The sequence below is a fragment of the Oncorhynchus masou genome, chromosome 31 (assembly GCF_036934945.1).
Source record: "Oncorhynchus masou masou isolate Uvic2021 chromosome 31, UVic_Omas_1.1, whole genome shotgun sequence".
Lineage (NCBI taxonomy): Eukaryota > Metazoa > Chordata > Actinopteri > Salmoniformes > Salmonidae > Oncorhynchus > Oncorhynchus masou.
In genome coordinates this window covers 83,511,085-83,632,949 of record NC_088242.1, presented here as the reverse complement: position 1 = coordinate 83,632,949, position 121,865 = coordinate 83,511,085, and the positions used below count along the sequence as shown (strand labels likewise).

At 42.4% G+C, this 121,865-nt stretch overlaps 2 protein-coding genes across 4 annotated transcripts; one reads left to right on the top strand and one right to left on the bottom strand.

The window, feature by feature from the left end:
- The first annotated feature begins 12,218 nt into the window (after nt 1–12,218).
- Nucleotides 12,219–101,098, top strand: si:ch1073-396h14.1 (disintegrin and metalloproteinase domain-containing protein 10). The gene is made up of 15 exons (XM_064952262.1): nt 12,219–12,400; nt 14,137–14,284; nt 14,410–14,528; nt 14,658–14,813; nt 32,995–33,080; nt 35,196–35,318; nt 51,476–51,568; nt 51,833–52,001; nt 60,919–61,082; nt 89,136–89,307; nt 90,828–90,972; nt 92,098–92,281; nt 92,906–93,005; nt 94,907–95,136; nt 97,051–101,098. Exons 1-15 carry the CDS (start codon nt 12,340–12,342, stop codon nt 97,162–97,164), a joined length of 2,064 nt encoding a protein of 687 aa, XP_064808334.1. The 5' UTR covers nt 12,219–12,339; the 3' UTR covers nt 97,165–101,098.
- LOC135524590 (lipoprotein lipase-like) lies at nt 101,071–119,528 on the bottom strand. 3 transcript variants are annotated; one of them, XM_064952263.1, is made up of 10 exons: nt 119,193–119,528; nt 118,315–118,425; nt 117,312–117,508; nt 117,011–117,190; nt 105,188–105,299; nt 104,809–105,042; nt 103,506–103,869; nt 103,057–103,275; nt 102,626–102,725; nt 101,071–102,522 (listed from the first exon to the last, which is right to left on the bottom strand). In XM_064952263.1, exons 1-9 carry the CDS (start codon nt 119,287–119,289, stop codon nt 102,632–102,634), a joined length of 1,608 nt encoding a protein of 535 aa, XP_064808335.1. In that variant the 5' UTR covers nt 119,290–119,528; the 3' UTR covers nt 101,071–102,522; nt 102,626–102,631. The 3 variants fall into 3 exon arrangements, with proteins under 3 accessions (XP_064808335.1, XP_064808338.1, XP_064808337.1); XM_064952266.1 differs by lacking the exon at nt 118,315–118,425; XM_064952265.1 differs by lacking the exon at nt 101,071–102,522 and having other exon boundaries at nt 102,615–102,725.
- Nucleotides 119,529–121,865: the final 2,337 nt, after the last annotated feature.

Genomic DNA, 121,865 nt, shown 5'->3' with positions numbered 1-121,865 from the left:
CATCACACCTCTTCCTCCATGCTTCACAGTGGGAAGATGGGACAAGGCACACTAAGCGCAAACCAGATGAGATGGTGTATCGCTGCAGAATGCTGTGGTAGCCATGCTGGTTAAGTGTGCCTTGAATTCTAAATAAATCACAGATGGTGTCACCAGCAGAGCACCCCCACACCATCACAACTCTTCCTCCATGCTTCACAGCTGGAACCATACATGCAGAGATCATCTGGTCACCTACTCTGCGTCTCACAAAGACACGGCGGTTGGAACCAAAAATCGCAAATTTGGACTCATCAAACCAAAAGACAAATTTCCACTGGTTTAAATGTCCATTGCTCGTGTTTCTTGGCCCAAGTAAGTCTCTTCTTCTTGGTGTCCTTTAGTAGTGGTTTCTTTGCAACAATTAGACTATGAAGGCCTGATTCACGCAGTCTCCTCTGAACATTTGATGTTGATATGTGTCTGTTACTTGAACTCTGTGAGGTGCAATCTGAAGTGCAATTAATTGACGATTTCTGAGGCTGGTAACTCTAATGAACTTATCCTCTGCAGCAAAGGTAACTATGGATGTTCCTTTCCTGTGGCGATCCTCATGAGAGCCAATTTCATCATGGCACTTGATGGTTTTTGCGACAGCACTTTAAGAAACATTCAAAGTTCTTGACATTTTCCGGATTGACTGACCTTCATGTCTTAAAGTAATGATGGACTGTAATTTCTCTTTGCTTATTTGAACTGTTCTTGCCATAATATGGACTTGGTCTTTTACTAAATAGGGCTATCTTCTGTATACCACCCCTACCTTGTCACAACACAACTGATTGGCTAAAACGCATTAAGAAGGAAAGAAATTCCACAAATTCACTTAGAACAAGGCACACCTGTTAATTGAACTGCATTCCACCTCATGAAGCTGGTTGAGAGAATGCCAAGATTGTGCAAAGCTGTCATCAAGGCAAACAGTGGCTACATTGAAGAATCTAAAATATGTTTAGATTTGTTTAACACTTTTGGTTACTACATGATTCCATTTGTGTTATTTCATAGTTTTGATGTCTTCACTATTACTCTACAATGTATAAAATAGTAAAAAATAAAGAAAAACCCTTGAATGAGTCGGTGTTTCCAAACTTTTGACAGGTACTGCATTTCATAGATGACATTCTCATACATAACATTTGTGTACAGAGACATAGATCTACCAGCAGGACTGGAAAGTAATTAAATGTCTAAAGATGTTATAAATCTACTGTCTATTGACACTGGTCTCTTAATTGGGATGTTGTTTTGAACAAGGTGCATGTCTGTGTTGAATCACACCTAAGTCTCAAATTTAGTCAAACTCAAACTACTAAATGTGGAAGCAATCTGAATTCTATCTGCTCCCTCTCCTAAACCAGCACAGGCTTCCAAACTACAGTACTACCCGTTTACCTCAAATTATAAGTTACATTCTGATATTGTTGAATGAATCTCACACAATTTAATTCCATGATTAGATCTTTGATGGTCCATGATTGTGCTCTTTATTACAGCCTACTGCATTCAAGTGCAATATTCGGCGAAAAATGAGAACATTTTGCAAAAGATGACAAGTTAAATGAATGTCATTTCCACAGCTCTGGTCAGAGTTAAGAACATTGCAGACAAAGGGTGACTGCCTGTCTATAATGAAATGTGCCCAACTAGAATCGTCATGGGTGAAATGTTGCACAGAATGTGCCAGTCGATTTTGATGAAATAAGGTGAAAGCAGATAGCGGGATGGATGACCTTCGACCCGTACACTGTACTGTACAGATTGTGTTGCCTTGACCCTACATTTATCCTTTACCAAATTGCAATAACTGTTCATATTTCTCCTTGGTGAACAATACACAGATGCCAAGACCTAAACAGATACCTACCTGAGAATACATTTTTTGCTTACTTATGATTTTTTTTTAAGTAGTGTTTTCATATCAATAACAAAACATCAGTACGTTTCAAAAACGTGGAAGGAATTCTTCTAATTTCTCAATTAGAGCCCAATGCTTATTGTTCCTCTTCTGGAGTTCTCTGATAAGTTCCTCTCTATCCATTGCTCCCCCTCCTTGTGGGGTTTCTTCAGGACAATGGCTATTTCATTCAGAAAGAAGAATGGTAACAGCACCCTCAATGTCTACATGAGACAACTAGATGATGTATATGGCCACTGTTAAGAAACATGGCATGGCCTATACAAGTTGGAAAGTGTCCTTTAAAATGTAATTTTCCTGTCAGGTTACTATCCAACCCTGTTAATGAAAGTTAACTCTGGTTTGTGTGGTGGCACATGTTGTCCAAATTGGCCAGGGCATGGCAGCCACCTGTATTGAGGAAGAGAGCAATTTGATTAATACTGCAGACTCATAATTCGAAACAGAAAAATGGAAGGAAATTATATAACTCCACCCTGACTACTTTAGGTCAAGTGTAAGGTAAATAAGGACTAGGTTTGCAAAGGAGGGTATGTTACTGGAAACCTTTGAAGTGTACCAGTAAACTACCATGTGTATTTTTCAAGGATTTTATGTAATCTATCACAATCTAGTGGCCCTTTTGGTACTTCAGATTATCACAGATGTCTAACAATCTCTGGCCTTCTGTGTGGATTTATCACATGTAATATACAGGATATGAAATCATTGAATAATATGATTTTAAAATATAAGAAATAGAATGACAAAGCTGTCTTATCCTACATTTTAACTGTTAATTTAGTGAATACCATTGGTGTTATGAAGGTTTCAACATTAAATATAATCTATATATTTGTTTCACAAACTTGCATTTAGTTTTTATATGTTGATATGTATTTGTTATGTTTCGGCATCAAACTGGTGGCCGTTGTGAAAAAAGTTAATAGTTGGAAGAGTTGCAGAGTTAATTAAAAATATATGCTTTTTTCATTCATTAGGATATTTTCTCTTGAACCATATGGTCTATCTACTAGAAACTCATGGACAATATAAACACAGATATAATAAATGAATACTATATATGAATTCATTTTTTAAAAGTTATTCAAGTATAAATGACCAAAGTTATTGTAGAATGCCATGGATTTTCTGTTAATGACCAAAATTACTGAAGATTACAGTAGATTACAGATGAATTTGCAACCCTATTCAGGACATAGGCCTACTGTATTAGATTTTTCTCAGGCATGTTTTTCTTAAAACATTCATGAGTTTTCTCAGACATTAATCTTATCTTGTTTTATGGTATTATGACATATGTGATAGAAATTGTGAGTGATATTGATAATAATATTATTTTGTAATTATTATTAGTCATAGCTTCACCCAGCTGCAGATACCCTGGAACCCATACATGTCGGGTAACACAAGGACGTGTTTAGGCTTTTCTCCTCTAAGAAAAACACCTGCCATTCAAGGATTTATTATTTAAAGAAAACACAGAAAATTGAAATAGGCTAGGAATGTCATTTGTTCTTTATTTTATATCCCCAGAGGTCTATCACATGCTGTTTCTAATATTAAGTAGCTGATCACGGACAGTTCCTAATCAGTAGGGATATCCACTGAATGTTTACTTCAAACATCCCACCTAGAAGTCCTTGCCTATCCTCTTGTTTTGGGATGCCTCTAGCATGAATGTCCTTGTGTCTGTTGAAGTGTTGGTCTCTTCGCTGCAGTGCTGCAACTGATGGCCCTTTCCCAAATACCATGCTTGCCTCAAAGAGGGTCTTCTGCACTCAAGATACTTTAATTCCCCAAAGCTTGCAGCAGGGGGGGATGCAATACCACATTTGGATTCTAATTCTTTTCCATTGCCATTACCCCCCAAGGTTACATCTAGAATTGATTACACCTGAAGGTCTCATGGAGGATATATGACTTTTCAAACAGATAATCTTCTCTTAGTGGTGGGAATGTGGGTCTATTGACACACATTATGTCATTCAGGCTTTCTCCGATATGGGTCGTTCCACCAATTGGGTGGGTGCCTTTTGAGTAGTGTAACTTGGTAGGAAGAAAAACTTGTTTTCACCTCATTTTAACATTCTGTCACAAAGATCACATTCAACTGAATAAAAAACATATTTTCCTACCTCAAGAGGTGTTAAATCAAATAAAACATGGCTATAGTAAGTGCCTATTAAGTGCCAAGTAAAGTAACAGGGTTGACGATTCCATCTTAAATCAGCCATAAATCCCCTAGGGGGAATAGAAGCTTGTTATGTGCAACAGGGAGGGGCAATTGAATGCAAGCTTTTCTAGCCTATCTATGGGTAACAGGGTTAACGTGTTATGCTCGACCCACTCAGTTACCCACCACAAAACACCAGAAAATTGCCTAAAATAGTTTAACCTGCTTTCACACTAGGGTTTGACTATAAGATTTTAAATGTTTCTTCTGGATGTTAAAATTAAAGTTCAGTTCATATAACAGGGTTGACCTTTAAATGAGGGACAGGTTTTTTTTTATTTTTCTTAAAATGTATCACCAATTGCATTGAAGAAATAATAATCGGCAGAAATGACTGTCAAAGCAGCAGAATAACTTTACACCTTTGAGAAATGTCTGGGTGATTTAAAATGAGTGAGTTAAAAGTCAGTTAAAATCTTCATAGTAGTTACAGAGTGTGTACATTTCTGGCACTTTAGCAGTTCTTTAAAATAAATCTTTAAATAAAAGTCTACAGGGAATAATGGGAGAAAATTCCCAAATCCGGGTGTGCAAAGCTGATGCAGACATACTCAAATGTGTTACTACAAAGGATTTTCTGAGGGGTGTTAATACTTACAGTATCAGTCAAATGTTTGGACACACCTACTCATTCAAGGGTTTTTCGTTCTTTTGACCATTTTCTACATTGTAAAATAATACTGAAGACATCAAAACTATGAAAAAACACATCTGGAATCATGTAGTAACCAAAAAAGTGTTAAACAAATCCAAATATATTTTATATTTGTGATTCTTCAAAGTAGCCACCCTTTGCCTTGGCATTCTCTCAACCAGCTTCATGAGCTAGTCACCTGGAATGCAGTTCAATTAACAGGTGTGCCTTGTTATACGTGAATTTGTGGAATTTCTGTCCTTCTTAATGCGTTTGTGCCAATCATTTGTGTTGTGACAAGGTAGGGGTTGTATACATAAGATTGGTGTATTTGGTAAAATACCAAGTCCATATTATGGAAAGAACAGCTCAAATAAGCAAAGAGAAATGACAGTCCATCATTACTTTAAGACATGAAGGTCAGTCAATCTGGAAAATTTCAAGAACTTTGAAAGTTTCTTCAAGTGCAGTTGCAAAAACCATCAAGCGCTATGATGAAACTGGCTCTCATGAGGACCGCCACAGGAAAATATTCATTAGAGTTACCAGCCAAATAAATGCTTCACAGAGTTCAACATAAACTGTTCAGAGGAGAATGCGTGAATCAGGCCTTCATGGTCGTAGTGCTGTAAAGAAACCACTACTAAAGGACACCAATAAGAAGAGATTTGCTTGGGCCAAGAAACACAAGCAATGGACATAGACCGGTGTAAATCTGTCCTTTGGTCTGATGAGTCCAAATTTGAGATTTTTGGTTCCGTGTCTTTCTGAGACGCAGAGTAGGTGAACGGATGATCTCGGCATGCGTAGTTCCCACTGAGAAGCATGGAGGAGGATGTATGATGGTGTGGGGGTGCTTTGTTGGTGACACCGTCTGTGATTTATTTAGAATTCAGGCACACTTAACCAGCATGGCTACCATAGCATTCTGCAGCGATACACCACCCCATCTGGTTTGTGCTTAGTGGGACTATCATTTGATTTTCAACAGGACAATGACCCAACACACCTCCAGGCTGTAAGGGCTATTTGACCAAGAAGGAGAGAATGCTGCATCAGATGACCTGGCCTCCACAATCATCTGACCTCAACCCAATGAGATGGTGTGGGATGAGTTGGACCGCAGAGTGAAGGAAAAACAGCCAACAAGTGCTCAGCATATGTGGGAACTTCAAGGCTGTTGGAAAGGTATTCCAGGTTAAGTTGGTTGAGAGAATGCCAAGCGTGTACAAAGCTGTCATTAAGGCAAAGGGTGGCTACTTTCAAGAATCTAAAATATATTTTGATTTGTTTAACACTTTTTTGGTTACTACATGATTCCATATGTGTTATTTCATAGTTTTGAAGTCTTCATTGGTATTCTACAATGTAGAAAATAGTAAAAATAAAGAAAAACCCTTGAATGAGTAGGTGTGTCAACAATTTTGTCTGTAACTTGTATGTAAATGAAATATTTAATTTACATTTCCAATACATTTGCTAAAATTTCTAAACGTGTTTTTACTTTGTCATTATAGGGTATTATGTGTAAAACACAGCAAAATGAATACTTTCTGAATGCACTGTACATTAATAAGAATGGTTGTCTGTTGAGCTATGTCAGTGTCATGGGAACAACAGGCAATTTGTTGAACACATCACAGTGTGGACATTATTTGGTTTAAAGGCATGAAATCGATGGGCTTCTCTGTATTGAATCATTTTATGAAGTGGGTTATGAACGAAAGGGGTTAATAGTTTGATTGGGTAAGTCTAAAGATGAAGGTGGTTTGATAATTCCCATAACCTACGAACCCAGGGAGATCCAAGAAATCTAGGGCATAGTCTTCACTAATCACTCCCGATCCTTTGTCTGGGTCTGAATTACCGCTCATTTGCAGGGTCAAATGTCACATCTAATGTTGGCTTGAATTAGTTTCACTATCAACCAAAAAGGCTCATAAAGTTAGTTTGAACCATTGATACCCGTGGTAAAAACATATTATTCCTATGGGATTAGAACTAAAGGCTCAGTGTGCAGGGACAGAGGAGAAAAGAGAGCTCTATGCCTAGGGCTGACTATTAAAGACTCTATATCGGACTAGACAGCCGTACATTTACAACTTTAGAGACCTCATGAAATGTTGAGGTCACGTGTCACGTGGTCACGTGCATACCTGTGGATGGGATGGGTGTGTGATGTCATATTTCACACCAGGCCGTTCAACCCTGGCCAATCAGTTTAAGGCAGGATGAATTGGGGGAGTCGGTCAGGGAGTGGAACAGCAGCAGGAAAGATAACGGGTATCCTACGAATCAGGTTTGAGAAGTTGGTGAAAAAGGAGCACGTTAAAAAGCCTATTTCAAATCAAATCAAATGTATTTATAAAGCCCTTCTTACTTCAGCTGATATCTCAAAGTGCTGTACAGAAACCCAGCCTAAAACTCCAAACAGCAAGTAATGCAGGTGTAGAAGCACGGTGGCTAGGAAAAACTCCCTAGAAAGGCCAAAACCTAGGAAGAAACCTCGAGAGGACCAGGCTATGAGGGGTGGCCAGTCCTCTTCTGGCTGTGCCGGGTGGAGATTATAACAGAACATGGCCAAGATGTTCAAATGTTCATAAATGACCAGCATGATCCAATAATAATAATCACAGTAGTTATCGAGGGTGCAGCAAGTCAGCACCTCAGGAGTAAATGTCAGTTGGCATTCATAGCCGATCATTCAGAGTATCTCTACCGCTCTTGCTGTCTCTAGAGAGTTGAAAACAGCAGGTCTGGAACAGGTAGCACGTCCGGTGAACAGGTCAGGGTTCCATACCCGCAGGCAGAACAGTTGAAACTGGAGCAGCAATACGGCCAGGTGGACTGGAGACAGCAAAGAGTCATCATGCCAGGTAGTCCTGAGGCATGGTCCTAGGGCTCAGGTCCTCTGAGAGAGAGAGAGAGAGAAAGAGAGAAAGAGAGAATTAGAGAGAGCTTATTTAAATTCACACAGGACACCGGGTAAGACAGGAGAAGTACTCCAGATATAACAGACTGACCCTAGCCCCCGACACATAAACTACTGCAGCATAAATACTGGAGGCTGAGACAGGAGGGGTCAGGAGACACTCTGGCCCCATCCGATGATACCCCCGGACAGGGCCAAAGAGGCAGGATATAACCCCACCCACTTTGCCAAAGCACAGCCCCCACACCACCGGAGGGATATCTTCAACCACCAACTTACCATCCTGAGACAAGGCTGAGTATAGCCCACAAAGATCTCCTCCACGACACAACCCAGACAGGAAGATCACATTAGTGACTCAACCCACTCAAGTGACGAACCCCTCCTAGGGACGGCATGGAAGAGCACCTGTAAGCCAGTGACTCTGCCTTAGAGGCAGAGAATCCCGGTGGAGAGAGGGGAACCGGCCAGGCAGAGACAGCAAGGGCTGTCTCACAACATAGACCGTTGAATTTGCAAGATAACTTTTCCTTCATTTTGATTTCGGCACAATTTTAAATGTGACACTGACTTGCCCATGGATTTATGTTTCAGTATTGTCTCAATTAAGAGTTTGGTGTTTGACTAGCCATGTGTGACTTACACACGCATGCGGTCAAGCAATATCCTCAGTCGTAGTGCGGAAGAAACCTAAGCTGGAATGTGAAATTAACTGAAGCTGGTTAGCTTTAGAAAACCCTGAGTAGATCTAGCTTTCTTTGTATGATGCCCCTATAATATAGCCGTAAAGAGCAAAATATTTACCTGGAGGAGCCCACTTCTAGTCGTGACAGCTGTGTTTCTCTGGAGGTAAACCAGATCAGACAAGAAGTGGAATTAGGGTTTAGGTCTTCATTTCAGTGTCAGACAGGACATTGTCTGGCTACTATTCTTACTGCCATGATTAGCTCCTCTGTGTCCCTGGCATGAAAAGAGTTAATGTCATGTTCAGCAGTTGCTCTTTATCTATTACCATTTACAATAACTTTTAATTGTGATTTGTAGATCAGTTCGATTCTGTCTCCTCTAGGTACGTATATGCAGTGCTTATCTTAGCACTCTTTCACCTCTCCTTTCATATTGAGGTTATATGTGCATACCTCAGACCAGATGAAGTGCTGGTGTCTTGCTTGTGTCATCACAGTGTGGCAGGAGGAGATGCATTTCTCAGCTGTAGCCAGGCCTACTGAACAACGTCCAAATGAAAACACATTACAGTAAAATATGATTTAAAGCAAATGTTCTCCTGCGTGTAATCTCTTATATAGGAACCTGGCTTTGACCCTTTATGACTGATAGTGCACCATAGTTCTGTCCCGTCATTGGGTTGCCTTTTTCCGTTTGGGATGGGAATGTCTCCATTGAAGTTTCCTGAACTGAAAACTTTCACGTTTGTTAATTGAATGAATGGATTTGCAAGTAAAAGGAGGTCTATGAAAACCCCAGATTGTCTTTTTTTGTTTTAGTTTCGTGAAGAATCCCTCAAATGGTTGCATTTATTAGTACTGGTAACATCCATGTGTGCATCCCAAATGGCACCCTATTCCTTATAAACTGGGTGTACAAAATATTAGGAACATCTGCTCTTTCAATGACAGACTGACCAGGTGAATCCAGGTCAAAGTTATGATCCCTTATTGATTGCCACTTGTTCAATGCACTTCAATCAGTTTAGATGAAGGGGAGGAGACAGGTTAAAGAAGGATTTGTAAGCCTTGAGACAACTAAGACGTGGATTGTGTATGTGTGCCATTCAGAGGTTGAATGGGCAAGACAAAATATGTAAGCGCCTTTGAACGGGGTATGGTAGTAGGTGCCAGGCGCACCGGTTTGAGTGTGTCAAGAACGGCAATGATCCTGGGTTTTTCACAATCAACAGTTTCCCGTGTGTATCAAGAATGGTCCAACACCCAAAGGACATCCAGCCAACTTGACACAACTGTGGGAAGCACTGAAGTCAACATGGGCCAGAATCCCTGTGGAACTCTTTCGACACAATGGAGAGTCCATGCCCTGACGAATTGAGTCTATTCTGAGGAAAAAGGGGGTGGTGTAACTTAAAATTACGAAGGTGTTCCTAATGTTTGGTATGCTCAGTGTATCGCACTTATAACGATGTACACTGAGGGTCGGGAAGCAAGTTCAGGGAGTGAATACATTTAATAAATAAACGAACAAAACAAGAAACATGACCAGCGCACCAACATGATACAGAAACTGAAACAATGATGACTTGGGAAGAAACCAAATGGAGTGACATACAGTTGAAGTCGGAAATTTACATACACTTTAGCCAAATACATTTAAACTCAGTTTTTCACAATTCTTGACATGTCTTAGGTCAGTTAGGATCACCAATTTATTTTAAGAATGTGAAATGTGAGAATAATAGTCGAGAGAATTATTTATTTCAGCTTTAATTTCTTTCATCACATTCCCAGTGGGTCAGAAGTTTACATACACTCAATTTGAATTTGGTAGCATTGCCTTTAAATTGTTTAACTTGGGTCAAGCGTTTCAGGTAGCTTTCCGCAAGCTTCCCATAATAAGTTGGGTGAATTTTGTCCCATTCCTCCTGACAGAGCTGGTGTAACTAAGTCAGGTTTGTAGGCCTCCTTGCTCGCACACACTTTTTCAGTTCTGCCCACACATTTTCTAAAGGGTTGAGGTCAGGGCTTTGTGATGGCCACTCCAATACCTTGACTTTGTTGTCCTTAAGCCCTTTTGTCACAACTTTGGAACTATGCTTGGGGTCATTGTCCATTTGGAAGACCCCTTCATTTTATTATTATACCTTTATTTAACTAGGCAAGTCAGTTAAGAACAAATTCTTATTTTCAATGACAGTCTAGGAACAGTGTGTTAACTGCCCTATTCACAGGCAGAACAACAGGTTTTTACCTTGTCAGCTTGGGGATTCGATCTTGCAACATTCCGGTTACTAGTCCAACACTCTAACCACTAGGCTACCGGCCAACCAAGCTTTAACTTCCTGACTGATGTCTTGAGATGTTGCTTCAATATATCCACATAATTTTCCTGCCTCATGATGCCATCTATTTTGTGAAGTGCACCAGTCCCACCTGCAGCAAAGTACCCCACAACATGATGCTGCCACCCCTGTGCTTCACGGTTGGGATGGTGTTCGTAGGCTTGCAAGCCCCCCCCCCCTTTTCCTCCAAACATAACAATGGTCTTTACGGCTAAACAGTTCTATTTTTTTTTTCATCAGACCAGAGGACATTTCTCCAAAAAGTGCGATCTTTGTCCCCATGTGCAGTTGCAAACCGTCTTTTTTTAAGGCGGTTTTGGAACAGTGGCTTCTTCCTTGCTGAGCGGCCTTTCAGGTTATGTTGATATAGGACTCGTTTCATGGATATAGATACTTCTGTACCTGTTTCCTTCAGCATCTTCACAAGGTCATTTGCTGTTGTTCTGGGATTGATTTGTACTTTCGCATCAAAGTACGTTCTTCTCTAGGAGACAGAATGCGTCTCCTTCCTGAGCGGTATGACGGCTGTGGTGTTTATTCTTGCATACTACTGTTTGTACAGATGAACGTGGTAGCTTCAGGCGTTTGGAAATTGCTCCCAAGGATGAACCAGACTTGTGAAGGTCTACAATTTTTTTCCTGATGTCTTAGCTGATTTCTTTTGATTTTCCCATGATGTCAATCAAAGAGGCACTGAGTTTGAAGGTAGAACTTGAAATACATCCACAGGTACACCTCCAATTGACTCAAATGATGTCAATTAGCCTATCATTTTCTGGAATTTTCATAGCTGTTTAAAGGCACAGTTAACTTAGTGTATTTAAACTTCTGACCCACTGGAATTGTGACACAGTGAATTGTAAGTGAAATAATCTGTCTGTTTTTACTTCCCTTTATATAAGTCTGATGACAGTCTTTCAATCAGAATATCTTGACTTTTGTTCCATATTGCTCCACAAAATATAACACATTGTCTATTATAAAACATTCTCCAAATAGATCTAATTTGTGGGGGAAGTATACTTATAGGCAAATCAGTCTGTCACTGTCTCCAAGGGGAGTTTCCAGCTAACATTCTCTCATACAACTAGCCTAAATAAAGATAATGGTAACTTCTCACCCCAATTCATGTTATGGTGACTGTACCAACCACAATTGACTTTATGACCTTTATCATTACCTCTATGAAACAGTAACACCATTATTGTGAAACCACTTCCCTAATACACATTCGTCTTCACTAATTATATTTAAATAATACATTCTCGGTGGGTGTTTATATTTGTCCTATTTCACACATGTACAAGTGTGTGTTAATACGCATGTGTGAATGGTAAATGTATTTTTTTTGCATATATTTTTTGCATATATTTTAAAGGACTCCCTAACAGTATAACAACAAGTCTGAATTTGCCTTGGACTGTGTGTTCCTATCTTCCAATGGTAAGTCCTGGCATGAGCAGCTATCTAGTCACATTCCACAGTGAGGAGACCACAGGTAAGCAGCGAGAGAGAGAGAGAGAGAAAGAAAGAAAGCACAGAAGACATCATGAATACACCCCAATACTGCCTTCTGATGTTGCTTATCTACTCGGGCGGACCCAATGCAGGTAGAATGGCTTTTATTTCCTGTGTGACACTTGACACCGTTGTTAGGTTATTTTTTGAGGTGTGACAAGTCACGCGATGCAGGGGGGTTCGGTGGCCTACCCTTAGCTTGGAACTATCAGACAAGACAGGGGATCTGCCTGAGCTTGTCCTCTGTGTAATGCAATGGCCAACAAACACATAGGACTACATTGCTACAAAGGCCTCCTGTCTTGTTGATGCTGTGTTTTATTTGATTAGATATATGAGATATTCTCTATGGAAGCTTTGTGTGAGTGTTATATGGACAGTGTGGGTAAGCCCCTGACTATCTGTTTGGCATGTTCTTTGACAAAGGAGAAAAGAATGTAGCACGATAATGGGGAAGTTGTTGTTATGATGAAATTATGTCACTTTTATCTGCTGTCCTACTAGAAAGAGGGAAATGCCTGATATTTATAACACAATCTAAATCAATCTGAATGGCAAAGTTGAAATGGATGAGAACATAAAAAAATGCCTGCCTCTACACAAAGTAAGCCTCAGTTCCATGCATCACTTCCCTACAGTAGGTAATTTATCTATAGATATTGTTTGTTTTGTCCCTCTCTAACATTGTTATATTATCAAATCAATCACATTTTTATTTGTCACATGCGCCAAATAAAACAGGTGTGAAATTCTTACTTACGAGATCTTAACCAACGATGCAGAGCTTTTAAAAAGTACGGAAAATGTGCTAAAAAACTCAAAGGAAAAACAGTAACACAATAAAATAACAATAACGAGGCTATATACAAGGGGTAGCGGTACTAAGTCAATGTGGATGGGTACGGGTTAGTCAATGTGGAGGGGTACGGGTTAGTCAATGTGGAGGGGTACGGGTTAGTCAAGGTAATTGAGGCAACATGTACATGTAGATAGAGGTAAAGTGACTATGCATAGATAATAAACAGAGAGTAGCAGCAGCGTACGTGAAGAGTGTGAAGGAATGTGAATGTATGTGTGTGTGTGTAGCGACAATGTGCATGTGTGTGTTTTGAGTGTGAGGTTAGTCCAGTGATTGTACATCGAGCCTGTGCAAGCGAGTCAGTGCTAAACATAGTAATAGATAAGAATAAAATAAGGGGTTCAACGTAAATAGTCTGGGTAGCCATTTGATGAGCTGTTCAGCTGTCCCGTTAGTCATAACGAGGAGACCAAGACGCAGCGTGATTGGAATACATTCTTCTTTTATTTAACGAAGAACACTGAAACAACTAACGTGCCGCTATAAACAACACATGCTGACATGCAACTACACATAGACAATGACCCACAAAACCCAAATGGCAACCTAAATAGGATCCCCAATCAGAGACAACGATAAACAGCTGTCTCTGATTGGGAACCAATTCAGGCCACCATAGACCTACATGTACCTAGACATACTTAAACCCCATAGATATACAAAAAACCCTAGACAGTCCAAAAACACCAAGACAATACAAAAACTAAACTAACCATCCTTGTCACACACTGACCTAACCAAAATAATAAAGAAAACAAAGATAACTAAGGTCAGAGCATGACATCAGCAGTCATATAGCTTGGGGGTAGATGCTGTTAAGAAGTCTTTTAAGCATTGTTTGAGCAGTTATCTGGAAAATGTTTTGATTACAAAGCAGATTAACAAAGCAGGTTAACACAGTTCTCACACCAGACAAGATAAAGCCACTGTATATTAACTTTCCTGTGTCATTTCTGTCAACTTTTCTAGGAGCTCTGAATGGTATTAGCCCCTTCATAAGGCATTACGAAGGCTTGTCTTATGATCGTGAGGCCTTACACAGGAGACACCGGCGCGCCAAACGAGAGACCCAGCCTCAGGACCAGACACTGCAGCTGGACTTCAGAGCTTTTCTCAGGTACTGGACACAAGCCCAGGAGCTTCTGTTTCATTGCCTTTCCGATTGAGTATATAAATGTCAAAACATCTTTTCCAAGTTTGCTTCACTCTTTGTGCTTTGTGTCACACGATTGTTTACTTTAGGACCTTCCGGTTGCGTTTGAGGCGAGACATGACGGGATTCACAGAGCCTTTTGAAGTCTTCTCTGAAAATATATCAAGTACAGCAGACCTCTCCCATCTATATTCTGGAGAACTTGAAGGTATATGACACTTCAGGGATTCGTGGCTTTATAATCCAACATATAGTAGCCTGCCTCCCCTCAATCTGCCTATCAGTCTCTCACCCCCCTCCATCTCTCGCTAACTCCCACCTGTCTGTCTCTCACCAGATGAGAAGGGATCTTCCTGTCACGGCTCGGTCATCCAGGGCCAGTTTGAGGGTTCTGTCCTCACAGCCAATGGGACGTATTACATAGAGCCTGTCCACAGATACACCAGCAAGCCCACACAACACCACTCCATCATCTACCATGAGGACGACATGGGTAAGAGAGGACTGTTGAACATCTAATGAATGTTCTTCTCAAGTGTATGTTAAAACAGTCCAATGCAGCCGTTTTTTTATCTCAATATCAAATCATCTCTGTGTAAAAATTAAGTACCTTACTGTGATTGTTTTCAACTAAAGCTGTCAAAAATAGTCTAATGGGAGAGATATGTAACGCGAAAACTAGCTGTTATTGGCAGTGAAGTTTGAAACTCTCTTTGTTATTGGTCTATTAACTTATACCTCCTGGTGATGTCGCCAGGCAGGCCAAAACTCCACCCATGCAAAACAAGCTGAAATTTCAGGTGATCTCTCCAAACAGCTCTTACACTAAAATGGCATTGTCACCATTTTCACAACTTTCACAGTATTATTCCAACCTCATATGGACATACTGTATATAAAACACAGGAAAATCAGTTTGACTGCACTGGGCCTTTAATGGCTATATTGCTTCCCCAAAATGATAATGGTCTATTTCAAACGAATCTCAAAATATCTCTCCTATTCCGTCACATGTGTGTATCCACCCTTCCTCATTTTTGCAATAAAGAAATCAATATTAACCTATAATCAGACCATGAAATCTTTTACCAAAGGTTAGGATGACATACAGGGCATTTGGAAAGTTTTCAGACCACTTCACTTTTTCCACATTTTGTTACGTTACAGCCTTATTCTAATATTGCTGAATTTTTTTTCCCCTCATCAATCTACACACAATACCCAATAATGACAGAGCAAAAACAGTTTTTTAGAAATTGGAACCCATCCCTGAGGACCTGTGTGCTCTGGAGCAGGTTTTCATCAAGGATCTCTCTGTTTTTTTTTACCTTTATTTAACTAGGCAAGTCAGTTAAGAACAAATTCTTATTTTCAATGACGGCCTAGGAACAGTGGGTTAACTGCCTGTTCAGGGGCAGAACGACAGATTTGTACCTTGTCAGCTCTGGGATTTGAACTTGCAACCTTTTGGTTACTCGTCCAACACTCCAACCACTAGGCTACCCTGCCGCCCCATGTACTTTGCTCTGTTCATCTTTCCCTCGATCCTGACTAGTCTCCCAGTCCCTGCCGCTGATGCTGCCACCACCTCGCTTCACCATAAGGATGGTGCCAGGTTTCCTCCAGACATGACACTTGGCATTCAGGCCAAAGAGTTCAATCTTGGTTTCATCAGACAAGATAATCTTGTTTCTCATGTTTTAGGTGCCCTTTTGGCAAACTCCAAGCGGGCTGTCATGTGCCTTTTACTGAGGAGTGGCTTCCGTCTGTCCACTCTACCATAAAGGCTTGATTGGTCGAGTGCTGCAGAGATGGTTGTACTTCTGGAAGGTTCTCCCAACAGAGGAACTCTGGAGCTCGGTCAGCGACGTCCGGTTGTTGGTCACCTCCCTGACCAAGGCCCTTCTCCCCAGATTTCTCAGTTTGGCTGGATGGCCAGCTCTGGGAAGAGTCTTGGTGGTTCCAAACTTCTTCCATTTAAGAATGATGGAGGCCACTGTGTTCTTTGGGACCTTCAATTCTGCAGACATTGGTACCCTTCCCCAGATCTGTGCCTCGACACAATCCTGTCTCAGAGCTTTACGGACAATTCCTTCGACCTCATGGCTTGTTTTTTTTCTCTGACATGCACTATCAACTGTGGGACCTTATATAGACAGGTGTGTGCTTTCCAAATCATGTCCAATCAATTGAATTTACCACCGGTGGACTCCAAGTTGTAGAAACATCTCAAGGATGACCAATGGAAACAGGATGCACCTGAGCTCAATTTAGAGTCTCATAGCAAAGTGTCTGAATAGTTTATTTGCAATACATTTTCAAACATGACTAAAAACCTGTTTTCCATTTCTCATTGTAGGATATTGTGTGTAGATTGATGAGGGAAAAATGATTGAATTCATTATAGAATAAGTCTGTAACGTAACAAAATGTGGAAAAAGTGAGGGGATCTGAATACTTTTCGAATGCACTGTATTTTATGACATCATGTTCAGATGAAATGGACTAATGGTCAATGCCATGGCCTGATGCCTCTCTACTCCTTATCACACAAAACCAGGCCAGATCAGTAGAGAGGATCCTGCTCCAGGGCCAGACTCATGACTGTCAATGGTTCCCTATCTATCCTTTTAGCCTAACCCAGTCTAAAGCCTTAAACCAGTAGGCTGTGAGCCGGGGTTACATGAGTCAGTGATACAGTTGATCCCTGTGCTATTTAGAGCAGAAAGGGTTAACGGGTTAACCGCAGAGTCCTCTTATGGAGCTCTGGGGGGTGGGAGGAGGTGGAGACTCACTCAGAGCTCCAGCCAAAGAGAAAAAAAAACCTGAGCTGGTGTGAGGAAGGAGGAGGAGGAGTATCAGGTGACCTGGCATCCTCCCAGGGCTGTGAACCCTTGGAGCTGGTTTCCATAGAGATATTATATTAGGACCCCATCTGAGAGGTTTGGCCAGGTGGCACTCATTGGAAAGTTGTCATCCTGTGTGTGTGTGTGTGCGTGCGTGCGTGCGTGCGTGCGTGCGTGCGTGCGTGTCAGTTAGATTAATTCCAGGAAAGAGGTGGAACAATATTACGCACACAAAGCCAAGACCCCCTGCTTGTGATGGAGTCTTCTCAAGGTTTTTGTCTCCCCCTCCCCCAAAATTGCCCAAAGACAAACTGTAGATTTTAGAGGTTTGCTGATGCTGGTTGGTTGTAGACAATGTTCTGTACTTTTATACACTTGCCAATATACAGTATAAGTAGGAAGTTATATGGTATGTGATATTTCATTGAAACACAGTGTAACTGATTGAGACAGATGGAGTGTTATATCAGTAGGGGAGAGTGGGGTAAGTTGAGCCAAAGGGTAACTTGAGCCATCTTTGTTTCTAGTAAACCATAGACACAATTAATCATTTGGCCAAATATTTAGGAAGAGGTCTTCATTTCATTGAGTCTGAGAAGGAAGAAACCACATGGAGAAAGTGTTAGCAAGTTAGGTAAAATAATCTGATTTTAGGTAAAATAATCTGATTTTCATCAAGCCAAATGATTTTGTTGTGTAGAGGTTTCATGATGCTTGTATGTAAAACCAATGTAGATCATTTTAGTTCTATACATAAGTTGGGGTCTCTAAGCTTCGATATGAGGTCCAATATGAGGTCCTAAACTAGCATGAAAGTGCACCCATGTACCTTTGTGGACTAATATAGTCCAAATGTTTGCCTTGGGGTAAGTTGAGCCAATGGTTGAGCCAATGGCAAGTTGAGCAAATTGAAGTGTTTTCTTCGCAGGCCTAATGCAAGGCATTATCGCTGGGATATGTAACAATAGGGCCTGGCCTAAGTTAAAATTGTTCTAAAAAAGTACAAAGTGTATGTTAGGTGTTTGTGATAAAATATGCTTAAAATTACTAAAAGACAAAAATGTATTGTGATTGTGTTGCATTGTGTTTGGGAACTAAAGGTAGACATGGTTTAAAAAGGTAGTGGTAGTTTTTCATTAAGTACAGAAATTTGTAGGCAGCTTAACTCACCCTGTCCCGCGGCTCAACTTACCCCACACTTGGGTTAGGTTTAGGCTTTACCCTTTTTTTGAAAAGCGCTGTTTTCAAAACTGTAATGTTTACATGATATTTGATTATTTCCAGGGATACACAACATCCTGAAATATACTGTATGTTGATATCTTTGTTAGAAAGAATACTATATTTCGCTTCACGGAGTGATGCTGAATGTAAAAAAATGACTCAACTTACCCCACAACTAGTGAGAGTGGGCCAGAGGTAATGTGGCCATTTTGTACAACAGTAACTGCCTGTGGTTGACATCTGAACTTTAGGTTGGATAAGAATGAAGGTCTCCTGGTCCCCAGACCTGGGACGGCCCAGGTTTGTTTGTAAATAGGCCTTTAGAAACACATCCCTCCTGACAGACAAACAGACAAACTGAAGGCCAAGCTCATCACAAGCTAATGAAGAAGACACTATGGAGGAAGTTTTACCACCCATCCATGGAGTCATAAAGCATTGAGATTATCTCCAGTGGCTTGGATTAGAGTAGCCTTTTGCAGTGTGTGTGTGTGTGTGTGTGTGTGTGTGTGTGTGTGTGTGTGTGTGTGTGTGTGTGTGTGTGTGTGTGTGTGTGTGTGTGTGTGTGTGTGTGTGTGTGTGTGTGTGTGTGTGTGTGTGTGTGTGTGTGTGTGTGTGTGTGTGTGTGTGTGTGTGTGTGTGTGTGTGTGTGTGTGCGCGTGTGCGTGTGTGCGCGTGTGCCTGCGTGTGCCTGTGTGTATGAGTGCAGTGAGGAGATAGAGAGGTGGGGGCAGGCTAGTACTGACAAGTCCCCATGCTGTATGGAGTGCTGAAAGAGGAGAAGCAGACAACCCAAAGTAAAAAAATACCAGAGAAAGGAGTGTCCGAGTGTGCCTGTTTGTGAGTGCTCTGTGGCTACCCTTAGTCATGTGAGCGCTCTTTTGAAGTCACACCACCGTGGTGTGAGAGAGGGGTAACTATCGAGCATTTCCCATGCTCTCTGGGGCTCTGTCATTCACCCTGCTGGCGCTCCTTCTGCTCTGGGTGTGATTAGTTAAGAGGTTCACTCAGCCCACACCCTGCAAGCAAGCAGATGACAAAGTTTCTAGTTCTGATTGTAAGTGAATGATCACAGAAAAACAACAGTGAAGAAGAATATGTACTCCAGATGTGTGAAAGCTTTTTTGTTTTAAGATCTATTCGAAACATGGGCAGTCCTCACACAGTGCTTTGAACGTTGTTCACCTTGTGTGTTGTAAAGGGACAGTCCTCTAGTTGAATTGCATCCGGACTCAGACTGAATTCAGTCCCTTCAAGGAATTTCGCATGAAGAATCCGTGTTGGGAAATACCCAGAGACCACATTTCAGGTCTTGAACCCCCCCCCCCCCCCCTCAGTGTTATCTCCTGGCCATAATTGTTTCAAAACATCTCCTGCCATGTTACCGATGCGTTGTGAAACAGTGTTGTTTGATGAAGTAATTGTCTGTATAGTTTTTTGGGCCTTTTCCTCCAGCATTATCCCAGCCATATCCATGGTAGCAGGAAGAATGAAGTCCTTCTAGCCCCTTCTTATTAAAGGTACAGTGGGGCAAAAAAGTATTTAGTCAGCCACCAATTGTGCAAGTTCTCCCACTTAAAAAGATGAGAGATGCCTGTAATTTTCATCATAGGTACACTTCATCTATGACAGACAAAATGAGAAAAAAAATCCAGAAAATCACATTGTATTATTTTTAATGAATTTATTTGTAAATTATGGTGGAAAATAAGTATTTGGTCAATAACAAAAGTTTATCTCAATACTTTGTTATATACCCTTTGTTGGCAATGACAGAGGTCAAACGTTTTCTGTAAGTCTTCACAAGGTTTTCACACACTGTTGCTGGTATTTTGGCCCATTCCTCCATGCAGATCTCCTCTAGAGCAGTGATGTTTTGGGGCTGTTGCTGGGCAACACAGACTTTCAACTCCCTCCAAAGATTTTCTATGGGGTTGAGATCTGGAGACTGGCTAGGCCACTCCAGGACCTTGATATGCTTCTTATGAAGCCACTCCTTCGTTGCCCGGGCGGTGTGTTTGGGATCATTGTCATGCTGAAAGACCCAGCCACGTTTCATCTTCAATGCTCTTGCTGATGGAAGGAGGTTTTCACTCAAAATCTCACGATACATGGCCCCATTTATTCTTTCCATTACACAGATCAGTCGTCCTGGTCCCTTTGCAGAAAAACAGCCCCAAAGCATGATGTTTCCACCCAGTTGCTTCACAGTAGGTATGGTGTTCTTTGGATGCAACTCAGCATTCTTTGTCCTCCAAACACGACGAGTTGAGTTTTTAACAAAAAGTAATATTTTGGTTTCATCTGACCATATGACATTCTCCCAATCTTCTTGTGGATCATCCAAATGCTCTCTAACAAACTTCAGACGGGCCTGGACATGTACTGGCTTAAGTAGTCTGGCACTGCAGCATTTGAGTCCCTGGCGGCGTAGTGCGTTACTGATGGTAGGCTTTGTTACTTTGGTCCCAGCTCTCTGCAGGTCATTCACTATGTCCCCCCGTGTGGTTCTGGGATTTTTGCTCACCGTTCTTGTGATCATTTTGACCCCACGGGGTGAGATCTTGCGTGGAGCCCCAGATCGAGGGAGATTATCAGATGTCTTGTATGTCTTCCATTTCCTAATAATTGCTCCCACAGTTGATTTCTTCAAACCAAACTGCTTACCTATTGCAGATTCAGTCTTCCCAGCCTGGTGGAGGTCTACAATTTTGTTTCTGGTGTCCTTTGACAGCTCTTTGGTCTTGGCCATAGTGGAGTTTGGAGTGTGACTGTTTAAGGTTGTGGACAGGTGTCTTTTATACTGATAACAAGTTCAAACAGGTGCCATTAATACAGGTAACGAGTGGAGGACAGAGGAGCCTCTTAAAGAAGAAGTTACAGGTCTGTGAGAGCCAGAAATCTTGCTTGTTTGTAGGTGACCAAATACTTATTTCCCACTATAATTTGCAAATAAATTCATTAAAAATCATACAATGTGATTTTCTGGATTTTTTTTCTCATTTTGTGAGAAGTGTACCTAAGATGAAAATTACAGGCCTCTCTCATCTTTTTAAGTGGGAGAACTTGCACAATTGGTGGCTGACTAAATACTTTTTTGCCCCACTGTATCTGTTGCTTTTATACATGTCTTCCGACTCGAAAGTCGTCTTTATTCTCGCTCAAAAACCTCCCATGGTTATTTTTTCAATTGTCATGTTTCATTTCTAAATGGCTGAGCAAGTGAAGGTTTCCCACGAGAGAGTAACGGTTAATGTGATTGGATGTTAATTATTTGACCAGGCTACCTGTATTTGACAAATAATCATTTTAAATCACATTTTTATTTGGCGTACCCCGACGGTATTGCGCATACCTCAGTTTGGGATCAAAAAAAATATTTTCTGGTGACTGAGGGTTCTTGTCTACTCTGTAGTTGTAACGATTGTCCTCCTCCTTTTCTGACGAAGAGGAGTAGTAGGAAGGATCGGAGGACCAATGCGCAGCACGGTACGTGTTCATATTGCTTACTTTTAATAAAACACTGAAAAGTACAAAATAACAACGTGAATAAATGAAACAAACGAAACAGTCCCGTGTGAAACAAACACTGACACAGAAAATAATCACCCACAACTCAAAAGTGAAACCAGGCTACCTAAGTATGGTTCTCAATCAGGGACAACGAATGACAGCGGCCTCTGATTGAGAACCATACCAGGCCAAACACAGAAATCCCAAATCATAGAAAAAGTAACATAGACAACCCACCCAACTCACGCCCTGACCATACTAAAACAAAGACATAACAAAAGAACTAAGGTCAGAATGTGACAGTACCCCCCCAAAGGTGCGGACTCCGGCCGCAAAACCTGAACCTATAGGGGAGGGTCTGGGTGGGTGTCTGTCCGCAGCGGCGGCTCTGGAGCGGGACGTGGACCCCACTCCACCATAGTCTTTCTCCGCCTCTTTAACCGCCTCCGTGGCCTCTTTAGAGCGGCGACCCTCGCCGCCGACCTCGGACTGGGGACCTAGCCACCGAATGGACTGGAGATTCTGGCAGCACCGGACAGGTGGGACACCCCGGCAGCTCCGGAATGAAGGGCGATTCTGGCAGCGCCGGCGTGACGGGCGATTCCGGCGGCTCCTGGCTGACGGACGGCTCCGGCAGCTCCTGATTGACGAGCGGCTCTGGCAGCTCCTGGCTGACGGACGGCTCTGGCAGCTCCTGACTGACGGGCGGCTCTGGCAGCTCCTGACTGACGGGCGGCTCTGGCAGCTCCTGACTGATGGGCGGCTCTGGCAGCTCCTGACTGACGGGTGGCTCTAGCAGCTCCTGACAGACGGGCGGCTCTGGCAGCTCAGGACAGACGAGCGGCTCTGGCAGCTCAGGACAGACGGGCGGCTCTGGCAGACGGGAGCACCTGTAGGGAGGAGACGGAGAGACAGCCTGGTGCGGGGGGCTGTCACCGGAGGGCTGGTGCGTGGAGGAGGCACCGGATAGACCGGACCGTGGAGGCGCACTGGAGGTCTCGAGCACCAAGCCTGCCCAACCCTACCTGGCTGGTTGCTCCCCGTAGCCAGGCCAGTGCGGCAAGGTGGAATAGCCCGCACTGGGCTGTGCTGGCGAACCGGGGACACCATGCGTAGGGCTGGTGCCATGTACCCCGGCCCGAGGTGACGCACTGGAGACCAGATGCGCTGAGCCGGCTTCATGGCACCTGGCTTGATGCCCACTCTAGCCCGGCCGATACGAGGCGCTGCTATGTACCGCACCGGGCTATGCCTGCACACCGGGGACACCGTGCGCTTCACGGCATTACACGGTGCCTGCCCAGTCCCCCTCTCTCCACGGTAAGCACGGGGAGTTGGCTCAAGTCTCCTACCTGACTTAGCCACACTCCCCATGTGCCCCCTCCCCAATACATTTTTGGGGCTGCCTCTCGGGCTTCCAACCGCGCTGCTTAGTCCTTTGGTGTTGGGTGATTCTGTAAAGGAACATAGACAACACACCCAACTCACGCCCTGACCATACAAAAACAAAGACATAATAAAAGAACTAAGGTCAGAACCTGACCGTAGCTTTGCATAGCACAGTGTTTCAGTTTTATGAAATCATTCTTTAGCCCTGAATTGGTTTGATCTTCAGGTAAACCCACTCAGAGTTATTTTCTAGATTTTTAGCCATTATACGTTTAAACTGTGCAAATTTTACATAAAAAGTGTAGTAGTCAGTTTAAAATCCAGTGCCTTCGGAAAGCATTAACAGCATTAACATTAACAGTCCACTTGGGAGTTTGCCAAAAGGCACCCAAAGACTCTCCGTCCATGAGAAACAAGATTCTCTGGTCTGATGAAACCAATAACTTGAACTCTTTCTGTGAGTGCCAAGTGTCACGTCTGGAGGAAACCTGGCTCCATCCCTACAGTGAAGCATGGTAATGGCAGCATCATGCTGTGTGAGATGTTTTCAGCTGCAGGGACTGGGAGACTAAACAGGATCGAGTACAGAGAGATCCTTAAATAAAACCTGTTCCAGAGCGCTCAGATCCTCAGACTGGGATGAAGGTTCACCTTCCAACAGGACAACGACCCTAAGCACGCAGCCAAGACAGCACAGGAGTGGCTTCAGGACAAGTCTCTGAATGTCTTTGAGCGGCCCAGCCAGAGCCCGGACTTGAACCTGATTGAACATCTCTGGAGATACCTGAAAATAGCTGTGCAGCAACGCTCCCCATCCAACTTGACAGATCTTGAGAGGATCTGCAGAGAAGAATGGAAGAAACTCGCCAAATACAGGTGTGCCAAGCTTATAGCGTCATACCCAAGAAGACTTAAGGCTGTAAATGCTACCAAAGGTGCTTTAACAAAGTACTGAGTAAATGGCCTGATACTTATGTAAATGTCATATTTCAGTTTTTTATTTTTAATAAATTAGCACAAATGTCTAATTACCTGTTTTTGCTTTGTCATTATGGGGTATTGTGTGTAAATTGATGAGGGGGAAAAACGATTTAATCAATTTTAAAATAAGGCTGTACCATAACAACATTTGGAAAAGTCAAGGGGTCTGAATACTTTCCAAAGGTACTGTATGTATGGGGTATTTAAATGAACTCTACTGCAGTCAGACAGATCCGGTTTAGTTATTTAAGTTGGCAAATAACTTATCCCTTGTTTAAGAGTTTGGCTACACGGTCTAGAAACTCTGCAGCAATTGCTTATTTTTGTCTTCCCAGGCATGCATACTTATTAAGAGAGAGCCCAACTATCCCAAATTTAACACCCCCGCTGCTACCATCTATAGAGCCAAATGGCTGTTTCTCATTGGCCGTAAGTGCCTCAGCAGAATGGTGTGACCCAATCACGTGATGTCTCTCTGAGAGTTTGATCAAGACACGAGCCAGAACAGCCCATAGGGCAGGAACCTATCTCCTTATTCTGTAGTGTGGGGCAGCTTGATATACAAGTACAACCCCTGGACAGGACGCTAGTCTATCGCAGGTTCTTAACCCCTATCCATCTCTATAATGCTGGGTGCCAAGAAGAGAAGCATCAGGTAAAAAATGTTTTGTCTTTTATATGACTCAACCCATTCCAATATCAGGGTGGACACTCTAGCTAGAGGCTCTTAATAAGGATCTGCCCAATTTTTGCTTAAAATTACATACCCAAATCTAACTGCCTGTAGCTCAGGCCCTGAAGCAAGGATATGCATATTCTTGGTATCATTTGAAAGGAAACACTTTGAAGTTTGTGGAAATGTGAAAGGAATGTTGTAGAATATAACCCAATAGATCTGGTAAAAGATAATACAAAGAAAAAAACAACCATTTGTTTGTATTTTTTTTGTACCATCATCTTTGAAATGCAAGAGAAAGGCCATAATGTAATATTCCAGCCCATGTGTAATTTAGAGTTTGGCCACTAGATGGCAGAAATGTACGTGCAAAGTTATAGACTGATCCAATGAACCATTGAATTTCTGTTCAAAATTTTCTATCAATACTGCCCAAATGTGCCTAATTTGTTTATTAATAACTTGTCATGTTCAAAATTGTGCACTCTCAAACAATAGCATGGTATTCTTTCACTGTAATGGCTACTGTAAATTGGACAGTGCAGTTAGATTAACAAGAATTTAAGATTTCTGCCAATATCAGATATGTCTATGTTCTGGGAAATTTTCTTGTTACTTACAACCTCATGCTAATCTCATTAGCCTACATTAGCTCAACCGTCCTGTGGAAGGGACACCGATCCTGAAGTAGCTCCTAGCCACAAGGCCACTGAGATGGTTTTATAATATTGATAATAATATGTGTAAGCATTGATTTAATTGGAACAGTCAGTTCTCTCAAGCTAAAGTGGTTTTGTTCTATCTGATGGGTTTAGGTGAGGTCATGGGGGTTTGCTATTGAGTAATCCCCAAACTCTGGTTTGCCTGGGGGATGTACTGAGATTTATAGTTGGAGACAGAAGTCATAAAGCATGCATTCTTTTCCAATGTTAGGCTATGTTATGAAATTACTTCATTGGCATTATTTTCTTTAAAAATACACACATGGTTTGATATTAGGTCATGATGGTCTGCACTGCCATTGAGGAATACCTTGTTGATAAGGTCAAGGAATAGCAATGGCATTTTTGGGAATATCCACCAACATCTCCACAGCGTTTATGGTGTCTGGTGAGTGGATATAAAGGTCTGTGGGAAGCTACAAGCCACCGTGTGCCACAGTGGATCCTATTGTGTGTAAATATCTTAGGAAGATACAGTAGCATCACTTGAATATTTGCTAATGTGAACCAATGTCTATATTATTTTGGTTAATACATACAGTGCATTCGGAAGGTATTCAGATCCCTTGATATTTCCATATTTTGTTAAGTTATAGCTTTATTCTAAAATTGATTAAATTATTTGTTTTCCTCAACAATCTTCACACGATACTTCACACAAATGTATTAAAAATAAAAAACAGATCCCTTATTTACATAAGTATTCAGACCTTTTGCTATGAGACTCGAAATAGAGCTCAGGTGCATCTTGTTTCCATTGATCATCCTTTAGATGTTACTACAAGTTGATTGGAGTCCACATGTGGTAATTTCAATTGATTGGACATGATTTGGAAAGGCACACACTATATGAAGTCCCACAGTTGACAGTGCATGTCAGAGCAAAAACCAAGCCATGAGGTCGAAGGAATTGTCCGTAGAGCACTGAGACAGGATTGTGTCAAGGAACAGATCTGGGGAAGGGTACCAAAACATTTCTGCAGCATTGAAGGTCCCCAAGTACACAGTGGCCTACATCATTCTTAAATGGAAGAAGTTTGGAACCACCAAGACTCTTCCTACAACTGGCCGCCTGGCCAAACTGAACAATTGGGGGAGAAGGGCCTTGGTCATGTAGGTGACCAACAACCCCCGATGGTCACTCTGACTGAGCTCCAGAGATCCTTTGTGGAGATGGGAGAACCTTCCAGAAGGACAACCATCTCCGCAGCACTCCACCAATTCAGGCCTTTATGGTAGAGTGACCAGACGGAAGACACTCCTCAGTAAAAGGCACCTAAAGGAATATTCTCTGGTCTGATGAATCCAAGATTGAACTCTTTGGCCTGAATGCCAAGTATTACTTCTGGAGGAAACCTGGCACCATCCCTACAGTGAATCATGGTGGTGGCAGCATCATGCTGTGGGGATGTTTTTCAGCGGCAGGGACTGGGGGACTAGTCAGGATCGAGGGAAAGATGAATGGAGCAAGGTACAGAGAGATTCTTAAAGAAAACCTGCTCCAGAGTGCTCAGGACCTCAGACTGGTGTGAAGGTTCACCTTCCAACCGGACAACGACCCTAAGCACTGTCATGACGTTGCCCTCTTTGGGTACAGAAAGCCCCATCCCCCTCTCCCTGCCTCCTACAAGTAGGCTACTGTGGTCAGAGAGGTCATAAATTCCTGGAGGAGATGATCTCCTCATGGCCACAGTATAGAGACAGAGTGAATTTTCATAGAGAACAAAGGAATTTCTTCCACCTCACAGAACTTGAGGTCCGAACAACATTTACGTTCCAGAGAAGGTATAAAAGATCTGTGAAGAATCCAGCTACGAACTGGTCCATTTGTTACAACTTGGTGAAACTCATGGGAGACAATAGGACCACATTACCATAACGCTGTTTATATAATAGCCTCAGATATGAGGTTTACATCTAATTGTTGTATAAGATGAATGAGTGAGGATGATACTGTTTGTAAAATTGTGCAATGTGATTTTGGACTGTTTAATGAAGGAAACTCCAATTCCCTTTTGAGTTTACCTAAATCAGAGGACCGCCCATGAGCCCAGTTAGGGTCGGGCATCCTGGGACAGGCCCTTTTCTGCAACTCCCGAATAAAACCCCAACCTTGAGAATTTCTCAACAGACCATGTTTCTCTCCATCACAAGAGGACAAAGATTGCAGACCAGCTTACCTCGATAACGAGAGGGCCAAGGTTTGAGACCAGATTGCTGAATCTTTTAACCATCCCACGTGGTTAAACATTTAGACTATCGATACCGACAGAATAAGAACAAGTCTTTGATATTAATTACTAGTCTGCAGCTAGGAATTCGGTATCATTGAACTCGAAGAACGACAACTGCCGAAACATCTATAATGAAATGAATGAATGTCACTCTGAACTATCCATTCTAACAGAGAGAGAGAGAGAGAGAGAGAGAGAGAGAGAGAGAGAGAGAGAGAGAGAGAGAGAGAACGGAAACTCTCCAACAGAAACAAACTTTTCAGCAGAGATCCCGACAACACACTGAGCGTGAATATATATATTGATTGCAATTGTTCCCGAATGAGTGAGCGTTCATGTGCGAAGGATTTCAATTGTTATAATTATCAACTGTGTGTTGACTTATCTCAGTCGACCCCCACTTCCCCTTTGTACAACAAGCCGCCATGCCGGTTTAGTTTAGCCCACAAGGGAAACTCTGTTATCATTTCCTTGTAACTATCAATTGTTTGTTTATGCATTTCTGTGAATTACTTAGTTAGTAAATAAATGATTTAAGACAATTGATGTATGGATGACTCATAGTGAAGACTGGGTTCGTGCAGATAACCAACAATTTACAATGTTTGGAATGAGACTAACGTGAGGTAAAGTAAATAATTCATTAATTCGAAACCTAATTAAATATCTGAAAAGTTATATTAGGAAAATTATAACATTATAATCTGAATATTTTCCTTGGTGCCCCGACTTCCTAGTTAATTACAGTTACATTATTAAACAGTTTAATCGCGTAATACTAATTACAGAGAATTTTTGATAAAAGTCTTCATTTAATGATAGTAAAGACACGACAGCACACAGCCAAGACAACACAGGAGTAGTTTTGGGACAGGTCTCTGAATGTCCTTGAGTGGCCCAGCCAGAGCCCGGACTTGAACTGGATCGAACATCTCCGGAGAGTTCTGAAAATAGCTGTGCAGTAATGCTCCCCATCCAACCTGACAGAGCTTGAGAGGATCTGCAGAGAAGAATGGCAGAAACTCCCTAAATACAGGTGTGCCAAGCTTGTAATGTCATACCCAAGAAGACTCGAGGCTGTAATCACTGCCAAAGCTACTTAAACAAAATACTGAGTAAATGGTCTGATACTTATGTAAATGTGATATTAACTTTTTTTATTTGTATAAATTTGCAATTTTTGCTTTGACATTATGGGGTATTGTGTGTAGATTAGTGAGGGGGGGAACTATTTAATCAATTTTAGAATAAGGCTGTAACGAAACAAAATGTAGAAAATGTTGAGGGATCTGAATACTTTCCGAATGCACTGTGCTGTGCCTTCAGAAAGTATTCATACCCCTTGACTTATCCCAAATGTAGCTGTGTTACAGCCTGACTCAAAATGGATTACGTAGATTTATTTTCTTAGCCATCTACACACAGTACCCCAGAATGACAAAGTAAAAGCATGTTTTTAGACATGTTAGCTAAAAATTGAAAATGTAATACAGAAATATCAAAGTGACAGTAGTATTAACACCCCTGAGTCAATACTTTGTAGAAATACCTTTGGCAGCATTACAGATGTGAGTCTTCCTGGGAAAGTCTCTAAGAGTTTTCCACACCTGGATTGTGCAACATTTGCCCATTATTCTTTTCAAAATTCCTATAGCTCTGTCAAATTGGTTGTTGGTCATTGCTAGACAACCATGTTCACATCTTGGGATAGATTTTCAAGTAGATTTAAGTTCAACCTGTAACTCGGCCACTAAGGAACATTCACTGTCTTCTTGGTAAGCAACTGCAGTGTAGATTTGGCTTTGTGCTTTAGGTTATTGTCCTGCTGAAAGATGAATTAATCTCCCAGTGTCTCATGGAAAGCAGACTGAACCAGGCTTTCCTCTAGGATTTGGCCTGTGCTTTGCTCCATTCCATTTTTTTTATCCTGAAAAACTCCAGTCCTTAATGATTACAAGCATACCCATAACATGATGTAGCCACCACTGTGCTTAAAAATTTGGAGAGTGGTACTCAGTAATGTGCTACATTGGATTTTCCCCAAACATAACACTTTGTATTCAGGCCCAAAATGAATGGTTTTGCCACATTTTCTGCAGCATTACTTTAGTGTCTTGTTGCATGTTTTGGAATATTTTTATTCTGTACAGGCTTCCTTCTTTTCACTCTGTCAATTAGGTTAGTATTGTGGAGTAACTACAATGTTCTTGATCCATCCTCAGTTTTCTCCTATCACAGCCATTAAACTCTGTAACTGTTTTAAAGTCACGATTGGCCTCATGGCGAAATCCCTGAGTGGTTTCCTTCCTCTTCGGCAACTGCGTGAGGAATGATGTATATGTATATCTTTGTAGTGACTGGGTGTATTGATACACCATTCAAAGTGCAATTAATAACTTCACCGTGCTCAAAGGGATATGCAATGTCTGTTTGTTTTTTTACCCATCTACCGACAGGGGCCCTCTTAGCAAAGCATTGGAAATTCTCCCGTGTCTTTGTGGTTGAATCTGTGTTTGAAATTCACTGCTCGACTGAGGGACCTTACAGATAATTGTATGTTTAGAGGTACAGAGATAAGGTAGTCATTCAAAAATCATGTTAAACACTATTATTGCAATATATGACTTATTAGGCACATTTTTCCTGCTGAACGTATTTAGGCTTGCCATAACAAAGGGGTGGATTACTTATTGACCCAATACATTTCAGCTTTTCATTTTTAATTAATTTGTAAAAAATAATCCCCTTTGACATTATGGAGTATTGTGTGTAGACCAGTGATAAGAAAAGCTGAATTTAATCCGTTTTAAATTCAGGCTGTAACAACAAAATTTGAAAAACGTCAAGGGTTGTGAATCATTTCTGAAGCTAGTGTATTGCTGGAAAATCAATGATTTTCTTAAAATGTTATGTATTTTGTGTGTTTTGTTCAGGATTTCGTCCTCAGTCCTCCAAGTTCAAATACCTCATATGATCATCAGTTTTCAAAGTTTTCCTTACCAAAACATCCAATTTTATAGAGTATGAGATTATTACACCACTGAGGTGCAAAAATACTAAAGCAGATTTACCTAACTCAGTGGAGATTGAAGGGATCTACAGAGGTAGCCATCACTGAGACTGGGTAAGGTGGCTCGTACGTCTGTAGGTTCACAGTGAAGTAAGGTCCGGTGGAAGTTTGTGTAAGAGGGCTTTAGAAACAAAAAATGGGTAATGCATCAATCAACGAGACCTCATGGAGGGCCAGCCTACTTTCTGATACAGAATGCAGTGATGTGAACTGAACCTGACGCCTCTATTAAAGCATAGTGTGCTATGATAAACTGCGTCCAATGGCTTTAATACATTGTCAGCTGCATTCATATACACTACCGTCCAAAAGTTTGGGGTTACTTAGAAATGTCCTTGTTTTGATAGAAAATTAAAAAAAAATTGTTCATTAAAATAACATCAAATTGATCAGAAAACAGTATAGACATTGTTGATGTTGTAAATGACTATTGTTGCTGGAAATGGCTGATTTTTAATGGAATATAGGCTTACAGAGGCCTATTATCAGCAACCATCACTCCTGTGTTCCAATGTCACGTTGTGTTAGCTGATCCAAGTTTATCATTTTAAAAGGCTAATTGATCATTAAAAATAATTTTGTAATTATGTTAGCACAGCTGAAAACTGTTGTGATGATTAATTAAAGAAGCAATAAAACTGGCCTTTGGACTAGTTGAGTATCTGGAGCATCAGCACTTGTGGGTTCAATGACAGAATCAAAATGTCCAGAAACAAATAACTTTATTTTGAAACTCGTCAGTCTATTCTTGTTTCGAGAAATGAAGGAATTTCCTTGCAAGAAATTTTCACAGAAACTGAAGATCTCATACAACGCTGTGTACTACTCCCTTCACAGAACATCGCAAACTGGCTCTAACCAGAATAGAAAGAGGAGTGGGAGGCCCCGGTGCACAACTGAGCAAGAGGACAAGTACAACACAAAAAAAATAAAAAAATAGCATGGTTGGTTAAGAGCCGATGAGACGGCAGCCCTCCCCCGGCACCATCTTGTTACTGTGTATTTGTGCATGTGTTTGTGTGTTTAGACAGTAGTTAGTATATGTTAACGTACAGTGCCTTTAGAAAGTTTTCATACCCCTTGACTTTTTTCACATTTTGTTGTGTTACAGCCTGAATTCAAAATGGATTACATATATTTTTTTTCTCACCCATCTAAACACAATATCCCATAATGACAGTGTAAACCTATTTTTAGAAATGTACATTTTTTGAAAAGGAAATACAGAAATATATAGAATCACCTTTTTGCAGACCTGGATTGTACAATATTTGCCAATGATTATTTTCAAAATTCTTCAAGCTCTGTCAAATTGGTTGTTGATCAATGCTAGACAACCATTTTCAAGTCTTGCCATAGATTTTCATGCAGATTTAATTCAAAACTGTAACTTGTCCACTCAGGAACATTTACTGTCTTCTTGGTATGCAACTAAAGTGTAGATTTGGCCTTGTGATTTTGGTTATTGTCATGCTGAAAGGTGCATTCATCTCCCAGTGTCTGGTGGAGAGCAGACTGAACCAGGTTTTCCTCTAGGATTTCGCATGTGCCGAGCACCATTCTATTTATTTTTTTATCCTGAAAAACTTCCCAGTCCTTAATGATTTCAAGCATACCCATAACATGATGCAGCCACCACTATGCTTGAAAATACAGTCCCTTCAGAAAGTATTGACACCTCTTGACTTTTTCCACATTTAGTGTTACATCCTGAAATTAAAATAGATTCAAGTGTGTATTTTGACCACTTGCCTATACACAATACCCCATAATGTCAAAGTGGAATTATGTTTTTATTTTTGGATATATATAAAAAAAGACTGATAATACACCCCTTTGACATTATGGGATATTGTGTGTAGGCCAGTGACACAAAAATCTAAATTGACTCCCTTTTACATTTCGGGCTGTAACAACAAAATTGGAAAAATTCAAGGTGTTTGAATACTTGCTGAGGACACTATGTGTGTGCTTTTCCAGTGTGTGTTTACATATATGTGTGTGTTTATCCACATACAGATGCTACTCCCATGAGAAGCAGACATGACGGGTTCTGTGGTGCAGAACGTCTGCAGCGCCTTGCCCAAAGCCTCAGACCCAATCAGGTAGCTCAGGCCAGACATCTCATACATACACACACACACTGAGTACACCTGAAAAGAGACACCTCCCTGTCCTAATTTCTGTTTTTGTCCTCAATCTTGCTTACCATTTTCTCATCTGTGAAACCATAATTGTAATTGGCTTCCGAACCCTTTGATAACCAGATCTAACCAACAAAATGTTTGACAGAACTCATGAGAAAAAGGTGTGTAATATAAAAGATGAGAGAACATATTTGATTTGTAGTATTGATGTGTTTGTTTTTCCTCTGTAGACGATCTACAGATACAATATTTATTGAAGATCATACAGTGAACAAAAATATAAAATGCAACATGTGAAGTCTTGGTTCCATGTATCATGAGCTGAAATAAAAGATCCCAGAAATGTTCCATTCACACAAAAAGCTTATTTCCCTCAAATGTTGTGCACAAATGTGTTTATATCCATGTTAGTGAGCATTTCTCCTTTGCCAAGATAATCAATCCACCTGACAGGTGCTGATTAAACATCATGATCATTACACAGGTGCAGCATAAATGGCCACTCTATGTGACGCACTTAGGCGTAGTGGGTGCGGAGTCAGGCGCAGAAGGTACAGAACAATGCTTTAATCTTCGGCACAGAGAAAATAGTACAAGCCAATACATAAACGACCGGCCCAAAACCAGGACCAAAACAGTCTGGAGAAAAAACAAAACTGAGATGCACTACCACACGCAAACACAGAGGGAAAAATAAGCCCGCACAAAGAGCAGGCGGGCCTTACCGGCTTCAAAAGCCCAGATAAAAACCTAAACAAGAAACAGGTGAAACCAATAAGACAAACCAACAGAAAAGGGAAAAGGGATCGGTGGCAGCTCGTAGACCGGTGACGACGACCGCTGAGCGCCGCCTGAACAGGAAGAGGAGCCACCTTCGGTGGGTGTCGTGACACTAAAATGTTCAGTTATGTCATACAACACAATGCCACAAATGTCTCAAGTTGAGGAAGTGTGCAATTGGGATGCTGACTGCAGGAATGTCCATCAGAGCTGTTGTCATAGATTCTAATGTTAATTTCTCTACCATAAGCAACCGAAAACGTTGTTTTAGAGAATTTGACAGTACGTCCTACCAGGCTCACTATCGCAGACACAGCGTCCATGTACAGCATCCTGTGGGCATGCGGTTTGCTGATCTCAACATTGTGAACAGAGAGCCACAGGGTGACAGTGGGGTCATGGTATGGGCAGGCATAAACTATGACCTGCATTTTATTGATGGCAATTTGAATGCACAGAACTACCGTGTCGAGATCCTGAGGTCCGTTGTGAGGCCCATTTCTTTTAAGGTACTGTATGTGTGACCAACATATGCAAATCTTTATTCCCAGTCTGTTGAAATCCATAGATTAGGATTAATTTATTTCAATTGACTGATTTCCTCATATGAACTGTAACTCAGTAACATCTTAGAAATTGTTGCATGTTGCGTTTATATTTCTGTTGAGTATATATATTGTTCTTTAGCACCATAATAGGCTACCCTGTAAACTGATTCAATAAACAGCCTGCATGGCTTTGCGTGCCAGCTCCACATATTTCCTCAATCTATTGTAGGCAGGCAGGCCATTGTCTCTGAGACGTGAGGCTAATTGGTTTGTGGTCCCTACATTTTGATCAACAATGGATACAGGGACAATTGAACATGTACAGAACGTCATGTATAGTTATTTATTTATAGCCACTTGTTTGGAAACATACAGAATTTCCTTTATTTTGAGATTAGCTATAAAATGTATTGAGCAGATGTTTTTGCCTGAGGAACTTTCCATCCTGCCGACCCTGTTCACCCTCCCTCAGACACTTTCCCACAGGTGACTGGCCCTGAGGTCATACTCTGTCTATGTGGTCATGCTAGAAAGGATGAAAATTGGATTTGAACCACAAACCTTAGCTTTACCCAACAGGGTGTGCGTTATTGGTGAATAACCACACATTTGTGGTGGTGTGAAAATTAAAAGGCGGTAAAATGAAATAACTCATGTTCTTCCTAAATGGTTTTGACGAGCTTCCTATTTTGTCATTTTGATCATGTCTATCTCTAATGACTACTGTCTCATGTGACATTCACAGGACGTTCCAGTGTTCAGGTCGAAGAGAACATTGGACCAGTCTAAAACCAGCTGTCTACTCCACCTCCATGCTGACCACTTCTACTACAGGAAGTTCAAGAGTGTTGAGGCTGTTGTGGCTCAGGTGACTGGTCGTAAGAAAAAAGCCAAATAGATGGTCTGTATGATATTGGATGCCTTTTAAAATAAATTATCCATGTCTATGGGTATGTAAGGCGCCTTATTTTGCCTGTCCTTTCATCCCAGTGGCCAAATACTACTTTCTGAAGTTTGTACCCCAAATTTCCATTTATAGAATGGAGAGTTTTATTGTATTTTTGGATTGATACAGTAACCAACCTCCGCCCTTTTCCGTATGCCATTTGTGAGTTCTTTCGATGGGAAGGGTCGTGGCCCGGGGTGTCTGCCAAAAATGACCTGTTCAATGTTTCAGGACCCAGAGAACGTGCAGTACTTTTGAAACCCTAGCATGCTATGTCAGAGATATGGTATGTCAGAGATAATGCATCAGGATATCCCTCAGTTACCTCAGTAATCCTGTCCGCTCAATTTACTAACTTTGTTCTCGGAAATCCCATTCAGAACTGGAGGTACTACTCAATATTGGACACATCTGGACAAAAGTTCACTGACTTGTTTTGGGTAATTTTCTCTTGCCGTTTAGTAATTTGGTTGAACCATTGTCCAGCATATTTAAATTGTCTATCAGAACTTCTTATCAGCATGTTACGGTTTGTTGTTGTCGCACTTATTGCTCACAATTGTTCTAACTTGATAACTCTAGATCTTTTGAAACTGAACTGTCTGTCAAACATGTTTTTTAAAGCCATGCACCACAACCTAATAGGGGATGTCGACCCCCCCCCCCACCACCCACTGAAAGTTGCCTAGCAACAACCACTGGAACCTAAAAGACACCAACCATGAGCAGTATCAGTGCTTGGGGAAAATCACTTGGGAAGCCAAGCCCCCCCCCCAAGCCATATTACAACCTGTGTTGTGATAATTGTGTTGTTTGCTCTATAACCTGTTAATTCATATGCCTTGAGACCGTGATATATAGGCCTAAAGGCTGAGACACTAAGAAGTCGCAGTGGCAGAATAAATTCAACCACACCTTTGTTTTATCACAAAAATGGGTAGCAACCTCTGTCGGGTGAAGTCCACAAAGCATATTGCATATAACTGACAGTTACATGAACAGCAGCATGGTCAAGCAAGTTAATGTTTCCAACATTTTCGGACCACTAAAAACTACTGATTTAGAACCACAGAGAGTGACCACAAAGAAACAGGGTCTGCCTCCACTAATTCAGCACCAATTCAACTTTAACAGAATCAAATCACCTCTGCTCAGTCTAATACACTGACAACTAAAAGACTCCATAAACAATTTACTCCAATCAATGTAAGCTAAATATGATGTGGCTGACCATGGTTCTGATTTGTGTGTGCATGCACGCACAAGTTGAAAGCATGTTGACTCGCAGTACTTGTAGAGAAATGCCAATGCCATCCTCCTCTCTTTCATGTTGACGAAACTGTCTATCACTCTGTCATACAGTAAACGCTTTTATTTTTTGTTCTAGCCTACCTGGCTAAAATGCTTGCTCGCTAGCCTAACTTCCTTTCATGGGCAACGTTAGCTAGTTAACATTATGCTTTTACATCTAGCTACATATTGAACTTCCATTCTCTCAGGCCAGGGGTGCAACAATGTATGAATTAATGGTTGGAGCAGAATTCGCCGTTATACTGTAATCATTGGCCAGAACGAAGAATTAAGTAAAACCACAAGTCCAAATCCATATCTCCATCCATGGCTAATTTAGGAAAGGGACAATTTTATCTAGCTAGCTAGCCAGACACCAGAGGACAACAAAACGAGATGCAATAATTCAAGTTGTTCCTGTCAATGACATATCAAAATCAAATCAAACTTTATTTGTCACGTGTGCCGAATACAAAGTGTAGACCTTACCATGAAATGCTTACTTACAAGCCCTTAACCAACAGTGCAGTTCAAGAAAAGTTAAGAAAATATTTACCAAATAAACTAAAGTAAAAAAAAAAGATATATATATATATATAAAAAGTAACAATAGCATAACAATAATGAGGTTATTTACAGGGGTTACCGGTACCGAGTCAGTGTGTGGGGGTACAGGTTAGTTGAGGTAGTTTGTACATGAAGGTAAGGGGGATGTGAAGGTAAGGGGGATGCATAGATAATATACAGCGAGTAGCAGCAGTGTACAAAACAAATGGGGGGGTTGGGGGGGGTCAATGTAATAGTCAAGTGGCCATTTTCTTAATTGTTCAGCAGTCTTATGGCTTGCGGGTAGAAGCTGTTAAAGAGCCTTTTGGTCCTAGACTCGGCGCTCTGGTACCGCTTGCCGTGCGGTAGCTGAGAAAACAGTCTATGACTTGGGTGACTGGAGTCTGACAATTTTATGGGCTTTCCTTGGACACCGCCTATTATATAGATACTGGATGGCAGGAAGCTTGACCCCAGTGATGTACTGGGCTGTACACACTACCCTCTGTAGCACCTTACAGTCAGATGCCGAGCAGTTGCCGTACCAGGTGGTGATGCAACAGGTCAGGATGCTCTTGATGGTGGAGCTTCCTTAGCTCAGTTATGAGCCCTGAGCTGTAGTCAATGAACAGCATTCTCACATAGGTGTTCCTTTTGTCCATGTGGGAAAGGGCAGTGTGGAGTGTGATTGAGATTGCGTCATCTGTGGATCTGTTGGGGCGGTATGCGAATTGGAGTAGGTCTAGGGTATCCGGGAGGATGCTGTTGATGTGAGCCATGACCAGCCTTTCAAAGCACTTCATGGCTACCGATCTGCGTAATATGAGGCGGTAATCATTTAGACAGGTTACCTTCGTTTCCTTGGGCACAAGGACTATGGTGGTATGCTTGAAACGTAAGTATTACAGACTCAGTCAGGGAAAGGTTGAAAATGTCAGTGAAGACACTTGCCAGTTGGTCAGCGCATGCATTGAGTACACGTCCTGGTAATCGATCTGGCCCTGTGGCTTTGTGAATGTTGACCTGTTTAAAGGTCTTGCTACCGAGAGCGTTATCACACTGTCATCCAGAACAGCTGGTGCTCTCGTATGCTCTCAATGCAATTTGATAGGAGAGATGCCAAATCCAAGCTGGCTTCCCTTGACACTTTTTTTGGTGTCCAGGACCATTCACAGTTGAGAAACACTTTTTATGCCAGCTGATTCATGATTTCGACTAGCTGAGAAATGCTGCCTGCCTGCCTGTCTGTCTACTCCCCACTCCCAATCCCTGTACATTCATTGCTACAGGACAGCTAGAGATTGCTTTTGAATATTGAAACAATGTTGCAAATGTCAGAGAGACAGACAGCAAGGTTTATATAAATCACTGTTGTTGAAAACTAAATGTTAGTCTGAAATGTGAGAGAATGTCTAGAAGCTTTTATAGTGGAGATCAAGCCTGGCTCAGCTGATGAGACAGTGGATTGCGCAGTCAGATGGAGCAGAGTAAATAGGCATTTTAACTTCATAGATTTAGCCGGTAGTAATTTGCGGAATAGACACTGGCTGGAACGCACTTTTAACCAATCAGCATTCAGGATTAGGCCCACCTATTGTATAATGAAGCGTTAGGATCTAGGTGCGAGAGGAATAGCCTCGGATTGGAGAGGAGGCAGAGCGTGTTAAGCTTTCCTTAATAAATAGGCCTGCCAGGAGCACGTGGCCAGATATGGGAGAATGATCTGCAACAGACGGTGCATCTCTGTAAAAATATAAATAAAATAGAAGTAAAAATACTAGCATACTAGCATACTACTGTGCCTTTCTAGACCTTATAAACTGTAGAGTAGACCCACAACTGATCCAAATGGAATAAAACATTCAAATTGCCGTTATTGAAATTATATTTTCACTGCAGCCTAGAGTAGAATTTTCTATTCACTTGAAAGCAATAATGCAATTATTCATTGCATTGTGGTGTTGTAGGCTAGTCTAGGTAGGATAATTGTATTGTCCCTAAACAAGATCATTAGGGTAGCTTTTTGAGCTGCATGTCTCATGTTTTCACTGTTCTTTCATGTTCATTATGAACCTGGCCTCTCTGCTGCCTATCAGCTATTCCCCCAATCCTATTTGTTCTTGTGGATTCATTTTGAAAATTGATGCAGCTTTGAATGCTTTTATGTGTGGTACAGTATGATTGCTACATTTCCTATTGCAGATCTGGACAAACGATCCACCTACTGTACCACTATTGTCACTATGAATGGTGGATAGAGGGCAGGATAGACAGTTAGACTGATAGACTATATCGACCTGTGGTATAGTATTTGTTTACTGGTTTATTCAGGTCTCCGTTAGCTTTTGCCGAGGCAGCAGCTTTTCTGTGTGAGGTCCACAAGAGACATAAAACATGACAAGTATCAAATCACTGATACACAAGGATAGTCACACAAATTTGAAATGATACATGAAACAACAAAAACAACAATAATAATAATAGTACAAACAATACAACAAAACAGTTGTTTGTCTTGTCTGTGAGTGTGTGTGTGTGTGTGTGTGTGTGTGTGTGTGTGTGTGTGTGTGTGTGTGTGTGTGTGTGTGTGTGTGTGTGTGTGTGTGTGTGTGTGTGTGTGTGTGCGTGCGCGTGCGTGCGTGTGTGTGTGTGCGTGCGTGTGTGTGTGTGTGTTTGTGGGGGTGCGTGCGTGCGTGCGTGCGTGCGTGCGTGTGTGTGTGTGTGTGTGTGTGTGTGTGTGTGTTTGTGGGTGTGTCCCCTCACAGTCCCCGCTGTTCCATTATATGATGTTTCATCTTTTTTCAAAAGGTAATTTTTCTGTTTACTTGAATATTTGGAGATAAAAGGGAGTTCAATGCGATCATGGCTCTGTATAATATTGTGCGTTGCCATGAACTCGTTTTGGACTTTGAGACTGTGAAGAGACCCCTGCTGGCATGTCTAGTGGGGTATGTATGGGCGTCTGAGCTGAATTTATTTGATTATGCATACAATCTGGAATTTTTATGATAGTAATACATTTCACTAGAAGAGAAGCAGTTAATCTCCTGTCAACCCTCAACCAGGAAAGACTGGCATGTAATTTGTTGATGTTAGTTCTGTATGTGCAGTTAATGGCAAGGTGTGCTGCTCTGTTTTGAGCCAGCTGCAGCTTTGCTAGGTATTTCTTTGCTGCACCTGACCATATTGCTGAACAGTAATCAAGATGGGACAAGACCAGAGCCTGAACAACTAGTACAGTTGATTTGTGTCAAAAAGGCAGAGCATCTTTATATAACAGACATACCCCTCCCCATCTTCACAACAACTTTGTCAATATGACTTGACCATGATAATTAACCATGGTCAAGTTATAACTAGGTGTTTAGCTTCCTCAACTTCCTCAATGGTCCACACCCTGTATAAACTATTTCAGATGAGGTTTAGGTCTTATGTTTTGAACCAAATACAATGCTTTTAGTTGTAGATGTATTTAAGACCAGTTTATTATTGATCACCCATTTTGATACTGACTGTAACTCCTTATTTCAGTGAGCTCACTGGCTGTGGGTGCTGACATGCAATGTGGGATCATACGCATACATAGTAATTCTAGCTTTGTGTAAGACCAGTGGCAAATCATTTGTAAAAATAGAGAAGAGTAACGGCTCAAGGCATCTTTTCTAAGGAACACCTGACTGTACATATCGGATGTTAGTATCACTTTTCAGGAGAAGACAGATGCAGACAGTGTCAAAGTAACAAAAGTTTATTACTAGAACAGGGGGCAGGAAAAACTACAGGTCAAGGGAAGGCAGAGGTCAATAATCCAGATCAGAGTCCATAAGGTACAGAACGGCAGGCAGTCTCGGGGTCAGGGCAGGCAGAGGTCAGTAATCCAGATCAGAGTCCATAAGGTACAGAACGGCAGGCAGTCTCGGGGTCAGGGCAGGCAGAGGTCAGTAATCCAGATCAGAGTCCATAAGGTACAGAACGGCAGGCAGTCTCGGGGTCAGGGCAGGCAGAAGTCAGTAATCCAGGGTGGTGTAACAATGGTGGAAACCTTGGGCGGGTGAGTGAAATTGAACCTCCACTCCTTCTTTCACTCCCGCAGTCACCCATCGATCTGAAAGGTCAAAACGATGAGCTAGTCGAGATCCGTTGGTAGTTCCCGGGCTGCAAGCTCGCCCTTTACTTCCTCTGATACTCCGTGCAGGTACATGTCGAACAGCGCATCCATGTTCCAGGTACTCTCAGCTGCCAACGTGCATAAATCCACTGCATAGTCTGCCACACTGCAGGAGTCTTGCCGAAGCTGGAGTAACTTCCGTGCTCTCCTGGACAATGGAGCATCAAAAACCTTCTTCACCTCCACCACAAACTCTCCCAGACTGAAGCATACGGCCGACTGTTGTTCCCATACTGCTGTAGCCTAGGTGAGAGCCCTCCCGGACATCAGCGTGATGAGGTACGCTATCTATCTGTCTGAGGGGAAGGAGGAGGGCTGCAGCTTGATGATGAGAGAACACTGAGCGAGAAACGCTGACAGGTGCCCGACTCACCCAACAAGTGTCCGACTCTCTTGACGAACAAAACAAACTGGCATCAGACAAACAGAGAACACAGGTATAAAAACACTGGGGATCATGGGGAAGATGGGCAACACCTGGAGAGGGGTGGAGACAAGCACAAAGACAGGTGAAACAGATCAGCGTGTGACTGTTAGAGAAGCTTCCATTTAAGAACACTCTTTGCGTTCTATTGGATAATAACTAACCAACCATGTGATGCCATATGATGTAAAGCCATAGCAAGTGAGTTTCTTCAATAACAATTTATGATCAATAACATCAAAAACTTAGAATATATATATACATAAAATATTTTATTTTATTTATTTAATCTTAAAAAGGAAAAAAATATTTATATATTTATTTAATTTTAATTTTATTGGGGGGTACGTTTAATTTAGCAAAATCCTTGTTCCGATCTCCTGACCCACAATATGTAGAGGTACTTGTCACGCCTTGGTCTTAGTATTTTTGTGTTTTAGTTTATTAGTTGGTCAGGCCAGGGTGTGACATGGGTTTATGTTGTATTTCGTATTGGGGTTTTATTGGTATTGGGATTTGCGGCTGAGTAGGGGTGTTGCATAGGTTTGGCTGCCTGAGGCGGTTCTCAATCAGAGTCAGGTGATTCTCGTTGTCTCTGATTGGGAACCGTATTTAGGTAGCCTGGGTTTCACTTTGTATTTCGTGGGTGATTGTTCCTGTCTCTGTGTAGTTCCACCAGATAGGCTGTAATTAGATTTCACGTTCCGTTTGTTGTTTTGTATTTTGTAATAGTTATTTTATGTATCGCGATCCTTCATTAAAGATCATGAGTAACCACCACGCTGCATTTCGGTCCGACTCTCTTTTGACAAACGAAGAACGCCGTTACAGTGCTGCTGTCTATGTCGGTTGCGGATGGTTTATATTTAGACCGGCATTGCTTAGCATTATAATCTCGTGAGGCTATATCTTGCTTATCTCTGGGATTGACCCAGGATGATGCTAAGTGCACAATATGTTTAAGTTGCAACTTATTATGTTTAGGTTTATTAGATGCTAATTGAACACTTTATTCGCGGGAGCCTCCTCAGTTCATATGTTAGTAGACGTTCTAGGATAGTGAGAGGTGAACGTATAGTTGGGATTTTATTTTTGTTTTACCTCTTGTTCGAGGTCGCGCCGTGCTTTTTTGGCATCGGCCAGACAATGTGTTTATTCTTATTATTTTTTGTATTTTTTTTCTCTTCTGTTTGTGCATGCCTGTTAAATGTGGGCTGATGGGGGGGGGGATAAGTGTTGGGGAAATTAGGGGAACAGGGTGGGAAGTAAAGGTGCTTGCAGGGGGAGGGGTGGGTTGGATAGTGCTCGGGTGTAGGTGCTACATATGCTGATCGTGACGGTTTGGTGTGCTTTCTTAACTTTTTATCGAGTTATATGTTATGCAGGCCACCATAGGAACTACAAATGAGAGGAGGGCGGGGCTTATATTCACTTCCTGGAATGTCAAGGGTTTAAACGAACCAATTAAGAGAGGCAAGGTCCTAACCCACTTGAAAGCACTCTCGTCTGATTTTATATTTTTGCAAGAAACCCATCTGAAAAATAACTCTCATAGCAGACTTAATTGTAGGTGGGTGGGGCAAGTGTATTACTCTAGCTTCTCTGCCAAAACATGAGGCACAGCGATTCTGGTACGGTCAGGAATTCCCTTTCTACATAAAACCACTATTGCGGCTAAAGAGGGTCGTTATGTGATCGTAATAGGAGACATCCACTCTACTTCAGTAACTCTACTAAATATCTATGGGCCAAACATTGATAACCCCTCTTTTTTCAAAGAGTCCTTGCCCTGATTCCAGATATCTCCCATACTAACCTGGTCATTCAAGGGGACCTTAATTGTGTGCTAGACCAATATTTGGATAGATCCTCTACCCGGCAAACCCCTACCTTCTATTCAAGCGAATTCTTGAATATCTACATAAAAAAAATTGAACTTATTTGATATATGGAGGATCGCTAACCCTACGGGTAGGGAATACTCCTTTTACTCTCATGTTCACAATGTTTAAACTCGAATTGACTACTTTTTGGTGGATGCTAGTCTACTCCCATATACCTGTAATGTGAGGTATCATGATATTATAATCTCGGACCACAGTCCACTCACCTTCTCTCTGAGATTGGGTGACATTGTACCAAACAAGAGGGTCTGGAGGTTGAATCCTCAGCTCCTCACAGAACCAACATTCTGTGAACATCTTAAAGACCAAATTACATTTTTCTTTGATACCAACAACAACACAGAGACTTCTCCAGCATTATTGTGGGAAACACTGAAGTCTTATCTGAGAGGCTGTACCATCTCCTTTCAGGCTGCCAGGAGTAGGCGAAACAGAGGAAAACTGGAAGAACTGGAGGGACAAATTCACTTACTGGATAGGGAGAATACTAGCCATCTATCTATTGTGCAACCTTAAAAAAATACCTCTTTAAAATTAGAATATAATCAGATTCTCTCAGCTAAAATTGCTAAATCTTTTCTCTATACCAAGCAAAAATATTTTGAGTTTGGTGACAAACCACACAAATTACTCGCCAGACAACTTTGAAAAAATGTGAGTGACCGAATGATTCACAAAGTTAAATCTGCATCTGGGGAATTACTCTCTTCCCCCAAAGACATCAATGACAGATTCCGGCAGTTTTATGAGACTCTATATAAATCTAAAGCGGATCCTAACCCCTTAATTATGCAAAGATTTTTGGAGGACTGTAATCTTCCTGCCCTGAACCAGGAAGATTCTAACTTCCTGAATAAGGAAATATCTCTTGATGAAATTCGAGTAACAATTAAATCTCTAAAGACTGGCAAGACCCCGGGCCCAGATGGATACCCTGGTGAATTCTATAAAACATTCAGCAACATGCTCTCTCCCTACCTGCACAAAATGTTGGTTCAGGCCAATGAGGATGGAGCTCGCCCATCTACTTTGGATGAAGCGTTGTTAACGTAATTTAATTATTTCCAATATGTTTTCATTAATTGAATTCACTTAGTCTATTTTATGAGAATTTGTAAGATTCTTATTTGCATAAAATAGACGGAGACCAGTCTTATCAAAAATGGATAATAGTATTTATTCTCGGAGCACGCTGCCATGTAACCACGAACAACAGTTTATATACAAAATATGACGTCATTGGTGAATGAATCTCCTCTTCTCGACTGAGACAAAGCAATTTTAAAAGTTCATTCAAAGTTCATTCTGACCCACTAGCACACACACAGGACACACAACATAACTGAATTAACTTTTGATCCCTCACCATTATCGATCACCACTTAGCTGACAGTTCTCGTTAACAGAAAACCTAGGAATGCACTCACTGCCTTATCTAAAACACCCCAGAGCTAAGTTTTGTCGGTTCAACCATAGGTTAACAACCCTCTCTGCTTACTTTACCCACAACCCATTCCTCCCCAGACTAGTAGGAATGGTATTCATTATGTTTAATTACTCCTTGTCCATGCCACATAATCCCTTCTTATGAACTCATATTGTTAATCGGATATAATAAAACAGAGTATAAGTTTACTTAGTTACAGTTCTATTTAAGATGAGGATATTGTTTAGTCATTTATTCATAAAATTCCTAACAAGCGTTCATTACAGTTATACATAAGAAGGGTAAAGATCTGGAAGAGGTAGGGACATACAGACCAATATCTCTCCTTAATACAGACCAAAAGATTTTAGCAAAAACTCTGGCTAACAGGCTTAGCACTTTAATTGGCAAATTGGCCCATCCGGACCAGACCGGCTTTATCCCTAACAGAAACTCATTCTTCCATCTCAGGCGCCTCTTCAACATTATGTATTCTCAGAGGTTACCCAACGTGGACCTTGCCGCTATATCTCTTGACGCCGAAAAAGGCTTTGACCAAGTTGAGTGGCCCTATCTATTCAAGGTCCTACAGAAATGTAATATTGGGGATGGGTTCATAAATTGGATCCAGCTTTTATATAAGAACCTCTGTGAAGGAATATGTAACGGTTTTCTTGTGGTGAAGGAGAGGCGGACCAAAACGCAGCATGGTGATTATTCATGTTTAATTTATAAAGACTCTACACATGAACAAACTAACAAAACAATAAACGTGAGAAAACCTAAACAGCCTATCTGGTGAAAACAAACACAGAGACAGGAACAATCACCCACCAACACACAGTGAAACCCAGGCTACCTAAGTATGATTCTCAATCAGAGACAACTAATGACACCTGCCTCTGATTGAGAACCATACTAGGCCGAAACATAGAAATACCCAAATCATAGAAAAACAAACATAGACTGCCCACCCCAACTCACGCCCTGACCATACTAAATAATGACAAAACAGAGGAAATAAAGTTCAGAACGTGACAGAATACTCACTAACCAATCAGTGTCGCCCCGATTTAACCTTTACTGAGGGACACGGCAGGGTTGTGCGCTGCCGCCTATGCTCTTCACCCTAATTATCGAACCTCTTGCTCAGGCGATTAGATCTCATGCAGCAATACACGGCTATAATACTAAAGATACTAAGATTTCCCTATACGCAGATGACATCCCCCTCTATGTAACAGAACCCCAGGCTAGTATTCCAGCTATTCTTGATGTGATCAATTCTTTTGGTACCTTCTCGAGATACAGAATATATATATTTTTTTTTAACCTTTATTTAAACAATTGTAATTGTTTTTTTTTACCTTTATTTAACCAGGCAAGTCAGTTAAGAACAAATTCTTATTTTCAATGACGGCCTAGGAACAGTGGGTTAACTGCCTGTTCAGGGGCAGAACGACAGATTTTGTACCTTGTCAGCTCGGGGATTTGAACTTGCAACCTTTTGGTTACTAGTCCAATGCTCTAACCACTAGGCTACACTGCCGCCCCGGAACAAGAGTGAATTAATGCCCATACGGTTACAAAACACCTCCTGGCTAGAACATCTCCCAGTTAAGGTATTTTCAGAAAAATGTACCTACCTAGGAATTGTAGTTACCAAACAATACTCCTTACTCTTTAAAGAGAATTTCCCCTCTCTGATACAAAAACTCAAGGCAAACATACCATTTTGGAGAACTCTCCCAATTTCTCTGCTCGGAGGAATTAATGCCATTAAAATGGTCTTCCTCCCACAACTGCTCTACCTATATCAGGGGGTCCCGGTATTCATACCTAAATCCTTTCATAAACAACTGGACTCAATTATCAATCCTTTCATCTGGGATTATAAAACACACAGGATAGGTAAAAAACACCTCTGTAAATCCAAGATGGAGGGAGGATTGTCTCTCCCAAATGTTATACTTTATTACTGGGCCGCTAACCTCCGTGCTGTTATGTTTCTGCTGGATGACGCACTTCTGTCATCCAGCTGGCTTAGTATGGAGCGTGAGGAGTGTCACCCCTTCTCTATTGGGGCTGTGATTTTGTCACCTGTCAATCTGGAGTTGTCACTTTATTGTAACAATCCTATTATACATAGCACAGTCCGAATATGGAAGCAAATTAAAGTCCATTTTGAGCTTAGACCAATGTCATTCATGCTCCCTGTCGCCAGGAATCCCTCCTTTGGCCCCTCTAACCTTGATAACACTTTTGAGCGATGGGGAGAGATGGGAATAAGTACCATAGGGGATTTATTCATAGCAGGGACCTTTGCTTCCTTTGAGTTGCTGAGGGAAACTTATAATCTTCCCAGAAGTCATCTTTTTCAGATACCTACAAATTAGAGACTACGTTAGAAAACACCTCCCAACATTTGGGAATGCTAAACCTTCCAAGTTTGACAGATGCATAAAAATATGCCCCACCTCAGACAAACTGATATCACGTCTATATGATGCTTTTCAATCTGTTAGCACACCTTCTACAGATGCCATTAAGGCAAAATGGGAGGAAGAACTAGGGATTGACATTTTGGTGGTAGACTGGGAAGAGAGCTTGGAGTATATCCACACATGCTCCATTAATTCCAGACATCATCTCATACAATTCAAGGTATTACACAGATTACACTACTCCAAAACTAAACTGCATACGATATTTCCTGATACATCCCCTGTGTGATAAATGTCAGGCTGCGCAGGGTACACTACTCCACTGCTTTGCCCTATGCTCTAGCTTGCATGGTTATTGGTGTGGGATTTTTGGGATCCTCTCTGAAGTTTTGGAGACTTCAATAGACCCGGACCCGCTTCTGATAATCCTGGGAGTATCTGAGTCCCTAAATGGATTAACCAACCCCCAAAAACAACTAATCTCTTACAGTCTCATTTCGGGCAAAAAAAGAATAATCTTGTTGTTTTGGAAAAGGAGGGAAGCGCCCTCTACCAAATTATGGCTCAGTGAATTGGCAAACACTGTACACTTAGAAAGAATTAGATATATTCTGAACAATCAATTATCAACATTTGATCAAATCTGGCAGCCTTTCCTCTCCTACTTGGACGAGTCGGCACTATGAATTTGTACTTATTAACGCACTCTCAATTGCAATATCTAAATCTACCTTTGGGCAGCATGTGCTGGCCCTGTCACCTGAGCAGTTGGGGTGGGGGGATAAGTGGGGGATGACATTTACCCTCTTTCTTTCTACATGTTCTTGTTCTGTATGTTGTGTTTTGTATTATTTGTTTTTTACCTGTTTTTTTTGTTGTTCCTGTCTGCTCTTTTATGTTTAGATAAGAATTGTATAGCTATCTTGTATACCTATACACCATTCTTGTGTGTGTTCAATAAAAAATAATTGAAACAGAAAACGTTAGAATAGTCAAAGTTAGCGCATGGAAAAGCAAAGTGCATAAGGGCTGTACCAAAACACCTTGATATAGGGGTGGCGCATGCAAGCATATGAGGAAATTTGGCAAGGATGGAAGAAATTTTACAGTAAAACCTGCAAAAGGGCTAATGTAAACCAGAGCAAAAAACACACTATCCTCTCCTGTGTCCAATAAAAAAACACACAGCCCTCTCCAAAGCAAAATTAAAACTTAGACAACCCTCCCCTATTTTGAACCACCCCACCATGATTGGAAAGTTAGTCTAGCCAATTATCTTTTAGTAATCATGTCCGAATACCGACCGAGCACTCAGGGCAGGTGCCCTCACTCTCACTCAGATATCATTAACATAGCATAAGTCATGGCAAAATGTGTAGAATTGTTGGAAATGATCTTTAAAACTGCAAACATTTCTCTCCACCCTATGGCAAAATGTGTAGAATTGCAGGAAATTTACTTTCAAACATATAAATTGTTCTCTCAAAATGAGTGGAATTGCATGAAGTGTTATAAAATTGCAAAAATATAGTGTGTCTCTGTCATGCTCGCTATCCTGAGAACCATACCCAGCCAAAAAACAAAGAAATGCAAAAACATAGAACATAGGACATAGAATGCCCACCCTAGTCACACCCTGGCCTAACCAAAATAGAGAATAAAAAGCCTCTCTATGGCCAGGGCGTGACAATCTCCACCCCATGGCAAAATGTGTAGAACTGAAAAAACTTGCTTTAAAACTGTGAATAAGTATCTCTTCTCCATGGCAAAATGAGTAGAACTGCATGAAATGTGTTATAAATTTGCAAAATTCTCTCCCCGCCCCCATGGGAAAATGTGTAGAACTACAGAGAATGGGCTTTAAAACGGCAACATTTCTTAAATGTAGGTGTTCCAAAAGGTTCACATTGGTGGTTTGTAGGCTATGCCTGGAAGCCTGGAGATGATAAATGTGTTAATGTTCATTAACAGTCAATTACCGTGAGACCAGCAGTTATTTGCATGACAGTTACTGGCTGACAAAATGTCATGACCATCAGGATGAATTAGATTTAATAAAATATAAATGTCAACAATAGTTCAATGCTGCTATTCAGTCAGATGACTGGATTAAACAGATTATTATGAGACAATTTGGAATTCCATTTGGTATGTACAATATGAGTTAATTAATTTGCTCTTTATGTTAAACTTTCGTAAAAGGCCAGAGTCATCGTATTTGGTGGTTGTTATGCAGTCAGTGCCTGCAGAAAACCACCTGCTCTATGCCAACTTTCAAGCCCTCTCCTCTCTTGACCACACAGCTGCTGTGGCATTACACTGGGAAGGATTAGGAGAGAGCTGTCAGGGTGACATAGGTGCCAAGAAGGTGTGCCAAGCTCTAACTACCCCACATGGCTAAATTAACCCAATGTTGATGGCATATCAACACAGGTTTATGTGCCATTTGGATGCCTTCTATCTCTTCTGTGCCAGCTACACCCATCGGTATGTAGTAACACCATGGCCATGCCCAGCACTGTTACTATGGCAGCAGGAGCTGCCAAGATGGCTGCAGCCAAGTCTTTGACACCAGTAGTGAGTAGTGTGACTTTGGGCCTCCATGCCCATGACACAGGCCCAGTCCCATAGACCTGTAGTGAACTCTGGCATAACTGTTGGACCGATTGGGTCAAAGGCTCATCGTGACCTCCTGCCAACCAGCCTGCCTGTCCACCCGCTGCTTGCCTAACTTGCTGGGATGCTGTACACTATACTGTATGAAAAACTACTAGGCCTATGCGCAGTTTATCTTTGGAGTAAACTAGGTTTGCGAAAGTCTGACCACCTCTGCTATGAAGTCACACAGGACCATTCCAGTCTAGAGAAAATAGGACGTCCACTCAGCAGACCTGGGTTCAAATACTATTTCAGGCACTTCAATCACTATTCAATACATTTAAGAACAAGTATTCAGATAACCTTTATATGAAAACAAGTAGTTGAATATTGGAATGTATTTGGGAATGCACTTGGAAAGTATTGGAAAATGCAAAAATACACTGACTCAAATACACTCCCATGCATTTAACCCAGGTATTTGAAAATTATATTTGAAATAAGTATTGGAAAATACTTGCAAATACAATTTAGTTGACCAAATAACCATTTAAATACTCAAATAAAAGTACTTGTTTTGGCATTTTTTTTTGAATAATCAATTACACAGAACGTTGTATTTAAATAACAAATACTCAAATACTTTGAACCCACTCAGTAAGTGAATGTGATCTCCCTGCCAGCTTTAATAGCACATGGCAGCCACACCATCTGCTCCTGTCTTCTCACCTCTCCTGACCTAGCCAGATTCTTTCCACTCGTGACGATTTATGTTTTCCATGGCGCTTGTTGTGGGCACTGGATGTTTATATTTTTAAAACAAGCATTGTAAATGATGCACTGATGTCATCTGCGTGTAAATATGGCTCTTGTTGTCACTTGTGACCCCATTCTCACAGGACAGAGATAAGGCTGCTGTTTCCTCACTCCGAAGCATAAATATTTATGGAACGTTCACCCTGTGCGTTGTTGTTGTTTGCAGAAGAAAAGGGATTCTATACTATGTTCTGTAGGAACTGGTTAGCATGTGACTGGTTTTCATGTGTAAGGTATGCAGGGTACAATGTCACCAGTCTCCCACCCATGCTGAAAATACAGTGGATTAAATAGCTTTGTGGAGTAGATTATGAATGGTATTAATGCCATATTCACTGTTCTGCAATGACTCTCCATAAGCAGCGAAGTAGAATGTCCTCTATAGAGAAACAGTGTATATAACACCGTGAGCTGTTTTATGAGAATCTTCTCCATCTTTTGTCTCTGTGTCCTCCTGTCCTAGGTTGCCTCCTACGTGAGAGTGGTGAATGATATTTATGACAAGGCCGACTTTGACGGTCTCAAGCTAATCAACTTCAAAGTGAAATCACTCAGTGTAAGAACTCCACTCATTCACAATGGCTGCAATGTTCTGTGTTTCAAGGCTTATCCACTTTAGATGTGCTGATACTACAGTATGATTACTCCTAAATTAACGAAGCTCAGCTAGCAACTTGATATGTGCAATTGACAAACTAGTTATGTTTTCCCTTTCTTTCTCTCCTTCTTGTACTCAAAGGCTCCTTTATGGGTGATTTTGGGAAGAGCTATTATAGAAATAATGCAGCATCCTCAGGTGCTGCCAATGTGTCTCCTATAGGTCATGAGAGAGGAGGATGAGACCAACCCCCTGAATCGGCCCTTCCTCGGCCCAGAGAAGCTGCTCAGTCTGTTCTCTGAGAGTAACTGGGGAAACTACTGTCTGTCCTACCTGCTGACCAACAGGGACTACAGTGGAGTGCTGGGGCTGGCATGGGAGGGCAAGACAGGTGAGAGGCAGGGTCTGGAAAGCAATAGAGACACACACACGGACACAAGCATAAAAACAGCCCCGCTGCCCTCCTAAACACTACCGCATTACACACACATACAAACCCACACATTCCTGAATTTTGACTGCTCCTCAATCATAGTCGCATCTCCAATTAAAGTTGCATGTCCAATGTCTTCTCTAGAAGCCAAAATCTTATCTGACCTTTCCACATCTGATATGCGTCTTATTTGACCTAACTTAACCTGTTTATTGTTGTATGTGAGGAAGGGGGGACCTGTTCCCATAGGGGGTGGAGCACCTTGGGTGTTTCCATCACATCGTTAGCTGGGCCGCCTTTGATTGGCTGATCAGAGGGGCGTGAGAGAGAGACTTTCATGCATCCTATGCGACCTCCTCTCTCCCCCTCCCCCTTTATGGTGCTATAAACCCTGTGGAACCCGCTGAACCCTGAAGTGAGTGAGGGCAGTATGAGCAAAGCAAAACACACACACACACACACACTGCCTTGCACCAGACTGAAATCAGACTCATACCACTGTAGAAGGACTGTGTCCACAAGACACAGAACTCTGTGGCCTTTTGCAAACAGTAATTGTAGTTGCCTTCTCAAAACATAAATACATTAATCAAAACTATATTATACGGTAAAAAATGTGCTTGTAAAAAGATTAACACAACCATACTTATCTCCAAGCAGACAAAACAGAAAGTGGGTCTGTCTTTTAAAAATCCCAGTAGATACATTTTGATCATCATGATTTAGTGACTGCAAGTAATTTTCTTTGCAGTCACTAAGTCATCACATCAAATCAAATTGTATTAGTCACATGTGTCGAATACAATAAGAATAAGAAATAAAAGTAACACGTAATTAAAGAGCAGCAGTAAAATAACAATAGCGAGACTATATACAGGGGGGTACCGGTACAGAGTCAATGTGCGGGGGCACCGGTTAGTCGTGGTAATATGTACATGTAGGTAGAGTTATTAAAGTGACTATGCATAGATGATAACAACAGGTAGCAGCGGGGTGCAAATAGTCTGAGTAGCCGTTTGATTAGATGTTCAGGAGTCTTATGGCTTGGAGGTAGAAGCTGTTTAGAAGCCTCCGGTACCGCTAGCCATGTGGTAGCAGAGAGAACAGTCTATAATTAGGGTGGCTGGAGTCTTGGACAATTTTTAGGGCCTTCCTCTGACACCGCCTGGTACAGAGGTCCTGGGTGGCAGGAAGCTTTGCCCCAGTGATGTACTGGGCTGTACGCATTACCCACTGTAGCGCCTTGCTGTTGGAGAACGAGCAGTTGCCATACCAGACAGTGATGCAACCAGTCAAGATGCTCTCGATGGTGCAGCTGTATAACTTTTTGAGGATCTGGGGACCCATGCCAAATCTTTTCAGTCTCCTGAGGGGGAAAAGGTTTTGTCATGCCCTCTTCACGACTGTCTTGGTGTGATTGGACCATGCTAGTTTGTTGGTGATGTGAATACCAAGAAACTTGAAGCTCTCAACCTGCTCCACTCCAGCCCCGTCAATGAGAATGGGGGCATGCCTGGTCCTCTTTTTCCTGTAGTCCACAATCATCTCCTTTGTCTTGATCATGTTGAGCAAGAGGTTGTTGTTCTGGAACCACCCGGCCAGGTCTCTGACCTCCTTCCTATAGGCTGTTTCTTCGTTGTCGGTGATCAGGCCTACCACTGTTGTGTCATCGGTAAACTTAATGATGGTGTTGGAGTTGTGCCCTGGCCGTGCAGTCATGAGTGAACAGGGAGTACAGGAGGGGACAGAGCACACACCCCTGAGGAGCCCCTCTGTTGAGGATCAGTGTGGCAGGTGTGTTGTTACCTACCCTTACTACCTGGGGGTGTCCCGTCAGGAAGTCCAGGATCCAGTTGCAGAGGGAAGTGTTTAGTCAAAAATCAAATCAAATTCATTTATATAGCCCTTCCTACATCAGCTGATATCTCAAAGTGCTGTACAGAAACCCAGCCTCAAACCCCAAACAGCAAGCAATGCAGGTGTAGAAGCACGGTGGCTAGGAAAAACTCCCTAGAAAGGCCAAAACCTAGGAAGAAACCTAGAGAGGAACCAGGCTATGTGGGGTGGCCAGTCCTCTTCTGGCTGTGCCGGGTGGAGATTATAACAGAACATGGCCAAGATGTTCAAATGTTCATAAATGACCAGCATGGTCAAATAATAATAATCATAGGCAGAACAGTTGAAACTGGAGCAGCAGCACGGCCAGGTGGACTGGGGACAGCAAGGAGTCATTATGTCAGGTAGTCCTGAGGCATGGCTCTAGGGCTCAGGTCCTCCGAGAGAGAGAAAGAAAGAGGGAAAGAGAGAATTAGAGAGAGCATACTTAAATTCACACAGGACACCGGATAGGACAGGAGAAGTACTCCAGATGTAACAAACTGATCCTAGCCCCCCGACACAAACTACTGCAGCATAAATACTGGAGGCTGAGACAGGAGGGGTCAGGAGACACTGTGGCCCTATCCGATGACACCCCTGGACAGGGCCAAACAGCAAGGATATAAACCCACCCACTTTGCCAAAGCACAGCCCCCACACCACTAGAGGGATATCTTCAACCACCAACTTACCATCCTGAGACAAGGCAGAGTATTGCCCACAAAGATCTCCTCCACGGCACAACCCAAAGGGGGGCGCCAACCCAGACAGGAAGATCACATCAGTGACTCAACCCACTCAAGTGACGCACCCCTCCTAGGGACGGTATGAAAGAGCCCTAGTAAGCCAGTGACTCAGCCCCTGTAATAGGGTTAGAGGCTGAGAATCCCAGTGGCGGTTCGTTGCTCCAGAGCCTTTCCGTTCACCGTCACACTCCTGGGCCAGACTACACTCAATCATATGACCCACTGAAGAGATGAGTCGTCAGTAAAGACTTAAAGATTAAGACGGAGTCTGCGTCTCTCACATGGGTAGGCAGACCATTCCATAAAAATGGAGCTCTATAGGAGAAAGCCCTGCCTCGAGCTGTTTGCTTAGAAATTTTAGGGACAATTAGGAGATCTGCGTCTTGTGACCGTGGCGTACGTGGAGGTATGTACGGCAGGACCAAATTGGAGAGATAGGTAGGAGCAAGCCCATGTAATGCTTTGTAGGTTAGCAGTAAAACCTTGAAATCAGCCCTTGCCTTGACAGGAAGCCAGTGTAGGGAGGCTAGCACTGGAGTAATATGATCCAATTTTTGGGTTCTAGTCAGGATTCTAGCAGCCGTATTTAGCACTAACTGAAGTTTATTTAGTGCTTTATCCGGGTAGCCGGAAAGTAGAGCATTACAGTATTATAACCTAGAAATGCCAAAAGCATGGATTCATTTTTCTGCATCATTTTTGAACAGAAAGTTTCTGATTTTTGCAATGTTACGTAGATGGAAAAAAGCTGTCCTTGAAATGGTCTTGATATGTTCTTCAAAAGAGAGATCAGGGTCCAGAGTAACGCCGAGGTCCTTCACAGTTTTATCTGAGACGACTGCACAACCATTAAGATTAATTGTCAGATTCAACAGAAGATCTCTTTGTTTCTTGGGACCTAGAACAAGCATCTCTGTTTTGTCCGAGTTTAAAAGTAGAAAGTTTGCAGCCATCCACTTCCTTATGTCTGAAACACATGCTTCTTGCGAGGGCAATTTTGGGGCTTCACCATGTTTCATTGAAATGTACAGCTGTGTGTCATCCGCATAGCAGTGAAAGTTAACATTATGTTTTCGATTGACATCCCCAAGAGGTAAAATATATAGTGAAAACAATAGTGGTCCTAAAACGGAACCTTGAGGAACACCGAAATTTACAGTTGATTTGTCAAAGGACAAACCATTCACAGAGACAAACTGATATCTTTCCGACAGATAAGATCTAAACCAGGCCAGAACTTGTCCGTGTAGACCATTTTGGGTTTCCAACCTCTCCAAAAGAATGTGGTGATCGATTGTATCAAAGCAGCACTAAGGTCTAGGAGCACGAGGACAGATGCAGAGCCTCGGTCTGATGCCATTAAAAGGTCATTGACCACCTTCACAAGTGCAGTCTCAGTGCTATGATGGGGTCTAAAACCAGACTGAAGCATTTTGTATACATTGTTTGCCTTCAGGGAGGCAGTGAGTTGCTGTGCAACAGCCTTTTCTAAAATATTTGAGAGGAATGGAAGATTCGATATAGGCCGATAGTTTTTTATATTTTCTGGGTCAAGGTTTGGCTTTTTCAAGAGAGGCTTTATTACTGCCACTTTTAGTGAGTTTGGTACACATACTGTGGATAGAGAGGCGTTTATGATGTTCAACATAGGAGGGCCAAGCACAGGAAGCAGCTCTTTCAGTAGTTTAGTTGGAATAGGGTCCAGTATGCAGCTTGAAGGTTTAGAGGCCATGATTATTTTTATCATTGTGTCAAGAGATATAGTACTAAAACACTTGAGTGTCTCTCTTGATCCTAGGTCCTGGCAGAGTTGTGCAGACTCAGGACAACTGAGCTTTGAAGGAATACACAGATTTAAAGAAGAGTCCGTAATTTGCTTTCTAATAATCATGGTCTTTTCCTCAAAGAAGTTCATGAATTTATTCCTGCTGAAGTGAAAGCCATCCTCTCTTTGGGAATGCTGCTTTTTAGTTAGCTTTGCGACAGTATCAAAAAGGAATTTCGGATTGTTCTTATTTTCCTCAATTAAGTTGGAAAAATAGGATGATCGAGCAGCAGTAAGGGCTCTTCGATACTGCACGGTACTGTCTTTCCAAGCTAGTCGGAAGACTTCCAGTTTGGTGTGGCGCCATTTCCGTTCCAATTTTCTGGAAGCTTGCTTCAGAGCTCAGGTATTTTCTGTGTACCAGGGAGCTAGTTTGTTATGAGAAATATTTTTAGTTTTTAGGGGTGCAACTGAATCTAGGGTATTGCGCAAGGTTAAATTGAGTTCCTCAATTAGGTGGTTAACTGATTTTTGTCCTCTGGCGTCCTTGGGTAGACAGAGGGAGTCTGGAAGGACATCAAGGAATTTTTGTGTTGTCTGTGAATTTATAGCACGACTTTTGATGTTCCTTGGTTGGGGTCTGAGCAGATTATTTGTTGCAATTGCAAACATAATAAAATGGTGGTCTGATAGTCCAGGATTATGAGGAAAAACATTAAGATCCACAACATTTATTCCATGGGACAAAACTAGGTCCAGAGTATGACTGTGACAGTGAGTCGGTCCAGAGACATGTTGGACAGTCCCAGGGTCCTTAGCTTATTGATGAGCTTTGAGGGCACTATGGTGTTGAACGCAGAGCTGTAGTCAATGAATAGCATTCTTACATAGGTGTTCCTTTTGTCCAGGTGGGAAAGGGAAGTGTGGAGTACAATAGAGATTGCATTATCTGTGGAACTGTTAAGGCGGTATGCAAATTGGAGTGGGTCTAGGGTTTCTGGGATAATGGTGTTGATGTGAGCCATGACCAGCCTTTCAACACACTTCATGGCTACAGGCGTGAGTGCTATGGGTCAATAATCATTTAGGCAGGTTGCTTTAGTGTTCTTGGGCACAGGGACTATGGTGGTCTGCTTGAAACATGTTGGTATTACGGACTCGGACAGGGAGAGATTGAAAATGTCAGCGAAGACACTTGCCAGTTGGTCAGCGCATGCTCTCAGTACACGTCCTGGTAATCTATCTGGCCCTGCAGCCTTGTGAATGTTGACCTGTTTAAAGGTTTTACTCACATCGGCTGCAGAGAGCGTGATCACACAGTCTTCCGGAACAGCTGGTGCTCTCATGCATGTTTCAGTGTTACTTGCCTCGAAGCGAGCATATAAGTAGTTTAGCTTGTCTGGTAGCCTTGTGTCACTGGGCAGCTCTCGGCTTTACTTCCCTTTGTAGTCTGCAATGGTTTGCAAGCCCTGCAACACCCAACAAGCATCAGAGCCGGTGAAGTACAATTCGATCTTAGTCCTGTATTGACGCTTTGCCTGTTTGGTGGTTCATCGGAGGGCATAGTGGTATTTCTTATAAGCTTCTGGGTTAGAGTCTCGCTCCTTGAAAGCGGCAGCTCTAGCCTTCACCTCAGTGTGGATGTTGCTTGTAATCCATGGCTTCTGGTTGGGGTATGTTCATACGGTTACTGTGAAGACGGCATCATCAATGCACATATTGATGAAGCCAATAACTGATGTGGTGTACTCCTCAATGACATTGGAGGAATCCCAGAACATATTCTAGTATGTGCTAGCAAAACAGTCCTGTTGCTTAGCATCTGCTTCATCTGCACTTTTTTATTGATCGAGTCACTGCTTCCTTCTTTAATGTTTGCTTGTAAGCAGGAATCAGGAGGATAGAATTATGGTCAGATTTTCCAAATGGAGGGCGAGGGAGAGCTTTGCATGCGTCTCTGTGTGTGGAGTAAAGGGTTTTTTCCCCTCTGGGCTTGCAAGTTTCCCTGCATTAAAGTCCTCGGCCATTAGGAGCGTTGCCTTTATGTGAATGTTTTCCTGTTTGCTTATGGCGGAATACATCGAGTGTTGTCTGAGTGCCAGCATCAGTCTGTGGTGGTATGTAGACAGCTACAAAAAATACAGATGAAAACTCTCTTGGTAGATAGATGGGTTTACAGCTTATCATGAGATACTCTACCTCAGGCAAGCAAAACCTTGAGACTTCCTTCGATATCGTGCACCAGCTGTTATTTACAAATATACATTGTCGACCGCCACTTGTCTTACGAGACGCCGCTGTTCTATTCTGCCAATACAGCGTATAACCAGCCAGCTGTATGGTGATAATGTCGTTGATCAGCCACGACTCGGTGAAGCATAAGATATTATAGTCTTGTATGTACCGTTGGTAGTTAAATCTTGCGCGTAGGTCATCGATTTTATTTTCAAAAAATTGCACGTTTGCTAGCAGAATGGAAGGCAGTAGGAGTTTATTTGATCTCCTACGAATTCTCAGAAGGCCCTTCGGACCCTTTTTCTCCGCCTTTCTCCGCCTTCTCTTTACGCAAATTATATGATGATCAAAATTGGAAGTACAACTATCCAAAGGTGCAGGATTATGGGCAATTACTATCCTTTTGTGCACCAAACAATTTCATACAATTTCAGAGTGATGGCTGGAACTGGGACCTTTCTGTTGCATTTCAAAGATGGTGGTAGAAAAAAAACTGGTTGTTTTTTTTCTTTGTATTTTCTTCTACCAGATCTATTGTGTTATATTCTCCTACATTCAATTCACATTTACACACACTTCAAAGTGTTTCCTTTCAAATGGTACCAAGAATATGCATGTCCTTGCTTCAGGGCTTGCTTGAGCTACAGGCAGTTCTAGGTATGTCATTTTAGGTGAAAATTGAAAAAAGGGGGATATCCCTAAGAATTAAAAACCCTTCTTTAACCTGTCTCCTCCCCTTCACCCACACTTATTGAAGTGGATTTAACAGGTGACATCAATAAGGGATCATAGTTTTCACCTGGATTCACCTGGTCAGTACATGTCATGGAAAGAGCAGGTTTTCCTAATGTTTTATACACCCAGTGTATATTACTATAATGGTAATGTAGTAGTAGTAGTGGTAGTGGGAGTTGTATTACTAGAAGTGGTTATATTGCCTGGGGAACAATAGAATTGGACATAAGTGTTGTCCTTCGCTCAATATAACCACCTCTAGCAAATATCCTTTGCCTGTGGCAATAGTGGCTGTGCCCCATTGCAAATATATCTAGTGCCTACTGTGAAGCCAAGCCTAGTTAAATAAAGGTCACATAAAAAATATTTATATATATATTTAAGCCAAGGTAAACTCCCAACTCCTATAGCCCATGTCAGTTCCATGACCAAAGCTTTTCTACGATCCACATACTGTAACAAAACGGGCCTCTCTGAAATGAGTGGTGGGCTAGCTGAAAGATGATGTCACAGTACTGCATTCTGTGAGGAAAAGGCCAGCTGTTTGTAATTGGTGGCCGGTGGGATCGCATGCAGTGCAGGAGCATTATATAAGCCAACAAGTTAAGGAAAGTCACCGATACACAGACCCATCTGGCCGTGAGGCTTTTATCTGCCCCAGTGAGAACTTAGCCTGCCTTCTGGCCTGTCAAATCAAATCAAATGAATGTTTATTTGTCACGTGCGCTGAATACAACAGGTGTAGGCAGACCGTACAGTGAAATACTTACTTACAGGCTCTAACCAATAGTGCAAAAAGGTATTAAGTGAACAATAGGTCAGTAAAGAAATAAAAACAACAATAAAAAGACAGTGAGAAACAGTAGCGAGGCTATAAAAGTAGCGAGCCTACATACAGACACCGGTTAGTCAGGCTAATTGAGGTAGTACGTACATGTAGATATGGTTAAAGTGACTATGCATATATGATGAACAGAGAGTAGCAGTAGCGTAAAGAGGGGTTGGTGGGTGGCAGGACACAATGCAGATAGCCCGGTTAGCCAATGTGCAAGAGCACTGGTTGGTCGGTCCAATTGAGGTAGTATGTACATATGTACATGAACGTATAGTTAAAGTGACTGTGCATATATGATAAACATCCATACTGTCCATACTTTCATTGATATTTATGGGGCTGGGGACAACCTCAATAAAACATAAATACGGGCTTGTGGTGTTAAAGAGAAAGGTTAAGGTCACGTATGCAACCTATACTGTAAGCAATATAGTGAAGGGTGGACAGCCATAACACAGCTATTACAGTAGAAATGGCACATTAGTAACAACTAACACGTTCATGACTTTAAGCAACCCAGTGCAGCTGAGGTTTCTCACGCTTTATTTCTACTGCGCTGAACATGTTGTCTACTGTACACATTCTGCCAAGGAAATTGCCCTTTCACCTAAATGATAGTATCAAGTCTAGACCCTATTCATACCTTATCTTTACTCTCCTTACTTTTCCCTTATATTTCAGGGAACTGGGGAGGGATTTGTTCACGACACACTCTCATGCGGGATGGTAGCAACGCCAGTCTGAACACGGGCCTGATCACGCTGCAGAACTACGGCCAGTACCTCCCCCCCCAACACGTTCAGCTCACCCTGGCCCATGAACTGGGCCACAGCCTGGGCGCCCCTGTGAGTTCTGGACAGTATCACCCTTGGCTATCCTTAATGTTTTACCCCCATTGGAGTCCTAGCACTTTCCTTTACTTGTTATTTTACTGATATTTGGTGTTATTTTACTGATACATGTCATTTCATCACATTACCTTTTTTGTTGTACCGGTCATGTTGCAGCTCTCTGCATTAATTCATTGCAGGATTTGAACCCCTGTGCCAAAGGCATTCTTATGCTTTGGAGTTCAGACAGTATGTGAAATAGCTGTTTTCACATGTTGAGCTTAAGTTTTCACATGTGAGGAGAATAATATGGTTTCATGTTTTTGCAGTTTTACATGTTAAGACTTTCAGACCTGAGAATCAGATATATGCCGTTTCACATGGTAAAAACAATTCTCTTTCACATTTGGAATTGTAGGTTCACATGTGAAAATCAATCACATGTGAAAATATAATTTGCAGGTTCACATGTAAGAAACCTCCACATGTGAAAATCTCACCTTCACATGTGGAATTGCTTTGTTAGTTTTCATGTATGAAACTGCAGATTAGATTTTTACATGTGAAATTAAAATCTGCAGTTTCCCATAAAAGAAAACTCCACATTTACGCCAATGTTTGTAAACAAAGTAAATGTATACAAACATTGTATAGCCTTAAACCATGGTTAAAACTATAATTTTTATATCATGAATGGCATCGTCTCCTTGCATCCATAGTGTAGTCTATTGATTTGAGAATGGTTGCATTTCTCCAGCCTCATCCCTCATCTCAGTGCTAGAGGCGTCACTACAGACGCCTTGGTTCGAATCCAGGTTGTATCATAACTAGCTGTGATTTTACAATGCAAGCGCAAATTAATTGTAAATGGATACCCCAAAATAAATTTCAGTGCTTTTTAAAAATGTTTATGATAGCATAATGAAATAAAACGCCTCCTTCTTTCCTGCAGTTTTCCCTATCTTTGGTTATGTTACCCTGGCCTTTCTTTGGTTATGTTACCCTGGCCTTTCTTTGGTTATGTTACCCTGGCCTTTCTTTGGTTATGTTACCCTGGCCTATCTTTGGTTATGTTACCCTGGCCTATCTTTGGTTATGTTACCCTGGCCTATCTTTGGTTATGTTACCCTGGCCTATCTTTGGTTATGTTACCCTGGCCTTTCTATGGTTATGTTACCCTGGCCTTTCTTTGGTTATGTTACCCTGGCCTTTCTTTGGTTATGTTACCCTGGCCTATCTTTGGTTATGTTACCCTGGCCTTTCTTTGGTTATAATACCCTGGCCTTTCTTTGGTTATGTTACCCTGGCCTTTCTTTGGTTATGTTACCCTGGTCTTTCTTTGGTTATGTTACCCTGGCCTTTCTTTGGTTATGTTACCCTGGCCTTTCTTTGGTTATGTTACCCTGGCCTATCTTTGGTTATGTTACCCTGGCCTATCTTTGGTTATGTTACCCTGGCCTATCTTTGGTTATGTTACCCTGGCCTATCTTTGGTTATGTTACCCTGGCCTATCTTTGGTTATGTTACCCTGGCCTATCTTTGGTTATGTTACCCTGGCCTTTCTTTGGTTATGTTACCCTGGCCTATCTTTGGTTATGTTACCCTGGCCTTTCTTTGGTTATGTTACCCTGACCTATCTTTGGTTATGTTACCCTGGCCTATCTTTGGTTATGTTACCCTGGCCTTTCTTTGGTTATGTTACCCTGGCCTTTCTTTGGTTATGTTACCATGGCCTTTCTTTGGTTATGTTACTCTGGCCTTTCTTTGGTTATGTTACCCTGGCCTTTCTTTGGTTATGTTTCCCTGGCCTTTCTTTGGTTATGTTACCCTGGCCTTTCTTTGGTTATGTTACCCTGGCCTATCTTTGGTTATGTTACCCTGGCCTATCTTTGGTTATGTTACCCTGGTCTTTCTTTGGTTATGTTACCCTGGCCTATCTTTGGTTATGTTACCCTGGCCTATCGTTGGTTATGTTACCCTGGCCTTTCTTTGGTTATGTTACCCTGGCCTTTCTTTGGTTATGTTACCCTGGCCTTTCTTTGGTTATCTTACCCTGGCCTTTCTTTGGTTATGTTACCCTGGCCTTTCTTTGGTTATGTTACCCTGGCCTTTCTTTGGTTATGTTACCCTGGCCTTTCTTTGGTTATGTTACCCTGGCCTTTCTTTGGTTATGTTACCCTGGCCTTTCTTTGGTTATGTTACCCTGGCCTTTCTTTGGTTATGTTACCCTGGCCTTTCTTTGGTTATGTTACCCTGGCCTATCTTTGGTTATGTTACCCTGGCCTATCTTTGGTTATGTTACCCTGGCCTATCTTTGATTATGTTACCCTGGCCTTTCTTTGGTTATGTTACCCTGGCCTATCTTTGATTATGTTACCCTGGCCTTTCTTTGGTTATGGTACCCTGGCCTATCTTTGGTTATGTTACCCTGGCCTATCTTTGGTTATGTTACCCTGGCCTTTCTTTGGTTATAATACCCTGGCCTTTCTTTGGTTATGTTACCCTGGCCTTTCTTTGGTTATGTTACCCTGGTCTTTCTTTGGTTATGTTACCCTGGCCTTTCTTTGGTTATGTTACCCTGGCCTTTCTTTGGTTATGTTACCCTGGCCTATCTTTGGTTATGTTACCCTGGCCTATCTTTGGTTATGTTACCCTGGCCTATCTTTGGTTATGTTACCCTGGCCTATCTTTGGTTATGTTACCCTGGCCTATCTTTGGTTATGTTACCCTGGCCTATCTTTGGTTATGTTACCCTGGCCTATCTTTGGTTATGTTACCCTGGCCTTTCTTTGGTTATGTTACCATGGCCTTTCTTTGGTTATGTTACTCTGGCCTTTCTTTGGTTATGTTACCCTGGCCTTTCTTTGGTTATGTTTCCCTGGCCTTTCTTTGGTTATGTTACCCTGGCCTTTCTTTGGTTATGTTACCCTGGCCTTTCTTTGGTTATGTTACCCTGGCCTATCTTTGGTTATGTTACCCTGGCCTTTCTTTGGTTATGTTACCCTGGCCTATCTTTGGTTATGTTACCCTGGCCTGTCTTTGGTTATGTTACCCTGGCCTTTCTTTGGTTATGTTACCCTGGCCTTTCTTTGGTTATGTTACCCTAGCCTTTCTTTGGTTATGTTACCCTGGCCTATCTTTGGTTATGTTACCCTGGCCTTTCTTTGGTTATGTTACCCTGGCCTATCTTTGGTTATGTTACCCTGGCCTATCTTTGGTTATGTTACCCTGGCCTATCTTTGGTTATGTTACCCTGGCCTATCTTTGGTTATGTTACCCTGGCCTATCTTTGGTTATGTTACCCTGGCCTATCTTTGGTTATGTTACCCTGGCCTATCTTTGGTTATGTTACCCTGGCCTTTCTTTGGTTATGTTACCATGGCCTTTCTTTGGTTATGTTACTCTGGCCTTTCTTTGGTTATGTTACCCTGGCCTTTCTTTGGTTATGTTTCCCTGGCCTTTCTTTGGTTATGTTACCCTGGCCTTTCTTTGGTTATGTTACCCTGGTCTTTCTTTGGTTATGTTACCCTGGCCTTTCTTTGGTTATGTTACCCTGGCCTATCTTTGGTTATGTTACCCTGGCCTTTCTTTGGTTATGTTACCCTGGCCTTTCTTTGGTTATGTTACCCTGGCCTTTCTTTGGTTATGTTACCCTGGCCTTTCTTTGGTTATGTTACCCTGGCCTTTCTTTGGTTATGTTACCCTGGTCTTTCTTTGGTTATGTTACCCTGGCCTTTCTTTGGTTATGTTACCCTGGCCTTTCTTTGGTTATGTTACCCTGGCCTATCTTTGGTTATGTTACCCTGGCCTATCTTTGGTTATGTTACCCTGGCCTATCTTTGGTTATGTTACCCTGGCCTATCTTTGGTTATGTTACCCTGGCCTATCTTTGGTTATGTTACCCTGGCCTATCTTTGGTTATGTTACCCTGGCCTTTCTTTGGTTATGTTACCCTGGCCTATCTTTGGTTATGTTACCCTGGCCTTTCTTTGGTTATGTTACCCTGACCTATCTTTGGTTATGTTACCCTGGCCTATCTTTGGTTATGTTACCCTGGCCTTTCTTTGGTTATGTTACCCTGGCCTTTCTTTGGTTATGTTACCATGGCCTTTCTTTGGTTATGTTACTCTGGCCTTTCTTTGGTTATGTTACCCTGGCCTTTCTTTGGTTATGTTTCCCTGGCCTTTCTTTGGTTATGTTACCCTGGCCTTTCTTTGGTTATGTTACCCTGGCCTATCTTTGGTTATGTTACCCTGGCCTATCTTTGGTTATGTTACCCTGGTCTTTCTTTGGTTATGTTACCCTGGCCTATCTTTGGTTATGTTACCCTGGCCTATCGTTGGTTATGTTACCCTGGCCTTTCTTTGGTTATGTTACCCTGGCCTTTCTTTGGTTATGTTACCCTGGCCTTTCTTTGGTTATCTTACCCTGGCCTTTCTTTGGTTATGTTACCCTGGCCTTTCTTTGGTTATGTTACCCTGGCCTTTCTTTGGTTATGTTACCCTGGCCTTTCTTTGGTTATGTTACCCTGGCCTTTCTTTGGTTATGTTACCCTGGCCTTTCTTTGGTTATGTTACCCTGGCCTTTCTTTGGTTATGTTACCCTGGCCTTTCTTTGGTTATGTTACCCTGGCCTATCTTTGGTTATGTTACCCTGGCCTATCTTTGGTTATGTTACCCTGGCCTATCTTTGATTATGTTACCCTGGCCTTTCTTTGGTTATGTTACCCTGGCCTATCTTTGATTATGTTACCCTGGCCTTTCTTTGGTTATGGTACCCTGGCCTATCTTTGGTTATGTTACCCTGGCCTATCTTTGGTTATGTTACCCTGGCCTTTCTTTGGTTATAATACCCTGGCCTTTCTTTGGTTATGTTACCCTGGCCTTTCTTTGGTTATGTTACCCTGGTCTTTCTTTGGTTATGTTACCCTGGCCTTTCTTTGGTTATGTTACCCTGGCCTTTCTTTGGTTATGTTACCCTGGCCTATCTTTGGTTATGTTACCCTGGCCTATCTTTGGTTATGTTACCCTGGCCTATCTTTGGTTATGTTACCCTGGCCTATCTTTGGTTATGTTACCCTGGCCTATCTTTGGTTATGTTACCCTGGCCTATCTTTGGTTATGTTACCCTGGCCTATCTTTGGTTATGTTACCCTGGCCTTTCTTTGGTTATGTTACCATGGCCTTTCTTTGGTTATGTTACTCTGGCCTTTCTTTGGTTATGTTACCCTGGCCTTTCTTTGGTTATGTTTCCCTGGCCTTTCTTTGGTTATGTTACCCTGGCCTTTCTTTGGTTATGTTACCCTGGCCTTTCTTTGGTTATGTTACCCTGGCCTATCTTTGGTTATGTTACCCTGGCCTTTCTTTGGTTATGTTACCCTGGCCTATCTTTGGTTATGTTACCCTGGCCTGTCTTTGGTTATGTTACCCTGGCCTTTCTTTGGTTATGTTACCCTGGCCTTTCTTTGGTTATGTTACCCTAGCCTTTCTTTGGTTATGTTACCCTGGCCTATCTTTGGTTATGTTACCCTGGCCTTTCTTTGGTTATGTTACCCTGGCCTATCTTTGGTTATGTTACCCTGGCCTATCTTTGGTTATGTTACCCTGGCCTATCTTTGGTTATGTTACCCTGGCCTATCTTTGGTTATGTTACCCTGGCCTATCTTTGGTTATGTTACCCTGGCCTATCTTTGGTTATGTTACCCTGGCCTATCTTTGGTTATGTTACCCTGGCCTTTCTTTGGTTATGTTACCATGGCCTTTCTTTGGTTATGTTACTCTGGCCTTTCTTTGGTTATGTTACCCTGGCCTTTCTTTGGTTATGTTTCCCTGGCCTTTCTTTGGTTATGTTACCCTGGCCTTTCTTTGGTTATGTTACCCTGGTCTTTCTTTGGTTATGTTACCCTGGCCTTTCTTTGGTTATGTTACCCTGGCCTATCTTTGGTTATGTTACCCTGGCCTTTCTTTGGTTATGTTACCCTGGCCTTTCTTTGGTTATGTTACCCTGGCCTTTCTTTGGTTATGTTACCCTGGCCTTTCTTTGGTTATGTTACCCTGGCCTTTCTTTGGTTATGTTACCCTGGCCTTTCTTTGGTTATGTTACCCTGGCCTTTTTTTGGTTATGTTACCCTGGCCTATCTTTGGTTATGTTACCGTGGCCTATCTTTGATTATGTTACCCTGGCCTTTCTTTGGTTATGTTACCCTGGCCTATCTTTGGTTATGTTACCCTGGCCTATCTTTGGTTATGTTACCCTGGCCTTTCTTTGGTTATAATACCCTGGCCTTTCTTTGGTTATGTTACCCTGGCCTTTCTTTGGTTATGTTTCCCTGGCCTTTCTTTGGTTATGTTACCCTGGCCTTTCTTTGGTTATGTTACCCTGGCCTTTCTTTGGTTATGTTACCCTGGCCTTTCTTTGGTTATGTTACCCTGGCCTTTCTTTGGTTATGTTACCCTGGCCTTTCTTTGGTTATGTTACCCTGGCCTTTCTTTGGTTATGTTACCCTGGCCTATCTTTGGTTATGTTACCCTGGCCTATCTTTGGTTATGTTACCCTGGCCTATCTTTGATTATGTTACCCTGGCCTTTCTTTGGTTATGTTACCCTGGCCTATCTTTGATTATGTTACCCTGGCCTTTCTTTGGTTATGGTACCCTGGCCTATCTTTGGTTATGTTACCCTGGCCTATCTTTGGTTATGTTACCCTGGCCTTTCTTTGGTTATAATACCCTGGCCTTTCTTTGGTTATGTTACCCTGGCCTTTCTTTGGTTATGTTACCCTGGTCTTTCTTTGGTTATGTTACCCTGGCCTTTCTTTGGTTATGTTACCCTGGCCTTTCTTTGGTTATGTTACCCTGGCCTATCTTTGGTTATGTTACCCTGGCCTATCTTTGGTTATGTTACCCTGGCCTATCTTTGGTTATGTTACCCTGGCCTATCTTTGGTTATGTTACCCTGGCCTATCTTTGGTTATGTTACCCTGGCCTATCTTTGGTTATGTTACCCTGGCCTATCTTTGGTTATGTTACCCTGGCCTTTCTTTGGTTATGTTACCATGGCCTTTCTTTGGTTATGTTACTCTGGCCTTTCTTTGGTTATGTTACCCTGGCCTTTCTTTGGTTATGTTTCCCTGGCCTTTCTTTGGTTATGTTACCCTGGCCTTTCTTTGGTTATGTTACCCTGGCCTTTCTTTGGTTATGTTACCCTGGCCTATCTTTGGTTATGTTACCCTGGCCTTTCTTTGGTTATGTTACCCTGGCCTATCTTTGGTTATGTTACCCTGGCCTGTCTTTGGTTATGTTACCCTGGCCTTTCTTTGGTTATGTTACCCTGGCCTTTCTTTGGTTATGTTACCCTAGCCTTTCTTTGGTTATGTTACCCTGGCCTATCTTTGGTTATGTTACCCTGGCCTTTCTTTGGTTATGTTACCCTGGCCTATCTTTGGTTATGTTACCCTGGCCTATCTTTGGTTATGTTACCCTGGCCTATCTTTGGTTATGTTACCCTGGCCTATCTTTGGTTATGTTACCCTGGCCTATCTTTGGTTATGTTACCCTGGCCTATCTTTGGTTATGTTACCCTGGCCTATCTTTGGTTATGTTACCCTGGCCTTTCTTTGGTTATGTTACCATGGCCTTTCTTTGGTTATGTTACTCTGGCCTTTCTTTGGTTATGTTACCCTGGCCTTTCTTTGGTTATGTTTCCCTGGCCTTTCTTTGGTTATGTTACCCTGGCCTTTCTTTGGTTATGTTACCCTGGTCTTTCTTTGGTTATGTTACCCTGGCCTTTCTTTGGTTATGTTACCCTGGCCTATCTTTGGTTATGTTACCCTGGCCTTTCTTTGGTTATGTTACCCTGGCCTTTCTTTGGTTATGTTACCCTGGCCTTTCTTTGGTTATGTTACCCTGGCCTTTCTTTGGTTATGTTACCCTGGCCTTTCTTTGGTTATGTTACCCTGGCCTTTCTTTGGTTATGTTACCCTGGCCTTTTTTGGTTATGTTACCCTGGCCTATCTTTGGTTATGTTACCCTGGCCTATCTTTGATTATGTTACCCTGGCCTTTCTTTGGTTATGTTACCCTGGCCTATCTTTGGTTATGTTACCCTGGCCTATCTTTGGTTATGTTACCCTGGCCTTTCTTTGGTTATAATACCCTGGCCTTTCTTTGGTTATGTTACCCTGGCCTTTCTTTGGTTATGTTTCCCTGGCCTTTCTTTGGTTATGTTACCCTGGCCTTTCTTTGGTTATGTTACCCTGGCCTTTCTTTGGTTATGTTACCCTGGCCTATCTTTGGTTATGTTACCCTGGTCTTTCTTTGGTTATGTTACCCTGGCCTATCTTTGGTTATGTTACCCTGGCCTATCTTTGGTTATGTTACCCTAGCCTTTCTTTGGTTATGTTACCCTGGCCTATCTTTGGTTATGTTACCCTGGCCTTTCTTTGGTTATGTTACCCTGGCCTATCTTTGGTTATGTTACCCTGGCCTATCTTTGGTTATGTTACCCTGGCCTATCTTTGGTTATGTTACCCTGGCCTATCTTTGGTTATGTTACCCTGGCCTATCTTTGGTTATGTTACCCTGGCCTATCTTTGGTTATGTTACCCTGGCCTATCTTTGGTTATGTTACCCTGGCCTTTCTTTGGTTATGTTACCATGGCCTTTCTTTGGTTATGTTACTCTGGCCTTTCTTTGGTTATGTTACCCTGGCCTTTCTTTGGTTATGTTTCCCTGGCCTTTCTTTGGTTATGTTACCCTGGCCTTTCTTTGGTTATGTTACCCTGGTCTTTCTTTGGTTATGTTACCCTGGCCTTTCTTTGGTTATGTTACCCTGGCCTATCTTTGGTTATGTTACCCTGGCCTTTCTTTGGTTATGTTACCCTGGCCTTTCTTTGGTTATGTTACCCTGGCCTTTCTTTGGTTATGTTACCCTGGCCTTTCTTTGGTTATGTTACCCTGGCCTTTCTTTGGTTATGTTACCCTGGCCTTTCTTTGGTTATGTTACCCTGGCCTTTTTTTGGTTATGTTACCCTGGCCTATCTTTGGTTATGTTACCCTGGCCTATCTTTGATTATGTTACCCTGGCCTTTCTTTGGTTATGTTACCCTGGCCTATCTTTGGTTATGTTACCCTGGCCTATCTTTGGTTATGTTACCCTGGCCTTTCTTTGGTTATAATACCCTGGCCTTTCTTTGGTTATGTTACCCTGGCCTTTCTTTGGTTATGTTTCCCTGGCCTTTCTTTGGTTATGTTACCCTGGCCTTTCTTTGGTTATGTTACCCTGGCCTTTCTTTGGTTATGTTACCCTGGCCTATCTTTGGTTATGTTACCCTGGTCTTTCTTTGGTTATGTTACCCTGGCCTATCTTTGGTTATGTTACCCTGGCCTATCTTTGGTTATGTTACCCTGGCCTTTCTTTGGTTATGTTACCCTGGCCTATCTTTGGTTATGTTACCCTGGCCTATCTTTGGTTATGTTACCCTGGCCTTTCTTTGGTTATGTTACCCTGGCCTATCTTTGGTTATGTTACCCTGGCCTTTCTTTGGTTATGTTACCCTGGCCTATCTTTGGTTATGTTACCCTGGCCTATCTTTGGTTATGTTACCCTGGCCTTTCTTTGGTTATGTTACCCTGGCCTATCTTTGGTTATGTTACCCTGGCCTTTCTTTGGTTATGTTACCCTGGCCTTTCTTTGGTTATGTTACCCTGGCCTATCTTTGGTTATGTTACCCTGGCCTATCTTTGGTTATGTTACCCTGGCCTATCTTTGGTTATGTTACCCTGGCCTATCTTTGATTATGTTACCCTGGCCTTTCTTTGGTTATGGTACCCTGGCCTATCTTTGGTTATGTTACCCTGGCCTATCTTTGGTTATGTTACCCTGGCCTTTCTTTGGTTATAATACCCTGGCCTTTCTTTGGTTATGTTACCCTGGCCTTTCTTTGGTTATGTTACCCTGGTCTTTCTTTGGTTATGTTACCCTGGCCTTTCTTTGGTTATGTTACCCTGGCCTTTCTTTGGTTATGTTACCCTGGCCTATCTTTGGTTATGTTACCCTGGCCTATCTTTGGTTATGTTACCCTGGCCTATCTTTGGTTATGTTACCCTGGCCTATCTTTGGTTATGTTACCCTGGCCTATCTTTGGTTATGTTACCCTGGCCTATCTTTGGTTATGTTACCCTGGCCTATCTTTGGTTATGTTACCCTGGCCTTTCTTTGGTTATGTTACCATGGCCTTTCTTTGGTTATGTTACTCTGGCCTTTCTTTGGTTATGTTACCCTGGCCTTTCTTTGGTTATGTTTCCCTGGCCTTTCTTTGGTTATGTTACCCTGGCCTTTCTTTGGTTATGTTACCCTGGCCTTTCTTTGGTTATGTTACCCTGGCCTATCTTTGGTTATGTTACCCTGGCCTTTCTTTGGTTATGTTACCCTGGCCTATCTTTGGTTATGTTACCCTGGCCTATCTTTGGTTATGTTACCCTGGCCTTTCTTTGGTTATGTCACCCTGGCCTTTCTTTGGTTATGTTACCCTAGCCTTTCTTTGGTTATGTTACCCTGGCCTATCTTTGGTTATGTTACCCTGGCCTTTCTTTGGTTATGTTACCCTGGCCTATCTTTGGTTATGTTACCCTGGCCTATCTTTGGTTATGTTACCCTGGCCTATCTTTGGTTATGTTACCCTGGCCTATCTTTGGTTATGTTACCCTGGCCTATCTTTGGTTATGTTACCCTGGCCTATCTTTGGTTATGTTACCCTGGCCTATCTTTGGTTATGTTACCCTGGCCTTTCTTTGGTTATGTTACCATGGCCTTTCTTTGGTTATGTTACTCTGGCCTTTCTTTGGTTATGTTACCCTGGCCTTTCTTTGTTTATGTTTCCCTGGCCTTTCTTTGGTTATGTTACCCTGGCCTTTCTTTGGTTATGTTACCCTGGCCTTTCTTTGTTTATGTTTCCCTGGCCTTTCTTTGGTTATGTTACCCTGGCCTTTCTTTGGTTATGTTACCCTGGCCTTTCTTTGGTTATGTTACCCTGGCCTTTCTTTGGTTATGTTACCCTGGCCTTTTTTTGGTTATGTTACCCTGGCCTATCTTTGGTTATGTTACCCTGGCCTATCTTTGATTATGTTACCCTGGCCTTTCTTTGGTTATGTTACCCTGGCCTATCTTTGGTTATGTTACCCTGGCCTATCTTTGGTTATGTTACCCTGGCCTTTCTTTGGTTATAATACCCTGGCCTTTCTTTGGTTATGTTACCCTGGCCTTTCTTTGGTTATGTTACCCTGGCCATTCTTTGGTTATGTTACCCTGGCCTTTCTTTGGTTATGTTACCCTGGCCTTTCTTTGGTTATGTTACCCTGGCCTATCTTTGGTTATGTTACCCTGGCCTTTCTTTGGTTATGTTACCCTGGCCTATCTTTGGTTATGTTACCCTGGCCTATCTTTGGTTATGTTACCCTGGCCTATCTTTGGTTATGTTACCCTGGCCTATCTTTGGTTATGTTACCCTGGCCTATCTTTGGTTATGTTACCCTGGCCTTTCTTTGGTTATGTTACCCTGGCCTATCTTTGGTTATGTTACCCTGGCCTTTCTTTGGTTATGTTACCCTGGCCTATCTTTGGTTATGTTACCCTGGCCTATCTTTGGTTATGTTACCCTGGCCTTTCTTTGGTTATGTTACCCTGGCCTTTCTTTGGTTATGTTAACATGGCCTATCTTTGGTTATGTTACCCTGGCCTATCTTTGGTTATGTTACCCTGGCCTATCTTTGGTTATGTTACCCTGGCCTATCTTTGGTTATGTTACCCTGGCCTATCTTTGGTTATGTTACCCTGGCCTATCTTTGGTTATGTTACCCTGGCCTATCTTTGGTTATGTTACCCTGGCCTTTCTTTGGTTATGTTACCATGGCCTTTCTTTGGTTATGTTACTCTGGCCTTTCTTTGGTTATGTTACCCTGGCCTTTCTTTGGTTATGTTTCCCTGGCCTTTCTTTGGTTATGTTACCCTGGCCTTTCTTTGGTTATGTTACCCTGGCCTTTCTTTGGTTATGTTACCCTGGCCTATCTTTGGTTATGTTACCCTGGCCTTTCTTTGGTTATGTTACCCTGGCCTTTCTTTGGTTATGTTACCCTGGCCTATCTTTGGTTATGTTACCCTGGCCTTTCTTTGGTTATGTTACCCTGGCCTTTCTTTGGTTATGTTACCCTAGCCTTTCTTTGGTTATGTTACCCTGGCCTATCTTTGGTTATGTTACCCTGGCCTTTCTTTGGTTATGTTACCCTGGCCTATCTTTGGTTATGTTACCCTGGCCTATCTTTGGTTATGTTACCCTGGCCTATCTTTGGTTATGTTACCCTGGCCTATCTTTGGTTATGTTACCCTGGCCTATCTTTGGTTATGTTACCCTGGCCTATCTTTGGTTATGTTACCCTGGCCTTTCTTTGGTTATGTTACCATGGCCTTTCTTTGGTTATGTTACTCTGGCCTTTCTTTGGTTATGTTACCCTGGCCTTTCTTTGGTTATGTTTCCCTGGCCTTTCTTTGGTTATGTTACCCTGGCCTTTCTTTGGTTATGTTACCCTGGCCTTTCTTTGGTTATGTTACCATGGCCTTTCTTTGGTTATGTTACTCTGGCCTTTCTTTGGTTATGTTACCCTGGCCTTTCTTTGGTTATGTTTCCCTGGCCTTTCTTTGGTTATGTTACCCTGGCCTTTCTTTGGTTATGTTACCCTGGCCTATCTTTGGTTATGTTACCCTGGCCTATCTTTGGTTATGTTACCCTGGCCTTTATTTGGTTATGTTACCCTGGCCTATCTTTGGTTATGTTACCCTGGCCTATCTTTGGTTATGTTACCCTGGCATTTCTTTGGTTATGTTACCCTGGCCTTTCTTTGGTTATGTTACCCTGGCCTTTCTTTGGTTATGTTACCCTGGCCTTTCTTTGGTTATGTTACCCTGGCCTTTCTTTGGTTATGTTACCCTGGCCTTTCTTTGGTTATGTTTCCCTTGCCTTTCTTTGGTTATGTTACCCTGGCCTTTCTTTGGTTATGTTACCCTGGCCTATCTTTGGTTATGTTACCCTGGCCTATCTTTGATTATGTTACCCTGGCCTTTCTTTGGTTATGTTACCCTGGCCTTTCTTTGGTTATGTTACCCTGGCCTATCTTTGGTTATGTTACCCTGGCCTTTCTTTGGTTATAATACCCTGGCCTTTCTTTGGTTATGTTACCCTGGCCTTTCTTTGGTTATGTTACCCTGGTCTTTCTTTGGTTATGTTACCCTGGCCTTTCTTTGGTTATGTTACCCTGGCCTTTCTTTGGTTATGTTACCCTGGCCTATCTTTGGTTATGTTACCCTGGCCTATCTTTGGTTATGTTACCCTGGCCTATCTTTGGTTATGTTACCCTGGCCTATCTTTGGTTATGTTACCCTGGCCTATCTTTGGTTATGTTACCCTGGCCTTTCTTTGGTTATGTTACCCTGGCCTATCTTTGGTTATGTTACCCTGGCCTTTCTTTGGTTATGTTACCCTGACCTATCTTTGGTTATGTTACCCTGGCCTATCTTTGGTTATGTTACCCTGGCCTTTCTTTGGTTATGTTACCCTGGCCTTTCTTTGGTTATGTTACCATGGCCTTTCTTTGGTTATGTTACTCTGGCCTTTCTTTGGTTATGTTACCCTGGCCTTTCTTTGGTTATGTTTCCCTGGCCTTTCTTTGGTTATGTTACCCTGGCCTTTCTTTGGTTATGTTACCCTGGCCTATCTTTGGTTATGTTACCCTGGCCTATCTTTGGTTATGTTACCCTGGTCTTTCTTTGGTTATGTTACCCTGGCCTATCTTTGGTTATGTTACCCTGGCCTATCTTTGGTTATGTTACCCTGGCCTTTCTTTGGTTATGTTACCCTGGCCTTTCTTTGGTTATGTTACCCTGGCCTTTCTTTGGTTATCTTACCCTGGCCTTTCTTTGGTTATGTTACCCTGGCCTTTCTTTGGTTATGTTACCCTGGCCTTTCTTTGGTTATGTTACCCTGGCCTTTCTTTGGTTATGTTACCCTGGCCTTTCTTTGGTTATGTTACCCTGGCCTTTCTTTGGTTATGTTACCCTGGCCTTTCTTTGGTTATGTTACCCTGGCCTTTCTTTGGTTATGTTACCCTGGCCTTTCTTTGGTTATGTTACCCTGGCCTATCTTTGGTTATGTTACCCTGGCCTATCTTTGATTATGTTACCCTGGCCTTTCTTTGGTTATGTTACCCTGGCCTATCTTTGATTATGTTACCCTGGCCTTTCTTTGGTTATGGTACCCTGGCCTATCTTTGGTTATGTTACCCTGGCCTATCTTTGGTTATGTTACCCTGGCCTTTCTTTGGTTATAATACCCTGGCCTTTCTTTGGTTATGTTACCCTGGCCTTTCTTTGGTTATGTTACCCTGGTCTTTCTTTGGTTATGTTACCCTGGCCTTTCTTTGGTTATGTTACCCTGGCCTTTCTTTGGTTATGTTACCCTGGCCTATCTTTGGTTATGTTACCCTGGCCTATCTTTGGTTATGTTACCCTGGCCTATCTTTGGTTATGTTACCCTGGCCTATCTTTGGTTATGTTACCCTGGCCTATCTTTGGTTATGTTACCCTGGCCTATCTTTGGTTATGTTACCCTGGCCTATCTTTGGTTATGTTACCCTGGCCTTTCTTTGGTTATGTTACCATGGCCTTTCTTTGGTTATGTTACTCTGGCCTTTCTTTGGTTATGTTACCCTGGCCTTTCTTTGGTTATGTTTCCCTGGCCTTTCTTTGGTTATGTTACCCTGGCCTTTCTTTGGTTATGTTACCCTGGCCTTTCTTTGGTTATGTTACCCTGGCCTATCTTTGGTTATGTTACCCTGGCCTTTCTTTGGTTATGTTACCCTGGCCTATCTTTGGTTATGTTACCCTGGCCTATCTTTGGTTATGTTACCCTGGCCTTTCTTTGGTTATGTCACCCTGGCCTTTCTTTGGTTATGTTACCCTAGCCTTTCTTTGGTTATGTTACCCTGGCCTATCTTTGGTTATGTTACCCTGGCCTTTCTTTGGTTATGTTACCCTGGCCTATCTTTGGTTATGTTACCCTGGCCTATCTTTGGTTATGTTACCCTGGCCTATCTTTGGTTATGTTACCCTGGCCTATCTTTGGTTATGTTACCCTGGCCTATCTTTGGTTATGTTACCCTGGCCTATCTTTGGTTATGTTACCCTGGCCTATCTTTGGTTATGTTACCCTGGCCTTTCTTTGGTTATGTTACCATGGCCTTTCTTTGGTTATGTTACTCTGGCCTTTCTTTGGTTATGTTACCCTGGCCTTTCTTTGTTTATGTTTCCCTGGCCTTTCTTTGGTTATGTTACCCTGGCCTTTCTTTGGTTATGTTACCCTGGTCTTTCTTTGGTTATGTTACCCTGGCCTTTCTTTGGTTATGTTACCCTGGCCTATCTTTGGTTATGTTACCCTGGCCTTTCTTTGGTTATGTTACCCTGGCCTTTCTTTGGTTATGTTACCCTGGCCTTTCTTTGGTTATGTTACCCTGGCCTTTCTTTGGTTATGTTACCCTGGCCTTTCTTTGGTTATGTTACCCTGGCCTTTCTTTGGTTATGTTACCCTGGCCTATCTTTGGTTATGTTACCCTGGCCTATCTTTGATTATGTTACCCTGGCCTTTCTTTGGTTATGTTACCCTGGCCTATCTTTGGTTATGTTACCCTGGCCTATCTTTGGTTATGTTACCCTGGCCTTTCTTTGGTTATAATACCCTGGCCTTTCTTTGGTTATGTTACCCTGGCCTTTCTTTGGTTATGTTACCCTGGCCATTCTTTGGTTATGTTACCCTGGCCTTTCTTTGGTTATGTTACCCTGGCCTTTCTTTGGTTATGTTACCCTGGCCTATCTTTGGTTATGTTACCCTGGCCTTTCTTTGGTTATGTTACCCTGGCCTATCTTTGGTTATGTTACCCTGGCCTATCTTTGGTTATGTTACCCTGGCCTATCTTTGGTTATGTTACCCTGGCCTATCTTTGGTTATGTTACCCTGGCCTATCTTTGGTTATGTTACCCTGGCCTATCTTTGGTTATGTTACCCTGGCCTTTCTTTGGTTATGTTACCCTGGCCTATCTTTGGTTATGTTACCCTGGCCTTTCTTTGGTTATGTTACCCTGGCCTATCTTTGGTTATGTTACCCTGGCCTATCTTTGGTTATGTTACCCTGGCCTTTCTTTGGTTATGTTACCCTGGCCTATCTTTGGTTATGTTACCCTGGCCTTTCTTTGGTTATGTTACCCTGGCCTATCTTTGGTTATGTTACCCTGGCCTATCTTTGGTTATGTTACCCTGGCCTATCTTTGGTTATGTTACCCTGGCCTATCTTTGGTTATGTTACCCTGGCCTATCTTTGGTTATGTTACCCTGGCCTATCTTTGGTTATGTTACCCTGGCCTATCTTTGGTTATGTTACCCTGGCCTTTCTTTGGTTATGTTACCATGGCCTTTCTTTGGTTATGTTACTCTGGCCTTTCTTTGGTTATGTTACCCTGGCCTTTCTTTGGTTATGTTTCCCTGGCCTTTCTTTGGTTATGTTACCCTGGCCTTTCTTTGGTTATGTTACCCTGGCCTTTCTTTGGTTATGTTACCCTGGCCTATCTTTGGTTATGTTACCCTGGCCTTTCTTTGGTTATGTTACCCTGGCCTATCTTTGGTTATGTTACCCTGGCCTATCTTTGGTTATGTTACCCTGGCCTTTCTTTGGTTATGTTACCCTGGCCTTTCTTTGGTTATGTTACCCTAGCCTTTCTTTGGTTATGTTACCCTGGCCTATCTTTGGTTATGTTACCCTGGCCTTTCTTTGGTTATGTTACCCTGGCCTATCTTTGGTTATGTTACCCTGGCCTATCTTTGGTTATGTTACCCTGGCCTATCTTTGGTTATGTTACCCTGGCCTATCTTTGGTTATGTTACCCTGGCCTATCTTTGGTTATGTTACCCTGGCCTATCTTTGGTTATGTTACCCTGGCCTTTCTTTGGTTATGTTACCATGGCCTTTCTTTGGTTATGTTACTCTGGCCTTTCTTTGGTTATGTTACCCTGGCCTTTCTTTGGTTATGTTTCCCTGGCCTTTCTTTGGTTATGTTACCCTGGCCTTTCTTTGGTTATGTTACCCTGGCCTATCTTTGGTTATGTTACCCTGGCCTATCTTTGGTTATGTTACCCTGGCCTTTCTTTGGTTATGTTACCCTGGCCTATCTTTGGTTATGTTACCCTGGCCTATCTTTGGTTATGTTACCCTGGCATTTCTTTGGTTATGTTACCCTGGCCTTTCTTTGGTTATGTTACCCTGGCCTTTCTTTGGTTATGTTACCCTGGCCTTTCTTTGGTTATGTTACCCTGGCCTTTCTTTGGTTATGTTACCCTGGCCTTTCTTTGGTTATGTTTCCCTTGCCTTTCTTTGGTTATGTTACCCTGGCCTTTCTTTGGTTATGTTACCCTGGCCTATCTTTGGTTATGTTATGTTACCCTGGCCTATCTTTGATTATGTTACCCTGGCCTTTCTTTGGTTATGTTACCCTGGCCTATCTTTGGTTATGTTACCCTGGCCTATCTTTGGTTATGTTACCCTGGCCTTTCTTTGGTTATAATACCCTGGCCTTTCTTTGGTTATGTTACCCTGGTCTTTCTTTGGTTATGTTACCCTGGCCTTTCTTTGGTTATGTTACCCTGGCCTTTCTTTGGTTATGTTACCCTGGCCTTTCTTTGGTTATGTTACCCTGGCCTATCTTTGGTTATGTTACCCTGGCCTTTCTTTGGTTATGTTACCCTGGCCTATCTTTGGTTATGTTACCCTGGCCTATCTTTGGTTATGTTACCCTGGACTATCTTTGGTTATGTTACCCTGGCCTATCTTTGGTTATGTTACCCTGGTCTTTCTTTAGTTATGTTACCCTGGCCTATCTTTGGTTATGTTACCCTGCCCTTTCTTTGGTTATGTTACCCTGGCCTATCTTTGGTTATGTTACCCTGGCCTATCTTTGGTTATGTTACCCTGGCCTTTCTTTGGTATGTTACCCTGGCCTTTCTTTGGTTATGTTACCCTGGCCTTTCTTTGGTTATGTTACCCTGGCCTATCTTTGGTTATGTTACCCTGGCCTTTCTTTGGTTATGTTACCCTGGCCTATCTTTGGTTATGTTACCCTGGCCTATCTTTGGTTATGTTACCCTGGCCTATCTTTGGTTATGTTACCCTGGCCTTTCTTTGGTTATGTTACCCTGGCCTATCTTTGGTTATGCTACCCTGGCCTATCTTTGGTTATGTTACCCTGGCCTATCTTTGGTTATGTTACCCTGGCCTATCTTTGGTTATGTTACCCTGGCCTTTCTTTGGTTATGTTACCCTGGCCTTTCTTTGGTTATGTTACCCTAGCCTTTCTTTGGTTATGTTACCCTGGCCTATCTTTGGTTATGTTACCCTGGCCTTTCTTTGGTTATGTTACCCTGGCCTATCTTTGGTTATGTTACCCTGGCCTATCTTTGGTTATGTTACCCTGGCCTATCTTTGGTTATGTTACCCTGGCCTATCTTTGGTTATGTTACCCTGGCCTATCTTTGGTTATGTTACCCTGGCCTATCTTTGGTTATGTTACCCTGGCCTATCTTTGGTTATGTTACCCTGGCCTATCTTTGGTTATGTTACCCTGGCCTATCTTTGGTTATGTTACCCTGGCCTATCTTTGGTTATGTTACCCTGGCCTTTCTTTGGTTATGTTACCCTGGCCTATCTTTGGTTATGTTACCCTGGCCTTTCTTTGGTTATGTTACCCTGGCCTATCTTTGGTTATGTTACCCTGGCCTATCTTTGGTTATGTTACCCTGGCCTTTCTTTGGTTATGTTACCCTGGCCTATCTTTGGTTATGTTACCCTGGCCTTTCTTTGGTTATGTTACCCTGGCCTATCTTTGGTTATGTTACCCTGGCCTATCTTTGGTTATGTTACCCTGGCCTATCTTTGGTTATGTTACCCTGGCCTATCTTTGGTTATGTTACCCTGGCCTATCTTTGGTTATGTTACCCTGGCCTATCTTTGGTTATGTTACCCTGGCCTATCTTTGGTTATGTTACCCTGGCCTTTCTTTGGTTATGTTACCATGGCCTTTCTTTGGTTATGTTACTCTGGCCTTTCTTTGGTTATGTTACCCTGGCCTTTCTTTGGTTATGTTTCCCTGGCCTTTCTTTGGTTATGTTACCCTGGCCTTTCTTTGGTTATGTTACCCTGGCCTTTCTTTGGTTATGTTACCCTGGCCTATCTTTGGTTATGTTACCCTGGCCTTTCTTTGGTTATGTTACCCTGGCCTATCTTTGGTTATGTTACCCTGGCCTATCTTTGGTTATGTTACCCTGGCCTTTCTTTGGTTATGTTACCCTGGCCTTTCTTTGGTTATGTTACCCTAGCCTTTCTTTGGTTATGTTACCCTGGCCTATCTTTGGTTATGTTACCCTGGCCTTTCTTTGGTTATGTTACCCTGGCCTATCTTTGGTTATGTTACCCTGGCCTATCTTTGGTTATGTTACCCTGGCCTATCTTTGGTTATGTTACCCTGGCCTATCTTTGGTTATGTTACCCTGGCCTATCTTTGGTTATGTTACCCTGGCCTATCTTTGGTTATGTTACCCTGGCCTTTCTTTGGTTATGTTACCATGGCCTTTCTTTGGTTATGTTACTCTGGCCTTTCTTTGGTTATGTTACCCTGGCCTTTCTTTGGTTATGTTTCCCTGGCCTTTCTTTGGTTATGTTACCCTGGCCTTTCTTTGGTTATGTTACCCTGGCCTATCTTTGGTTATGTTACCCTGGCCTATCTTTGGTTATGTTACCCTGGCCTTTCTTTGGTTATGTTACCCTGGCCTATCTTTGGTTATGTTACCCTGGCCTATCTTTGGTTATGTTACCCTGGCATTTCTTTGGTTATGTTACCCTGGCCTTTCTTTGGTTATGTTACCCTGGCCTTTCTTTGGTTATGTTACCCTGGCCTTTCTTTGGTTATGTTACCCTGGCCTTTCTTTGGTTATGTTACCCTGGCCTTTCTTTGGTTATGTTTCCCTTGCCTTTCTTTGGTTATGTTACCCTGGCCTTTCTTTGGTTATGTTACCCTGGCCTATCTTTGGTTATGTTATGTTACCCTGGCCTATCTTTGATTATGTTACCCTGGCCTTTCTTTGGTTATGTTACCCTGGCCTATCTTTGGTTATGTTACCCTGGCCTATCTTTGGTTATGTTACCCTGGCCTTTCTTTGGTTATAATACCCTGGCCTTTCTTTGGTTATGTTACCCTGGTCTTTCTTTGGTTATGTTACCCTGGCCTTTCTTTGGTTATGTTACCCTGGCCTTTCTTTGGTTATGTTACCCTGGCCTTTCTTTGGTTATGTTACCCTGGCCTATCTTTGGTTATGTTACCCTGGCCTTTCTTTGGTTATGTTACCCTGGCCTATCTTTGGTTATGTTACCCTGGCCTATCTTTGGTTATGTTACCCTGGACTATCTTTGGTTATGTTACCCTGGCCTATCTTTGGTTATGTTACCCTGGTCTTTCTTTAGTTATGTTACCCTGGCCTATCTTTGGTTATGTTACCCTGCCCTTTCTTTGGTTATGTTACCCTGGCCTATCTTTGGTTATGTTACCCTGGCCTATCTTTGGTTATGTTACCCTGGCCTTTCTTTGGTATGTTACCCTGGCCTTTCTTTGGTTATGTTACCCTGGCCTTTCTTTGGTTATGTTACCCTGGCCTATCTTTGGTTATGTTACCCTGGCCTTTCTTTGGTTATGTTACCCTGGCCTATCTTTGGTTATGTTACCCTGGCCTATCTTTGGTTATGTTACCCTGGCCTATCTTTGGTTATGTTACCCTGGCCTTTCTTTGGTTATGTTACCCTGGCCTATCTTTGGTTATGCTACCCTGGCCTATCTTTGGTTATGTTACCCTGGCCTATCTTTGGTTATGTTACCCTGGCCTATCTTTGGTTATGTTACCCTGGCCTTTCTTTGGTTATGTTACCCTGGCCTTTCTTTGGTTATGTTACCCTAGCCTTTCTTTGGTTATGTTACCCTGGCCTATCTTTGGTTATGTTACCCTGGCCTTTCTTTGGTTATGTTACCCTGGCCTATCTTTGGTTATGTTACCCTGGCCTATCTTTGGTTATGTTACCCTGGCCTATCTTTGGTTATGTTACCCTGGCCTATCTTTGGTTATGTTACCCTGGCCTATCTTTGGTTATGTTACCCTGGCCTATCTTTGGTTATGTTACCCTGGCCTATCTTTGGTTATGTTACCCTGGCCTTTCTTTGGTTATGTTACCATGGCCTTTCTTTGGTTATGTTACTCTGGCCTTTCTTTGGTTATGTTACCCTGGCCTTTCTTTGGTTATGTTACCCTGGCCTTTCTTTGGTTATGTTACCCTGGCCTTTCTTTGGTTATGTTACCCTGGCCTTTCTTTGGTTATGTTACCCTAGCCTTTCTTTGGTTATGTTACCCTGGCCTATCTTTGGTTATGTTACCCTGGCCTTTCTTTGGTTATGTTACCCTGGCCTATCTTTGGTTATGTTACCCTGGCCTATCTTTGGTTATGTTACCCTGGCCTATCTTTGGTTATGTTACCCTGGCCTATCTTTGGTTATGTTACCCTGGCCTATCTTTGGTTATGTTACCCTGGCCTATCTTTGGTTATGTTACCCTGGCCTATCTTTGGTTATGTTACCCTGGCCTTTCTTTGGTTATGTTACCATGGCCTTTCTTTGGTTATGTTACTCTGGCCTTTCTTTGGTTATGTTACCCTGGCCTTTCTTTGGTTATGTTTCCCTGGCCTTTCTTTGGTTATGTTACCCTGGCCTTTCTTTGGTTATGTTACCCTGGCCTATCTTTGGTTATGTTACCCTGGCCTATCTTTGGTTATGTTACCCTGGCCTTTCTTTGGTTATGTTACCCTGGCCTATCTTTGGTTATGTTACCCTGGCCTATCTTTGGTTATGTTACCCTGGCATTTCTTTGGTTATGTTACCCTGGCCTTTCTTTGGTTATGTTACCCTGGCCTTTCTTTGGTTATGTTACCCTGGCCTTTCTTTGGTTATGTTACCCTGGCCTTTCTTTGGTTATGTTACCCTGGCCTTTCTTTGGTTATGTTTCCCTTGCCTTTCTTTGGTTATGTTACCCTGGCCTTTCTTTGGTTATGTTACCCTGGCCTATCTTTGGTTATGTTACCCTGGCCTATCTTTGATTATGTTACCCTGGCCTTTCTTTGGTTATGTTACCCTGGCCTATCTTTGGTTATGTTACCCTGGCCTATCTTTGGTTATGTTACCCTGGCCTTTCTTTGGTTATAATACCCTGGCCTTTCTTTGGTTATGTTACCCTGGTCTTTCTTTGGTTATGTTACCCTGGCCTTTCTTTGGTTATGTTACCCTGGCCTTTCTTTGGTTATGTTACCCTGGCCTTTCTTTGGTTATGTTACCCTGGCCTATCTTTGGTTATGTTACCCTGGCCTTTCTTTGGTTATGTTACCCTGGCCTATCTTTGGTTATGTTACCCTGGCCTATCTTTGGTTATGTTACCCTGGCCTATCTTTGGTTATGTTACCCTGGCCTATCTTTGGTTATGTTACCCTGGTCTTTCTTTAGTTATGTTACCCTGGCCTATCTTTGGTTATGTTACCCTGCCCTTTCTTTGGTTATGTTACCCTGGCCTATCTTTGGTTATGTTACCCTGGCCTATCTTTGGTTATGTTACCCTGGCCTTTCTTTGGTATGTTACCCTGGCCTTTCTTTGGTTATGTTACCCTGGCCTTTCTTTGGTTATGTTACCCTGGCCTATCTTTGGTTATGTTACCCTGGCCTTTCTTTGGTTATGTTACCCTGGCCTATCTTTGGTTATGTTACCCTGGCCTATCTTTGGTTATGTTACCCTGGCCTATCTTTGGTTATGTTACCCTGGCCTTTCTTTGGTTATGTTACCCTGGCCTATCTTTGGTTATGCTACCCTGGCCTTTCTTTGGTTATGTTACCCTGTCCTATCTTTGGTTGTGTTACCCTGGCCTATCTTTGGTTATGTTACACTGGCCTATCTTTGGTTATGTTACCCTGGCCTTTCTTTGGTTATGTTACCCTGGCCTTTCTTTGGTTATGTTACCCTGGCCTTTCTTTGGTTATGTTACCCTGGCCTTTCTTTGGTTATGTTACCCTGGCCTATCTTTGGTTATGTTACCCTGGCCTATCTTTGGTTATGTTACCCTGGCCTATCTTTGGTTATGTTACCCTGGCCTATCTTTGGTTATGTTACCCTGGCCTATCTTTGGTTATGTTACCCTGGCCTTTCTTTGGTTATGTTACCCTGGCCTTTTTTTCATTTGCAAGTTTTAGTGTATTCTTTCCAGCAATATAGCACCCTATATCCTACTGCTGGTTTTCTTATGAAGCTTAGCAGGGTAGGTCCTGGTAAGTCCCTGGATGGGAAAGCAGACATTTGTGAAAATAAACGTGAAGGAAAAACACGTCAAAAGTTAACGTGAAATTTCACACTTGTCCAAAAACCACGTTTTTTTTGTATTTTTTGTTGTAAGGAAGACCTTCCTGCCCTGGCCTTTGGTAAAACAGGATTTGTTGTGAGTGTGTATATGTAGTATGATCCACTTCACTGCTGCCGATGTTATAAAAGTTTGTCATTATTGACTAATGTATAGTGTTGAGCGATTAACCAAAATATGGGCATTTGTTTTGTTTTTAAACAACTAATTTACCTATGTAATTGACCTTATTATTATTTATTTTAATTATTCTAATTTAATTTTGTTAATTTTTTAAATGTGAGCTCTATGCGCACATTGTGCAGTTTCTGTAGAGATAAATTAGCTCAAGCCCATACTGTGAAATGTAAAAGGGAGTTGTAATTGTCACGAACGTCGTAATGAGCAGACCAAGGCGCAGCGTGAGTATAGTTCCACATATTTTTCATCTCCGTAAAACAAAACAATAAAGAAATAACGAACCGTGAAATCATGATGTGTGCACACAGGCAACTACACATAAACAATATCCCACCCAACACAGGTGGGGAAATGGCTACCTAAATATGATCCCTAATCAGAGGCAACGATAAACAGCTGCCTCTAATTGGGAACCATATTAGCACCAACATAGAAATATACATACGAGACCACACCCATTCACGCCCTGACCTACTACACCATAGAGAACCAAGGGCTCTCTATGGTCAGGGCGTGACAGTAATTTCCAACAGGCCAATATTCTACATAGTTTAGAGCAGAAAACGTGGTAATTAATTACAATGACCTTAATCCATTGCAAACCTACTTGTCCAGTCTGTGTGTTTCTTTTAGCCTGCTACATAAAAGATACAGAAGGATGAGAGATGTAGAGGGATAGATGGACAGTGAGCAGTAGCTTCCTAAGGTACTGTATCTCTGCCTAAAAATAAATTACCTAAGTGATTGATAGTTGGTATTCAGCAGTCAAAAAACTATGCCTTATTTGCTACTAAAATTGTGATTTTGTCAGACAGAATAAGCCGCAGACAGAATATACACAACAACTTAATACAAAAATAAAAGTAAAGTCATGTGAATAAATGATGGTTAACAAGTGATAAGCAGTAATGTTCAGTCACTACCATCATGGGACTTGTATTCATTGTTTTATTCTGTGTTGTTACAGCATTCAACCCACATAATGCATAGTGCATTCAATGTATAAAAAAAAACAAGAATCTAAACCGAAATCCGTGATTGATTTTTATTAATCAAACCTAACCGAACCAATCTCTAAAAGCACTAATCGCTCAGCATTACTAATGATTAGTGCATCTGGAAAGTATTTGTTACGTTATAGCCTAATTCTAAAATAGATTTAATAACACTTTCCCTCATCAATCTACACACAATACCCCATAATGACGAAGCGAAAGCAGGTTTTTACACATTTTTGCATGTCAGAACAAAAACCATGCTATGAGGTCGAAGGAAATGTCGTAGAGCTCCGAGACAGGATTGTGTCAAGGCACAGATCTGGGGAACACAGTGGCTCCATCCTTCTAAAATGGAAGAAGTTTGGAACCAACAAGACTCTTCCCAGCCAATCTGAGCTATTGGGGGAGAAGGACCTTGGTCAGGGAGGTGACCAAAAACCAGATGGTCCAGAGTTCCTCTGTGGAGATGGGAGAACCTTCCAGAAGGACAACCATCTCTGCAGCACTCCACCAATCAGGCCTTTATGGTATAGTGCCCAGACGGAAGCCACTCCTCAGTAAAAGGCACATGACAGCCCGCTTGGAGTTTGCCAAAAGGCACCTAAAGAACTTGCCGACCATTGAGAAACAAGATACTCTGGTTGGATGAAACCAAGATTGGACTTTTTAGCCTGAATGTCAAACGTCACGTCTGGAGGAAACCTGGCACCATCCCTACGGCATCATGCTGTGGGGATGTTTTTCAGCGGCAGAGACTGGGAGACTAGTCAGGATCGAGGGAAAGATGAAAGGAGCAATGTACAGAGAGATCCTTGATGAAACCTGCTCCAGAGTGCTCAGGACCTCAGACTGTGGCGAAGGTTCACCTTCCAACAGGACACCAACCCTAAGCACACATGAATCAAGGCTGTAATTGCTGCCAAAGGTGCTTCAACAAAATACTGAGTAAAGTGTCTGGAAACATATGTGAAAACATTTGCAAAAATGTAAAATAAATTTGGTTTAGCTTTGTCATTGTGGGGTATTGTGTGTAGATTGATGAGGAAAACAATCAATTGAATATATATTAGAATAAGGCTGTATCGTAACAAAATGTCAAGGGGTCTGAATGCACTGTATGTTATAAAGTCTTGGCACATGCTCACTCACTAGCTTACACATTATTTTGAAAGCCTGCCATAAATGGGAGGCTTTCCATTTTCTCCCTCACCAAAAGTGTTGTTTGCAGAACATTACATTTTTACATTTTTGTAATAATTTTGCAGATGTTCTTATCCAGAGCGACTTACAGGAGCAAGTAGAGTTAAGTACATTGCTCAAGGGCACATGTTCCACCTAATCGGCTCGGTGATTTTGGTTACTGGCTCAATGCTCTTATCTTAACTGACAAGGCTACCTGCCACCCATTATTGGTACCCCTTACAGAAACCCCCCCACACACCCACTTTCCCTCCATAACCACCAGCAGCACCATCTACGACCTTTCTCCCACTGCCTCAAATGCCAACATTCCACCCCCCTCCCTATACCCTGCTCCCACAGAGATGTTATTCACACTTCCATAGGCAGCAATGGATTCTTCCCAGGCGTTCCTGCACAGATTAGTTCTGCTACAGCATGTCGGTCTGTGGCCCTTTTATAAATCCAGAAGGTCCTTGGCTGAACGGTGCAGTACCCCGGGTCCACTGACAGGCATGCCTCATTGTTTCCAGATGGAGGATGGGATAGGGAACAGAGAGATCAGAGGGCCTGCTTCACCTGAGATGTATGATGAGGGGGAAGGGGGAGGTAAGGGGTCTGAGGGGAGAGAGGGGGCCAGGCCTTTGGCCTACTTTGGTAATGATATTCTCTCCCATAGTCCCATAGTGTCTGGAAACCCTCTTGCTATCCTTAATGTGACAGCATGGCCCTCCGAGAGATAGAGGGAAGAGAGAGGGAAGAGTGAGAGAAGAACCTAACAAAGGGGCCTCAGTCATTTGTCTACACATAGTTTATTTGCCCCTTAAACTGTACTAAGTGATTACAATCCCAGTCCATATTAACATCTCAACAGCAGATTTAAACACATGAACGATCGGACCTTGTCATTTGTTCTGGTAGATAATCAGAGAAAGTTGGTCTTGGAGAGATTCAGAGAAGGCCTCAGGGCTGTATATATATGTGCTGTCCTGGGTGTGTTGTTTGTTATGAGAACATTGTATTCCTCTTCCAGAGCCATGGCCAACAGTGACACAGCACTTTTGTCTCTCTCTTAAAATGACCTTCATTTAAGTTAACAAGCGTTAGTATCCAGCAATAAAGAGAGTCATTTTTAGTCTTAAGGCTGTGATCTAATCCCTGAGCTGACAAGGTAAAAATCTGTCTTTCTGCCCCTAAACAATGCAGTTAACCCACTGTTCCTAGGCCGTCATTGTAAATAATAATTTGTTCTTAACTGACTTGCCAGGTTAAAAAAAGGATACATCTTGGGGGCTCCCGAGTGGCGCAGCTGTCAAAGGCACTGCATCTCAGTGCTAGAGGCATCACTATAGACCCTGGTTCGATTTCAGGCTGTATCACAACCGGCTATGGTTGGGAGTCCCATAGTGTGGTGCACAATTGGCCCAGCGTCATCCGGGTTAGGGTTTGGCCACGGTAGGCCAAACCCTCATTGTAAATAATAATTTGTTCTTACTATTTTACAATTGTAACGATATTCGTCTTCCTCTGACAACGAGTATGAAGGATCGGACCAATATGCAGCGTGGTCCATGTCCATGTTGATAATTTATTAACATTGAACACCAAAAACAAAATAACAAGGAGAACGAACGAAAATGAAACAGTTCTGTCTGGTGAAGACACAGAGACAGAAAACAAACACCCACGAAACACAAGTGGGAAAAGGCTACCTAAGTATGATTCTCAATCAGAGACAACTAACAACACCTGCTTCTGATTGAGAACCATACCAGGCCAAACGCAAACACAACATAGAAAGCGGAACATAGACAACCCACCCAACTCACGCCCTGACCATACTAAAACAAAGACATAATAAAAGAACTAACGTCAGAACGTGACAACAATGAGTTCAGTAGTTGTTTTCTCAGAATCACCCCATACAAATCCCTCCAATAGTTTTACTTTTAATGAAAAAGGATGTTCAGTAATAACTTTGTTTTCATCTGGTGAAAATTATTGAATTTGACATAAATATGTTTGAATATGAGGCCCCCAATGTCCATAATCTTGTACTAGAAGGAGACAACTTCTTGAGCTCATTCTACTGTGAAGTAGAACCTTTATGTTCTGTGTTGTATTTGCTTCTCAGCATGATGAAGGTTTGGATTGTGGGAACCTGGGTTCTTCTGGAGGGAAAGGCAGGTTCTTGATGTTCCCTCACGCTACCAATGAGGTCCGGGAGAACAACGATAAGTTCTCTCCCTGCAGCATCAAGCATATCAGCCGAGTCCTGAAAGTCAAGAAGGATGACTGCTTTGTGGGTGAGGCTCTACATGTAGGTCTAAACAAACCAGACCTCCTCTGTGGAAAAGAGGACATCAATAGCATGTAGTGTTCTGTTTCTCTACAGTGCCTTCAGAAATTATTCATACCCATTTACGTTTTCCACATTTTGTTCTGTGAAAGCCTGAATTTAATTTATTAAATGTAGATTTTTGTGTCACTTCCCTACACACAATACCTGATAATGTCAAAGTGGAATTATGTTTTTCAAAATGTTTACAAATTAATTAAAAATGAAAAGCTTAAGTCAAAAGTATTCAACCACTTTGTTATGGCATGCCTAAATAAGTTCAGGAGTAAAAATCACATAATCACATAGTAAATTGCATGTACTCACTCCGTCCGCAATAATAGTGTTAAACGTGATTTTTGAATAACTACCTCATCTCTTTACCCCACACATACAATTATCTTTAAGGTCCCTCAGTCGAGCAATGAATTTTTCAACACAGATTCAACCACAAAGACCAGGGAGGTTTTCCAATGCCTAACAAAGAAGGGCCCCTATTGGTAGATGGGTAAACATAAAAAGCAGACATTGACAATCCCTTTGAGCATGGTTATTATAATTACACGTTGGATGGTGTATCAACACACCCAGTCACTGCAAAGATACAGGCGTTGTTCCTAACTCAGTTGCCGGAGAGGAAGGAAACGGCTCAGGGATTTCACCATGAGGCCAATGGTGACTTTAAAACAGTTACAGAGTTTAATGGCTGTGATAGGACAAAACTGAGGATGGATCAACAACATTGTAGTTACTCTGCAATACTAACCTAACTAATAGAGTGAAAAGAAGGAAGCCTGTACAGAATAAAAGTATTCCAAAACATGCATCCTGTTTGCAACAAGGCAACAAGTATCTGCTTCTCACCATACAATGGAAGATGAATTCCCCTTTCAGCGGGACAATAACCTTAAACACAAGGCCAAATCTACACTGAAGTTGCTTACCAAGAAGACAAAGAATGGCCGAGTTACAGTTTTGACTTAAATCTACTTGAAAATCTATGGCAAGAACTGAAAATGGCTGTCTAGCAATGATCAACAACCAATTTGACAGAGCTTGAAGAATTTTGAAAAGAATGATGGGTGAATGTTGCACAATCCAGGTGTGGAAAGCTCCTAGAGACACAGAAAGACTCACAGCTGTAATCGCTGCCAAAGGTGCTACTACAAAGTATTGACTCAAAGAAATATCAAATTACATAAGTATTCACACCTTTATTTCATTTTCAATATTTTGCAAAAATTTATAAAAATGTGTTTTACATTGTCATTATGGGGTATTGTGTGTAGAGTTAAATGGTCAAATGGTATGAATACTTTCTGAAGGCACTGTATCTCTCTGTGTCTCTCTCTCTGGGTATCTATCTCTCTCTCTCTCTCTGGATCTGATTTATTCCAATCATTTATGAAGATACCACAGGACATCTACATGAGTCAGCAGTGTTGAGATGAGCTAATGTGTGTGGCTATATGTGTTCTGTCCTGTCAGTCAGTGATCAGCCCATCTGTGGGAATCAGATCGTGGAGGAGGGGGAGGAGTGTGACGTGGGCCACAACGAGACAGACCTCTGCTGCCACAGCGCCAAGGAATCTGTGGGCATCCAGTGTCGCCTGAAACCTGGCAAGAAGTGCAGGTAACTTCGGTTCCAAAGTTTCGCAATTAAAATCAGTAGTAGGATTAATATTGTCCCTTCGCAATTTGCTGATTCTAGATCTGTTTCTATGCGTAATTTCTATATAAAGTTACATAACATCACCCATGGAACATTTTCGTCAAATCAAATGTATTTATATAGGCCTTCGTACATCAGCTGATATCTCAAAGTGCTGAACAGAAACCCAGCCTAAAACCCCAAACAGCAAGCAATGCAGTTGTTGAAGCACGTTGGCTAGGAAAAACTCCCTAGAAAGGCCAAAACCTAGGAAGAAACCTAGAGAGGAACCAGGCTATGAGGGGTGGCCAGTCCTCTTCTGGCTGTGCCGGGTGGAGATTATAACAGAACATGGTCAAGATGTTCAAATGTTCATAAATGACCAGCATGGTCAAATAATAGGTCTGGGACAGGTAGCACGTCCGGTGAACAGGTCAGGATTCCATAGCCGCAGGCAGAACAGTTGAAACTGGAGCAGCAACACGGCCAGGTGGACTGGGGACAGCAAGGAGTCATCATGCCAGGTAGTCCTGAGGCATGGTCCTAGGGCTCAGGTCCTCTGAGAGAGAGAAAGAAAGAAAGAGAGAAAGAGAGAATTAGAGAGAGCATACTTAAATTCACACAGGCTACTGGATAAGACAGGAGAAGTACTCCAGATATAACAAACTGACCCTAGCCCCCGACACATAAACTACTGCAGCATAAATACTGGAGGCTGAGACAGGAGGGGGCAGGAGACACTGTGGCCCCATCCGATGATACCCCCGGACAGGGCCAAACAGGAAGGATATAACCCCACCCACTTTGCCAAAGCACAGACCCCACACCACTAGAGGGATATCTTCAACCACCAACTTACCATCCCGTGACAAGGCCGAGTATTGCCCACAAAGATCTCCGCCACGGCACAACCCAAGGGGTTGGGGGTCAAAGCAGAGTTGTGGTTGTGGCTGTGAGGATAATTGCCTCTATCTTACCATTCAAAAACAAAACAGTAAATCACAATACACCCAGTAATTGTCTCTCTTTGTATATCTGTCCGTCTGCCCACCTGCCTGTCTGTCTCTCTGTCTATCTGTCTGTTTGTCTTTCTGTCTGTCCCCTCAGTCCCAGTCAGGGTCTGTGCTGTGGGCCAGCGTGTGTCTTGAAACCGTCAGGGGTCAGCTGTGAGGAGGAGTCAGACTGTCAGCTGGAGAGTATTTGCTCTGGTCTCTCCCCCATCTGCCCCGAGCCTCTGGCCAAGGCCAACATGACCATATGCAGTCTGGGCACCCGGGTGTGTCTCAACGGGGTGAGCACCGTAGGAGGGCCAGACGATGACTCAACATTTTCACCCATTGCACCCACTGTCTCATTGCGACAACATTCCAAAGTCAACAGTATCCACTTTCACAGGATCTGTTGTCCTTGGTGTCCAACTTGAGTACATTTACTCAATGTTTTCACCCATTCAGATGATAAATGGGGTTCTGAGTTCGGAAAGTTGTTCTGAATGTGAATATTGCTCAACTTTTTCAATGCAAATTACATACGTATGGCTCTCTATGGGGGCATAAATCCTGAAATATAAGATTTGGACCAGAACACATTTCTGAGGCTGCCTGGAGCAAGAAACAAGTTAACTGAATACAGATGTTTAGGATTTGTGGAAATGAGCAGGCCTGTCCTGCATTTTTGTCTGTGAGACTTCACTGGTGGCCATAATGTACTAGAGCTCATCCAGGCTAGAGCTCATCCATTCTCTTTATGTCTTCTCCCCTCTCTCCTCTATTTCACCATCCCTCTTTCCCCCTCTCTCTCTATCCTTCCCCTCCTCTTCATCTATCCTTTTCCCTTTCTCCATCTCTCTATCTCTCTCTCTCCCTCCTTCACTCTCCCCTATCTTTTTCTCTCCATTTCTCCCTCTATTTCTCAGAACTGTGCTAAATCACTGTGTGTGAGGTACGGCCTGGAGCAGTGTGACTGTCTGGGAGAGTCCAAAAACGAAAAGTGCCACATGTGCTGTCAACAGCCGGGTAAGCATTGTCATGATGTTGGCCTGGGGGTAGATTTATGACAGTCAAAAATACCTCTTCCCCCCTTTTCCTCTCTCTACCCTACTGATGTGAAATTTGAAAACCCCTTGGTTAACATACAGATTCTGGGAACATCAGAAGGTGGGGGGAAATTAACTATATTCTGGTAATCTGACCAATTGAACATATGCGGTGGTACTTAATGAATATGATGTCAGTTCGGTTGTCATCTGGGACAACTCTCATCAATGATAGGATGACATAAACTCTACAGTGGAAAGTCTACACATCAGAGTTATCGGATTCACATGGAATTGTTGTTCAATTTAAATGTTTGAATATAAAATTATTGGTGAAGAGATGAAATGTAATTTTAGCTTCCAAATGAGAGATTTGGGTTTTCATAAGGTTAGGGCTCTGCTCAATCAGTGGCCCGCCCCTGTGAAGAGTCATGGGTTATAAAACTTTTCAGACACACCCTTCTCTCTCCACTATATAAAGCCTTGACAAAAATGTAACCTCCTGTTCCGAGGACGTGAGAACGACGGTCTGATGTCAGAATGGTTCAGATAATAACTGCAGAACGAAGCCAACATCAGCGTGAGCTTTGGTTGCGAATGGTATGCACTTTGAACTCTTATTCACTACAGAAGTGATACCTCCTAGCCATTGAGTTAGCAACAGTAGCTGCAAACAAGGGTTAGGAAGGAACAGACAGAGTATCCTGTCTATCACACAACTACGTTACTACAACGTATCCAATTGACCATCAGAGACATTCTTCAAAGGCATCGGTTTGGCAACACGGCCTTCCATCTACCACCAACCTACCGAAGCGCAGCTCAGAGTAAATATTTATTGCATTTGCCTTTTCCAAATGGGCGGTAATTTAGAATGCATAAAATACTGTATTTACGATAGCACAGCTTCTTCCTTTGGTCCTCAGTCTTCCCGCTCTTTCACTCAAACCCAGCCCTTTCCTTTTGTGTAACCAGCTGTCATATCTGTTCCGCCCGCTAGGGACGTTTTCCTTTTTGACGTAATTTGTAATCAAGGTATGATTCATTCTGTGTATATGTAATTATGTGTGATTAGTTAGGTATTTAGTAAATAAATAATGAAACCCAATGTTGTATTGCTGATTCAACTTGTTAGCCAGGGTTCGTGAAGATAACCAAGAATTTACAACTTTCAGCTGAGACTGAATTAAGGTGACGATTAATATTGACTGCTATTGATGTAAAATATTACTAGGTCTTTAAGAGTTTATTCGGAAGATAACAGCTCTATAAATATTATTTCGTGGTGCCCCGACTCTCTAGTTACTTACATTTACATGATTAGCTCAATCAGGTAATATTAATTACGGAGAAATTATTTTATAGAATAGCATGTCATATCACTTAATCCGGCATAGCCAAAGACACGACAGCACAATCCCTCTGCTCCTCCCTCATCCTCGTTTCCTCTGATGTGCTTAGATCTGGAGAATGGGGCGGCAGGGTAGCCTAGTGGTTAGAGAGTTGGACTAGGTTGCAAGTTGAAATCCCTGAGCTGACAAGGTACAAATCTGTCATTCTGCCGTGGGTTAACAGGCAGTTTAACCCACTGCTCCTAGGCCATCATTGAAAATAAGAATTTGTTCTTAACTGATTTGCCTAGTTAAATAAAGGTAAAATAAAAAATGTGTTTATGATTGGGGAAGAAACATTTGCTTTGAGGTTCCCATCATAATACATCCTTCTGTTCGATCATCTGACGTGCTGTGTAAAAGTTCAATGTAACAAGGATAAATGAGCTTAGTTACAAATGTGTGCATGTGCTTTTCCACTCAGTAAACTCAGTCATTTAATCTATAACAAAATGTTCACTGTATTTCTCCATGTATTTCTTCACCTCAGACAAGCCTGCAACCTGCGCCAGCACCACATCCTCTGTCTTGACCAGGCATTTCCAGGGAAAGCGTGTAGCCTTGGTTGCCGGGGCACCGTGTTCAGCCAAGCAGGGCTACTGCGACATGTTCCAGGTGTGTCGCATCCTGGATGCTGACGGGCCCATCGCCAGGCTGAAGAACTCCTTTCTCCACCTGGTAGACCTGGATGAGTTTGATGACCTGGCTGAGTGGATAAAGGTTTGTTATATGTTTGTTGTGCTTTAGGGGGTCGTCTATCTATCTAAAAACATTTCCACTGCATTTTAACCCTACCACAAAAGGACCAGCTGACATCATGTCAGTGATTCTCTCGTTAACACAGGTGTGAGTGTTGATGAGGACAAGGCTGGACATCACTCTGTTATGCTGATTGAGTTTGAATAACAGACTGGAAGCTTCAAAAGGAAGGTGGTGCTTAGAATCATTGTTCTTCCTCTGTCAATCATGGTTTATCTGCAAGGAAACACGTGCTGTCATCATTGCTTTGCAAAAAAAGGGCTTCACAGGCAAGGATATTGCTGCCAGTAAGATTGCACCTAAATCAACCATTTATCGGATCATCAAGAACTTCAAGGAGAGCGGTTCAATTGTTGTGAAGAAGGCTCCAGGGCGCCCAAGAAAGTCTAGCAAGCGCCAGGACCGTCTCCTAAAGTTGATTCAGCTGCGGGATCGGGGCACCACCAGTACAGAGCTTGCTCAGGAATGGCAGCAGGCAGGTGAGAGTGCATCTGCACGCACAGTGAGGCGAAGACATTTGGAGGATAGCCTGGTGTCAAGAAGGGCAGCAAAAAGTCACTTCTCTCCAGGAAAAACATCAGGGACAGACTGATATTCTGCAAAAGGTACAGGGATTGGACTGCTGAGGACTGCGGCAAAGTCATTTTCTCTGATGAATCCCCTTTCCGATTGTTTGGGGCATCCGGGATTAAGCTTGACCGGAGAAGACAAGGTGAGCGCTACCATTAGTCCTGTGTCATGCCAACAGTAAAGCATCCTGAGACCATTCATGTGTGGGGTTGCTTCTCAGCCAAGGGAGTGGTCTCACTGACATTTTTGCCTAAGAACACAGCCATGAATAAAGAATGGTACCAACACATCCTCCGAGAGCAACATCTCCCAACCATCCAGGAACAGTTTGGTGACTAACAATTGCCATAATTGCCAAAAGGCAAAAGTGATAACTAAGTGGCTCGGGGAAGAAAACATCGATATTTTGGGTCCATGGCCAGGAAACACCCCAGACCTTAATCCCATTGAGAACTTGTGGTCAATCCTCAAGAGGCGGGTGGACAAACAGAAACCCATAAATTCTGATAAACTTTAAGCATTTATTATGCAAGAATGGGCTGCCATCAGTCAGGATGTGGCCCAGAAGTTAATTGACAGCATGCCAGGGATTACAGAGGTCTTGAAAATAAGGGTCAACACTGCAAATATTGACTTTGCATCAACTTGATGTAATTGTCAATAAAAGCCTTTGATAATTATGAAATGCTTGTAATTATACTTCAGTATTCCATAGTAACATCTGACAACAACAAAAAATACACTGAAGCAGCAAACTTGGTGTAATCTAATATTTGCGTTATTCTCAAAACATTCTCAAAACTTGGCCACGACAATAGAAAGCTTCCTCTGTTGATGTTCCTCGTTCAGATGTTCCAGCCTCAGTTGGCTTTGAGCTTTGGTCTCGCTAGAAAGCGCAGCGAATCAGGAATGCCCACAGGGATTCAAAAAATCTGTTCAGGTGCGTCATGTTGAGTTAGTGAGATGGTGACACCTACTAGTGCTTAGATTTACTGCTCACACAATTGGTTTGGGAGCCATGCCAGTTAATGGTTATTAGGCTGTGAAATGGCAATAGTAGTGTTTCCATACTACAGATGAATTGGCTACTGCATACCCATTGGTTCCATCCAAATGAGTGTGACATATAACGAATTCTAGTTGACTAAAATGCTGTAACAAATTGCTTCTTGAAGAACAGAACACGTCAAGTCAATGTGAATTAAAGTAAATTGCAGTGGTGTTTTGATTATTTAACAGCTGACAATAGCAGATTGGAACTAAAGTGGGTGAGTGTTTGACTTGTTGTGCTCTTGTCTTCTGCAGACTCACTGGTGGGCCATTCTCTTAGTCATCATGACTCTGTCTGCCGTGATGGTCAGCACCGTGTGCCTGTGTGGACGTACCCTGGACATGGGTGACCCAGAGAAACCACTGTAGCTCCAACAGTGGCAGTTGGTGCCATTCAAGATTAAGGAGAGCGACAATTTTTTTTATGAGCATGGCCTTATTTCGATTACAGCATATTGGATGACTGCTATTCATATTCCCTTCACCCAGCTCAATGTAACATCGATAGGCTTAGGCTACTACATGATACTCAAATTGGCCCTATACCCATCATGAGGTTGCTACAACCTAGCCTAAAAATGAACGTTTATAATGTAAGTGCACAGGTCTAGAGACAAATTGGAAATTCTGCCTTGCACACTCTTGCCTGTGTCTATCTGATCTGGGGTGTAATCATTAGTCCAAGCAGTTAGAAAACGTTCAGTTTTGCAACTAAAACTATAGTTTCTATTGGACAAATTCAGGTATGTCCCTCCCCATTTCGTTCTGTTTGCTTCCGTTTAAGAAATGTTTTGTAACAGAACCGGCGGAATGAATACTCCCCTGATCACCTGCACACATAGTTCACTTTCATACCAGCCACATACAGCATCATCACTTTGCTCGTTGTATAATTCATTCTCGCATCTACGCGCTCTCCTTCTCTCACCTTTTTCCTTCACTTGTGGACTTCAGTTTATAACTCAACAGCTGTCCGTGACTAGGCACAAAAACCTCTCCAAGCCAAACCTTCATACCATAACCACTATCCGCTACACAGCCTGCATCGTTGTCACCATATTAACGTTATAGTCATTAAACTATAACTAACGAGTTAGTAAACCCACAACCCAAGCCATGTGTACAATTACACAGTACAGTGTACAGCAAGCAGTTTAGCAGTTACCACAGCGGGCCCAGGTAGCAATACATTTATAAAACCGAAAGCTTACCTTGACTTTGTAGAGTTGCAGTGTTGGAAAGCCTTGGCCAGCTAGCTAACATAAATAGCATTCTTCTCTGTTTCAGTCAGGTTGTTGAGTAGGCTAAATTAGCTGCATTAGTTAAGAAAGTGAAAGGGGTAAATTAAGAATTCAAAAAATACAACGAAATATATCTCTCTGCTGCTTCTTCTTAATTTTTTAAGTCAACTTCTCACCACACTAGCTTGTGCTTTCTGTAATAGATTAATTAATCATTTGATTGGATGGACAAGATGTTAGTTCATACTGCAAGAACTCTGATAGGTTGGAGGATGTCAGAGGTGGGATCAATACACTATCATTCAAGTCCCATGGTGTTTGGGACTCAATTCGAGTCACAAACACCATGGGACCACGCAGCCGTCATACCGCTCAGGAACGAGACACGTTCTGTCTCCTAGAGATTAACGTACTTTGGTGTGAAAAGTGCAAATCAATCCCAGAACAACAGCAAAGGACCCTGTGAAGATGCTGGAGGAAACAGGTACAAAAGTATCTATATCCACAGTAAAACAAGTCCTATATTGACATAACCCGAAAGGCCGCTCAGCAAAGAAGAAGCCACTGCTCCAAAACCGCCATAAAAAAGCCAGTCTACGGTTTGCAACTGCACATGGGGACAAACATCGCACTTTCTGGAGTAATGTCCTTTGCTCTGATGAAACAAAAATAGAACTGTTTGGCCATAATGACCATCGTTGTGTTTGGAGGAAAAGGGGGAGGCTTGTATGCTAAAGAACACCATCCCAACTGAGAAGCACGGTGGTGGCAGCATTATGTTTTGGGGGTGCTTTGCTGCAGGAGGGACTGGTGCACTTCACAAAATAGATGTCATCATGAGGTAGGAACATTACGTGTATATATTGAAGCAACATCTTAAGACGTCTGTCAGGAACTTCCAAATGGCCAATGACCCCAATGATACTTCCAAAGTTGTGGCAAAATGGTTTAAGGACAACAAAGTCAAGGTATTGGAGTGGCCATCACAATGCCTTGACCTCAATCCCATGGAAATTTTGTGGGAAGAAAAACTGAAAAAGGATGTGCGTGCAAGGAGGCCTACAATCCTGACTCTGTCAGGAGGAATGGGCAAAAATTCACCCAACTTATTGTGGGAAGCTTGTGGAAAGCTACCCGTAACATTTGACCCAAGTTAAACAATTGAAAGGCAAAGCCACTGGGAATGTTAAGAAAAACATAAAAGCTGAAATAAATAATTATCTCTACAATTATTCTGACATTTCACATTCTTAAAATAAAGTGGTGATCCAAACTGACCTAAAATAGGGAATTTTTACTTGTATTAAATGTCAGGAATTGTAAAAAACAGTTTAAATGTATTTGGCTAAGGTGTATGTAAACTTGCGACTTCAACTGTATATCGTTTATTTCCTGATCTTACTTGGTTCCAAGTGTGTTGGCCAATCAATCCATAATCTTAATTCCAATCTGCACATGTTCCCAGACTAACCCATCTATCAAGGCACAAGGCGAGACCCAAATGCAGACACAGGATGCAGATGGTTGGAGTCTTACAATGTTTATTTATCCAAAGGGGTAGGCAAGACAATGGTCGTGGACAGGCAAAAAGGTCCAAACCAGGTCAGAGTCCAGGTGGCAGACAGGCTCGTGGTCAAAGCAGGCAGAATGGTCAGGCAGGTGGGTAGAAATTCCAGAAACAGGCAAGGGTCAACACCGGGAGGACTAGAAAAAGGAAAATGCAAATAGCGGTAGAAAGAGAAAACCGCTGGTTGACTTGGAAACATACAAGATGAACTGACACAGAGAGACAGAAAATACAGGGATAAATACACCTGGAGGGGGTGGAGACAATCACAAGGACAGGTGAAACAGATCAGTGCGTGACACCATCTTTCCCAGTACAATACCATGTTACTATTTCCTTTTGCGATACATCCTTCTATTTTACTGTGATGTCTTATGAGGGTCTTGAGCCTCTATTTTCACCATTTCTACCAAGATTTTGCTCTAAAAATAAACACTTTACCTAAGAGTATAATAATATTTCTCATTGATTGATCATGGTTTTTCAGATCTCCAAACAGGTTTGTATATCCATCTGAACACAGATATTATGACTTTATGACTTATCACTTCTGGACCTGACTCCAAAAGCAAACCACAGAAGGACAGTACCAAAATACATGATCTATTGATTGGCAGAGTCTGCACAAGGCTGACTGTTCAATGCCCCATATATTGAGCTTTCTTTTTGTGCCAAGAATATTATATAATAGTTTAAATTGAGAAGCATGGATTGATGCGTCAGTTGTTGTTTTGTATAGCAGTTCATAAACCCAATGCTATGGTACTGGGACATAAAACATATTTTATTTTATGCGGCATAGTTGTCAAACCTCTCAACCTTAAGTTCAACATATACATTTTACGATTTAGAGTTTAGTGACATTATTTGCTGTAATATTTGTTCTGCCTCTTCTGGAGGATGAAATTGGAAGTTTAACCAACTCTGTATGGCTTCGTTTAAAAAGGAGGATAATTTAAACAGGGTTCCATAGTCAATCCACCGGAAATGGTTGGTTTTAATCTGTATATCGTCAAAAGCCCCCTTTTGAACATTGGAAAGGCTGTGTTTCTATTGTTGAAGATTCCAGTAAAAAGATGCGATTACCCCTTTTTACTTTTTAGCAGACGTTCTTAACCAGAATGACTTACAAGAGCAATTAGGGTTAAGTGCCTTGGTCAAGGGCACATTAGCAGATTTTTCACCTAGTTGGCTTGGGGATTTTGAGACCTTCTGTTACTGGCCCAGTGCTCTGAACTACTAGGCTACCTGCCACCCCTTACTTGGATAAGATTAAGGAGCGGGAAGTCACTGGAAGCTTTGTTCTATGTTCTGAAATTGAACGTGGATTGTGTATTACTGAATGATATTGTCTGTTTATCTCTGCTTGGATGTGTGAATAGGTTTCTACTTTATTGCATTTCTAAGGAGGATCCTGGAAAAATGTTCATTTTTACAACTATCTTTCCATTAAAGCACTCATTCCATTTCAAAATAGCAGTTCCAATTTATTCAAATATGTATATAGTCACATACAGTATTTACAGGTATAAACAGAGTGCAGATATACTTTCAGAGGTAAAAGAGGGTAAAAAAAAAATATATATAGCAATATTCTGTACTATAAAAGTATATGCCAACATGGTATTTACACATGGTGCACATAGCAAGTAACCACCTTAGTAACCTCCTCCCTGTTTTCAGTGCAAAAGTGTTTCATCTCCCCCTTTATACAGGCTCAATAGAACAGGCAGAAATTAAATGAGTCACAATGATTTACAATACCGATCTCAAAATATATCATATTTGTTATAATTAGCCTACTCAGTGCTGTTGAAAATAGCCTGACATTTAGATATGATCACAATAACATTGTTTCTAATATCCTCATTACCTGCCAATTATTACCTGTAACTTAAAACTATGATGCAAAGTAAACTGTGCAGTCTACTGAGGAAGGCTGTCATTTTCTATTGTTGATGTTGACTCACTTTACAAGAACCACTCATTGACTTATTTCAGAGAAGCTACCTGTTCACAATTATAAAATGGCATCCACAGCTAAATGAACATTATTTGGGTTATAGTTCAGCAGCAACCATGGTCAGTTAAATACATCACATAAGCACTTGCAATGAAACAGAGGTAAGGGTTCTGTATAAATCGATGTAATTATTATTTTTGTTTTAAAAGGTATAATATTGTATAACATTGTAATAACGGTTATCCCACTAATATGTAGTGTAAAGGCTTGTATAAAAACAGCAGTCAATGCATTATTGCTCAAGAGCTTGACTATAATCACAAAGTTATCGGGAATAATTTGCATTTCGGACCTCACAATATTACTGTCTCAAAGACCATGTAAAAGATACAACTAACTATGAAAAAAACATACAGTATCAACAAATACATGCAGTAGGTTAAGACAAGTTCATTGACAATAAGTTATTTTAAGGCACACTGCGTCCGATCCTACAATCACATAGTATTGAGGACGACAAAGGTGAATGCTCTGTCAGTTTAAGCATAACATAGGCAACACATGAGGTTTTAACTGCAGGTACCTCGAGAACTCTTCTCATTCTGTCTATGGGTCGCTGTTAGTCAGAGGCACCAGCGACTTTGTATAAGAATCATCTCTTTGGGGTTGCCAGAAAATCAGCAAAGATGATGGCATTCACTATCCTTTAACACCACATCGTAGTTGATGTGGCACAAAAGCAGTGCTTAAAAAATAAATAAATACAAATACACATTCACACATTTGCTATAACACATTTCTGTACACTATATACAATGTGGAAATGTATTTGTATAGTTTGAACGACAAAATCCTTTACAGCTGCATAAATTATTTTTCTAAGTGCTTCGGCAGTGGAAGGAGGGCAATTGTCTGTTGCTCCATACATTCAATATTAGTGGTTCCTGAGGTTTACTCTGTAAAACAAACAGGATTTTTGTCAATGGATCCCTGACTGGCAATAATGCAGGAAAAAAGTATTGAAGGAAGAAAAAAAAAGCTGTAAAAAAAATGTATCACCTTTTTTCATGTTTGTTTTTTTCCATTAATTTTGCATTTTACAAATGTCACTTCCTGTTGTAAGCTGAGGGCATGAGGACCTTTAACGCAGAACAACATCCTGGAAAAGGGTCAAACAAGAATAGAATATTAAAGGTCAAGTCAACTACTTCAACATTTTTTGGGAAAATTCCACACTAAAACTATTAGCCCATCGTTGGTATAGTGCCAAAATGTTTTAAATGTCAGCAATCAAATTCAAGATATATAATACTTTCAAATTACAGAAATACAGCCGGTATAATGCATTTTGCATCATATGCATCACACAGAAAACATCATACAGTCCATTTCTGCAGATTTTTCAAAACGTTCATATTTCTGATGATTTTATGGATGACAATTGTCTTAATTTCATGATTTTAAAAGAAATTAGGCCTCTCAAAACTCACTTTTTCTGTGTCTCCCCGACTCTGATGCGTATTTTGTGAACCTCCACTTCAGAATCCGCAGAGTCACCTGACCACCAAGATGACACCATTTTTAGCATGGACGAGGCTGACCAGTTAGTAGACTCCTGCCACTTGAACTTTACCATCAGGAGGTCACCTATGTCTTTCTCCGCTACCAACAGGAAGGAATGGGTCTTATTGGTCGTTATCTTCTCCTTTCTGCAATGAGAAAGTGCATAGATGCTCAACAGGTTAATGTCACCTCACTTCACAAGAACAACTAATTTACCTCTAATCATAGAATACAGTAGCACAAAAACTTGAGCTACAGACCATAAAGACTTATGTCATTATAAATGTGATAAATGGTGTCAGGTGTCTTATGTTGATATAGCATGTGCTTTGTTGTATGGTTTAGGATTTAACTACCTGTTGGAGCAGGTACTCACAGTGTCAGCTTGAGGTCTTCAACTTCTCCTTTGGTTCCAATCAGAGAGACTGTCAGTGAAGGCTCCATCTCAGACCTGTCCACCTTGCTGGAGAAGTGGATCTTCAGCTGGTAATGATAGACTCTGAACGGCATGGAGTCTTTGGTCTTGGTGTACATCTTGATGCTGCGTGTCATGCAAATCTTTCTGATGTTGTAGCCCACGGTGTTACAGTGGTTCTTGCGGCAGCTGAGGCACATTCCGCGGTCAAACATATCGTTGCTCCCGCAGCGATATGCCATGCTGGCCTCCTGCTCGTTGACCAGAGAGTCGATGAACAGGTAAATGGAACGCTCATGGGAACATCTGGGAATGTCAGTGATGGCTGTGAACATAAAGGGTATAGTTGCATTACTGGTCCACGTTCAAAAACCAGAGTTGAGATTCTAAATTGAAGGAGAAAGTTTCCTTCCCTAACATTACCATTATAGATAGTAATATCATCCTTGATCTGGGGCCCTACAATAAGAGTTATGTTGTTGGTGACCTTCTGAAGGGATTCTCTCTAGCTGTGATGTTTGGGGGCCTCTGTTTTAACAGTAATGAATGGGCCTTTCTCAGGCTGACAGCTACAATGTTAGTCATAAAGACAGATAAGCGACTAGCTGCAAAGTTACTGCAACTTCTGTTATATTGTTTTACTGACTTCACCACCCTATTGTTCACAAGCCCTGCCATCTTCAAAGAAGTTACAAGTAGACAATTACATGTCTGCCTTAGCCAATGATACATCCGTACCCAAATTGACAACAGAGTCATTGTGTGGAAAGTGATTGCGAGTGTTGTTATATACACTGAGTATACAGAACATTAAGGACACCTTCTCTTTCCATGACATTGACTGACCAGGGGAATCCAGGTGAAAACTGTGATCCCTTATTGATGTCACTTGTTAAATCCACTTCAAATCAGTGTAGATGAAGGGGAGGTGACAGGTTAAAGAATGATTGTTAAGCCTTGAGACATGGATTTTGTATATGTGCCATCCAGAGGGTGAATGGGCAAGATAAAAGATGTAAGTGTCTTTGAATGGGGTATGGTAGTGGGTGCAATGTTTGTGTCAAGAACTGCAATCCTGCTGGGTCTCACGCTCAACAGTTTCCCTTGTGTATCAACCCTAATTGAGGCTGTTCTGAGGGCAAAGGTGGGGGGGGCTACCACACAATATTGGGAAGGTATCCTTAAAATTTTGTGCACTAAGTGTATGTCTAATATGTCACCAATTTTATAGTGACACAGAAAAATATTGAGATGTGATTCTCACCAAAGAGACCATATTTTGAAATAGTCTCCAGGGTGCTTTGCAGATTGCAGCCTGGCTGGAAACTGCCTCCATTGGGGTATATGTCCACATGACCCACAGGCTGCCGGATGCCGATGCTGAAGCCCAGAGAACCCTGTGTGAAGGTGTGAAGAACGTCCACAAAGTGAGCATCATCTGGGGACAGGCGGTGGTGAGCATGCTCTCCCTCAAAGTCTGGCCCGGCTGGGTCAAGACCTGTAAAGAGAAGGGGGCCAATCAGTGAGTAGTGGAACAAGCCAAAGCCCTATGAAGGAAAGTTCTTGCAGGCCAAAGAAGCAACTAATGACTAGCAACAGTGCTATTATCTGGTCTTTGTTTCTATATAAGACATTATATTTACCAGTTATTCTGCCGACTTTATTAGAGGCGTGACTCCCAGCGAATCCTGCCACATGAGCACCAAGACTGTAGCCAATGAGGTGGAGGTTATCAAGAGGGATATTGGTTGCCTCCTATAAAACACATTGGAGTAAAGTGTCAAGTTCATTGCCATAGAAACTAGGAGTGTGAACATTTAAAAGTTTAAACAAAGTTGGGATCCTTAATGTTAAGAAAAATTCCTAACTCACAATTTAAATCACAGTGTAGTTATCACAAAACATTATCTTCCGTGTTGTAGCCTAACTAGACTATACAGCTATAAAAGGCCTGGGGGAAAGTTGCCGAATTGAAATAAACCAGACAGGAAGAGGCGAACTTTAGGCTACTTAGGTGAATTTGCGAGGCATGCAAGACAATTAAGACATTGCGAGATTCAGATTAGTAAGACATATGGCCACGGTTCTGCCTGCCTGCTCTTTCTCTTTGCTAATGACAAGAGTGTGTGTTCAGTCTTCGGTCTGTTGTATGTATAATATCTAGGCTTAGGCTATTCATGGGACCGATGTCGCCAGGATACAGAGCTATCTTCGGGCCAGTCTTGTGAGCATGGGGTAAGCTCGTCTTCGTTGCTGAGCGGGTGGGGGTGTTTTTGTCTCATAATAGGACATTACAATAAGCTACTGGTATAGCCTGTATCGATTACACTTTTCAGATATAATGGTGTGTGGCCCCTTGAAAGCGCTTCGGCTATGGCATGTTCATTTATGTTAGGGTAGGCCAAACCACGGCTTTTTAAACGCCAACACGAAACCTTCTCTGGAAGGCATTTTACTTGTCTGTAAGTGGCATGCAATGTTCCCTCAAAAATAAATTAAAGCACTGAGCAAATTTCAGGTCTGCTGAGGGCAAACTTGAACATTCTGAAAATTCTGTGCAACTTCCAATGTGCATTTACTGTGAAAATTGAGGCTATATCCTCTTTAAATTACAGTTTTAACAGTGGCCATGTAGGCTACTGTGGTTATTTGCTCCTAATGTAGGCCTACCAGTGTGGCCTACCATCAACAACAATTGAGAAAATGCATCACATAATATTTTAACATGGAAATAGCTGTTATATCATTTAGCCTACAGTAACAGCCAATGTGTGGTGTTCAATATATGCCTACATTCCATGAGTGTGTAGGCATATATATAAAAGAGGGCTTGACATTAATCTGTTTATCCACTTGGCCTTCAGACCAGGAGGTGACATGTTGAAATCTCACAGTATCAACTTTGCTGTAGCTTTCTTTTATGTCTGCTATGTCACTGCAGACACAGTCATCTGAGCCATCCGATTGGCCAGAGGTAGACCTATAGTGCACTTGATTTGCTCTGTAGGCCCACTGAGAAGGCAGAGTTTGTACCTTCAGACACCGTAAATGTTTCAAAATGGCAACAGTTTGCCTACCCAGCGAGCAGGGCAGCTGAATCCGGTGTACCTACCGCCAACAGCACGAGACGAATCCAAATCAAATAGGGACACAAGTAGAGGTCAACCGATTATGATTTTTCAACTCGGATACCGATACCGATTATTGGAGGACCAAAAAAGCCGATACTGATTAATCGGACGATTTTTATTTATTTATTTGTAATAATGACAATTACAACAATACTGAATGAACACTTATTTTAACATAATATAATACATCAATAAAATCAATTTAGCCTCAAGTAAATAATGAAACATGTTCAATTTGGTTTAAATAATGCAAAAGCAAAGTGTTGGAGAAGAAAGTAAAAGTGCAATATGTGCTATGTAAGAAAACATTTCAGTTCCTTCCTCAGAACATATGAAAGCTGGTGGTTCCTTTTGACATGAGTCTTCAATATTCCCAGGTAAGAAGTTTTAGGTTGTAATATTTATAGAAATTATAGGACTATTTCCCCAAAATACCATTTGTAGTTCATTAACCTTTGACTATTGGATGTTCTTATAGGCACTTTAGTATTGCCAGTGTAAGAGTATAGCTTCCGTCCCTCACCTCGCTCCTCCCTGGGCTCGAACCAGCAACACAATGCTGGTTAGTTAGCGTGCGCTAACTAGCTAGCCATTTCACTTCGGTTACACGAGCCTCATCTCGGGAGTTGATAGGCTTGAAGTCATAAACAGCACAATGCTTGACGCACAACTAAGAGCTGCTGTCAAAACGCACGAAAGTGCTGTTTGAATGAATGTTTACTCGCCTGCTTCTGCCTACCACCGCTCAGTCAGATACTTGTATGCTTGTATGCTCAGTCAGATTATATGCAACGCAGGACACACTAGATAATATCTAGTAATATCATCAACCATGTGTAGTTAACTAGTGATTATGATTGATTGTTTTTTATAATATAAGTTTAATGCTAGCTAGCAACTTACCTTGTCTTACTGCATTTACGTAACAGGCAGTCTTCTTGTGGAGTACAACGAGAGAGAGGCAGATCTTTATTGCGTTGGACTAGTTAACTGTAAGGTTGCAAGATTGGATCCCCCGAGCTGACAAGGTGAAAATCTGTCATTCTGCCCCTGAACAAGGCAGTTAACCCACCGTTCCTAGGCCGTCATTGAAAATAAGAATGTGTTCTTAACTGACTTGCCTAGTTAAATAAAGGTATAAAAAAATGGAGGGTGAAAAAATGGGGCAAATCGGCGCCCAAAAATACCGATTTCCGATTGTTATGAAAACTTGAAATCGGCCCTAATTAATTGGCCATTCCGATTAATAGGTCGACCTCTAGACACAAGGCGATAGACTGGTTGGTGACTACTGCTCTAGAAAGTTGAGTGAAGTTCAATCTCGTGTTTCTCTCTGATTATTCTGCATGGCAGTCCCGTTGCAGTCTCGGGGCTACTGCGCACGCACAGTTTAGAGGCAACATTGTTGGCGTGTATTCATGGATGCAAAGCACCAGAGCCGCCACCGCGGACAGATGCCCACCCAGACCCAGTTCAGGTTTTGCGGCCGGTGCCGGGGGGGGGGGTGTACTGTCACACCATGACCATAGTTTGCTTTGTATGTTTCTATGTTTTGTTTGGTCAGGGTGTGATCTGAGTGGGCATTATACGTTACATGTCTAGTTTGTCTATTTCTATGTTTGGCCTGATATGGTTCTCAATCAGAGGCAGGTGTTAATCATGGTCTCTGATTGGTTACCATATTCAGGTAGCCTGTTTGGTGTTGGGTTTTGTGGGTGATTGTTCCTGTCTCTGTGTTTGCACCAGATAGGGCTGTTTTGGGTTTTCAAGTTTCTTGTTTAATTAGTTTGTTCATGTGTAGAGTCTTTATAAATTAAACATGAATAGAAACCACGCTGCATTTTGGTCCGCCTCTCCTTCAAATCAAGAAAGCCGTTACAATGTCTTTCAATTTGCAAGTATCTCACCAGAGAAAGCATCTGAGCAAACTAAACAGCGCCCTTCTATCTCAGTATGTGTAGCCTGATGCCATCTGGTCAGAAATAGTATGACAATGTTGCTGCCTATACCATTGAATGAAAGAGAAGCCAGCAAGTATTTGGCCTCCCTTCATGAAAAAAATATATAAAATAATAGCCGATCAGCGTTGAGCTAAACTAAGTGAGCTCAGCTGTGAATGGTCCTGGCGCACCAAAAAAAGTGTAAAGGGAAACCAGTTTGGATTTGGCTTCAGACCAATCCCATCACAGGCCAAATGTCATTATTGACAGAAAAAAACTTACATTTTTGCATCTCGTTGGGTTGTTGTCCTCTGGTGACTAGCTAATATCGTCCCTTTCCTATATTAGTGATGGATAAGATAGGGATTTGGACTTGTGGTTTTACTTAATTCTCCATACTTGTCAGGACCCGGTTTCGAACCTGGGTCTCCGGAGTGAGAAACAGTCACTTAACCAACTGAGCCACGAATAGACAGCAGAACCCAGAAGATGAGGCAGACACAGCAGTACTTAAGACGGTGAATTTAATAAAGAAAAAATCCTAAAATACAAAAAATGGCAAATCCAAAAGGTGGTAGGAAAAACACAAAAAGACCTCAAAAGAAACTCACCAAAAATAAACAAAAACAAAAAACAGAATACCACAAGAACTTCACCCGGAATCGACAAGAGCACACAGAACACTGGGGCAGGGTGCTAACATACAAACACAGAGCACAGAACTGAGGGAAACAAAGGGTTTAAATACAATCAGGGAAAACGAGACACAGGTGCAAATAATAATGGGGATCAAGGGAAAAAACATAGGGACAAAAAGCACAATGGGGACATCTACTGACCAAAACCCGGAACAACCCTGGCCAAATCCTGACAGAATCCCCCCTAGGAACGGCTCCTGACGTTCCTACCAGCTCTCTCAGGGTGGAGGACCCTGAACTGACGAATGAGGTCAGGGTCCAGGATGTCTTTGGCAGGAACCCAGGAGCGCTCCTCGGGACCGTAGCCTTCCCAGTCCACCAGATACTGCCAGGACCCGCTGCACCCGGCGGGAATCCAGTATCCGGTGGACGGTATAAGCCGGCTGGCCTCCAATGACACGAGGCGGAGGGGAGGTCTGTCTGCCGGGACAAGGGGAGAAAAAACAACAGGTTTTAACAATGACACATGAAATGTGGGATTAATCTTAAGGGATCTGGGTAAGTGTAGGCGATAAGAAACTGGGTTAACTCTCCTGGCAACCTTGAAGGGACCGATGTATTTTTGGGACAGCTTGCGAGACTCCACCCGTAGAGGTAAGTCTCTTGTGGAAAGCCAGACTCTCTGGCCGGGGCGCAGGGTAGGCCCGGGACGGCGACGTCTGTTGGCTTGTTGTTGATACCTCTGTGAGGAACGCATCAGATTAAGACGGGTCTTCCTCCACATAAGCCGACAGCGTCTGACGAACCTCAAGGCTGAAGGCACTCTGACTTCTGCCTCCTGGTCCGGGAACAATGGAGGAGCATAGCCAAACTGACACTCGTGCGGGGACATACCAGTGGAGGAGGAGCGCAAGGTGTTGTGCGCGTATTCGGCCCAAACAATAAAGGATGACCATGTGGACGGGTTGTCACGAGTCATACATCGGAGGGTGGTTTCCAGCTCTTGATTCATCCTCTCTGTTTGGCCGTTGGACTCCGGATGGTACCCTGAAGATAGACTGGCAGAAGCCCCCATGAGTTGGCAGAAGGCCTTCCAAAACCTTGAGGCGAACTGGGGACCTCTGTCAGAAACCACATCTTGAGGAATGCCGAAGACTCGGAACACATGATTAATTACCAACTCAGCCGTTTCCTTAGCAGAAGGTAACTTAGTCAGAGGGACGAACCTGGCCGCCTTTGAAAACCTGTCGATTATGACTAGGATAGTAGTATTGCCATGGGATGGAGGAAGTCCAGTAATAAAGTCCAATGAGATATGGGACCAGGGTCTGTGGGGAACAGGTAAAGGGTGAAGGAGTCCTTGAGGGCGGAGGTGAGAAGATTTGCCCTGGCAGCACACGGGGCAGGCATTGACGAAAGTGGCAACGTCTTCTCTTATGGTAGGCCACCAGAACTTACGCTGGATGAACTCCAAGGTGCGACCTACGCCCGGATGACAGGTGAGGCGAGAGGAGTGCCCCCACAGAAGGACCTGAGTCCTCACTGCCTTGGGGACAAACAACCGATTGGCAGGACCTCCTTTAGGGTCCGGTTCGCTAGCTTGAGCACGTCTCACGGTATCCTCAACTTGCCACGAGATCGGAGCCACAATCTTAGCAGCAGGAAGGACAGGCATGTCCGTGTCATCTCGAATGGCAGGAGCGTAGACTCGGGACAGGGCATCCGGTTTGAGATTCTTCGACCCGGGCCGATAGGTGAGGATAAACTGGAATCGATTGAAGAAAAGAGACCATCTAGCTTGTCTAGAGTTCAATCGCTTCGCCTGCTGGATATACTCCAGATTTTTGTGGTCCGTAAGCACTTGAAACGGGTGAGAAGCCCCCTCGAGCCAGTGTCTCCATTCCTTCAATGCCATCTTAACCGCTAGGAGTTCATGATCCCCCACATCGTAGTTCCTCTCAGTCGGGGTAAGCCGGTGTGAGAAGAAAGCGCACGGATGAAGCTTCTTGTCTTCACCCCTCTGAGACAGGACAGCTCCAACACCAACCTCTGATGCGTCTACCTCCACCACAAATGGTTCATCCGTAGTCGGTAGTATCAGGATGGGAGCAGAGAGGACGCGCTGCTTGAGTCCTTGGAAGGCCGTCTCAGCTTCTCTTCCCCACAAAAACCTTGCATTGCCACCTTTGGTTAAAGCTGAGAGAGGAGCTGCCACCAAACTGAAGTTCTTGATGAACTTGCGGTAAAAGTTTGTGAAGCCCAGGAAACGCTGAACATCCTTAACGGATTTGGGGTGGGCCAATCCGCTACCGCCCCTACCTTCCTAGGATCCATTTGGACTCGACCGGGTTCCACTACAAATCCCAGGAATTGTACTTGGGATGAATGGAATTCACATTTTTCCGGCTTAACGTACAGATGGCTGTCCAGGAGGCGTTTGAGTACTTGTCTGACATGCTTAGTGTGTTCTTGAAGGGAGCTCGAAAAGATGAGGATGTCATCCAAGTAAACGAACACAAATATGTTAAGCATATCCCTAAGCACATCGTTTATGAGCGCTTGGAACACCGCTGGGGCGTTGGTCAGGCCGAAGGGCATCACCAAGTATTCATAGTGACCAGTAGGCGTGTTGAAAGCGGTCTTCCACTCGTCACCAGGTCTGATCCGCACAAGATGGTATGCGTTCCGCAGGTCAAGCTTAGTGAAAACAACTGCTTCCTGGAGCAGCTCGAAGGCTGTGGCCATAAGGGGTAGCGGGTAACGGTTACGGACGGTTATGTCATTGAGTCCCCGGTAGTCGATGCAAGGACGTAATCCACCATCTTTCTTGGCCACAAAGAAAAACCCTGCTCCCGCCGGGGAGGTTGATGGACGCATGAGGCCTGCTTCCAGAGAGTCCTTGATGTAGGTATCCATAGCAGCTCGTTCGGGTGGAGATAGGGAAAAGATCCGACCCCTGGGGGGCAAGTGCCCGGAAACAGGTCGATGGGGCAATCGTAAGATCTATGGGGTGGTAGCATGGTGGCCCTCTGTTTGCTAAACACCAGTTTGAGGTCATGGTAACACTCGGGAACTCGGGTCAGGTCGATGGATTCTAAAGACTCGGGAGTAGAACTCGGGGAATTCTGGAAAATACAAGTAGCTTGGCACGTAGGACCCCACTGCTTGATAGTGCCCACAGACCAGTCGATGTGAGGGTTATGGCTGTGAAGCCAGGGGTATCCAAGGACGAGAGGGAACTCGGAACAGGAGATCAAATGAAAGTTCATCAATTCCTGGTGTTGTGAAACTGAAAGTCTCAAGGAGGTATTGACATGAGTGACAAGTCCAGATCCCAAAGGGCTTCCATCCAATGTAGTAACCCTCATGGGGTCACTTAGAAGTTCAGAGGGAACGCCATTCTCCTTTGCCCAGACACCATCCATGAAGTTACCTGCGGCTCCAGAGTCTACCAAGGCTTGAAGGTGAAGCTTGTGGTTGTCCCAGGAGAGGGTGACTGGAATGAGCAGACGGGAGTTGGACGGATGGGAGGAGGTTATGTTTCCCGTTACAGGTCCCCCCGGTCTGTACGGGACAGAGCGTTTCCCTGGAGCCCGGGACACGTGGAACGGAAATGGCCCGGTTTGCCGCAATATAGACAGCGTCGCTCCCTCATCCGGCGGTCTCTCTCAGCCTGGGAGATGCGTCCAATCTGCATGGGTTCCGGTGGAGCCAGCGATGATAAAGGTGGGGACTCGGAGCTGGGACTGATAGGGGCTAGAGGTCTACGGTTGAGTTCTCTCTCTCTCAGACGCTGGTCAATGCGTGAGGCCAACTTGATCAGGGACTCGAGATTGTCCGGTGGTTCCCGAGTGGCCAGTTCATCTTGGATAGTGTCGGAAAGGCCTTTCAGAAAGCACACCGTGAGCGCCTCGTTGTTCCAGCCACTCGCTGCTGCCACCGTGCGGAACTGGATGGCATAGTCCGTCACGCTGCGCCAACCTTGATGGAGAGTCAGGAGCTGTTTGGCTGAGTCAGAACCACTGCTTGGGCCTTGAAACACTCGTTTGAATTCCTCAGCAAAGGCAGAGTAGCTGGCACAGCAGGAACTATGGGCATCCCACACAGCAGTAGCCCAGGCCAGGGCTTTTTCCGACAGCAGGGTGATGATATATGCGATCTTAGACCGGTCGGTGGGAAACGACGAGGGTTGCAGCTCAAAGGAGAGAGAACATTGAGTGAGAAAGCCTTTACAAGCACTTGGATCACCTGAGAACCGTTGGGGAGGTGGAAGACGAGGTTCAGCCAGGGGGTTAACTGCCATGGGTACGTGAACCTGAGGTACTGGGACGGAAACTGTTGCCGGGGTAAGTCGATCAGATATTTGCTTAATGGAAATCAGCATCTCCGACAGAAGATGAGAATGTCTAGCCATTAAGGCCTCTTGCTGAACCAGGGCGGCTTCGTGGCGTTGGACAGTCTCCTGGTGGTGGGACAGCGTGGCAAAAAGGTCCTGGGAACTGGCTGCCTCTGGGTTTATTTTTGGCTCTGTGTTTCTGTCAGGACCCGGTTTCGAACCTGGGTCTCCGGAGTGAGAAACAGTCACTTAACCAACTGAGCCACGAATAGACAGCAGAACCCAGAAGATGAGGCAGACACAGCAGTACTTAAGACGGTGAATTTAATAAAGAAAAAATCCTAAAATACAAAAAATGGCAAATCCAAAAGGTGGTAGGAAAAACACAAAAAGACCTCAAAAGAAACTCACCAAAAATAAACAAAAACAAAAAACAGAATACCACAAGAACTTCACCCGGAATCGACAAGAGCACACAGAACACTGGGGCAGGGTGCTAACATACAAACACAGAGCACAGAACTGAGGGAAACAAAGGGTTTAAATACAATCAGGAGAAACGAGACACAGGTGCAAATAATAATGGGGATCAAGGGAAAAAACATAGGGACAAAAAGCACAATGGGGACATCTACTGACCAAAACCCGGAACAACCCTGGCCAAATCCTGACAATACTGGCCAATGATTATTACTGTGATTGTGATCCAACCATAAATTCATACATTGTGAAAGGGAGGAAGTTGTAGTATGCTGATGTTAACTAGCTGGCCTGGCGTATTGTTGCTCATGAAAGGAAGTTAGGCTAACGATCAAGTATTTTAGCCAGGTAACTGAGGATAACAAAAACTAAAAGCATGTACTGTAAGACAGAGTCATAGACCGTTTAGGCAACATGAAAGAGGATGGCATTGGCGTTTCTCTACAAGTAGGGTAAGTCAACATGTTTTTTTCCACTTGCACGCTCAAATACATCAGTACCATGGACAGCCTCATATTAAGCTTACGTTGATTGGACTAAATGGTTTTTGGTATCTTTTAGTTGTCACTGTATTAGTCTAAGCAGAGGTGATTAGATGATATTGAAATGGTTGTGGAGTAGCGGTAACGCTCCATGGTTCTAAATTATTGGCTGTTAATTAGCCCGAAAATGTCAGAAACATTACCTTGCTTGACCATACTGTAGGTCATGTAACTGTTTGTTACATTTACATGTATTTAAAAAAACAACATTTTTAACCTTTATTTAACATGCAAAATGTTTTGTGGACTTCACCGGACAGATGTTGCTCTCCGGTTCGGTATGAAACAGATGTGTGGTTGAATTTATTCTGCCATTATGTCTTATTGTCTCGGCCTTGGCCTATATATCACGATGTCAAGGCATATGAACTAACGGGTTATAGAGCATACAACGCAATTATCACAACACACAGCTACTGCTGTAAAGTATTGCCGCTTCTGAAGTGGGACTAACTTCCATCACTACGCAACAAAAACTGTCAATCCTAGCCTGCCGCCTGGGCGCAGATCACTCTTTCCTAAACAAAAGGTACTTTATAGTTAATTAATTATCGCAACTTACATTTAGTAGAAAGAAACTACATCTAGCTACCCCAAAGGGTTGCCGTAGATAGAAATTCATTGCCCGGCCCTAGCGGTCATACAGTGTCTTACAAATGTATTCATCCCCTTTGGCGTTTTTCCTATTTTGTTGCATTACAACCTGTAATTTAAATAGATTTTTAATTGGATTTCATGTAATGGACATCGAAATTGATGATGTGAAATGAAAGTTGGTGACGTGAAGCAAAAAAACAAAAAAAAACAACAACTGAAAAGTGGTGCGTGCATATGTATTCACCCCCTTTGCTATGAAGACCCTAAATAAGATCTGGTGCAACCAATTACCTTCAGAAGTAAGTGTCACATGATCTGTCACATGATCTCAGTATATATACACCTGTTCTGAAAGGAGTCTGCAACACCACTAAGTGAGGGGCACCACCAAGCAAGCGGCACCATGAAGACCAAGGAGCTCTCCAAACAGGTCAGGGACAAAGTTGTGGAGAAGTACAGATCAGGGTTAGGTTCTAAAAAAATATCTGAAACGTTGAACATCCCACGGAGCACCATTAAATCCATTATTTTTAAAAATTGAAAGAATATGGCACCACAACAAACCTGCCAAGAGAGGGCCGCCCACCAAAACTCACGGACCAGGCAAGGAGGGCATTAATCAGAGAGGCAACAAAGAGACCAAATATAACCTTGAAGGAGCTGCAAAGCACCACAGCGGAGATTGGAGTATCTGTCCATAGGACCACTTTAAGCCGTACACTCCACAGAGCTGGCCAAAACATATGGAAGAAGGTACTCTGGTCAGATGAAACTAAAATGGAGTGTTTTGGCCATCAAGGAAAATGCTATGTCTAGCGCAAACCCAACACCTCTCATCACCCTGAGAACGCCATCCCCACAGTGAAGCATGGTGGTGGCAGCATCATGCTGTAGGGATGTTTTTCCATCGGCAGGGACTGGGAAACTGGTCAGAGTTGAAGGAATGATGGATGGTGTTAAATACAGGGAAATTATTGAGGGAAACCTGTTTCAGTCTTCCAGAGATTTGAGACTGGAACGGAGATTCACCTTCCAGCATCACAATGACCCTAAGCATAATGCTAAAGCAACACTCGAGTGGTTTAAGGGGAACATTTAAATGTCTTGGAATGGCCTAGTCAAAGCCCAGACCTCAATAAAATTGATAATCTATGGTGTGACTTAAAGATTGCTGTACACCAGCAGAGCCCATCCAACTTGAAGGAGCTGGAGTAGTTTAGCCTTGAAGAATGGGCAAAAATGCCAGTGGCTAGATGTGCCAAGCTTATAGAGACATACCCCAAGAGACTTGCAGCTGTATTTGCTGCAAAAGGTGGCTCTACAAAGTATTGACTTTGGGGGGGGGGGGTGAAAAGTTATGTTAAGTTTTTTTTGGGTATTATTTCTTGTTTGTTTCACAAGGAAAAAAAATGTGCATCTTCAAAGTGGTAGGCATGTTATGTAAATCAAATGATACAACACCCCCCAAAATATATTTTAATTCCAGGTTGTAAAGGCAACAAAATAGGAAAAATGCCAAGGGGGTTGAATACTTTCGCAAGCCACTGTATATACTTAATTGGACCATTATTCTGCATTGTGAATTAACATGGAATTTAATGGGGGGTTTTAATCGTTTTAAATGGAAAACTGATACAAAAAAATTGCAGTATAAGTGTAGGAAAATGTTTCCATTTGTCACATCCCTAATAGAAACAATTTACAGTAAATCTTTGTACTTTGTTACCTATGTTTATAACATGTTATTTATACTTTCTCTGAAAAACAGTGCAGTGATTTGGAAGATGAGTCACCGTACAAACCTCCAGCCAGTCAATGAAGTGAGCGATCTCTTGTCCCACCATCTTGGTGTCCTGGGCGGCTACAGGATAGTGGTTCTGGGCTGTGTACAGCCAGTCCACCACGATCACATTGGCATCCTGCTCTCTCTCATACAGCGCTGACACCAGTTTGGCCACCCAGCTCTCAAACAAGCCGCTCACCTGTTGCAGCGGAGAGAAAGCACAAATGTTTTTTGTTAGTGACGGGGAATCCAAGGACTTGAGCAATAGTTGTGAAGGACTTCATGTCACAGACATGCTGCTACAGGTTGGAGGGGCTTACTGTCCAGCCATGGATCACAAGGAAAGTTTTAGAGGTGCTGTTGAAAGTGCATTCTTTGAGAGACTCTGGGTTGCTGGGGATGATGTAACAGATGTCATCTTCTGGCATCAAAGGCTTCCGGAGGGAGAATTTGGTGAAGGCATGAGGAGTGGCATCGTTCTTTTGAAACAAGTCCTTGAAGTTGTCCATAAAATTATCTAAGAGAGGAATGTGAACACAACACATTGGCTTTAGAAATATTTGTATATTAATTGGACCATAAACCAGACAGGCAGAATGCAAGACAATGGAAAGTAGCTGTAGGCCTAAAGATTATAAAATGTTTTGATCCATGCAGCTATTTCTAATCTTAAATCACACTGGTGGTGGTTGGGATGCCTGACTGCACAGGCCCCTCAGTACCAGGGGGGCTACTAGGGTTCAGTTGGTCAGACAGACCCCATAGAAACCACAGCTTTTCCCAGCTTTGTTCCTCTAGCTCTGACAGATTACACAGGGTATAAAAGTAGCTGCATTCACAGTGGGTCAGCGGACTCCTTGGCCAAGGCTATAGGTAAGCACTAAGCTACTGCACTGCACTGCAATGAATGGAGGTTGCATTCCATGACGGTTAAAGCAGACACAAATATGTTATATTTTGAATAATAAATAGACCATAGCCTTTGTATTCATATGCAATCTGACTACATCTGTCTTACTTCAACATTGCAGAAGACCTACATCAAGTTTTGTATAAAACTTTTGAGTTTCTGTCGCCTATCTATACTGAACAAAAATATAAATGCAATATGCAACAATTGCAACGATTTCAGTGAGTTACATTTCATTTAAGGAAATCCGTCAATTGACATACATTCATTAGGCCCTAATCTATGGATTTCACATGACTGGCAGGGGCACAGCCATGGGTGGGCATAGGCCACCCACTGGGGAGCCAGACCCAGCCAATCAGAATGAGTTTTTTCCCACAAAAGGGCTTTATTAGACAGAAACACTAATTAACTGTTAGAGTGGCTGGTCTCAGACGATCCCGCAGGTGAAGAAGCCGGATGTGGAGGTCCTGGGCTGGTGTGGTGTTCGGTTGTGAGGCCAGTTTGACTTACTGACAAATTCTCTGAAACAACATTGGAGGCGGCTTATGGTAGAAAAATTAACATTTAACTCAACAGCTCTGGTGGACATTCCTGCAGTCAGCATGCCAATTGCACTTTCCCTCAAAACTTGAGACATCTGTGGCATTGTGTTGTGTGACAAAACTGCATATTTTAGAATGGCATTTTGTCCCCAGCACAAGGTTCTCCTATGTAACGATCATGCTGTTTAATCAGTTTATTGATATGCCACACCCGTAAAGTGGATGGATTATATTGGCAAAGGAGAAAATGGTCACTTACAGGGATTTAAATACATTTTTGCACAAAATGAGAGAAATAATATTCTTGTCTATGGAACATTTCTGGGATATTTTATTTCAGCTCATGAAACATGGGACCAACACATGTTGCATTTTTGTTTTTGTTCATTATCTTTTGTCTAGTTTTATGTCCAATATACATCAACATTAGGAATTTTTTCAATCCCTAATTATAGTAACCTTACTCAAATTGCGCATGAATGAATGGGCGTTCAGTCGAATACTTGAGATCATATCCTATACTAACAATTTAGTCTACGTCATCACACAATCCCAGAAATTTGATACAGCCTCATCATTTAAGTGACAGTATCTAAAGGCTGTCAATTACATTTATAATAATCTGAAAAGTTCGATTCTTCAGATAATGTAATTTTAGCCGCACAAATGCAATGTTTTCTAATCAGATCACAAAACGGAGAATAGTAAGTAATTCTCAACAGTAGTTTCATGGATTAGCTACTCACCAAGGGTATGAACGGAGTGGTCCTCTTCCAAAGACGAGACAGACAATACTGAATTTAACACAAGAAAGTAAAGACATTGCACTTGCAACCCTTTCATTTCTTTTCAACCTAATAATTGTTATTTGGGGAAATGTCAAGTTTGCAATCACAGACCCTAAAAAAATGTATCGAATGTAAACCGTGACCATTTTCCACCGGTTAGAAGAGATCCCGTGCGTTGTGTAGCGCGTAGTAATGCTATCTGAACTACCTTGATGTGCCCGGTTCCTAAATAGGACCTCTCCCTCTGTCGCAAACCTATTGGTTGCTTTTACCCCGGGCGGGGAATTAGGGTATAATGTAAGACATTGATAACTGGCGATGAAATTAATAATTTTATTCAAGCGACTGTTATTTACTATGTGAAATAGCACAGGCAAATGTTAAATCAGATCTGAGTAGACTGAATTTGCTGTTGCCCATAGCTACAAATGGCCTTGCTCTTGACTTCATGAGGGAAGTTTCATGCCTGAAAATAAATTATTAATTTAACGCTTCATCATACAACTTTCTGGGAATGGTGCAGGATAGTTGCTTGGCTTAGGGAACACTCACATTTAAGGAACTTGACCAAACAAAATAATATTCGTATTTCATTGCTTTGACAGAACCTTTCCTAAAAGTTCAAACAGTTAGATTTCTGTAATGTTCTCTCAAATCAAATCAAATCAAATGAACAGAAACCCAGCCTAAAACCCCAAACACCAAGCAATGCAGGTGTAGAAGCACGGTGGCTAGGAAAAACTCTCTAGAAAGGCCAAAACATAGCAAGAAACCAAGAGATGAACCAGGCTATTAGGGATGGCCAGTCCTCTTCTGGCTGTGCCGGGTGGAGATTATAACAGAACATGGCCAAGATGTTCAAATGTTCATAAATGACCAGAATGGTCAAATAATAATAATCACAGTAGTTGTCGAGGGTGCAGCAAGTCAGCACCTCAGGAGTAAATGTCAGTTGGCTTTTCATAGCCGATCATTAAGAGTATCTCTCTCTCTCCTGCTGTCTCTAGAGAGTTGAAAACAGCAGGTCTGGGACAGATAATTCTCTATTTGATTTGACATTGGGAATGTTCTCAATTAGTTCAGAGAACATTACAAAACGTTCTGTGGGAATTTCAGTACTTCAGCATAACATTTCCTCATGGTTCTTGAAGAACAGGACGAGGCTTTTGGTGGACTAACTTCTGCTGCCACCATGGCGCATCGGTCAAAATGCAAATAAGGAGATTGCGGGTGGGGGTGGAGTTGGATGGTTTTATAAAGCTGGTGGGAAGGATGTGTTAGAAGTTGTGGCTTGTAAGGCCTTGGAGATAGATTGGATGTGGTGGTCTGGAAGGGAAATACAAAAGGGGAACATTAGGAACACAACAAAATGGTGCAGACATGACAAAGTAGTGCCAGGTGACTATGGGGAAAAAGGCTTAACATAACATCTATAAACTAAGGAGACTGCCAGGAATAACATAAAGGAGCAATAGCATGGATATAAAGGACATGCTATGAGTTTAGGCCTCATAATACAGTTCACTTACATTTCTCCTACAATAAAATAACATAGGGGAATTTACTTCATCATATCATGCACACTGGACAGGTGAAGGATAGGGCAACACCAAGCATAATCTGAACTGGTAGGTAGGAAGGAGCATGCAGTTTATATCGGGGAACAGTGAAAAGGGTAGAGTAGAGGTGATTAAGGGAGGGGAAACAGATGTTGAGGGAAGGGATGTGGTCTAGGGTAATTGTAAACAAATTGAAACCCGTAGGAGTGGCATGACCCTTTACAACATTTCTATTTAAAAAGTCCTGTTCTCAAATTGTTCCGAGAACGTTAAGAAAACTTTCCATAAAAACCATAACAACACCTTTAGTAACGTTCAGAGAATGTTCTAAGAATGTTATTTAAAATTATAAACTGGGCTGAAAGCCGTGGTATATCAGACCGTATACCACGGGTATGACAAAACATTTGTTTTTACTTCTCCAATTACGTAAGTAACTAGTTTGTGGTATATTGCCAATATACCACGGCTAAGGGCTGTATCCAGGCTCTCCTCGTTGTGTCGTGCTAAGAATAGCCCTTAGCTATATGTCAAGAAACCAAAGTAAAATGTTTTCAGAATCTCCCTACATCCTAAAAACCAATGTTCTTAGAACAGGTGAAATTTTCACTTTTGTTCTCAGAAAGTTAAAAAATAAATTTGTTTCACCATTCAGGAAACATATGGCTTCGTTCCTACAGCCAATGTAAACCAAAAACATACGTTCCCACAACTTCCAAGGAACCAAATGTACTAGCTGGGTTTGAGTTATTTTGTCAATTGATTTAAGATAACATGACGCCATAACTATTGGACATATGATCATGTTTTTTCCCCTTTACAACATATCACAGTGCAGAGGGTTTTATGGCGTTTTTCCATGCAAGGGGAACCTCAGCCCACATTAGGTCTGTTTGAGGGGACTGTTTCCTATAGCAGGTATGTGTTAAGTGAGCTATGTGGGGTTTAGGTGCACAACTAAAGTGGAACATCATGTTATGAGAAGCAATGTGCAAAACCTGTGGTGTCATCAACATTACTGTTTTTAGTTCCAGAAGACTGCTCTGAGTGGAGGAGGCCAGATAGGCCAGTA

Bases quoted from the DNA above. Each gene is read 5' to 3' on its own strand.
- si:ch1073-396h14.1 (XM_064952262.1), top strand. From the start codon at position 12,340: ATGAATACACCCCAATACTGCCTTCTGATGTTGCTTATCTACTCGGGC. The intron at 14,285-14,409 runs GTACTGGACACA...TGTTTACTTTAG, and splicing joins GACTTCAGAGCTTTTCTCAG to GACCTTCCGGTTGCGTTTGA. The intron at 52,002-60,918 runs GTGAGAGGCAGG...CTTATATTTCAG, and splicing joins GGCATGGGAGGGCAAGACAG to GGAACTGGGGAGGGATTTGT.
- LOC135524590 (XM_064952263.1), bottom strand. From the start codon at position 119,289: ATGAAAGGGTTGCAAGTGCAATGTCTTTACTTTCTTGTGTTAAATTCA. The intron at 117,509-118,314 runs GTTAATTAGTGT...TTCCTCTCTTAG, and splicing joins TGAGACCAGCCACTCTAACA to ATAATTTTATGGACAACTTC. The intron at 102,726-103,056 runs GTGAGTTTTGAG...ACCCTTTTCCAG, and splicing joins GTCGGGGAGACACAGAAAAA to GATGTTGTTCTGCGTTAAAG.